Source organism: Drosophila albomicans, chromosome 4 (genome assembly GCF_009650485.2).
Source record: "Drosophila albomicans strain 15112-1751.03 chromosome 4, ASM965048v2, whole genome shotgun sequence".
Taxonomy (NCBI): domain Eukaryota; kingdom Metazoa; phylum Arthropoda; class Insecta; order Diptera; family Drosophilidae; genus Drosophila; species Drosophila albomicans.
In genome coordinates this window covers 1,304,474-1,433,526 of record NC_047630.2, presented here as the reverse complement: position 1 = coordinate 1,433,526, position 129,053 = coordinate 1,304,474, and the positions used below count along the sequence as shown (strand labels likewise).

The 129,053-nt window shown below is 33.0% G+C and overlaps 7 protein-coding genes across 30 annotated transcripts in view; 3 read left to right on the top strand and 4 right to left on the bottom strand.

Annotated features, from left to right (window-relative positions):
- The window catches only part of LOC117573223 (uncharacterized), a 3,549-nt gene extending 3,055 nt beyond the window's left edge, over positions 1 to 494 (top strand). The window contains 1 exon segment of the mRNA XM_034256256.2: positions 1 to 494. This exon segment is cut by the window's left edge and continues 92 nt beyond it. The gene's annotated coding sequence lies outside the window, so the exon portion shown is untranslated.
- Positions 495 to 524: 30 nt separating this feature from the next.
- On the bottom strand, positions 525 to 2,091 carry LOC117573231 (uncharacterized). Its single transcript, XM_034256282.2, has 2 exons — positions 1,840 to 2,091; positions 525 to 1,396 (listed from the first exon to the last, which is right to left on the bottom strand). The coding sequence occupies exon 2, from the start codon at positions 1,384 to 1,386 to the stop codon at positions 595 to 597; it is 792 nt and encodes a 263-aa protein (XP_034112173.1). The 5' UTR covers positions 1,387 to 1,396; positions 1,840 to 2,091; the 3' UTR covers positions 525 to 594.
- A 6,000-nt stretch (positions 2,092 to 8,091) lies between these two features.
- On the bottom strand, positions 8,092 to 9,536 carry LOC117573233 (RING finger protein 11). 3 transcript variants are annotated; one of them, XM_034256286.2, is made up of 3 exons: positions 9,226 to 9,298; positions 8,840 to 8,954; positions 8,093 to 8,738 (listed from the first exon to the last, which is right to left on the bottom strand). In XM_034256286.2, exons 2-3 carry the CDS (start codon positions 8,945 to 8,947, stop codon positions 8,403 to 8,405), a joined length of 444 nt encoding a protein of 147 aa, XP_034112177.1. In that variant the 5' UTR covers positions 8,948 to 8,954; positions 9,226 to 9,298; the 3' UTR covers positions 8,093 to 8,402. The 3 variants fall into 3 exon arrangements, with proteins under 3 accessions (XP_034112176.1, XP_034112177.1, XP_034112175.1); XM_034256284.2 differs by lacking the exon at positions 9,226 to 9,298 and adding an exon at positions 9,343 to 9,536 and having other exon boundaries at positions 8,094 to 8,738; XM_034256285.2 differs by lacking the exon at positions 9,226 to 9,298 and having other exon boundaries at positions 8,092 to 8,738.
- Positions 9,537 to 9,726: 190 nt separating this feature from the next.
- On the top strand, positions 9,727 to 11,263 carry LOC117573229 (zinc transporter ZIP9). Of its 3 annotated transcripts, none has more exons than XM_052006248.1 (3): positions 9,727 to 10,019; positions 10,089 to 10,416; positions 10,471 to 10,561. In XM_052006248.1, the coding sequence occupies exons 1-3, from the start codon at positions 9,921 to 9,923 to the stop codon at positions 10,485 to 10,487; spliced, it is 444 nt and encodes a 147-aa protein (XP_051862208.1). In that variant the 5' UTR covers positions 9,727 to 9,920; the 3' UTR covers positions 10,488 to 10,561. The 3 variants fall into 3 exon arrangements, with proteins under 3 accessions (XP_051862208.1, XP_051862207.1, XP_034112168.1); XM_052006247.1 differs by having other exon boundaries at positions 9,740 to 10,019; positions 10,484 to 11,263; XM_034256277.2 differs by having other exon boundaries at positions 9,743 to 10,019; positions 10,092 to 10,416; positions 10,484 to 11,263.
- Positions 11,264 to 12,503: 1,240 nt separating this feature from the next.
- Positions 12,504 to 43,900, bottom strand: LOC117573220 (plasma membrane calcium-transporting ATPase 1). 7 transcript variants are annotated; one of them, XM_034256242.2, is made up of 18 exons: positions 43,802 to 43,900; positions 38,622 to 38,982; positions 38,276 to 38,562; positions 38,012 to 38,222; positions 36,517 to 36,558; positions 35,606 to 36,000; positions 34,060 to 34,302; positions 33,758 to 33,999; positions 33,186 to 33,630; positions 32,528 to 32,615; positions 32,131 to 32,444; positions 30,780 to 30,978; positions 30,511 to 30,722; positions 30,272 to 30,423; positions 28,730 to 28,868; positions 25,593 to 25,604; positions 16,395 to 16,463; positions 12,504 to 14,637 (listed from the first exon to the last, which is right to left on the bottom strand). In XM_034256242.2, exons 2-18 carry the CDS (start codon positions 38,971 to 38,973, stop codon positions 14,416 to 14,418), a joined length of 3,624 nt encoding a protein of 1,207 aa, XP_034112133.1. In that variant the 5' UTR covers positions 38,974 to 38,982; positions 43,802 to 43,900; the 3' UTR covers positions 12,504 to 14,415. The 7 variants fall into 7 exon arrangements, with proteins under 7 accessions (XP_034112133.1, XP_034112134.1, XP_034112135.1 ...); XM_034256243.2 differs by lacking the exon at positions 25,593 to 25,604; XM_034256244.2 differs by lacking the exons at positions 25,593 to 25,604; positions 36,517 to 36,558.
- Positions 43,901 to 49,687: 5,787 nt separating this feature from the next.
- Positions 49,688 to 60,803, top strand: LOC117573219 (host cell factor). 4 transcript variants are annotated; one of them, XM_034256239.2, is made up of 13 exons: positions 49,688 to 49,813; positions 50,035 to 50,494; positions 51,375 to 51,684; positions 51,742 to 51,953; positions 52,251 to 52,439; positions 52,499 to 52,644; positions 53,003 to 54,025; positions 54,562 to 55,854; positions 55,915 to 56,134; positions 57,584 to 57,756; positions 57,820 to 58,053; positions 60,010 to 60,370; positions 60,425 to 60,803. In XM_034256239.2, exons 2-13 carry the CDS (start codon positions 50,140 to 50,142, stop codon positions 60,565 to 60,567), a joined length of 4,659 nt encoding a protein of 1,552 aa, XP_034112130.1. In that variant the 5' UTR covers positions 49,688 to 49,813; positions 50,035 to 50,139; the 3' UTR covers positions 60,568 to 60,803. The 4 variants fall into 4 exon arrangements, with proteins under 4 accessions (XP_034112130.1, XP_034112127.1, XP_034112128.1 ...); XM_034256236.2 differs by having other exon boundaries at positions 52,499 to 52,650; XM_034256237.2 differs by lacking the exon at positions 49,688 to 49,813 and having other exon boundaries at positions 50,027 to 50,494; positions 52,499 to 52,650.
- A 2,236-nt stretch (positions 60,804 to 63,039) lies between these two features.
- LOC117573148 (homeobox protein 5) lies at positions 63,040 to 86,290 on the bottom strand. Of its 11 annotated transcripts, none has more exons than XM_052006228.1 (10): positions 85,521 to 86,290; positions 82,994 to 84,022; positions 79,690 to 79,791; positions 72,043 to 72,343; positions 66,657 to 66,841; positions 66,220 to 66,355; positions 65,691 to 65,993; positions 65,344 to 65,411; positions 64,574 to 65,188; positions 63,040 to 63,742 (listed from the first exon to the last, which is right to left on the bottom strand). In XM_052006228.1, the coding sequence occupies exons 2-10, from the start codon at positions 83,822 to 83,824 to the stop codon at positions 63,044 to 63,046; spliced, it is 3,240 nt and encodes a 1,079-aa protein (XP_051862188.1). In that variant the 5' UTR covers positions 83,825 to 84,022; positions 85,521 to 86,290; the 3' UTR covers positions 63,040 to 63,043. The 11 variants fall into 11 exon arrangements, with proteins under 11 accessions (XP_051862188.1, XP_034111982.1, XP_051862189.1 ...); XM_034256091.2 differs by having other exon boundaries at positions 66,220 to 66,352; XM_052006229.1 differs by having other exon boundaries at positions 79,714 to 79,791.
- Between the last annotated feature and the right edge of the window lie 42,763 nt (positions 86,291 to 129,053).

The following is a 129,053-nucleotide window of genomic DNA, read 5'->3' as shown; positions in this document are numbered from 1 at the left end:
ACAATATATTGTACATTGTAATCCTCGAAAAATATTTTTATTCGATATAAATAATAATAATAATATTAGCAAACAATATTGGTATATTTATTAAAATTATTTTATTTATGGCTAATCGTCGGCTTGTGGATTCTAACCCAAATCTAAGTTTCTGAAAATTACAAATGTAGTTTTTCTGTAGTATATCGTCATTGTCTTCATATTTACATACATTATATATATAATATATAATATGCAGACAATGACATGGAAGCAACATGATTGTCTAGTATTAATAACACTATTAGGCAATCTATATTTATTACTTCCGATTCTACTTTGCTTTGCTTTGCAAATTATATTTATTTATTTATTTACATGTTAATTACTATGTTAAAAATTATAATAACTAAAAGAAGGGAGTGCTAGCTGCTAAGGCAGCTAGTTGATAGTTAACGTCTAAGAATTATTTGCAAATTATAAATGATTTAATTTCTTAAGACAATATGCAAAAGCTGTCAACATACAAAAGATAATGCCCAATATTATTTTCTTATATTCGTATTAATACTTTTTTTTATTCGACAGAAACATATTATTTAGAAAAAAAAATATTTACCAATTGCTAAGAAAATCAAAGCCCTTAGGAATTTGAACTTTTTCAGGCAATAATTTACATTTTTCGGCATATTCATCTTTGGTACTATCTTCGGAATCATTTTCAGTTGAATAAGTTAAACTACCTTGTCGAGTATTTTTCGACCCCAAATCGGATAATATGGTTTTTTGGTCGTCATCGCTTAAATATGCGAATTCCTCCGTTGTAGTCTTATTTTGAATCAAGCTTTGATTACCTGTGTCTTCCATTTTTTGGTTGCTATTAACAGTCATAATCGGTGCATTGCCAACACCAATACTTGATTCGTTGACAACCTGATCACTGTCGCCACTAACAAAAATACTGCTATTGCTAACGATCACAGATAGGTTTATTTGAGATTGGGTTTTATAACTGAATGGGAATGAATGCTCATCGCGGTAGTCGCCAATGGTCTCGTCGTGGATCATTTTTAACCCGACTTTTTGAATATTGAATGTATTTAGAGATTTTTTATCATAATTATAATAATTATTTTTAAATTTCTGGCATTTCGTAGGCTTTGGCTTTTTCTTCATATCTTCGCTTATTTCAGGAACAGCGTTAAAACTTAATATATTTTGATTGTATCGTGTAGCTATTTCGGGTTTCATCATAGTATCATTCAATATATCATCTTGCTCAGTTGACTTCAATGTAAACCACACATGATCATAAGCCGCCTTTACTTCGCTTATGTCGAACGCAATCTTTTGGGCAACTGGATTGAGATTGGCAAAATAGCTGTTTATTTGCTCGATTGTGACCATTTTGTGGATTCTGAAAGAATTTTGTAATTTTAATGATTTTCTTTTGCAAAATATTTAAGCAAGTTGTGTGTCAATAGTCGTAAGAAAAAAATGGAATATATACATGCATATGTAGAATTATTAGGGAAGTATTCCTAATCTCTATATTATAAATACATATATTCTTGAATAAGTTGAATAATAAAAATCAATAACATGACATACATACATAACGATATCTATGTATATAAATACAAATGTATACATACATACAAATGTATTTAACATATGTATGTATGTTCAGACATGTGTATGTTTGTAACACATTTGTCATGTATGTATGTATGTCCTTTACTATTTCTAAACTTAATCTAAATCTTTTTTAAGTACACTGCCACAATTCTCGAATACATTCATGCATACATACTTATTTAATCATCCGCTATGAAGTAGAATATTTTGGAATTTACTTACTATTTAGTTAATAGGAATTAAAAATGCGCAGCGCCGAAAGAATTTATGTTTGTGAAGCTTGCAATATGAACATAATGTGGCCAAGACTTCGTCAGGAATAGCCTGATTTACAGACATGCAGAAGGGATGCAACATCTCTCCAAGACAATAAATTTTATTCAATCCTTTATTCCAAAATTAAATCAGATTGCGATTAGGGTTTTAATTACATTATTAGATTGTATTAGATATTTACATACAAATTTAATACAATATTATTATATATTATTTTATTTAATATATTTTATATATCGATACATGAATAATAATGACCCGTTTCCACCGCACCAAAAAACTCGGTTCTTTTCCATTCAGTTCGAATGTTTCTTCCGCCTCGTGTAAAAACCCATAATAGCCTATTTCCATTGCACATTGGGATGAAATGCCTTTATTTTGGCCATAACCGTAATTGTAAAGCTAGAAAGTTGAAACTTGGAGAATTTGCTGCCCGTATTATTTGTGAATTTTTTTATTTTATTTTTTTTTTATTTTGTTTTTAATCACCTTCAAGTCGTTTTCCGGAATCATTTGGAATTACGTCGACGCAAACCCAGTCAAAAGTAGCGTTGACATTGCGATTTTTATCCAGCCAAACTTCTGGTAAGTCACCTCAACGTTGTTTGCTATTTGCTAACCCCCCCGCAAATTCCCGCAAATTAAATTATTTAAATACTATCTGAATATACACATAATAACTCATACTACCACATAAGTTGTTATTTGAATTATGTATCTTGCTAGATATGCTCCACGATACACAAATATTTTAAGATTAGATCCAACAAAGCTACTGTTTACGTATTTCATTAAAAACATGACAACACAAAAGCACATATAATTACAAATATTTTCTACAAACCATGCGAATCATTTTCCAATTTAAGATTTTTTAATTGGTCAAACTGTTTGAAAATACGAGATCGCCGAAATTAAGAAACTTGACAAGTCAGCAAGCTTGCACGCACCACGTGGGAAGAACAGCTGACTTTCAACGGCTTGTGGAAAACGATACAAAATACCAATTAAATATTTTCGATGTCTACGACCTTTTCGTAGCTTGAAATAATCGTAACATTATTATTAACACGAACTTTTTAGATTTTGGCCAAAATAAAGGCATTTCATCCCAATGTGCACTGCACCCAAACCTCGGTTTTCTTTGGTTTTTTTCCGTTCAGGCCGAATGTTACGTTCGCCCCATGTAAACCCATAAGAAAAAAAGTCGGTTTTTCTACGTTCGCGAGCTACGTAGAAATAGCGAACGTACTTTTTGCTAGTGTTGGGTTGCTCATGAGTGAGTGAACAAAAAAGAGATGTTCACTCAACTGAGCGAGCGAACATGTTCCTTCCTTTTTGTTCTTTTTTGTTCACTTGCTCATTTGTGTTCACTTGCTCATTTTTGCTCACTTGTTCACTTGCTCCCTTGCTCATTTATGCTTAGTTACTCTTCTTCGCGCATTTTGTTCCCATTCAATAAGTACAGAATAAGTACAGAAGGATTTCATTTAACTATTTTTAAATGCCCAATGAAGGAAGCAAAAGTAATGCGACAAATTAAAATGCAGAGATATCGGTTAGTTTGAAAATTAAATGCAGAGATGCAGTGCTTATTGGCTTGGTAATGCACTGAACAACCAGTGAGCAACTGAACATCTGAGCAATGAGCAACTGAGCAATGAACAGTGAGCAAGTGAGCAATATGAGTGAGTTGACTCTTTTGAAAAAAAAGAACAAGTGAACATGTTCACCTAAAAGAGCAGTATTTACACAACACTAAGTCCAGCACAATCCCCAACAGAATGTAGAGAGCTGAAAGTTTGCTTCAATAAGTGCATTCTTTCAGACCGCTAGAAGATCAATTAAGCATTTCATTATTTTTAAAACAACTAATTTCTGACCCCTCTTCGAATTCGGAAATAAAATTCCGCCGTCGGCAAAAATTTTCGTTTTGGTGAGCGGACAATACATCTGTCACAATGAGTTATCGTCTAAGCTTTCGTAATTTTGGTGGAATGAGCAGGATAAAAATACTTGTATAATGAAATGGAGGGCACTAATTTGGTAGATGTTGGTTAAAATATGTTTTTTAAAAATTAATCTGATTTAATTAATTAATTGCTAAAAGCGCATAAATAAAGTAGTTGAAATCGTTGGGATGAAATCGGTTAAAAAGGAGGTAACCCATTTTTGTGGTGATTGTCGTTCCACTGTTTTTTAAAAACGTATGTTACAAAACTTTGTTTGTGAAAAGGAGAGTAAACATCTTACTTTCATCTAAGCAGGATGAGATCATTCCTATATGAGTTCTACCCATGCAAAAAATACGAAATGCGTTTATTCGCGTTGTTTACTTCTGACCAGCTGTTTCAGTAGTAAGAAATGAAACGTTCCGACAGCAATACGTTGACCAAAAACTTGTGAAAGCTGTAGCATCGAAACACGAAAATGTCGGTTTAGGTACCAAAACTAAAACAAAAAGTGAAAACCACAGCACGGTTCAAAAACTAAATTATTTAGAAATCCAGCGTGGGACGGAACCAGAAAAAAAACGTTTGATGTCATTTGCGCAAGCATAGCTGTAAATTCCACTGCACTCAGTTTTTTTACGTTTCGAACCGACTTTTTTTTCTTACGGGTTTTTACATTGGGCGAACGTAACATTCGACCTGAACGGAAAAAAACTCCACTGAGTGCAGTGGAAAAAGGCTTTTACATGATTTGCACAAATCTAGATCACTCGTTTATAAAAAAGTAGTCATTTAGGGTATCTGTAATATCATATATTTGGTGTTAATCACCACCCGTCTGTTAAGCACCTTTTTCTCAGCACCAAAAACTTAGCTATTCTCAGTTCTTTTCCAATCAGTTAAAATGTTACATTTTTCCCCATGTAATGCCCTGTTCCCACAACCACTCATATCCACAGGCACAACAAATGCAAAAAAAATGGGCAACGGTAAATTTTTTAGTGTGGCCGTTCTGATGCCAAACAGCTGCGCAGAATTTATATTCTGTTTATACAAACAATAACCACCAAAATATCAATAGAGCAATTATCATAAAATTAAAGCAGAATGATTTTTAAAAATAAGTAGTGCCATTCCAAAGCATTTTTATTTTCAATGTTTGCTGTGGTGAGCTCCGTTTCGATTTCACATCGATAAAATATCAAAAAGGCGAACAATTTAAAAAACAGCACGCGCATTTTAAAATGGAAATTTTTCTTAAATTGCAGGATTTTTATGAGGATTTTGACGAAGTGGAGGAAAAAAATTAACGGAGTATAGATTATAGGCCATTGCCAATAGTAAAGAAATCGCCATCAGTTTGGGCCTATTTAAGTAGAATTGCTGGCAGCAATGTAATATTTTCATAAATACATTTACTTTTTAGCAACGGCATGGGTGTTTTTGGGAGCGCGATGTTCCTGGAAACAACGAATCGTTTTTTGAAGATAATTTTCGAATTAATAGGGAGGAGTTTGGCACCCTAGTGGAGCGCCTTTGTGGATTGGCCAAAAAAGCCACTACATTTCTCCTCCCATAACTCGAACAACATAGCCTCGTGGATGCCACTCCACGATATTGACGGCTTTCGCGTTTTTTTGGCTGATCTAAAATATAAAAAATTTGCTTTCAAAAGCAAAATACAATTTTTATTTTTCTATTTTCATACCTTGGCGCACTTAAATGTCAGCTGTTTGTTTAGTGGTGAGCTCTTTTTCGTTGTCATATCGATCAAAATATCGCGTAATTACCCAAAAAGTAGTGTTGTGTAAATACTGCTCTTTTAGGTGAACATGTTCACTTGTTCTTTTTTTTCAAAAGAGTCAACTCACTCATATTGCTCACTTGCTCACTGTTCATTGCTCAGTTGCTCATTGCTCAGATGTTCAGTTGCTCACTGGTTGTTCAGTGCATTACCAAGCCAATAAGCACTGCATCTCTGCATTTAATTTTCAAACTAACCGATATCTCTGCATTTTAATTTGTCGCATTACTTTTGCTTCCTTCATTGGGCATTTAAAAATAGTTAAATGAAATCCTTCTGTACTTATTCTGTACTTATTGAATGGGAACAAAATGCGCGAAGAAGAGTAACTAAGCATAAATGAGCAAGGGAGCAAAAATGAGCAAGTGAACACAAATGAGCAAGTGAGCAAAAATGAGCAAGTGAACAAAAAAGAACAAAAAGGAAGGAACATGTTCGCTCGCTCAGTTGAGTGAACATCTCTTTTTTGTTCACTCACTCATGAGCAACCCAACACTAGCTGGACTTGGTGCAAGTGTCCTTAATATGAGGGTTATCTGTTTTAAAATAAACTTATAATTTGTATTACATTTTGATTTTTACTATTGTCACTATTTTTATTATTGTATTTACCATATTAAAATACTTTGAAAGGAATTTGTACTACACATGTTCAAAACGGACGTAGACTATCTTCTTTCTCGCCAACGAGCTGATTTTTTTTGTTTCGGACGCACGTTCGTCCTTTTTTGTGCCTGTAAATAGACTACTTTTTCGAAAAGATTTGATAAACATAGTTATGGAAATATAAAATTTAATTTGCCTGAATTTATTTAATTGAAGAGAAATATTGTGCTTACATTGGCCGCATTGTTTTAAAAAAAAAGTTAAATCTTTTGCAGTCGAATCATTAATGGCTTGAAAATCAGCGAATATTATTTCCGAATTTTGTAGCTTTTAACAGGGCAAATTAAGTTTTTCAATATTTTGCTATGGAAAAATAAGTACAGTTATTATAATAATGACTTAAATGTACGAACATATACTTTTACATTGTGATATGAGTTTTTGGTGTACGAGCTTGTATCACTGAATAAAACCTTTCAAGTAGACGCGGTTAGTCTAATCACTGTATAAATTCACGAAAAAATAGACTTGTTTCACAACCGATATTTCTATCGATAGTTGAGGCCCCTATATTTTCGCCAAATTCAAATAATTACATGAGTTGTAAATTAGGGTTGTTGAATTTTGGAAAAATATCGTATTGCTGTTTAAAAAATATCACTCGGTGATATTAAGAAATATCAAACAAAAATCGATATATCGAGTATTTTTGACAATTTTTTATGTTGAGCTAATTTTGAATAAAGGTTTCCTGTCTCTGTTCTTTTGGCCTAAGAATATGTATAATAAAAATAAAACGGTATAATATTTGATTTCATCAACCATGAACTGCATATTTGCAGTTGCATATTTGTGTCTTATTAGACACAATAGACTTTTTTTTACTTAAAAAGTGAATAGAAAAAAAAAATATTGTACCATCTCTCAAGCAACTCTTGTTTAATTTCTTTGCAATAGAAAATAAAATTATTATGGATATGATATAGAGCACAGTTCAGCCCATTGTGCTAAATTTTATTTAATATAATGTTACATGCTGGTATGTCATACGACTACGGGAGTCTGAAACAATACTCTTTATGGCAGAAGCCCACGGTTCAGATGAAACCGACCTAGGCATGATTAAGCAACTTAATGCCACCTTCGCTAGCATGGGCATAGTTGACATTTGCGAGATCCAGAATTCCAACGGATTTGTCTTCCAACTACAAAATGGCTTACTTAAGAAAAGATGCTTTCCATTCTTTCGGTACTCTGGAAAACAGAGTCTCGGAGTTCTATTGTCCTTTTGTGCAGATCTAAAAAACTTTCCTGTACGCTTAATGCGACCATGTCCTGTTCTCCGCAATCAGTAGGTATTTCTGTTTGTGTATTTTCAACCATCTGCTTAATGATTTCATCGGTGACATTTTTTACGTGAAGAGGCATATCGAAGTCGAGGATCAAGCATATTAGCTTTCATCAGTATGTTATTCTGCAGCAACCCACTCAATCGCTTTTCTGATATTTTTAGAAGGGTATCTTTTGTTTCGATGCCCTCAGCGGTAACCACATTCGTTTCTTTTAATTTTGTATTAATCATTGGAATCACTAAGCTTACGGTCACATAAGAATCTCCGCTCACATTTTCAGTGGATATATCATATATCAATATCGCCTATTTTTTCCCAAAAAATATCGCGATATTTTATTAAGAGGAAAAATATCGATATTTCGATATATTTCCGACACCCCTATTGTAAATGTAAAAATATTGTTCACACGCTTTTACAATGTCAAAATATTAGACAATATATGCTATGATTGTATCATATTATTTATTTTATTGTTTAATATTACTATTATTATGCTAGATACAAATACAGATTATCATCTATGATTCAATTTTTTACATTTCTGAAGTTTATGTACAGTACAATATATGTATATATTATCTAATATAGTAGATACAAGTTGGTATGAAGTATTTAATTTAAAGTCAAATTAAATTAATTCGAACATGTTAAAATGTGACCAGGTGTTTAGAACATTGGAAAACAATCAGGTGTTTAGATGATTGGAGAACAATACAAAATGATTTTTAGTAATTGCATATTTTGTAAAAGCAGGAAGTCTTTCTGCTGTTACAAAAACACACTTGTTGTTGGCTATGTAGTTTCATAGCTCGTTAACAATGCCGCATCGACAGGCTCCAAGCAGCTGGGACAAGTAAGACTTCGCATCAGCCAATCGTCAATGCAATGAACATGATAAATGTGCATGCATGGTAAATAGCGAACAGCCTCGTCTACGCAAAATTCAACCATACAAATAACACACTCCCGTGCCTTTTTCGCGTTGCCATCATAAGTGCCAATCGGTAGGTGCTGAACAAGGCCAATGCGTTTCGCTATTTTAATGTGATCTTCCATTTGGTTGGTGGTATCGACGGATCGACTATCTGGAGACGACGCTGGATAGAATACTTGCGGCAATGGTTCATTCTGTAAAACTTGTGCACGTTACAAACATATATATATAAATATATATATATCTGTGTCCTTTTTATGTTTATAAAGCGTAATGTGTCTTTGCCACTACTTGCCTGATATATTGAAAGTGTCCCATTGTGTTCCTGTATACTAATAGTATCGTTGTTGCCCCGAAGTAGTGATATATCGTCAGAACCATTTATCTTTAAGCAATTGCCCATTGTTTGTCTTGAATGAGCAAAATAATGGAGAAATGCGTATTTTTTACTTTTCTACGTCTTACGTACGTATGTACATAGAAATAATTCTTCAAACAACTCATACTCATAGTTCACAGCAATTCAAAATCTCATTATAGATTATTGGGATGTTGAATTAATATATGTAAATTCAAGTAATGCACATGTAAGTTTTCCATTTACAAATTACCATACAAAATTGTGTACATGTAAATGAATTACCAATTAATTAAAGTTATACAAAATTTATACACACATACATAGATATGTGTGTGTAGTATTCCTTTGAATATTTTTTGAGATTAAAAGCGTGTCTGACCAGTGTTCACTGCATATACATACATACATACTATGTAAGTACACACTTCTATACGTACATGTATATAAACCTAAGAATTAAGATCTCCGATATTAAAATGTATATGTATAGGCGTGCTTCACAAATGAATGGTTCTCAATTTATTTTTCACATTACAGCTGTTAACGTTTTAACAAAACCGCTAATTAATTTGATTTTGATTAAACTCAACTCTCCAAGCATCTACATATGTATATGAGTAAACAAGAAACTAATTTACTGTTTTTGTTTTTCTTTCTTGTGAAAGTTATATGTAAATTATCGATAGGATTACCGATAACAGCTTTTAATAATAACGATTACTGTAAATTCATAAGTGTAATTTATTTATTTGAAAGATTTCAATAAATTCTATAACAATAAAAATTAATTTAATTTAATTTTACCAATGTAAATGGCTAAACGTGTTAATATTGTCAACAAGAAGAAATTATATTGCTGAAAACAAATGTGACCAAACACGGCTAAAGCTGAAAATGTTTATTTGCTCGTCTAAGACTAAAATCCAAATTCTTGGTAAATAAGTGATGGCATGGCAGTATTAAAAGCAAATTAGTTGAGTTGGCAATTATAAACAAAACAAAAAAGGAGAGCATCATGACTGAAGAGACCATAATCCTTATGCTATTGGTGATTGTAATGTTAGTTGGATCGTATCTTGCAGGAAGCATACCCTTAGTCATGCATTTAAGTGAGGTATATACAAAAACACAGTTATTAAAAATATAATTCTAGATAATACACGAGCTCATCCATTTGCAAAAGCAGGAAAAATTAAAGTGTGTGACGGTATTGGGAGCTGGTTTATTAGTGGGCACGGCCTTAACGGTTATAATACCAGAGGGTATACGCTCATTATATATGGACAGTAAGCGAGCAGTCGCACACAATGATGCTGATACGACGATTGTTACAGAGTCCCATGTTCAACCATTGGATTATTCGCGAACAATTGGTTTGTCCCTTGTGCTGGGATTTGTTTTCATGATGCTTGTTGATCAAGTTTCGCAAGGACAAACAAAAAAGTCAAATAATGGCAATGAGTACGATAAGAATATTACAGCAACTCTTGGTCTAGTCGTGCATGCTGCAGGTGAATACTACTTTCGTTTTTATATTTACAAATGAAGTTGAATGATTTATGAAGTTATTTTATTTAGCTGATGGAGTTGCGCTGGGTGCTGCAGCAACAACTAGCCACCAAGATGTTGAAATCATTGTATTTTTAGCAATAATGCTACATAAGGCGCCTGCTGCGTTTGGCTTAGTTAGCTTTCTATTGCATGCCAAAGTTGAACGCCAACAAATACGAAAGCATCTAGGCATCTTTTCATTATCGGCGCCGCTTCTAACACTGCTTACATACTTTGGGATCGGCCAGGAACAAAAAGAGACTCTAAATTCGGTGAATGCTACTGGAATTGCAATGTTATTTTCAGCTGGCACTTTTTTATACGTTGCCACCGTGCACGTGTTACCCGAATTGACCCATAGAGAGCAAAGTAGCCATTCTCCATCAAACCTTTACGATTACCATCTCCTAGAAGAGTCTCGAGAGGCAGCTGCTTCAAATGAGATGAATGTCAATAACGCAACACAGTCGCAGTCTCATCATCACAATAAAGGTCTTCGCTTTGGTGAACTAATTGTTATGATATGTGGCGCCTTACTCCCGCTAATTATCACATTTAGTCATCAACATTAGCGTACTATTTGCTTCTAATAGCTATCAATTATATATGTCTATTATATAAGAATGTAAATATAGTACTATTTTATAATATTAACTATTCCTTTATCACACTGTATTTTAAATAAAATGTAGCGTCCTTGCGCAATACACACATTGTAAGTAAAACACACAATAATTCAATAAGACCTTATTTTTTTGTAGTGAAAGATAGAATACATAAATGCGTAAAATTAAATTAGTTATAAAACTTGCTGTATGTTTGCTGTCTAGTCCTGCTGCTGCCGTCGCTTCTCTATTGATCTCATCACTACTTGGCTGTTCATCCGGTTTTCGTTTCAAATCACTCATTGCCTTCTGAGCTCTAGACATTGCTGACCAAAATACATATTGCTGACACTACTAGACAGTAGGAACCTTCTCTGACCGCACAGTTTTCTAATTTTAATAGTTTTATTAGTTTGGAACTTCTACCGGCTTTATCACCACATATTACTTCAAAATAACATCAAAAAAATCAGATTTTTTTGTTATTGCAACGGGAGTCGGTAATAAGTTTGTGAAATGACGCTTACGAGGAATTTCCTCGTTCGTCCATCGTTTCCTCGGGAAATATGATGAATCCTCATATTGAGTATGGTAAATGCAGTACTTACTTTCCCAAAAAAAAGAGAAAGCTGATTAAATAACCAAATTTAGCGGTTGGTATTTTTGATATATTTTTAGAATATCGTTTTATTGAAAATGCGTAGCGGGTATCTCATATTCGAGCACACTCAACTGTAGTTTACTTGTTTATTTAGGTTTGCCTGGTTTCTGAGATAGTTTTGTATTTTGATGAATATAAGTACGTTTTTGCCGAACATTAATGTTTCGCTTCATAATGATATTTACGCTCAGTTCTCTTAATCAAATCTACAAATGTCTGTTTGGCTTTGGGATTCAAGAACCATATTGCGACATGGTATCTGGAGTAAGGTCTAAAATATATAACTAAAATATTTGTCGCCTAAAGAAGCTTGGCAATATGCGCGATTAAATTAACATACTAATAACTGCGAGGGGTCCGAGTACCCTGAGAGCTGAAGAAGTTAGGAGCAGCATAAAATGGACAAGACTAAGCGGACAAGACAAAGTACTTTCAAGTGTTTTGGGCGGCTCATTGACATGACAATTTATCGTGGATGATCCAAAGTAAACGAGTCCCAATGTGTGTGTGGCATCTGATATAGTCCTCCTCCTCCTCCTCCTCTGCTTATGCAGAGGGTTATTATTATGACAGTCGACTTCACCAACCTATGTTCATATGTATCTATCATTGTCAACATTTAAACTGCAGTAATTACTGTGGGCTTGCATTTCTTTAATCTTGTTCAAGTACACATATGTATGTATATAAACTAGATTTTTACTTATTATTATTATGTTGTTTAATTTATTTCGAGAAAAATAGAGGCTCTGTCTAGACAAAGACAAAGACAAAGACAAAGTACATTGGAAATTAATCATTTATTCGTTATACATATGTTGTAATTATAATATCTTGTTATTAGACAAGACCTTTCTTATAGGCATATGTAGGCATACATATGTATGTACATATATGTGTCTGTATGATTTTCGATTAAAGGAGTCAATGCAATTACAAATACTAGCGCAGAGACTAATGTATAAGCTTATCCCAAGTTCTTAAGGAGTTGTCAATGTGTGTGATTGATTTTTCTATCTATCGTATTTAATACGAGGGTAAACCCATATTAAAACACAATTAATTAATGTTGCCACTTTGTTTAATTGCTACTGGAAATAGCAATTCTAAAATTATATTAATATTTGAGGATAACTGATGAGTGAATACAGAGTACCTGAAATAAAGGTGATTTTTTTATTATTTCTTGTTATTTATGCCACCGACATACATCTTAATTTTTCTTACGTTTTCTTATAATAAATGTAAAGAATTTCAATTTTCGTTTTTCCAATTGTTATAAATATATTAATGCACGTATTGAATGTGTCCTTGTATTTATGAGTAAATTGTTTGAATATCCATACTTTTATGTAGAATAGCAATTGTGTACCTCAGTAAAATTGATATTTGCGCAAACATTGTTATTGATGTTGATGGTACAGTTTTGTCTGACTCCCACTCCCCCTTATTGTTTTGACTATTTTCAAAATAAACAATGTCACGGGTTTGATAGAAAGTTGATATTTGTGCATTATACATTATTTTGCCTGCAGAATTAATTCTAAGAAGAGCCAGAGTCAGACAATGTTTAAGTGTGGTTGGAAAGTTGATGGAATAGCGATAAAAAACCAACGTCACCGAAATATATTTACTAATTATTAAAAAAAACCATAAAAAATATACCCTAAATAATCTTCCAAAAGTTGATGCGCGCCCTAAGCGTTATATCTGACGGGTTAAACTTTAAGTTGCGATCAGATAAAGGGACAATTGAAATTGCCAATAACTATGCAAAGGGTGTAACAGATTTGCCGAAAGAAGTTGCACTTGAAATGTGACGCCAAAGTTCGCATTCAAAACGTTAACCCAGCATTAGAAGGCCCCTTTATTTTTGAAAAATATTGTTCCAAACTGTATCTTAAGTAATGAAAAAAGCTTAATTTGGATAGTCCAGATGGAAATCAAAAATTTTGGCCAATCCAAGGCATCCCGGCTAACTTTGGTTGTGGCTCTCTCAGGGTATGATCAGCTTTTAGTTGCTTGGGTATGCTTATATACCTAGCCGGGTTGATTCGCAAATATATACGGATCTTCTTGAAAGTATTCTTATCTAATTTGCGGACTGGATATTTGAACAAGATAATGTCTCGATACATGTTTCAACGCATTCTCATTTGTCGAGTGGAAGAGTATCACGTCATTAGATTGGCCAGACATAAGTCCAGAGAGGATCTTTGAGGTACATTTTCCTCAAAAGTTTACGTAGGAGGAAGACAATTTCAAAGGTAAAAGGGATTGAAAAAAAAGAATGGACAGCTATCGACATAAGGGCACTTGCACATTAGTAAATTCGATGCTTCGACGATTGAAATTGAAATTCAATATCATACTTAATTATACGTTGAAAGTAAATCTTAATTTCGTTTCTATTTTTAATAAATCTTTCTTTTGCACAAATATCAATTTTCGTTGATGAAAATTTTCAAATTAAATTAGAATTAATAAATTCAAAATGCTGTTGGTCTTAAATATCATTATCAATTGCCTGTTCAATAAAAATAGTAAAGTAAAAAAAAAAATCAATAAAATATAATGCACATATATTAATTTTACTGAGATATGTATCTAATTATAGGTAGAATTTCTAGGTTAGTAAGTATGTGGGTGTTTGGGTGTTTGGGGAGTTCATGAGAGATTGCTTGATACGACTTTTAGACTGCAGTTTCAGTATGGCTGTGGGACGATAACCGCTCTACATCAATTTCGGGTATGGTCAGCTCATCTGGTATATTATCGGCATACTCAATGGAAGATGTTTCCGAAAGGCGTTTGCTCAACGATGTCTGTTTGCGCAGCACCTCAGCCAAGGAAGTGTTGGTGTGTTCACCATAACGAGAGTCAAGACCTTGTCGGAAGGCGTTCACCACACGTATCTAATGCCGAAAGTTAAATAGAAAGAAAAAAACACGAAAACATTGACAAGATGGACGGAAAACAATAACAGTAGTAGCAGTAGCAGTAGAGTAAACTACATTTTATTTAATCAGTCAACTTAAAACAACAACAAAAAATTAAAAATCTCAAAAGCGCATGTATGATTTATATGTATTAAGTGAATTTGTTCAATGTGCGTTAAAATTCACTTACATGAGAGCTGTAAAATCACAAAAATTATTGAATTGTATCCACGTAGATGTGAATATTTAAAAATCATTGACAAGAATGTTATGAAATGAAGTGAAGTTTATTTCACATAGAAGCCTTTCCGCAAATATAATAATTAATTTTGATTTTGATTTTGGGAAATAGGCTATTATGTTTTGCCTATTATTTTAATACATTGTTCTTTGAAGTTTTTTGGTGAACATGCATTTGGTAATTGTCAACATAATAAATACATAGAGGAATGGATTCAAATTGCTTTCGTTATTTTCACGTAAAAAGGTGGATAGTAACAACAAATCAAGTTCAATGCAAAAATAATATAAAATAAATATGAATACATTACAAGTGCAACTATTAGGGATAGAAGTATAATACTTTTTTTCTTCGTATAGTTCACAATATCAAGTAAATGTATAATGCTCTTTTAAATAATGAAAAACACGATTAGTAGAGGAGTATTTGAATGTATACAGATGTATGTGAAGTAAAGAAAATTTGGATTGAAGACTGGAGTAATTTCTTGCTAAGATATCAATAAAAAAGATTCCTTTAATTATAAAAATTGCAGCGTTTTATTGTAAAGCACATATACATTAAAAATTTAGTAAATCAAAATTCGAATTCTGCTGTTGTATTGTATGTAAAGACTAAACTATAATGCTAACTAGAATGCGCTACGTTGATAAGGCTTGATCAATTATTCCTAATGCCTCAGATGATGCTGCGGATCAACTTATTTATTTTTCTTCTTCTTCTCATTTCATTATAAGAATTCTGTGAATAATGGAAAATGTATGCTGAATCCTTTTTACTTTGCTAAATCCTTATTTACGAAGTGTAAACTTTCGAAATTGTTGCTTTATGTGGTCTACTTTTATTTGTAAATTCTAAAACAACGCTTTCCGAGTTTTATTTTATGAATGAACTCCACTCCAGTTTAATAAAGCAACAATATATTTTTGAAATTTTTGAATTAAAGCCAAAACGCAAAAAGTGCGCAATAGATTAGATAGGTTAGAAGATACTACCCCGTAGGCTGTTAATGATATGGAATACTACCAATCAATCAATATTCAAATAAAAGGTAAGAGTTACTTTTTTTTACATTTTTTCAAATTTGTTGTTAAAGAATTTTGTATGCAAAACATTTTAAAAGCAAATGGTAAGTTTAGGTTTAGTCAGTCTAATTTCTACAACAGTCGAATTCATTTTTAACGACTTTGTTTATAACGATATTGTTATAGATATTTTACTATAATATATTTATAAGATTCTTATAAGGGAATATTATATAGATATTATATAGACATTGTAAAGACCAAACAACGCAAAACCGTTAATTAAATATAATTTTTGGTGGTCACTTGAATGTTATTATAAACGATTTTGACTGTATGCATTTCAAGCAATTCTAGATAACGAAGCATTCAAATTTAAAAATGAATCTGATGATTTGATGTCCAATCAATTTGAGGTCTTAGAATTGTAATTGTAGAATTGTAAGTAAAATTAAGAAAAGGCTTACAGCTTGATCAGTGTTGCTCTTGCTATAGGGAACCGGAATCAACCGTTCTTGCAACTCGCCGCCTATTACCTTTAAAATGGGAGAGAGAAAGTAAAATAGAAAACAATAAACGGGAAGAGAAATACAGGTGAAAAAGTCAGTTAAGTGTAAAATGCATTATTAAAAATTACTACATACATAGAATAGATTAGGTTTAAATATATTTACATAATACTTTAGTAAGCATGTTATAACATCCATGTATATTAACTATTAAATATCTATGGATCTCAGCAGGTGTTTTACGTTTCTTGAATAAATCTTTAGGAAAAATGACTTTCGAAAGAAATTGTTAAACCTAAATTTTCGTTTGTTTGTTTGTTATTATCTCATGTTTAATAAAATATAAAAAATTCATAATTGCGCAAATGTAATTTTAACGGTTTATTAACGGCATTTATTTCATTATGAATTGAATTTTGCTAATGTGCATGAATTACTGTTATCAACACCACTATGACAAAATGAATGTTAAGGAAATAAGCTACAGCCGATTGCGTCCGGCTGTGAGATACCCGAATCCGATATGTACATTGAATCCAAGTTGATATTAAAAATGTGGCCAAGAGAATGTAGGTGACAACGCGTCTAGAATATTTTATTTTATTTATGCCATTCGGCATAACGCCAACGATCGAATATGGCTGTAATGCTCTTTTTTTCTCAGTAGTATCGCGGGCACAAGGTATTAAAATATACTGTGCGTTACTGTACAAAGTAAAAAAAAAAAAACTATGTATATAAAGAAGTTGGAATTGTGAGGATGGGATAGGTATGTGTGTTCTCCAAATTGTTCAGAATCAAAATAAATATTTACATATATATTGTCGTATAGAAAACTGAAATTGTCGTAAGATACTATGTGTCTGTATGAGTGTGCTTTCAATTAGAGTATGCCAACTGTAAAAATATCGAATACATTTTTGTGATATTTTGAGCAATGTTTATGAATGCTCAGCTCATATGTAGTTAAATATGCATGTAAGTTTAGGTTTAAGTGTAAGAATACGAATTACCAATTTGCCAAAAGAACCAAAACCACTCATGTATTTCGAAAAACATGTTTATTTTCCTCAGCATGCACTTATTTGTGTACCATATCTATGTATATGTATATTGTGTAACGCTTTAAGATGAATGTGCGAAAAATCTCTTTAATATGTATGTAAGTTTTAATGCCACCACTCATACACGTTTGTGTACCGTTAGGATGTGTGTGTGTGTGTGTGTACGTGTACGTTGGTGAATGTCAGTTTATCTCTATAAACATTTAGTTTGTTTGACATTATCCATAATAAAATATAAATGCATTTTGATAACTTACGTGTGTGAGTGGCTAAATCGCTAATTACTATTTTTCTATGTACAATATTTTGGCTATAATAAATATTCGGAATCCCGACAAATGACTAATACTGAACCATCAAAATTTAACTATTCACTTAAGTAATAACACGATTTGTGATTTAATTGATGTAAGTACATAAATATGTACATACGTATGTCTTTGACATATTTAAAGATGTAGACAGTTTTGTTCTTGCTTCTTTTCAATTCAAAGGTAATTTTTTTTTGTAATATTATTCATTAGTTTTTAATTTTATTGTTGTATTTTCATTTGTATTATAGAATATATTGAATACTTCCCATAATGTGGAAATCAAGGCTAGACTCTAATAGGTATAGCTTTTATCTTACCCCTTGACCCTTGATTCATTCATTCACAACATACGAGTACGCATTGTCGTATATAGTAGTTAGTAATACGAGTACCACAATTATAAATAGCAAGTTTTAATACAAAAAATATAAGATTAAAGATATAAAAAATCATGCAATTAAATAACATTTGCTACGTATTAAAATGTATCTTATTACAGTACATAATTATCGGAGTACAACAAACGACCGCTTTCTCTGCATATGTGCTTGTGTGTGTGTATAAGGATACAATGGATGCACTTTATATGTATGAACAATTTATATTATAAAATCGATGTACACGATGTTTGCATACATACACGTCCATACATATAATTGCACATGACCATATACCCCTCCCACAAGTACACTATTTTTGTTTTTGTTTTTGTGTCAATGAATGAGATATTAGAGAAGGGAGATTTAAATTCGTGTTTCGTTATGTCCATTTTGATTTTTGTGGTGATCGTTAGACTGGCGCAAGCTGTGAACAACATCTGCTAAGCCAGCATGTTGCAGTTGTGTGGAATGTGGAATATTGATATTGGATGGTGCAATTGTGGAAGCGGATGCAAAGGCAGTGGCACTGTCGGGACCATTTCGCAGACTACGTTGCTGCTGCTGCTGCTGGGGATCTTCGTCTATGTACGATATATCAACTGGCAGAGTTGCATATGAGCCATGCTGCTGATGCTGAGTCTGCGTCTGCGTCTGCGTAGGCTGTTGCTGTTGCTGATGTTTGCTGTTGCTGTTGCTGTAATTGTAATTTGGGCTCAGCAGATTTAAATTGTAGAGCAGATGAGACCCACTACTGCCACCAGTTGGTGGCATACCAGTCCGAGGACTACGCAAGCTATGCAAACTGTGTATTGAGCGGCGTTCATTAATATCTTCCAGGGTCGAGCGGAACGCACGAATCACGCGCAACTGAAACGCAAACGAAATTAGACAACAAACGAACAAAAACAGGAACAAATATAAAAATAAACGATAAGCATAATTGTTTATAAATAGCATAGCATACTAAAACATTTAGTTTTTAAACACTTTCAATAACATACAACATACATGCATGCATATGCCATAAACATCAAATTTGTATACATTCATACATATGTATATAAGCACACACATGCATGTATTTTATGTTTCCGATTAGTATTGTATAAACGATCAACGATAAACGATAAACGAAGAAAAATTAAATTGCTTAAACTCAATTCACTTGCATCGAATTTGTATTATCAGATTAAAAACCTGCTGCTAATCCTAATCCTGATTCTAGCAACAAAATTGATTACCCGCCTTTAGCCTTTAGAATTAATGGAACTCGGAAAAAAGCGCATGCATCTCGAATTTACAGGCTGTACATCCCTACATCCACATCCCTTTGAACTGTGCTAATCGGACACACGGACGTGAAAAGGTCTGAACTCGTTATATCAGCTTTGTTTGAGTCATAGTCTAACAACCAGGAAAATTCTGACGAATAGCAACAAATAAATTAGTATGTAATTTTAAGCAATTCATTTTGGTTTGGATGAAACAAACATCGTAAGCAGACAAACGAATTATTATTAACTTCTGTTAAACAACGTTTTACGAGTATGTGTGTCCTTATGTACACATGTTTCTACGGAAAAATATATACATATACATATATCATAAAACAATGATCAAAGTAATGACCACAACGATAGAGATATTACAAAAAATAAAGAGAATCAGAAATAAACAGTATTCAAGTTGCATTTTGATATTTTCACTGCTTTCCGCTAAAACTCGAGTTTTTTTAATGTTTTTTTTAGAATATTTTCATATACTCAACTAAAATTATTATACATAAGTATACGTATTTTCAAGCCACTAAATAATATTCAAAACTTCATACATACCAGAACACATGCACATGCCAAAAAGAAAAACTGACAAGGCTAGATTGTCCAACTCATTGAAATAAAAAAATTATAAAAACTTAACCTATTTTATCTTCGAAAAAGTCTGAAAAGTATTAGAATTTAGTGTTGACTGAAAAGTTGTAAGACCTATAAAGGTATTTAAGGTCCAACTGAGACCTTCTGAGCAACTAACCAACTGAGTAAGCGATCAGATAAAAAATTAAAAATTATGTGAGACAGACAATGGTGTATTCAACATTCCGCTCTATGAATGTTCCAATAATTTTTAGCTTGACTTGACAAAATGAGTAAATTTGGCCCACGCTCAACACGGATTCTTTTAGCACGGTTACAAATTCGCTCCTATCTACTTTTTAACACGCTAAAAGCCTCGTTCTTACATGATTTTTTGATAAGGAGCCATCCAAAAAAGAAAAAAGTTGAATACAGCAACTTTATTAATTTAATACCAACTTTTACTTTTGAAAATATGAATGAATGTTACGCATTTATTTAAGGCATAATAACTTTTGGTTAATTTTGAACAAATGTATGCAACTCTAATAAAAACAGACCAACTTTGAACAGTAAAAAAGTTTGTTTGCTGTCAATTTTAAACGTAACCCCTTATTTTGTACTGTTTGGCATAAAAACGCAATGCCATTAAAAACATATGCTATGATCTTCGATTCCAATCGCACCGCTCGACTTTTTTAAGATTGTTATAATTTTGTTGAAAGTAAACTTATTTAGCTTCAAGACGTGGAGTATCAAGTATTAAATAGTTAGTGGGTCTACATAACTTGATGGTACACTGAAAAATTCAATTTCTTTATTGAGAACTTTATTGAGCAAATCGTTTTATTTAGACAATAGCTATATATCAATTTATGAGAGCATTGAAAATCGACCCTTTAATACAGGTACATATTTACACATGCGACATTAATTGCACCAATTTTAATTTTAACCCTTCTACCCTCAAATTTGGTTGCGATCAGATAAAAATTATTTTAAAGTTATTTGAGAAATACTTATGTGAAGCAATCGGGGCTTAGTTGAATATTTTGAGTGTAGTACTATAGCAATATGAATATTGGTGTATTAATATTTTTGTTTTTTTTTTTTTGTAGAATTTTGCTATATTATTGGAGGGTGGCGGGTATCTCACAGTTAAGAACACTTATTTACGTTATTTTTTTTTGTTATTTCCTAATGTAATAAACGTCGTGATGTTTTGTTAGGTGCTTGTTTTTTTGAGAATATGTACACACATTCAAAAATTTGTTCTAGAGTTTGAGTTGTTGGTGCAGTGAAATAAAAAAATAAATTATTCTACACCCTATTTGCGGGCAAAACTGAATTGAGCCACTTAGTGAAAACGGGGAGGCGTGAAAGGGGACACGGCATTTATACTACATTCTACATTCTACTCATCACACAACCAAGTCAATAAAGTCGAGTGCAGTACTCTTTGATATAGTTTAATAAATAAAAGGACGGGAGTTATGAAGTCAATTAACGGTGCTAAATATGATTATTTATACGTGTTGTTAAATTATCAACCTATAATGGATAAAGGCTTTCTTTTATATTTTATTGTCGATGTGTTTCAATAATAAAAATTATAAATTGTAATTTACATACGTTTTAATGCTCGTTAGAAGTATTGTAGATAGTAGTAGAAGTAGTAGATATACTATTTGTTGATGTTGCATAAGAGACCTATGTAAGTAAGTAGTCGAGGAATATTTCATAGTCATAGTAGAAAGTAGTAGTAGCATAGTAGAAAGTTTGTAGTAGAGAGAAGAGCGTGTTTTGCGGATCGGATGCCTGTTTGTTGTTGCTGTATTCAGTATTCAATATTTGTATATATTATTACTTTGAAATTTTAAAAAGATGTTTCATTTCGACTTTGCTTTCATATCCCTCAAATGGGTTCTACTAAGTACATGAATTTTTGTTTAATTTTTCGAGTAATAGAGAGATTTATTTTTGTTTGTTTTTCGCAAAATTATTCTCAGTAACTTGTTAATTGTATAGTGACGTGTGTACATTTCAATACGAACCTAATCTAAGCATTTAAAATTGTGTGCAAAACCATTTTAAATATATATATATTTTTTTAAACAACGGAATATGAATTACGAATTGATATATTTACGTAATTAGGTTAATTTTTAAATAGAGTATTGTGTATACTATAGCAATGCAAGCTAATTTTATTAATACATGTTTGAATAACGTATATAATATATACATATGTATATACTTGACCAAATTTAAATATTTTTTTTTTTTAGTTTATGCGTTCTTATTTTCTCATTGCATCTAACCTTGTTAAGGAAAAAACCATGGAACAATGCTAAGATCCTATACTAATAACAATAGTCTGTAGTCTGTAGTCTGCACTAATGTAGATATAGCACATAAGCCAATTCATACAATATGATATTTGGTTTGAATGATGGTTCTTGGCCTATGAAGTTTAATCCTACATATACAATACATAATTTTAACCTTATACTGATAGTATATTTTGTGGTATGGTAAATAACAATTTGACACAAAATAAACATAGTATCGCTTCCTTTTTTAATAAAAATTTGGATAAAGTATTTGTAAATATGAATTGAATGCATTAAATAATATTCTTTATACGAGAACGAACGAATATCATAAACAGTAATAATTGTCTGTTAGACGGCAGATTTGTTTTATATCAACTCATGATACATATGTATGTCGAAATTTATGCATTTTATTAGAAAAGTTTGTTTGACTTGACCCTAACAGAGACAATTACATTACACATACGTCCATCCACTCTATAGAGTTGTTTTTTTTTTTTTAGTATTAATAAGTACAAATATGTACATACATGTACTGCACTTAATATTCAATTGTTTTTATGTATGCCAATCTTTCCATAAAGTCATTTTCACATTCTTGCCATGACTTTCGAGTGTATTGCAACTTATTATTTTACATCTGCATATACATATGTACAGATATTATTTATGTACACGTAAGATTATACATATTACAAAATGCGTCGGATTTTGTTTGTTTTATAAATTTCTTTTAGTATACGATCATAATTACATTTTAAGGTATATTTCTCATAATTTCATGATTGCTGTTTTTCGAGTTCAGAGTTCATAATGTTTTTGTTGTTTGTTGGGGCATGTGTAAAGTGTGCACTGAATATATAGTATATGTGTTTAGCTGCATGTTGCTTCACATAACATTACAAAGATAAGAAGTTCTTGATGCTTAATTATTGAATTTTTGTCAATTACACTTCAGTCTCTCGTATTGGTTCCGCCGGCTTAAAAATTACAAAAATTAATAACAAATATCCAATAATTACTTTTGATTCAATCGATCGAAATTATGTATTTTTTTATATGCCACCAAACGCAAATGAATGAAAACCACATAACTCAATCGAACGGCAAGAATAATGATAGAACGCTAAATTAAACAAATAATAATTAAAAATTGCGGTTCAAAATAATATGCGTAATTTAATTGTGTCATATATATTGCAAATTTCTTGCACAACGTGGAAAGGTTTAGTCGTAGATTAATTTGAAGCGATTTTAAGATCCTAATTACATACAAGAAACTAAAAGCTGAATGTAAAAAGTTTGCATTTCAATTTTGTCTATTAAATAAAACATTTAATATGCAAATTGGACAGTAAAAAGGTGGCCAATCCAATTATTACTGTGTTCCATATAAAAGAGGAAATATGCAATATATTTCCGTTTTACATAGCAAAAATAAACAAAAAAAAGAGTTTGGGGAATGTTTTCTAAATTCACTCATTTTATTATTAAATATTCTAAAACAGTTCAGTTTCTACCAGTCAACGAAGTATTTTATTTGAATAGCAGAATATTGCACGAATAGATATTCAACTAATTATTATGAACATAGCTCTGTGGCTGGAGAACATCGTAAAATTAATAAGATTGTTGGAAAACAATTATAAAAAAAAAAACAAAAAAAAAAAAATTAAGCATAGTTTAAGGTTGTATTTTGGATCGGTCGGTTGGATTAATGACATTATGAGCAGATTCGGATACAGGGATTTATTAGATATTCTAATGCTACGATACACTGCTGAAGATAACAATCGAAGTTTATGATGCAAAACATTCTGGACGAGCTTTTGCTTTTGGTTTCTTAACTTAAGATATTGACGTCTTCTGCTTCATAGCAATTGAAGATTTCTAACGGTAATACACACGTGAACACACACTTTAGAATATGTACATAAATACGAGTATATATAAACTAAAAATACTTGTGAATATAGTTGATATTTTGAATGTTGTACTGCACTTTGAATTAAAGTGTTGAATTAATCAGAACTATAGTACGAGTTTAATTTTAATCAAAATAATACACATATTATTGAATACAACATGCATTCCAATATAAAACAAGTAAGAAAGCTACAGTCGAGAACACTCGACTGTGAGATACCTGCTACCCATTTTGAATAAAAGCAAAATATTTGGGTATTCTTCTCAAAATATTCGAAAAATACTACAAACTACTAAAAACATACCAAATGGTACATTTGGTATATTGATTAGTACCGCATTCAAACTATACCACACAATATACCAGATTGTCAACCAAAGCAATTAAGACCCCTAGTAACTAGGCGTTTTTGCCCATACAAAAGTATTTCTTTAATAACTTCGACAGTTTTTATCTGATCGCAACCAAATTTTCAGGTCGTACAACTACTATAGTTGTTTTTGTATATACTAAAATTCGTTGGCTTCAAAAATAAGCTTGTTATTCGATTTTTGTTGATTTGCGGGGGCATGGAAAAAATTTGAAACAAACTTGATCTGCGTGCAATATATATCTTAGTCTCTGAGATCTAGGTGTTCATACGGACATACAGACAGACGGACATGGCTAGATCGTCTCGGCTGTTGACGCTGATCATCGGAGATGCCTCCTTCTACCTGTTACATACATTTCCTGCCGGCACAAAGTTATAATACCCTTCCACCCTATGGGTAGCGGGTATAAACTCTTAACACAAATAAAACTAGACTTTCTGATATATATATATGAACATAAACGTTGTTGATTGTGCTTAGTCATCATTGATATTCACATTTGTAGCTATCACATACATATACATAAATAAATATGCATCCCATCATTGGAAATCAGTTTCAATTTGGGGTATTTGGAAACGACTTCAAAAATATTTAAGGATATAATCTTTCAATATAATTTATATGTGGATTAATTGTTAGAAAATATTTTTGTATATTTCTGAAGGTATATATATATGTTTATGAAATAATTTAGAAAACGCGTCGCTACTACTCGAATAACAAAAAACAACAAAAAAAACATAGAAAATCATGAAAATAAAAACAATAAATGAAGCATAAGCATTGACTTGTCGTGAATGTGGGTTAGGGGGAGGATTACAAGGAAATTGCAGTGTGTAAAATTGAGGCATAAAACAAATATTGTCTATTTGCCAATAAATTAGGTTGATATACACTTTTCTTACCGGTACAGAAATCTGGAGTTGAGTTGATTCACGCGTATTGTGTTATAAATGTATATATATTCATTCATATATATATAAATAATATAAATATACGAGATTTGTTTTTGGTTGTTTGGTAAATTTAGATAATACGATTTTCATTTGATATTTTTAAAGTTTTTATATTTATATATTTTTGTGGAGTTTTGCATCATTTATTCATTCATTCAATCGTTCGAGATTCGATATTGGTTTTAGGCATTTTTGAAAGGAGGGCGAAAAATATATGAAATGAGTATTATAAATTTAAATAGTATACAGTTATTGGTTTTCTTCGTGTATATTTGCAATTAGTTCTGTTAACTGAAGTGGCGTGAACTTTTATATACTTACTAATACTCTTCTCAATTATATTTTAATTAGATTTCAAAAGTGTTATTTCCATACTCAGAGCTGTTTTCTTTAGCTTCTATTTAACTCAAAATATCGATGATTAATTCTTAACAATCGGTTTACATCTGCTTAGAAATTGATCTACCCAAAAGAAGCTGAAGAAGAAGAAACAACAGCTTTTAGATAAATGCGAAGAGCCCTGCGAGAGTTCGTTTTACTATATCGCTAATACGTTTGACGCTTTTCAAAACATTATCGAGGAAATATTCCTTCAGTCGAAAATGTTTTGTATCGAATTAGTTTGAGTGCTTTTATTCTTAACAAAATTGTATTAAAACTTAACGCTCTGTCACCTTACAATGCATTGAGAAAACCATATTGTTTTTATCTGACCAAAAAATTAAATATATCATTAAGAACATGCCGCTCAATCGGATAACACCAAAACTATATTGTATTGGGTATTTTAGGCCTTGCTTTGTAATTTTACATACGTATGTAATATCGTTTATATCCAAATTATTTTAAAATACATTTCAAAGAGTATGCTCATATTCGGTAAACCGAAATTAAAAAATAATTTTTGTTTAAGTTTTGTTACTTAAAAATAGATTTAAGTACATGCCTATGTACTCTTTAGGTCTACTTTATTCTTTTTAGTATTCTGTTCGTATAATTTAGAGTATCTGCATGCTAAAGCCACAAAAAACAAAAAAAACAGAAAATAAATGTGAAATAATCCGCTTCAAAAATCGAGGAAACTAAGCAAAAAAAAAAAATATTGTTTTATTTAAATTGTATTTGACTGAGACATTTTGGATACGTTTTTAAAATAATTAGTATAAAAAATATACATATATGTGTTGAGTTGAGTTTTAGTTGTGTTTCTATATATTTTGATTCGTCGATTCAACTAAATACAAAATAATGTTTTATTTTTATTTCAATACCAAAAACTTAATCCAGATAATCATAATTCTTTAATAGTATTTCAAGCGAATAAGATGACAATGTCATTTGATTTTGGGATTGTAGTTACACCTGAATTATAACTTTTTGATATAGCAAGTGGCGACATTGTCAACAATTATATTTATATTTATTTTATTATCACCTGATCATGTGTATATTTAGGGTATCCATCGAAAATGTCAGCCATAATAATTAACTATAGCTTTTTAATTTGATCATATAAGCATTCAAGTAGAATTTAAATTTTTGTTACAATATCACAGGAAAACTTTTTGATAAATTCGTGACAAAGATACGAAGAACAACAGCAACATCAACAGTTGGACTGAAGATATCAACATTTACATGAAAGGATATAAGACAAAGATAGAAGGGCTTATAGAGAGAAATTTGAGAGAGTAAGAGTGGAACAGAGCGCAATCAGGAATAGAAGGAAAAATGGGACAGAAAATGTTTGATTTTATTTAACTAAATTAAAGGTAAATCGTATTTACTTTTTTTTTAAACAAGCACTAAAATATTTCAAGCTATTCAAACGTGTTTAATTTAAAATTTAAACTGATACTATTATTAGGTGAAGACTAAAGTGTATTTTATTTTTCTAATTTTGGGACATTAACGACATTAATTATCTTGATACACAATTATTTTTGATTTTACAATTCCAAGATAAAGCAAAATAAATATTTTTTCACTTCAATTTATTATTTTGATATATTAAAAACATTTTATTACGTATAGAAATAATCTCAATTTGACTTAATTAAAAAATAATCGACACAAATATTTAATTTTTATTTAAAAAAAATCGTTGAGTTGAAAAATGTAATCGTATGGAATTTGAATATTAAATTTACATGGGGTCAGGTCAGGAGGTCATATGAAAAAGGTATCGTTAATTTATTAATAATATATAACCCTACACAAAAGCTAGAAATTTCACGCCTACTTTCATAGAAACGACTTATGACTTTTATTGTATACTATCGATTAATTGGCGAAAGAAGGAATGGGGGGACGGGTGGAACCTAACATAATAAATACTGTCACAGTTGTCAATAATCATTGACATTTACATAATGGAAATATCATTGATCATGAAAAACATGAAAACGAAATCAAGTCATATTAACGGGATCACTGAACAATGAAATATTACATAAAGAAGCTACAAAAAGTACAAAATAAGAATATATATTTCATTGTACGTTTTAGTTATGCGAATGTGTGAATATTAAATTTTAAATTAAAAAAATACATTTTAATAAATTAAAATAATAAAGCTAATAAAAGTAACAAATATGTTCTTGAAATGCAGTTTGTGAACGGCACAATGACAACTGACATCATCAACTGCTGCTTGAAATTCTCAAATGAAGTGTCACTTGACAATTTAATGTAATTACAATCACAGTTAAGCAGTTATACTCACGAACCGTTCACATACAGCAAATTGATGCAGTGGTTAACATATTATTGCCTAATGACATATTTTTAATGTTGTGTAAATATTTAAATTAAATATTTAATTCTGTGTTGTGTATATCGAAATTTGAACAAAATATCCTGAGTTATTTATACCAGAATCTATGAACATGAATAATATGGGCACATGTTAGTATGTTAGTTACTATGTGCCCATAAATTAGACATATTAACATAGATGCTTTTATAGAAATGAGAATCCAACTCAAAATATGTAAAAAAAAAACGATACCAACTATTTGTTTTTAATTTGATAAGTAATATATTTAGGGACTCTATAAATATGGAAATCTGGAAAATCAACTTACTTGAGTTTGAAGACGAGTTAGGCCTCGTATCCATAGAATTTGTCCAGCTCGCGGCTTTTTGTCCGAGTCAATAGAATCGAAGCGTTCTTCACCCAAATTCATAGCGTCAGTGTATTCCTCTGGATGACCGCGTCCCCAGCTGAAAATTCATTATTTAGTTATTCGTTTTGGGAAATAAGTAATAAATATTATTTAACTCTTATTAATTGTTTAATAATAATATTACCACAGTTATTTAATAGGAACTATATGGAAATATTAAAGTAAATATTATTATGAAAACTCGAAGATTAAAAACAAGTAAGCAAGTCACAGTCGAGTGTGCTCGACTGTGAGATACCCGCTACCCATATTGAATAAAAGCAAAATATTGCGGTTTTTGTTTCAAAATATACCAAAAATACTAAAATATACCGCATTATATATTTGGTATATCGATATAGTATCACATACAATATACCAGATCACGGCACAATATACCAGATTGTCAGCCGAAGCAACTAAAACCCCTAGTAACTAGGCGTTTTTGCCCATACAAAAGTATGTCTTAAATGACTTCCACAATTTTTATCTGATCGCATCCCAATTTGCAGGAATCACAATTACTATGGTTGTTATTGTATATACCAAAATTCGCTCTAGCTTTATTTATTTATTATTTATTCGATTTTTTTGATTTGCGGGGCGGAAGTGGGCGTGGCAAAAATTTGAAACAAACTTGATCTGCGTGCAAGCATAACTGCTGTCGAAAAAAAATTATAGCTCTATCTCTTATAGTCTCTGAGATCCAGTGTTTCATACGGACGGACGGACAGACGGACATGGCTAGATCGTCTCGGATGTTGACGCTGATCAAGAATATATATACTTTATTGGGTCGGAGATGCCTCCTTCTACCTGTTACATACATTTCCTGCCGGCACAAAGTTATAATACCCTTCTACCCTATGGGAAGCGGGTATAAACAGTCGATTTTATATGCCCATACTATTTAGTTAATTCACAATGATAAATTAAAACCATTCGTTATATGAGTGTTAAAAGTATTATTAAATGATTCTCGAAGTAGCATTGTATTTGATTACTTACTTGAAATTCTTATGGAGAATAGTCTATACCCATTTACTTATAATTTAATAATAAAATACATAAGATCTTATACCTAATTTAATTTTTCTTCTTGGCTTCTTTATTATATTTTTTCTCATTTGTTGTTAACACAATCCTTAAAAACTCAATGTTAGTCAATGTCAATAAGCTATGGTAGTCACAAACTTTTAAAACTTTTACGAACTTTTGATATTTAATTAGGCACCAAGATGTGTTAAATAAATATCAATATACGAGCTTATCATTTAATATAACATGCCGTGCGATACAAGCTTTACATGCAAATATACTTTGATTAACAATCATCTTCGCATTGAAATAAAAACTATAGTGTATTAATAAAGCATTGAAAAATTTATGTAATGAAAATCACCACTATATATATATATACGGTTTGGCTTAATATTATTTTACATAATAATATCTACTCACGATAGAATTTTAGGTAATTTTCGTGTAGGCACTGAAGTGATTAATTGTCCCCAAACTAGTGTACCGATTCCGAAGAATATGCACCATAGCCATTGCTCAAGAGACAGGGCTTTTGTTGAAAAAGCCATTTTACCATATTGAATTATGACAACCTAGGATTTTTAAGCATTAATAATTTTTGTCATTAATATTATTTGCAGTTTGAACATTCCAGATTGTAACACATTTTTATTACATACCTGTGAAATCATTGTAAATATCCATATAGTATAAAATATGGGATTGGTAAAAAGTCCTTCAACAACGTTGCGTTGTCCGTGGATTTTACGGGCGTTAATCTCATTAAACAATGTCATCATAACAAATGTGTTGAAAATAATAGTAAAATGTTGGGTTGGTCCAGCGTTTAGATCTTGATCCCTTCCAGACTCTATATCCAGAATCTTGTCACCTAATCAATTAAATAGAATAATGACAGATACTAGCCCTCATATTTGCCTTAACTTACCGACAAAAAGTAATCCAAATATGATTACAAGTTGATATAAGGCCTGCCCCAAAATATTTTTCATCATTGTGCGTGATATAAGTGGCTTAGTACGACCATAAGGTTTACGTAGTAAAAGATCTGGCGTTGGCACTTCCGTAGCTAAAGCCAGTGATGCTAGAGTGTCCATAATCAGATTTACCCATAACATTTGCACTGCCTATAATACACACAATTCATTCAAAACAAATTAAAAGTTTAAAATTATTACGTACCGTAAATAAAAATTAAAGTTTGCGATTATATGAAAAAACGATCGGCCCTCGTTTCATTTAATTTAAATTTAAATGGTTTTGTAATGCTGGATTTGTATGCATTTTCTGTGAGACGACTTGTAAGATAGTTCCATTGTGCACGTCAGTGAGTCAGTGAAGTATTAATCTCAATATTTAATATACCCAAAAAAAAACAAGTAAGCTAAACAAGTACTATATTGACATACAAATTTGAAATTTGTATGTCAATATAGTACCACATTCAAAATATACCATAGGCGGCACAATATACTAGATTGTCAGCCAAAGCAGTTGCTTTAGGCATCTTTGCCCATACAAAAATATTTCTTTAATAACTTCAACAATTTGTATGGGATCGCAGCCAATTAGCAGCTATTATTGTATATACCAAAATTCGCAATCTACCTTTAAAACGCTTGTTATTCGATTTCTTATAATTTGTGGGGGCGGAAGTGGGCGTGACAAAAATTTAAAACAAACAAGATCTGTAATACCCTTCTACCCTATGGGTAGCGGGTATAAAAATATCAAAGGTTATATTTGGAATATCGATATAATATTAAATTCAAAATACGCCATAGAGAACAAATGTACTAAAATCGATTTGAGAAGGCGGAAAAATGAGTGACAAAAATATAAAGTAAACTTGATATGACGCCAATAGCGTATAAAAATCATAAATAAATCTTCCTTTTTTTCAATCAAAATAAAAATTACTAGCTTTTTTAGTTATTTGGTTTTTTTTTTGTTTTTACGCTTACGCTTTGGTAGACACGATAGTGTTAGTGACATTAATATATATAGTGATAGTTAATACCAAAACAAAAAATTATATTACATAACGATATAATATCTTTTATTTTCCACTTATATATTACTGGGCCATTTTGGTTATTTATAAGTATAAAGAGGACGCGGGCAAAGCTATGAGCGTACTGTTTATTCTATGTGTTTAAATGCGTACGTCATTTAAAACCCACATCATTAAATACTTATATCAAAATGTCCAAATGTAAATGTATTACTTTTTCCAAATTAAGCTTTATGAATTTTGTTTATGTAATTTGAGAACTTACCTTTAAAGGGGAGTCCTGTACGGCACAAGCTCCAATAAATGCAACAATGACGGCTACTACATTGACGGTCAACTGAAATTGCAAAAATTTTGCTATGGAATCATAGACATTGCGACCCCACATAACAGCCTTGACTATGCTACTGAAATTGTCATCAGTGAGAATGATATCTGATGCTTCTTTAGCCACATCGGTGCCCGCAATACCCATTGCAAAACCAACGTCGGCCTTCTTTAATGCGGGACCATCGTTAGTACCATCGCCCGTAACAGCAACAACTTCCCGATTGTCTGTCACCGTACTGTCAATCATACCTTTACCAAAAGAAATGAAAAACATTAATATGAATGCCCTAAAATAATGCATATAGATTATATGAAGCTTAGGAGTTTCAAACCTTTGACTAGCGTATATTTATCAGTTGGTGATGAACGGGCTAGAACTCGCAATTTTGGCCAAACTTTGTCAATCAGATGTTGTTGAATCTATAAAACAAATTAATTAAAAAAGTACTCACACACTTAAAATTTATTTTCTATATGCTTTAAAATTTACTTTTTAATATTTTGTGCATTCCTAGTAGCATATATATACATATGTACATGTATAAAGTTCCTTGGACCCTAATATTAAACAGTAAATTACTAAATTCTTCTTTTACTAACCATAAAATTATGTAGTTTGTTCTTTTTATACCCAATCTAAATATTGGATTAATCGATACTTCGGAGCTCTTAAATGAAATTAGATTTGTTGTTTCGGCACGTTAACCTAGTTCTCAAATTAAAATTTTAATCTTACAATATTTAGAACTTAGCTATCAAAATTGGTGTTTTTTCTATTATTATAAATATGTTATATGTATATATGTACTTAGTAATTGTTGAGATTTGCTCTTTACTTTTGTAAATATAAATGCAAATGCAAATGAATGTCTATCTATCGATTATTCTCACAAATTCAGTAGAATTTATTATTTTTTTTTCAAAGCTAATCCAGTATGAAAACATAGTTTGAATTAATATCATAGGGCACATTATGTACATCTTACTTACATCGCCATTTGTATCGCGAATTCTCCTATTAAACTCTTTACCCTCTAGAATAAGGAAGTCGTCGTTTGGTTTCAAAATACCACATTTACTGGCAATTGATCGAGCTGTATTGATGTTATCACCAGTTACCATTCGGACAGTGATTCCGGCACGTTGGCACTTTCGTATGGCGTCTGGCACTTCTGGCCGTACCGGATCCTCAATACCAACAACACATAGACAAGTTAAATTTGACATGATATTTTCTTCGTCATCCCAATTTGGTTCTCCATCGATGTGCACCTCATTAACAGCCGCCTTTCCCGGCACAAAATCGCGATAAGCAACCGATATTGTGCGCAATCCATCGCATGCCATTGGTTCAATTACTTCGCGTATTAAGCGTTCCTGCATGTCACGTGTAAATTTCTCTAATGTACCCTCATGCCCGTAGATAAATGAACATCTGTAAAATTATGTAAAATAGGCGTAAAATCCAATAATAATTAATCAAAATCGATACAATAACGATTTTGAGGAACAATAACAATATATGTTTTTTTCAGTTTTTAACTGTAATTGGGTCTGCGTACTTTTTCATGATAATCTCTGAAGCACCCTTTGTGTACAATCGATAGCCACCGTTGGGTCTGGGTATTACAGTGCCCATACTCTTACGCACTGAGTTAAAAGTGTAAACTCGAGTAAATCTATCCTCGGGTATTTCATCGCGAATTGATTGATATTTAACTCCTAAGCCCTGAACAAATCCAAGGAGGGCACATTCCGTCTTGTTTCCCACTTGAATTGGCAAGTCGCCGGGATTGTGGCCAGGCTACAAAAACGATAATAAATTTGTATATAGAACTTTATATGGAACGTTATTGTAACTCACCATAATGTTGGAAGTATATGCCGAGTTTACAGATATGCCCATGGTTATTAAATTGCCTACTTGCTGTGGTATATCGTTGAGTGTCGGCAGTACTTTACAAAGCTTTTCACATATATATGATTGAACAACGGTCATCCGATTTGTCGTAAGAGTACCAGTTTTATCTGAGCAAATTGCTGTCGCATTACCCATTGTCTCGCAAGCATCTAAGTGACGTACCAAGTTATTATCTTTCATCATTTTCTATTAAAGAAAAAAGTAAATTATCTTTAAGAACTGTCATAATAAAAATCCTAAAGACAATATTGTCGAATTTAGAGAAACCATCCTGGAAAAATAACTTCACTCTAAGATAAATTTACTATTTTGCTGAGAAAAAAATGTATGTCTATTATCGTTTGCCGCAGATGCAGTTTCATATTCTTGAGTTAGAGTGTTATTATACAATGAAAATATACAAACACATTACAAAGCATTCTAGTATCTCCAGTAAATTTTATATCAAAATTTAATTTAACCAAATTCAAATTAGCTTTCAAAATCCGCTGCCACATCTATGGGTATCTTATCTGTGGAGTACATCGATATACCAAATATAGCAGTCGACATTTTGTATTTTTGCAGAATTTTTTGATATATTAATTTGGCATATTTTAAGAATATGGTGTAAATGAAAACTAACTTTTTTACTAGTTAAATTTAAAATGTGAATCATGGAATCATCTATACTATTATGATTAAATTTGTCATGCAGACTATTATAAGATCAATGACCAATCATCTATTTAAATATGAATAACAAAATTTATTGTTGCAGATATATTATAAAATGTACTATGCTACAATATATCTATAGACCAGAGTGCGAAGGGTAGGTAGACAATAGTTTACACCTCAAATCATAACTTGAAGTTTATATTGAAAGTAATTGTATTTAGGCTCAAACAGGCTCATTATATTTGAACAAAACGAATGTGAATAAGTAAGAAAATTTTGAATAAAAGCAAAATATTATGGTATTATTCTCAAAATATATAAAAATAATATACCAACAAGTAAGAAAGCTACAGTCGAGTGTGGTCGACTGTGAAATACCCGCTACCCATTTTGAATAAAAGCTAAATATTACGGTAATAATCTCAAAATATTAAAAATAAATATGCATGTATTCTCGATCGGGATTTGAGCTCGAGCACCACCGACCGGGTGGTAAAAAAAAAAAAATTTGTACCTCGAGCGGGCTTGAACCCGGGTACCCGGGTAACAAAAAATATATCAAATGGTATATTTGTAATATTGACATGGTGCTACATTCAAGATATACTATAGACTGCAGAATATACCAGATTGTCAGCCAAAGCAACTAAACTTCTAGTAAGTAGGTGTTTTTTCCCATACAAAAGTATTTCTTTAATAATTTCGACAATTTTTATCTGATCGCAACTAAATTTTCAGGAATCACAAAGACTATAGTTATTATTGTATATAACAAAATTCGTAATTGCGTAATTAAAGGGATTGAATAGTTTAATTGAGTTATACCTACCTTGACGGAATAGGCCAGCGATAATGTAACGGCCAGTGGAAGACCTTCTGGTACTGCCACAACTAATACTGTGACACCAATGATTAAATGTTTAACCAAGTTGTTGGCGTAAGTATTTTTCCAAGGTTTATCATCGATAACAAATGTCTTAACGCAGAATTGTATAATTAGAATAATGACGGTGAGCACAGCAATTGTCGAACCAGCATATCCAATTTGTATTGCCAACTTGGTTAGCTTGGCCTGCAGCACAGATTTTTCTTTTTTGTGGCCAGTTTCAGCAGCGGATGATGACGTTTGCTGCTGAACATGATTTCCATCCGATTCTGATTTAATTCCGTCATTGGTGGCATGTGATTGCGGAGCATGAGATGTTGATTTCGTTGGGGCTTCACCTATGTTTGTATAGTCCAACAACCAGTATAAAGTTACTTTACATTGTATCCAATTTTGTTTCGTTTGTTTAACTTTTTATAATATTTAATAATAAAATTATTATTTCTATTCAACTGCATGTTGTAGATCTCTAGTTATCGTTCGGCCTCGTTAAACTCTCAAGTTAATCGCAAAAAAAAAAAACAAATTTAATTAGAATGTATTTCTATTACATCTAAAATTTCTATGAACTGTGATGGAGATAGACATAAACGAATTTAAAAAGAATAAATTCAAATAATGATACATTTGGATAGTTATAATTATTACTACGCCAAACATTTTATGAGAAGTCTTTTATCGAATCTAAATAATATTAATAGAACAAATCTCACGGTTAATCGGACCATATGAAAGTTCGTTTTTCGTTAGTCCTTTGAGACTACTGACCCTTTCAAAGTAATTTTTTAATTTTATAAAAAATATTAATTTAGAAATAAAAGGAAATTGTTATTTAGACTGATTCATTAATTCACCTGTCTGGCTCTTGTTCTTTTGTTTGTTCGCCTTTTTAGCTTCTGAATTATTTAAAATTTAATGATTTAATTTGACATTTCAATCAAAGTTTGTATTTGTATCAATTAATTTCGTCCATTCAAATTAATTTGATATTGTGTTTTTGGTATTTGGTAGTAGATTGGTTGGTTGATTGATTGGTTTATCGGTTTGGTTGTTTTTATTTTGATATATTTTTTTTAGATAGATGAAGGATTTTAAAGGTTGGTGTCAATCAATTCACGTCATGCATATCACGTATGACAATTGGAATATGGAAAAATAAAAACAAAAACATAAATGATATAATTAATGATTATTGGCAGTAGTCAAATCCACTTATTAAGTAGACATATATACATAAATGGATACATATAAGCATTTCCAAAATGAGAAACATGAAGCCTTAAATATAAAAAGTATTGCAAAAATGAAAAAGTTTAAAACAAATTTAGTTAATATTATTTCTTATCCTTCTTTAATTCGGAAATTGTGAGTTACAGCGGTGTGCTCAATTTTATTAGGATGAAAATAAAAACATAAGTAATCTCGATTTATTATTATTATTATTTATTTTTTTTTAAGTATTATATTTGCATTTCACAATTTGACAAGATTTCCGATTATTTTAAAATGTGTTTTTTTTTGGATTTTTGTAAAATAATGTTCTATAAAAATTCTATTTTATACTCATTACTTCGTCTTTTTTCATTCATACACATACAACTGTAAAAATCCCCACATACTATCTAATGAAGTGTTAAAATGATCATCGTTATAATCATAACTAAATATATGTAAATAAATATATAAGAAGACACTATAGAATACAGTATAAAAAATAATTACAACTTATCCAACATAAATCAGCATTTAATGCACTTGACAAGTCACATCCAAGCTTGTACGTATAAAAGGTTAAATCAAAACTCTCAATCCGAGATTTATTTCTGAATACACGATACAGCAAAATATTAAACTGCTACAAGCTAGCAAGCCATGGATCTCAATAGATTGGATTGTATAGGTTCAAACACAATAAAGAAATTTCTTAGAGAAGGCAGCTACAAGCTCGAGTGAAAATTAAATTTTAGGTTGGAAAAGAAGTGGGTACAATAGATCACATGGGTACCAATAATAGATTGCTGTAAATTTAATCCAAAATATAAATACATGTATGTTGAAATTAAATTAATTTTTTTAATTTTGTATATTTTATGAAAATCCACATATTTATATTATTCAATGGACACATAAAGAAATCCAAAAATTAATTTTTCATAATATGAAATGCATTGAAATTTGAATTTCTAAAATTATTCTTATTATTATTTAAGTGTAAGTTACATTACATATGAATTTAAGGACATAATATTACAGTTGAAGTCCATTGAATATAATAAATAAATTATATTCTTATTTCGGAAAACTGTTCATATTTAGACTTTATAAAAAGTAAATAATAAGCAAACTTACCCTTTTTCATTTTTTTAATTTCAGCTTCCTGTTCGTCGACAGCGGCACCAAGTAAAGTGAATATTATACCAGCTTGGGAATTTACTCCAACAGCTGTAACAATCATTTTACCGCTGCCCTCCATAACGTGTGTTCCCGATAGTACCATTGGATCACAATCTATACCTTTTTTCACCTGATCTGATTCACCTGTGAGTGAAGATTCATCCACCTACATCGAAAATAAAGATTATCATCAAATTAGAAAATTTGAGAAATATTCACCTTAAGATCATTGCTTTGTATGAGGCAACCATCAGCGGGTAATAGATCACCATACTTGATCTGAGCAATATCACCAACAAGAATGTCGCCAACTGATATTTGACATACTTCTCCTCCGCGGATTACAGAGAATTTATGCTCGCCTTCAATGCGGCTCTGTAGTCCACGGAATTGACGCTCTTTGGAATAATCATTGAAAGCCGTAACAATAACCACGACTATGACCGATATCAATATGGCCAAACCCTCAATCCAACCATGATGTTCATCTTCCTCTTCTAGTACAGCTGCAGTAAAAATAGCAAACAATTTAGCTTTGATATTTTGGTTTAGAGATGATACTTACGAGCGTCTTCGTCGGCAGGTTTATAAAACGATAAACCAAGTGACACTAAGGCTGCAACCTCTAAGATGATTAATGTTACATCTTGCAGAGCTTCCCAGACGAGAGTTAAAAATGTTTTTGGTGGTTTCGGTGGGATGACATTGGAGCCAAACGTTTCACGTCGATGTTCTTCATCAGCTTTCGATCCGCTCAATCCTTCATTTGGAGAAGTATATAGTTTTTTGCACAACTCATGAACTCCCCCAAATTCACTGATTTTTGCTACCCCTTCCCTGCCACGATGCTCCATGAGCTCGCGTAATTGTTTAAGTGATATCCCATATTGTGCCGGTCTTCCATCGATTGTGGCCATTGATTATATCTGAAATAAACAAAATAAATATATTTTATTGTCACTGTCTATTCTCTACGGCAAACCTTTTTTATTTAAATGTATAGTAAGCATTATTAATTTATAAATAATTTAATTGTGATAAAATATTTATCCAGCAAACTTATACTGTTATGTTTTTATTCAAAATGGTTGGCGGGAAATAACAGCCAAAAAGAATTGATTCAAACTGATCTGTTAAAAAAAAGGAACAAGTGGACTTTAGAAATTGGTTAAACTATTGACACTTTATGATACCCAACAGTACACTTTAAGGTGGAGGAAATGGATATTATTATGGAAAGTTAAAAGGTAAGAAAGATAAAATCGAGTGCACTCGACTGTGAGATACTACCGCTATCCATTTGCAATAAAGCCATATTATAAGAATGTACCGAAAATAGCAAGTATACCAAAAGCTATATTTGGTAAACCACTATAGTACTTCATTCAAAATAAATCACAGAGTACAAAATATACTAGATTCTCACTCATAGAACGTAAGACCCAATTGGAGTAGGCGTTTTTTGCCGTAACGAAAGAAAGTATTTCTTTAATAACTTCTACAATTTTTATCCAATCGCAACCAAGAATTATAAATACTGTTGTTATTATAATAATATGTACTAGCTTCACGCTTGCTTGAGCGTGGCAAAAAATTTAAACAAATTTTACGTGCCTTAAAAAATAATAAGTGCTGTCAAAATAAATTTTATCCCTAGCACTCAGTCTCTGAGATCTCTGTGTGATTAGACGCACGTTTACTTGCATTAAAATATTTGTAGTTTTAATGATGATTGAAAATAAGTTGATATGCAAAAACTTTTATACAAAATTTAACATGTGTGTTTCATATATAAATATCTTCATTCCAATATCTATATTTTTACTCCATTCGATTTACAGAAGCTAAATAAAAATTTTGTTTTTAATTTTTCTGTGTAAAATATTGCATGTCCATTTAGAAATCAAATTCTTTTAACAAACTAGTTATCCTTCCCTTTTTCAAAAAAAAAGGACTACTGCAATACCCGTTTTACATCAGAATCGTCCAAATATCGCCCTTTAAATATCATTAACACCAAATGTTCTTGCGTATAAACTTAATTTCAATCATCATTAAAACAATAAATATTAAACACATTTTAAAATGCTTATCCTATAACCAGCAGTGTATAAATATAGCGGGGGATTATAAACTTTCTTCTTCAAGTATTTCGTTCTAACGGAGAACGCCATCAAGTGGCCCAACACCAATCAAGATTCACTACGAATCCGAAAGGAAATTGGTAAGAAATTTGTAGTGTTTCTAATAGGCATCCTAAAGCTAATATGGATATCCAATTCAAAGGAATCAATTTCACCATTTCGTGCTAGTTCAGAGCACGAAGGGCGCAGATCAAAAATTGTTTTTGAATGGATTCTCATCTATCTTGACGAACCTAATATAAGGGACTCTAAATACAAGACCCATTATCAATTAATATTGAAGTGATTTCTAATATTTTAAAATAATTATACAAAAGGTAATCGAGCATTGAACAAAGGACAGTTAAAAACGATTACACGAAAATAATTTATTTGTGAACTCTGTAAAAAAATCGCATTTCCCACAATTGTATATGAAATGTGTCCATTATATATGTACATATGTATATAATTAGATACTCTTTCAATTACAACTGATTTGTTGTCCCTGTAGTTATACCATACATGCGCACTAAACTATTGAGATATTCTTTATCGTGTTCCCACATTGCTATATTAATACATATGAATATATATGAACATATGAACACAAATATAAGCAGATATTTTAAAAATAAAACAGCAATGCGCCTAGGACTGAAGCACTGGGCATTTTTGAGAAGTGAAAATACTATAATAAAATTAACAAATAAGAAAGTTACAGTCGAGTGTGCTCGACTGTGAGATACCCGCTACCCATATTGAATAAAAGCAAAATATTGTGGTACATTTTTTTCTTTCAAAATATACCAAAATACCAGAAATACTAAAAATATACCAAATTGTATATTTTGTATATCGATATAGTACCACATTAAAAATAGACCATAGACGGCACAATGTACCAGATTGTCGGCCAAAGCAACTCAGACCCCTAGTAAGTAGGCGCTTTTGCCCATACAAAAGTATCGTTAAAACTGATCAATAACATATATACTCTATAGGGTCGGATATGCCTCCTTCTACCTGTTACATACATTTCCTGCCGGCACAAAGTTATAATACCCTTCTACCCTATGGGTAGCGGGTATAGAAATGTTAAAATTTTGTTGTAATTTTATATTTACACATGCCTGATTTTTAAAATTCTCGGTTTTAAGGTTGAATTCACAAACACACATATTTAAAACAAACAAGAACTCTACAGACAAGTGTGCCCAACTGTAAAATACCCGCTACTCGGCTGCTGATGCTGATCAAGAATACATATACTTTAAAAGGTCATACTACCATTTTACCCTACAAGTATCAGGTATAATTATAAATCTATATCTATACTTTGGTAATTTATTCTTTGAGCAGGAGATTAGCTTTCTATGTTAACTTCAAATGGAATATTAGATAGGTTTTCCATTGATAACTTAAGTTTAAAACTACACTTGCTATTGGTTATGCGGAAGTGATGCAACAAAAAAAATAGTAGCTCTATCTCGTGTAGTTTATAATCTTCACGAATACTCAAAAAAAAAAGTTCTCTTCAAACAAAGTTTTAAAAAAAATATTTCCACATGTATCTTTGTTTTCAGTGTGATATTCAGGCAGAAGCCTGGAAAAATAATTACTTTTATAAAAAATCGATCAAAGTTTCCGTCCAAACAAATTTTTACTAAATGAAATATATTCGCCGACTGACAGTGAATGGTTACATTTTTGCAGAATTCTAATAAAATAGATTTAATGGTTACGTAATGAACAGTTGGCGAAGGGTAAGGTCAAGTGTCTTAGACATATGGGATTCACTGGCTACTGACGATAGCATGTACAGGTAGGGATGCACAAGTACATTGTAGAAACATAGGTGTTTTTAAATTATTTATTCGTTTTTATTTTATTTTATGTTATTATTTCCATTTCTTGAAAACAAAAATTGTATTATGCCTTTTTTACACAACCAATAACCAGAAATGCAACAAATTGAAAACTCAAAATATTTGAAATTAGCTTAAAAACTATGTATGGACACCTTCATTTTCGCACGGTAAGATTGAATAGTACAAATAAAAGTTCTAAAATTATAATTTAGAACTTAAATTAGCCATCTCGGCTCTGTGGGACCTGTAATCTCTCAAATATACGGTTGGAATTTAATAAGTTTTGATTTCTGTGGTACCCTTGTTTATTATTTAATGTTCTTTTCAATTTGTGGTCGATACCGCACTTGTAGTATTGCACCACTCAAGATAATTATTAATCTTAGATGACGGGGAAATCAATGACGTCTTTCGATAAGTTGATGACGCTTACCACAAATAATAATCGTAGAGTAGATTACACTGGTTATTCCAGTTAAGAATGAGGTTTATGACATTTATTTATGTATACAAACATTGATAAATCATTATTTTTATATATAAAGATAACTTTTCAATAGATTTATTATACTTTATTCTAGCATACTATTTTTTCAATTGTTTTCAAAAGCCCAGCGGTAGATGTTCTCTTTAACATGTCAGGATCTTAAAGTTTCTTTAAGCAATTGGCAGTAATCGGACATACATACATACATTGAAATCTGTGTCACAGTTTTTGTGCAAACAATAGGGATGTCTTCCCAAATTTGCTTTTGTTGTAGTGAAAATTAATTTTAACTTTTAGGCATCGTTAAAACGTATCTAATATTAAAATTTTAAAAAGGTTTAATTTGTATTTCATCCTTTATATATTTCCCTTTCGTTGTATTGTTTTTATTTTTTACATACTAATTTGAAATTTGCTAAATAATAGATCTGTATTAAAAAATATTGAAACTTCTAAAGGCGTTATTTTTGCATGCAAAGTCAAAAAAAATGTATTTTTCAGTGAGTAAAGAGTTTCTTGACATACTGTACATCAATGAAAGAAATACCAAATTTAATTTGCAACTGCAAATAGACTGGACACACAGATCATTGCCATCTTGACACATAGTTTTTCTCCTCGGGTAAAAATTACGTCATATCAAGAACACATTTCTGAACCCATAAGTACACATATGGATATACAAATGAATATACATATAACGTACTGATTTTACTATATATGTATGTATACATATATATATATATATATATATATATATATGTATTCTAACGTTTTTTTTTTATATATAAAGGCTTTAGAAATTAATTTTATGATATTCATTGGTATGAATTAGCTGTGTAGATCATACATTTTTATCTTCCCAGTTGGATGATATCACTTCTGCTAAGTCCATTGTAACATGCCTATGAACAAATGTACGTAACATATGTATTGTAAAAATGCGTATGTATGTACATATATTTATAAGAATGTAAAGATATATACACAAGCACATATTTATGCAGTGCCGTCTATCACATTACTCATTTTTACAAGCATAAATTTGATTTATGTATTATGTATTACACTTAGATGTATTGGATATATTTTATCGTTCGATGAATATGCACATGCATACACAAATGTTTAAGTTCGAAAAAGAGCAAAACACAACACACTTTTTTTGTAATAATAGTTAATCAATATAAGCTTATATAACTATTTATGTATGTTCATATTTCATAATTTTATAACAAAATTTAACAAAACATTTAACATTTACCAGAAAAAAAATTCTTTCCTTATTTTTGCCAGCACAACCGAAAACTGATTGGTATACACAAATATACGGAGTGTGCCCAAACTGCTTTCGCGATAAAAAAAACTGCAGTATATTTGTGTTATTCGTAGAATTGATTATAGCTTCAAATAAACTTAAAATTATTATTATGTTGGCAAAAATATATTAATTAATAAAATTCAATATATCCACTATATTTTGATATATTTTTTTGTTTTGTTCGCCATTTCAATATTGCAGTGTGACCGCACAATACTGTTCGAAACTTCTACTTCACTATAAAATACCAACTATTTCACCTTATTAACCACTGCTGCACGCACTAAATTTACTTTGAACACTGCGGCTTAATTTCCAAACCACCATCTTATTTATAGCTTTTTTTTAAGCAAAGTATTAGTAAAAGTGTACAGTTGTTCTTATATCTGTAAGAATAGATAGTCGAGCTGCATATTTGTCCTACTTATCGCACCGTTCAAAAGTTATCAGTCTTTTGTTTAACTTTGTTACGTTAACACTGCGGCGTTGCTTCCTCCTGAATGATAAGCTATTGAGACAGCGAACAACAAAATATAATACCTTCAAACATATTTAGATGGTTTTTTATTAAAGATTCTTTAACTATAAGTAAAAATACCAGGAAATGTAGTTGAGAGAGAGAGAGCTTACTTACATACCTTACTGCTACTCCTCTACTCAGGACCGAACTACGAGGTCAAACGTACTTCTACAAAATTCAAATGGATACATGTATGAAATTTATTTAACGTACATACATATGTATATACATATATATCGGTTCATTTAGGCATCCATTAATAAAGCGGAAAATTCACTTCATTCACCAAACTGAAATTACAAATTTTAATATCTTTTTTCCAAAATTTAAATATGAATTTCGAAAAATTAAGTCTGATATTTACCCAAAGCAATTCAATACAAAAAATATTACATTAGTTTATAAATTAAATAAGTTTATTGATTGAATAGTATAAATTTCGATTAATATGATTTAACAAATCTTTTGCCATTGGAAATGAAGAAATAAAGCGATTTTTAACATTTGTTACATTTTCATTCATTGTACAAGATAGAATCCAAATACTGTTTCACAAGTCATATTATATATCACACGAACAACTGTTTAGGGGTGAACAAGTAAACAAACTCGGCAGAATGAAAATATCAAAGGCAATAGAAGCAAATCAACCGAAACTTACAAATTTAATAAATTATGCGAGAGTAAGGGCATTACAAAATTATATGTTTATATAAATTTTGTTTCCTATTTATGAATTGACTTTACTTCTTTATTATAAACATCACAATACGACTCGTTCTGCAACGATCAACAAATTTCTATACAAATTTTTACAACATAATAAGCAACTTGATCTGTAACAATTAGATGATATATACATAATGGTTGAATTGAATTTATTTACTTATGCCTCTGTCTATTTCCAAGTGGAATAATTAGCTGATATTCATCGATATCCAACTTTGTTCAATAAGTATAGCAAAATAAAAGCCTCATGATCAATTATGTCTAAACAAAGTAGTAATTCCCCGTTTCCACCGCACTAAAAAACTCGCCAATTTTTTCGGTTCGTGGCGGTGGAAACGCTAAAACGGGACTTGGACGAACGTAAAAGAACTGAGTGGCAGTGGAAAAGGGGCATAAATCACAAATATTCGATTATTATGCCAGGAGTACTGACACAAAAATATCGATTAATGCATTCACCGAGTAAATCGATGTTTATTTTTTTTTATTATAGCCTATTTCCACCGCACCCAAACCTCGGTTTTCTTCGGTTTTTTTTCCATTCAGGCCGAATGTTTCGTTCGCCCCATGTAAAAACCTATAAGAAAAATGTCGGTTTTTCTACGTTCGCGGACGACGTAGAAATAGCTAACGCATTTTTTGGGTAATTATGCGATATTTTATCGATATGACAACGAAAAAGAGCTCACCACTAAACAAACAGCTGACATTTAAGTGCGCCAAGGTATGAAAATAGAAAAATAAAAATTTTATTTTGCTTATTAAAGCAAATTTTTCATATTTTACATGAGCCAAAACACTCGAAGGCCGTCAATATCGTGGAGTGGCATACACGACGCTATGTTGTTCGAGTTATGGGAGGAGAAATGTAGTGTCTTTTATGGCCAATCCACGGAGGCGCTCCACAAGGATGCTAAACTCCTCCCTATTAATTTGAAAAGTATCTTCAAAAAAAAAATTTACTGTTTCCAAGAATATCGCGCTCCCAAAAACACCCATGCCGTTGCTAAAAAGTAAATATATTCATGTAAATATTACATTGCTGCCAGCAATTTACTTACATAGGCCCAAACTGATGGAGATTTCTTTACTATTGGCAATGCTTCCTCCACATCGTTAAAATCCTCATAAAAATCTTGCAATTTAAGAAAATTTTCCATTTTAGAAATGCGCGTGCTGTTTTTTGAATTGTTCGCCAACTCGTGTTTACATTTGAACAGCTGACATTTCAGAGCGGCCATATTGAGAAATTTACTGTCGCCCATATTTTTCGGTTCGTGCCAATTTAAACCCCGAAACGGGACTTTGACAAAAGTAAAAAAAAACTGAGTGAAGTGGAAATAGGCTATAAATTACGAAATAAATTAGAATTTAAGGCACAAAATAACATAATGTATTGCAAGGAATTAATTGATTGTAAAGACCTTCACTGTGTTTGGTCTCCAAAAGACATTCTTAAAAATGAACTAAAATAGTTTAAAATTTTATTTATTATTGTTTAAGTGAAAGTTATGTTTTTGTTTTCTTTATATTTGAAAAGTATAATTGATTAAATGAAAGTAATGTTTTTGTTTTCTTTTATATATTATATACTATATACTATACCATAATTTGAAGAAAAAAATGAAATATGAAATAATAAAAGAACATTTAAAAAAAAAACGGTAGCAAAATATAGTATTAAGAAATACCGAAAAAAATTTGTGGTAAATTTTTGCTAAAGTTGGTACATTTTTTCAAAATTTTTGTAAAAAAATATTTTTTTTGGAATGCAACCGTGCTTGCGAACCATCAGCAGAGCCAACGCAGTCCTTGTGTAGGCGCCACTTAACTGCAAACAAGCAATTGTTGTTGTCTTCAACTTCGAGACTTTCGTCGCGGCAAAACAAAATTGACGTGCGCTAGCTGCTTGTCAGCGAGGCAACTGGACGTTGCAAAACTTCATACGCATACACATACTAATATAGGCGGGCATGTAAATACATACACACATCCATAGAATAGAAAGCACAGCGCAACGAAATACGCTCGTGCTCATCGTTTCGCATTCGGTCTGCGACTGAAATGAGCAGTGGTGTCATTTTTTTCGGAGCAAAAAAAGCTGGATCAACTAAAAACAAGTAAAAAGCTACAGTCGAGTGTACTCGACTGTGAGATACCCGCTACCCATCTTGAATAAAAGCAATATATTTTGCGGTATTATTCTCAAAATATACCAAATATACTGCAATAATACTAAAAATATACCAAATGGTATATGTGGTATATCGATATAGTACCGCGTTCAAAATATACCATAGACGGCTCAATATACCTACCTACACCCTAGTAAGTAGGCATTTTGTCCATACAAAAGAATTCCTTTAATAACTTCGACAATTTTCATCTGATCGCAACTAAATTTTTAGGAATCATAACTACTATAGTTATTATTATATATATCGCAACTCTAGCCTTAAAATTACGCTTGTTATTCGATTTTTGATTTGCGGGGGGGCGGAAGTGGGCGTGGCAAAAATTTGAAACAAACTTGATCTGCGTGCAAACATAACAAATGCTGTCGAAAAAAAATTGTAGCTCTATCTCTTATAGTCTCTGAGATCTAGGTGTTCATACGGACAGACGGACATGGCTAGATCGTCTCGGCTGTTGACGCTGATCAAGAATATATATACTTTATAGGGCCGGAGATGCCTCCTTCTACCTGTTATATACATTTCCTGCCGGCACAAAGTTATAATACCCTTCTACCCTATAAAAAGTTAAAAAAAAAAGCGGAATAACAGAGAAAAAAGTTAGGAAAAAATCTAATTTTATAAAGATATGTGCTGTATGTTTTTCATTAATAAATCCCCAGTTCAATACTTAACATAAAATATATGGGTAATTCTGATTCAACTGAAACAATATTAAAAATAAATGAAGATTATTCTGAAAGCTTTGGATTAGCACTAATGTTTTTAGAGCTAAGATTGATTTTGGGAACTTGTTCTGTTTTACGATAAAATATAAAAATTCGTTCATTTTTTGATTTGCGTACGAATTTGTTAATTTTTGGCAATTATCAGAAAAGAAAACTAAACAGAAAAAAATTGCAAAACCATTCGTAGCTTGTAGACTTCCTGTGGCATCGTCAATTTGTTTTAGTGCAAGCGGATTTCACAATGTTAGTTATGTAAGACGCTCCAATTTAGGTGCAAACTTTTGAGGGAACTTATTCGAAACAAGTAAATATCGATACTTTGTCGATGGAAATACATTTATAACATTTCAGTCGTTAAATTCAATTTAAGTATCACTAAAATTTGTGTAAAAGTAAACTAAAAAAAATCTGCTTGAATTTGCTCAAAGAACCAGAATTGGTTCGCCAGGAAACTCTTGGCGGAAGCATAAAATAAAACAGGTCGAGCTGCTTTGATATTTATTCGCGACTATATATATTAAATGTTAGATCATATAATTGTAGTGCAGATGTTAATGTTAATGCACTTCTAAGGTATCGATGCTTATCTATATTCATATGCATATATTGATATTTTTAACACATACTTTTACAACTTGGATGCTTTTATTTTTATTTTAAATTTCATATATAGTTTTGCGAAATCAGAATATAAATTAAAGCTATTTCTCTTTACCAAAAAAATCCCGTCGTACTTCGATCCATATCTATTTATTTTTCTTAATTGCTGACGATTCTACTCATAACAGCGTGCGACGCCACCTATCGATAGCGCAGTCGATAGTATTTGGGCCACTCTCGAAAATGGCTCCTGCTATCGATTGTGGGTCGATAGTGCCCAACCAACGATAGTGCCTCTAATATAGAACAGCTGATTTTAAATCCACATACATTCTGATTGTGTTATTTGAAAATGTCGGTAAATTTTTAATTTTTGTTTCGAAAATGTTGAACGAATTTTAGTTTTTCTCTTATATTTAAAATTCTGACGATTGTTAATTTTTTTGTTTTTTTTTTTTCATTTTCAATATTTGTCCGATTTTTAATATAAATTTTTGCCGATTCTAAAGATTTTTTTTTTTTGCGAAGTTGTTTTTATTTTAAAAATGTTGATCGATTTTTAATTCTTTCAATATTCATAATTTTACTGATTATTATAATTTTTAGTTTAAAATATTTGTTCGATTTTGAATTCCTTCAATATTGAAATTTTACGATTTTTATAATTCTTTCGGTTTGAAAATGTTGACCGAATTTTATTGTCTTAATATTTAAATAAATTTTTAAAATTTTGTAATTCCAAAATTTGGCTTAATTTTTAAATTGTTCTATATTATTTTGCCGATTCATACATTTTATTTATTTTAAAAACGGTTTTCAATTAAAAAACCTTTTTATATTTTAAGTTATTTGCTCGGTTATCTATTTTTAAAATACTTAAATTGTTGCCGATATATTTCATTCTTAAAATAAATGTTTATTTGAAAACCGGCCTAAAATATGAAAAGAAACAATGTTCGTACATCCGATATTTTTGTTAGATTTTTGATACTAAAGTGCGGAGCTATCTTGCCAGAGATCAATAAATTGCAAACGAACCAGGTTGGTTCGTTCCGTTAAACCAGTTTTATATGTGTGAGTCGTAGTCGTTTTCTTCGGCTTTTTTGGCACATTGTATTTAATCTAGGAAATACATTTATTGACTTAAATTGTTATTGTGAAACAAAATAAAGTTAATAAATTGGTAAGAGCGAAGTAGTTCCCAAGGTACTTTGTGTTGTTCGCATACTACTTTACTACAAAAGTAAATATGTAGATTTTGTACAGCGTCCATTTCGTAGCATTGCCAGGTCAACATGAATTTGTTAGCATCCATGTATAAATACAGTGCGTGACGAAAGTTATGGTTCATAAATACATATCTTGCATTTAAAAAAAAAAACTAACCTATTTAGAGAATTACAGGGAAAATATGCATTCATGCGTCGCTTCGTGGGCACTAAATATTATATGATTGATTTGAAAAAATAAGAAAACTAATAACACAAACGAAAAACAATCGAAATAACAATGGAATCCCCGCAATTTGCCGGATCAAGCAGTTCGTCAATTGGAGCAGTCGGACTAGTGACTGAAGAACTTAACGCGGAACAAATTGTTCCGGCACCTAACTGCCTGACTCGAAGTGACAAGTTGGATGTGGGCGGAGGATATCATCCTACTACCGAGTGTCTAGGAAGTTGTACTGGTACTCAGTCCTCAATAAACAGTCAGTCGGGTTTTAAATGGAAGCGCGTCCTTAATCCAACCGGACCACAACCACGCCCACGTCATGGACACCGTGCAATTAATATCAAGGAATTGATGGTGGTTTTCGGCGGTGGTAATGAGGGAATTGTTGATGAACTTCACGTTTACAATACAGGTAACCATTACTTACGTTAAATATATACAATAGGTTTCAGATAAAAGCCTAATTGTATTGGTTAGACAGATTTTGAAAAGCCTAGTCATTTTAAATTTATAGTGACGCTTAAATAGGAAATATAATTTTTTGTTTATGAAAAAAAAGTATTACACACTTAATGGAAAATCTTTGGAAATCGGATTGCTTGCCAACCAGAATGTAGTACAAACAGTGTAAATACAAGTAAGAAAGCGACAGTCGAGTATGCTCGACTGTAAAATATCCGTTACCCATTGAGAATAAAAGCAAAACAGTGCGGTTAAAATACTATAAATATGCCCTATGCAACAGTCAAAATAGAGTGCAAAGTACATAGACCCGATTGTCAGCCAAGGCAAGTAAGGACCCCATTGCAGTAGTTTTTGCCCACAATTCTGCAAAAATTCTAAAATTTTTATGTGATCGCGATCAAATTTTCAGGAATCCTTCGCTCTAGCTTGGAAATTAAGCTTGTTATTCTATTTTGTCCATTTGCGAGGGCCTCTGTGCAAACATATATCTGTTTACTGCAGGCACAAAGTTATAATACCCTTCTATCCTATGGGTAGTGGATATAATAAATATATATGATTTTACGAGAATTTAGCGAAATAAATAAAGATCAATTTATAAGAACAAAGTCGTAGAGACTAAAATACGAGCTGTGCTAATATTAAAAGTATAGCGATAGCCAAAGGCTTTAATATACCAAATAATAATAATTAAAAGAAGGGAGTGCTAGCTGCTAAGGCCATCGACTCGATAGTTAACTTATATGTTGCTTAATATGTTTTTGATATTCTATGTAGAAGAAATACATATTAATAATGGAAATCTATGCTTCGATTTATCTTTTCAGTCAGCAATCAATGGTATGTTCCGGTGTTAAAAGGCGATGTACCAAATGGCTGTGCAGCTTATGGATTTGTTGTTGAAGGAACGCGCATGTTTGTTTTTGGTGGTATGATTGAATATGGCAAGTACTCGAATGAGCTCTATGAGCTGCAGGCAACAAAGTGGGAATGGCGTAAAATGTATCCAGAATCGCCAGATAATGGTTTGCCTCCATGTCCACGCTTGGGTCACAGTTTTACGATGGTAGGTGAGAAGATTTTTCTCTTTGGCGGCTTGGCAAACGAATCAGACGATCCCAAAAATAATATTCCCAAGTAAGCAGATATTCTCGTTGTATGTGGACATATAATTTCCATAATTTGTGTATGCAGATATCTGAATGATTTATATATATTGGATACGCGAGGAGTGCACAGTCACAATGGCAAGTGGATTATTCCAAAAACTTTTGGAGACAGTCCTCCACCACGCGAGTCACACACTGGCATCTCTTTTATCAGCAAAGATTCAAAAAAATTACGCTTGCTTGTGTACGGCGGAATGAGTGGCTGTCGTTTAGGCGACTTGTGGCTATTAGACACAGGTAACTAATTTAAATTGCTACTGAATTTAAAGAATTTTTACAATAGTAATGTGCAATCTGAAGATTGACTTAGCAAGTGAAAAATCGAGACATCGATAAGAATACTATATGTACTTCAATTTTCAATTAAAATATTAAATTGTAGTAATACTAAGAGTTATTGTTTTTTTAATGTGATGCTTCTTGGTGCTATGATACAATTTTCAACTGATTCGATTTCCATATATCGAATCTAAAAAAAAACAATAATTGACATCTGACAATACAATTTTATGTTCAAATTTCATTGCAATTTAGATTCAATGACTTGGGAAAAGCCAAGAACCAGAGGACAGGCTCCATTGCCACGCTCATTGCATAGTTCAACAATGATCGCCAACAAAATGTATGTATTCGGTGGTTGGGTGCCGTTGGTCATAAATGATACAAAAGCAACTACTGAAAGAGAATGGAAATGCACAAACACATTGGCTGTGCTTGATTTGGGTACGAATTTTAAATAATATTAAAAAATGTTGATATTACGTATATATCTAAATATGCAGACACAATGACTTGGGAGAACGTCACTTTGGACACTGTTGAAGAAAATGTACCAAGGGCACGCGCTGGCCATTGCGCTGTCGGCATTCAAAGTCGTTTGTATGTGTGGTCAGGTCGCGATGGTTATCGGAAAGCATGGAACAACCAGGTTAGGGTGAGATAATTTTGACCTTAAATATTTATTTATTATTTGTACTCTTTTATATGCTTATAAGAGAAAACAAATAAAATTTAAAGCCTAATCATATAATCTGCAATATTAAGATTACCTGTGTTTCGTTATAACATACATCATTTTTTGCATTATATTTTCTACTGTATTGGACGAACACTTTCCGTGGCCTTATTCTGGCAAATGACTTGGCGGGACAAATTCCCGAAGAACAATATTATTATAGACAACATTCATTCAGAATAAGACATCTAAAATAGGTCGTCAACGCGTACAATTTAATTTTTATTACGTGTTACTAAAAACAACTATGAACTACTACTTTTCGATTTAGGTATGTTGTAAAGATCTTTGGTACCTGGAGGTGACAAAGCCACTGTATGCTGTTAAAGTGGCATTGGTACGTGCGTCGACGCATGCTTTGGAACTATCTTGGACAGCCACTACCTTTGCGGCGGCATATATGCTACAAATCCAAAAGATTGAGCAATCGCAGGGTGCTGGCACAAAGCAATCCGGTCAGAGTCAAAATCAAAGTCTAATATCAGCAAGCAGTGCAGCGACTGCCATTTCTACAGCCGTCGCATCCGTATCTGATGATCAAGAAAGTGAGCCATCCGCATCAGTTGGCAAATCCACAATAGGCCAATCGAATGGTTCTAACCCTGATCTTATCGATCCAACTGTGAAGACATCAATTGCATCAGTGTCGTCGGTTTTAATAACAAATGTTCAGCCACAAATATCGATAATAAGCAGCAGTGGCGCTGCATCAGGTACGGCAGCCACTGCGAATTCACTGCAAAAATTTATGACCGGCTCAACAAAGATCCCAACAAGCATAGCGTCTTTGCCAACGACAACTACTGACACGTCGCACTTGAGTGGGGCACGAGCTGTGACAAGTACCAATGCTAGCAGTAGCATTGTACTTACTACACAACAGCCGTCAACTGGCACTGGCACACTGCGAATTGTACCTGGCGGTGTAACTTCAACTACCGGTCAAGGATTACGGATGGCTACTACGAGCAGCAACAGCGGTCCAACGACAACCGCAACTTTGAAAACTTCACAGCCCAGTGCCACAGTGCAACTATCATCATCGTCATTATCAACGACCACGGCAGCTCCAACGATATCAACCTCGTCTGCCACACTGGGCGGGAAACAATATTTTATACAGAAGCCTCTGACATTGGCGCCAAATGTTCAATTACAATTTGTAAAGACAAGTAGCGGTGGTATGGCCGTACAGACGCTGCCTAAGGTTAATTTTAATATAACCAAAGGTCACGCTAGCCATGCTCAAGCTATATCTCTTTGCAATCAGCCTACGGCCTCTACACAAATCCAGGTAAATACAGCAGATTAACAATTTATACATATATAGCAAACCGTAAATGATGGTAAAACTAGACCACATTTCAAAATTTTATTTTGAAACAAAGCTGGTTTTTTGTACACATCAGCTTAAAATTAACTAAATTCTATTATGCGATAAAATGGTGCCAACGGGAAATGTTTTATGGGTAACGAGCAGAAACAAGCATCTCCTACCCCAATAAGTTATAAATATTCTTCATCAACTTTCTAATAAGTATGTAAGAAAATAGTTCCCGGCAGCAGTAGGTTTATTATTCCATATTCAATTTCATATTGTTTTTTTTTTTTTTTTTTTATTTGAAAAATGTGATGTAGAAAGCAATTAAAGCTCATATTTTTAAACCACTTCAAACAGTGTATCTTATGCGAATATTGCAGCCTCATAAAGTTCCCCGTTTGATCTGTAACAGTGTATACGTACGACAGTAAGACTAAATTTTTTTAGAATTATATATATAGATATCCGAAAACATTGGTAAATACTAAAGAGATTGATTTTCATTTCAGATCGCATCTACTAACAGCAGTATGCAACCGAAAACGATTATGGCAACTGGAGCTGCAGTATCATCAGTAGCAAGTGCAACACCCTCAACATCAGCACTGGGTCATCAAGCTCTATTACATCAGCAACAGAATCAGCAAAAGTCCATTGTTGCTGGCAATGTACTTAAATTGGTTTCGCCTCATACTGTTGCCGGTGGCAAGCTAATTATGAAAAATTCGAATATTCTGCAAATGGGAAAAGTGACATCCAATATGATGAGCGGGAAACCAGCTTTTGTAATCACAAATAAACAAGGAGCTCCTATCGGCAATCAGCAAATTATAATTGTTACCACTGGGTCAAGTATACGCACAGTGCCTGGTACCGCTGTGATGACCAGTGCTGGCAGCAGCTCCAGCTCTATCTCCAGTCATGGCACAAGCATTGTCAGCTTTGTTGGTTCCACAGGTAGCACATCGACTGCAACTACTATTCCACGTACCGTCTTATCAAGCCCTAGTAATGTGAAAATGGTGCGGAGTATAGCTGGTGGTGGAACTACTGCAACTACAGGTGGACGACCCATAACATTGACATTGCCAACATCAACAGCAGCAGTTGCCAATAAGCCTCAATTGACCACACATAAATTGCAACAAAAAACGGCTGTTTACATTGGAGGCAAGCCTGTGACTGTAATGAGTACAAATAACGCTGGCATAGGGATTACATCCTCACCAGTTGGTGTCGGCACCGGCTCCAATAAATTGGTAATGTTACCTGGTGCAGCGGCTGCTGCTGCTGCACGAAAAGGATTTGTCAATATTTACAATGCTAGTGCATCGAGCAGCGTTGGTCAACGTGCCTTAACGTTGGCTACCACAACGAAAAGTGCTGCCACATCGGCTCCAGTTGTGAAATCAACTTTTAACATTCAATTAGCAGAGAAAAATAATGGAGGAGCTGCTGATACTTTGGCTGAATCTGCTTATATTGATGCCGATCCAATGGATGATATTATTGAGCAACTCGATGGCGCCGGGGATTTAAATATAAAATCAAAAAAAGATACTGACAATTTTGATAATGGAAACGACAGGGATGATGACATGGATAATGATTCCGCGATAGCATCGTCAACATCGGCAGCGGCTGGCTTAATTAATAGTGGTATTGCCACGACAAATGAAGATACTGGAATCGACGCCACTGCTGATAAAAACATCAAACCGGAAATTGTTGATGATGTATCTGATGTAAGTAGCACAACAGATGCCCGCAAATTGAATAGCATCGATGATATCATTGGAAATGTAAGTGGAGCATTTTAATTTGATTGAAAACTGATATTACCATTCATATACATATTTTAGTCGAAGGCAATAGGAACTACAACAAATGTCTTAGAGTTCAACAAGCCGACTGCTTCTGAGACTGAGGCGGCCAATATTTTAACTACAATCAAGTCTGGAGATGTTATAAGCGCTGGTGTTAGTGGTCTATTCAAAGACCCGACAATATCCACTACATGCGAGACCGATGCTAATCAAATTCCTCCTGTTGAAATTTCTGTTCAAAGACAGCCATCAAATGGTAAGTTATACATACAATAAATATTATTAGCATATACATACATTAGAAAATGTGAGTCCTGTTTCAAGTTCATATTAGCCCATTGTAGTACACGTAAATTTCGATAAAGGTGCTATTCTTTCCACAACAAAAATGTCACAATTAAATTCTATTTATTTCCAACACATTTCTAAGCGATAAACAATTGGCAATCAGACTTACGCTGAGAAAAATAGTCTGTGGAGCTCATTTGAAAAATTACATATTTTCAAAACCATCGTATCACAGTGGATACGATAGAGGCCAAAAATAAAACAAGTAAGAAAGCTACAGTCGAGTGTACTCGACTGTGAGATACCCGCTACCCATTTTAAATTAAATAAATCTATTTTGCGGTATTATTTTCAAAATATATCGAAAAGACTACAAAAATATTCAAAATATACCGAATGGTATATTTGGTATATCGATATAGTACAACATTCAAAATATACCATAGACGGCACAATATACCAGATTGTCAGCCAAAGCAACTAAGACCCCTAGTAACTAGGCGTTTTTGCTCATACAAAAGTATTTCTTTAATAACTTCTACAATTTTTATATAATCGCAATCAAATTTTCAGAAATCATAAACACTATAGTTTTTATTGTATACACCAAAAAATTCGCAGCTCTAGCTTTAAAACAAGTAAGAAAGCTACAGTCGAGTGTACTCGACTGTGAGATACCCGCTACCCATTTTGAATAAATGAAATATATTTTGCGGTGTTTTTTCAAAACATGCCGAATAAGTATACTGCAAAAATACTAAAAATATACCAAATGGTATATGTGGTATATCGATGTAGTACCGCATTCAAAATATACTATAGATGGCACAATATACCAGATTGCCAGCTAAAGCAACTAAGTAGGCGATTTTGCACATAACAAAAGTATTTCTTTAATAACTTCGACAGTTTTTATCTGATCGCAACCAAATTTGTAGGAATCATAACTACTACAGTAATTACTGTAACCCAACTCTAGCTTGAAAATTACGCTTGTTATTCGATTTTTGTTGATTTGCGGGGGCGGAAGTGGGCGTGGTAAAATTTGAAACAAACTTGATCTGCGTACAAACATAGATGCTGTCGACAAAAAATTATAGCTGTATCTCTTATAATCTCTGAGATCCAGTGTTTCATACGGACATGGCTAGATCGTCTCGGCTGTTGATGCTGATCAATAATATATATACTTTATGGGGGTCGGAGATGCCTCCTTCTACCTGTTACATACATTTCCTGCCGGCACAAAGTTATAATACCCTTCTACCCTATGGGTAGCGGCTATAAAACGATATCCTGTATTGGGTTTTCTTTTCAATGTACTTTTATTTTGTAGGCATCCATCTGGTTTATTACATTTTAATAAATTTACAAATAATAATAATAATAATAATAATTTTATTTCTATTGATTGCAGTGGATGATTCACATTTGGAAGCCTTAGCGTCTGCAGCAGTTCTGCAAGCGGCCACAGCTTCGGTTAACTTAATTCAGACACCAAAAAGTTTGCTCTATGGCGGAACTATTAATCAGCTCAGCAGTATCAACCATAAATCGAATGACAACCAAAAAACATCTAATGATAATAATGTAAGCGATTATGAAAGTACATTTATGATCCCTAATTTTTAACATTTACTCGTTATTCTTAAGATGTCAATTGACGAAAGTGATAAATGGAACACCGTCGGCATATTTAAAGATCTATCGCACACTGTTACAAGCTATATCGATTACAAGTACTTCTCCAGCTCTTTGCTTGATAACTTTGATGCGGAAAATATACCGGATTTAACAGAATATCCGCGCATCAGTTTGGATCCAGGTACAGCGTATCGGTTTCGCCTTGCGGCACTTAATTCATGTGGTCGCGGTGAATGGGGAGAGGTTTGTATTCAATCCAATTAATGAAATTATTAACACCTGCAATCTATAAGGATATCATAATTTTGAACTTTAGTACACAAAATAATATATATCTATATTAGAGGTCGGCACATCTCTGCCTCGGCCAGAGAGTCAAAAATTTATATCTAGATTTGCTCTGCACAACTAAACAAAAACACAATTCCGCTGAGAACAAGTAAGCAAGTTACAGTCGAGTGTGCTCCACTGTGAGATACCCTCTACCCATTTTGAATAAAAGCAAAATATTGCGGTATTTTTCTCAAAATATACCAAAAATACTACAATTATACCAAATTGTATAATATACCATAGATGGCACATTATACCAGATTGTCAGCCAAGGGAACTAAGACCCCTAATAAGTAGGCGTTTTTTGCCATACATTTCTTTAATACCTTCCACAATTTTTATCTGATCGCCACCATAAATCACAATTACTATAGTTGTTATTGTATTTACTAAAATTCGCAGCTCTAGCTTTAAAATTACTCTTGTAATTCGATTTTTGTTGATTTGCAGGGGCGGAAGTGGGCGTGGCAAAATTTGAAACAGACTTGATCTGCGTACAAACATAAATGCTGTCGAAAAAAGTTATAGCTGTATAGGATAATCTCTGAGATCCAGTGTTTCATACGGACAGACGAACATGGCTAGATCGTCTCGGCTGTTGATGCTGATCAATATATATACTTTATGGGTTAGGAGATGCCTCCTTCTACCTGTTACATACATTTCGTGCCGACACAAAGTTATAATACCCTTCTGCCCTTTGGGTAGCGGGTATAAAAATGTTGGAAAAATGGAGTATAAAATGTAAATTTTCAGGAAAAGATAAGTCTCTTTGGTCTATGATGCCATATCTTTTCGAACTTGAGGTGCGCTGATTGTAAACACGATAGATATTATAATTTCTGTCGGCATTCAAAATATAAATATATTATTTAACATACATATATATATATAATATACAATTTAAGAATCGCGTATAACCATTATTTGCATATCTATTAATCGGGAGCTATAAATGATTTAGTTTAAGGGTAACTATTGTAGGGTTTTTAAAAAAAATTCAATAGTTTAAATACTCGAAACACAGTTTTTATACCTCCTACCCATAGGGTAAAAAGTTTGTGCCTCCATGAAATGTATGTAACAGGCAGAAATAGTCGTTTCCGTTGCTATAAGGTATACATATTCTTGATCAGCGTCAACTGCAGAGTCTTATTGTAAAAAAGTTAATAAAAGTTGTAAAAGTTTTGGTTGATAATCTTTAATAATTTGTACTCTATAGTAGTATACTTTGATGACATAGTAGTATGTCTATAGACCAATTATACAATTCGGTATATTTTAATATTTGTTGGGTTCATGAATTTGGTATAATGGTATTTGGAATTTGGTATTTTTAAGAATTAAAAATGGGTAGCCGGTATCTCACCGTCGAATGATGTGCCTTCTGCTTTCTTACATTTTGTTGTACATTTTGTCTGTTACGTTTCAGTGACTAAGACGTTTTTACGTGTTTTGCTTTTATTCAAAATGGGTATAGGTTAGGACAGTCAAGAACACAGACCAACAAGTGAGGGTTTAAAAATTTTCATCGGAACTTTTAATACAGAATTGATAATTGTTCGTGTGTTTTCGTCTGATTGTTGTTTTTATTTAAAATATGAATATACGCACAGAGAATAATTGTCGTATGCTTGCAGCTCTTTTCTAAAATATATTGAATTAATTACTTTGTAGATATATTTTTAAAGGCATTTGCTATCGATTTAATAAGAAACAAAAATCTTTATCTATTCGGTAGTTCTATATTTTCCATTAAAAATAGAAATACTATTACAATAGTACATTTTAAATCGTTATTTAAAATATGTATAATATTTAAAATTTGTAGTTGAAAACTAAGACAATATTTTAAACATTTTTTAGATATCCAGCTTCAAGACGTGCTTACCCGGTTTCCCTGGTGCCCCGTCGGCCATAAAGATATCGAAAGATGTTAAGGAGGGAGCACACTTGACCTGGGAGCCGCCACCAGCACAAAAGACCAAGGAAATTATTGAGTATTCAGTCTATCTGGCTGTTAAGCCTACTACTAAAGAGAAAGTCGTTTCACCTCAGCTGGCATTTGTTCGTGTGTACGTTGGCGCTGCTAATCAATGCACCGTGCCGAATGCGTCACTGTCGAATGCCCATGTCGATTGCTCGAACAAGCCGGCGATTATTTTTCGTATTGCTGCACGTAATCAGAAGGGGTACGGGCCAGCGACCCAAGTGAGGTGGCTGCAAGGTAAATATTAATATACATGTACATATAACAAATAAATATTGATATATACAACAGACCCAACATCAACAAAACTCCAAGGCGCTGCCAATACGAACAACTTAAAGCGAACACAAGAGAAATTAGCAGCATCCTCAGCAAGTCCTTTTAGCTCGCCACAAAAGCGTGCTCGTGGACCTGGTATGCAAACCACCGATTAATAGTCTATGTTACTGGCATACATTGTACAGAGCGATCGTTGGTAACATTCTATTTAGCTCCACTAGCAACTTATAATTTTACAATATGCTTTCAGTAGTAAGAGGTATAGGTTGCATTCACTTTAATTAAGCACATCTACAAAATAGCTCATAAGTCGGAAATACAGCCGAAAGTAAAAAGTCGCAAAGTAATATGATGCAAATAAAACACTTTTATGAATAAATGAAACTCTTAACTGGTCTGCCTTTTTTGTGTTTTACAGCTATCAAATATAACAATAATGATTCTATAAAATATATATTAGGTGAGGTGAAAAATTATGTATAATTTTTAATAGTCCAACTTGCAACAAGAAGAAAAAATTTGAAAACGTAGTGAAAGTTTTAAAAAATTTCAACAGCTTATCATAACTCCTCAAACTGGTTTAAACCAAGCCGTAATTGTAAAAAAAATCTTGTATTTATTTGTTTATGACATTTATGTATGTCAAAAGTCAAAATAGTAATAGAACTTTGGGAAGCTCGTCAAAATGACTTATTGAAAAATTAAATTATCTTAGGGATTAAATTTAAATAAATAAGAGTAGATAGGTCTCTACAGCAATGTATTTATTTTGTATGTGTTTTTGACGATTAAAAAAAAAATGGTATGAAATCTGTACTTGAGTTAGGTATGGCAACACCGTGAGCACTATGGCTTCCTCATCGCTTGTTATTAAAGAACTATGATAATTTAGAAATAGTGAAATTTCAGCTGCTTAATATCGATTAACCTGGACAAACCCATAGCCCAGCAATTTTTCATATATACTCAATAAATATTATGTACACCAATCGCAAAAAGCAAAAAACATTGACTCATTGATTCAGAATATATATTTATACTTATATGTATATATATATAACATATATACATATGTATTCAGAATATATATGTATACCTAATTAATATGGTCAAAATTATCTCATTGCCTGCGCATTTCGATTTTAATATACGCAATAGACTTTATTTTAAATTGAAATGTTTAAAAAATGTCTAAAAATAATTACCGTTAGTTATATCAAATCAACCGTAAAGATGTCCAAAAATTCAAAATTAAATGGCCAACAACAACCATAATTGATAAAAATCTGTTATTCGGGTGTGTCGATACTCAAAATAAAAGTATTTATGGTGAACCCTCTGAATTATCTAAACGCTTATTCACGCCATTAATTTAATACAATTGCTGAAGTTGTCAAATAGCTTTTATTTGACCAGAAATTAAATAAAAGGAAATACACTTATAAATGGGCGACCGCTGAAAGTGACATATTGCTCGATAAAGATATTAAATTGAAATTTGAAATAATTTGATATTAAACACTACTTAGAGACGTTAATTACATTTCGTCCTTTTTGAAGATGACCCAAATGAGCTGCCTAAGTTTTGCAATAAAACAACAAAATATATATATATATATATCATTTTAATTAATTAATTACATGATATACGTACAAGTTTATATACATGTGTGTATTTGTGAAATCTATCTTTTCCAACTAAATTTACTTTTTACACAGGATTTCAAAATATTAAGCAACATATTGTGCATAAGACTAGATTTTTTATGTTACTTCACAAGTCATTTAATATACTTACGTATAGTATTTATTGTTTTAGCATCAATTTTATAAAAAGAAGTTTCCTGAAGTCCTTATAAATGTTTGTAAATGTACTATAAACTTCTGTAACTTCAAAATAATGATCCACAATCAAAATTGTCAATATGCGTGTATATAAATATCAATATAAATACTGATGTAATACTTGTATACAGAAAGATATTTAGTAATTAACCTTTAAGTACAATTGTACACGAATTAGTGGAGCTTAATCAAACCAGATCTTAAAATGATTTGACATAACATCGTCAGCTTTATGATTTTGATTTTAAAGTTCTCATAAAATATTCATGATGATATCAATAAATTATAACTTTCCAACTTATATGGCAATTACTTTTAATGCTATACAAGTTCACAATTTGAAATGTTAATATGTGTACTATATAACTGAGTCTACTGGGACATTTAGGATAGCAGATCAGTCAGATAGTTGATGCCATTACATATATGCATTATTTTAAATAAATACTCAAAACAATGGTATGCGCTTGCTTATTTTAGAAACCAAATCATCTGTGGCTAAGAGTTATGAATTTAAATAATATAGTCTGAAGACATTTAAAAGCCATTTATGTATATGTAGAAGTAGTGTGCGGTGTTTTGATATCTCCGTCAATGTCAATCTTTATGCTTTCATTTTAAATCGGTAACTCAATATAGGTAGGAATTTATAGATCGATGAAGTTCGTTGTACTGGGTGCTGCCTATATGAGTGAACTCGGTATTGTAGTAATGGTACTTAGTATCCCGTCACCATACCAACGAATATATTTTTGGTTTATGATGCCTTTTTTAAATGCAATGACTTCATGAGTTTGATTGATTCTGTTGCGGTTGGACTTCTTGTAATGCGTTCGCGCTCGCTGTCTGTATATCTCCATTGACTTGACGTTGTTGGTGGTGGTGTGACAATGTTTCATTTTTAACAACGATTGGAACTGAGGAACTGGTGATATTTGGCGCTGTAGAGTTTACATTGGTTGCTGCCACTGAAGCGGCTGCTAGGCGAAAAGCCGCTTCTGTGTGGGATCGCAAAATCGCCTCGGCTTGCTGATGCATTCTTAGTGTGGTTTCCGGGTTATGGCTGTGGCTGTGGCTATGCTGGTGATGGTGCTGGGGATGATGATGTGGTGGTCCCTGAAGCGAAGAAGCCTGTGCAAAATTCGTGGATTGAAGTTGATGATGATGTAATGGCTCCAATTGATGCATTCCACCAAGACCAGAATCCAGAGAGTTGCGCATCATACTTATCATTACTGATGAGGTGTTGTCAGCTTGAATTTGCAAACTAGGTACATTAATCGTGGGTGAACGCTGATTGTTATTACTAGCTCCGGTACCGGATGTGCTACCAGGCTGCGTCTGTTGTTGGCCACCATGTGGCGACAACAGCTGAGGCAAATGAGGTATTTGGTGTTGGTTTTGATGTTGATGTTGATGATGATGTTGGTGTGGAGCCTGCTGTTGCTGATTTGGCTGTTGCCGCTGTATTTGTTGATCTGCGTGCTATAAAATAAATAAAATGTTTTGAAATTTACAAATAAAAATTCCATAAGTTATTAAATTTAAACTTAATTTATTCGTTTCTTATGCCACATGGTCTATCCTTTTTATACCCGCTACCCATAGGGTAGAAGGGTATTATCACTTTGTGCCGACAGGAAATGTATGTTACAGGTAGAAGAAGGCATCTCCGACCCTATGAAGTATATAACGCAAAAAACGCTTTGGCTGACAATCTGGTATATTGTGCAGTCTATGGTATATTTTAAATGCGGTACTATACCGATATACCATTTGCCATATCTTTAGTATTTTGTAATATTTTTGTATATTTTGAGAATAATATCGCAATATTTTGCTTTTATTCAAAATAGGTAGCGAGTATCTCAAAGTCGAGGGCGCTCGACTGTAGCTGTCTTACTTGTTGTTCCTAATCTGTTGGGCTGGTGATACACGATGTAGTCGAGTTCACCTTTCTGTACGTACGCATATTTATAAAAGAGAGATTTACATTTTTATTGCTAAATAAAGTTGTTTTACTAATTTATTGGACAATTTGGTATATATTGTACTACTTTGTATATTTTTAATGTAATGGTATATTGTTATATCAAATATACGTTTTGGTATATTCATTTTGATTATTTTAAATACAATGTCTCACGGTTGAGTTTCAGCTTGTAGTCTAAAGCCGGGTCTAAAGCTGCAGATACAGTGCCTGATTGTTGTTGAAATTTTTTTTGAAAAGCTAGCTCATACTATATTACAGATGTCTGGTTAATGCTCCAAATAGTAATAACTCAGAGACTTGCCTACTTGAATAAGTTATTTTACCTGTTGCGTATGTGGATTTACAGTATTGTTCATTCGCATGGCGGCGGCTAGATTAACAACTGCCGCCTGGACAACCGCACTGCCCGAGTTAGCAGTGACAACGGCATCAATGGAGTCCTCTTGAGAGCGTGAACCATGAGACGAGGCAGCGACAGCTGCTGCGGCGGCTGAAGCAGCTGCCATTAGAGACATTCGATTTGCATGCAGCTGCTCGGCATGCTCCATGCTAAACTGATTTGAATTGGGCAAATGAAGCTCGCTTAAGTTCAAATTGATTTTACTTGAGTTGCAGTTGTTGTTGGTATTATTGTTGTTCACGCTATTATTGTTATTGTTTAGATTAGTCATGTTGTTGTTGTGATTGTTGTTTTCATTCTCACTCAAACCCTGATCCCCGTCTTGTTCCTGATCGGATGCAGACGATGAGGACAATCGCCCATTCGACGAACACTCTGAATTCGCCGAAGGCGATGGGCATAATGAGTTCGAGCCACCAGCTCCAGATAAACCAATTCCAATCGATGGCAACATGCTCGCCGTTTCCCGAATCCCGGCTGAAGTCAACGAAGCTGCCAATAGAGAATCGCGTTCTCGTTGTTCTGCTGCCGCTCGCGACTAAAATGGTAAATAATAAAAAAGATAGTAGTCAGCTTGTAAATATATTTGTTTATACAAACTGCAAGTTTCGATAACAACAGAGAGAGACTCATATGTACAAAGACTCGCATAGGTAAAATATTTTTAGATGTATTTTTGTTCTTAGTACTTACCAAAACATATTGAGCAGCAAACTGATGTTTGGGATCCATGCGCATATGGTCCATATGGGTAAGAAGTCCTGGAAAGCGGAACCATTTTTGTAATGATTTTTTGTTTGTAACTTAGTGTCATAAGATTTATGTTTAATAAACGAATACAAAATAAATAATTCAACCATTCAATTTGACGAATTGGTAAAAAATCTTTTTTAACATTCAACTTCACTGTAAACTGGAAAGCCCCTATTTAATTTAATTAATTATTATTTTTATTAGTGCAACTGTAGTTTATAGACTTTTCTTAATCGAGTTGTTCGGAAAAATTTGGTTTCACTGTTACTTGGATACTCGATGCTCACCGTTCTCGTTTGTGAAGACGGCCTGACAGACAGAACATGGCCACATTCGAAGACTATTAGTAAGTTGTGCGGTCTCGGCATGACAGGCCAAATGTTTCCGTAAGGATCCTTCGTTTACATAGTGCTTGCCACATACGGGGCACGGATGATTCGCGGTTCTCCGTTTGCCCAGATAACTTTCATGCAGACTTGGTGTCGATGGTAGGCCACAATTCAATTCAGAGGTGCATTGAGAGGCGAGCGCATTTGGACCAGCGCAAACATTGCCATTCGCACCTTGGGATCCATTGTTACATTGACCAGCTACAAATGATGATAAACGAAATTTATTAATTTAACCTCTCCGAAATGAATGCACTTGCAGCCCCAGTTGGCTTCTGGGTTGTTTGCAGCGCAGTTACGAAATGCACTTAGTCTTTTCAGCTGTTCGTGAACGGGTTCCAATCGGAATGGCTGTGGAAAGTATACCACATTCGCTCCGACAACAGAAAATCAGACCTTAAAGAATTAGCTATTTCTGAAAACTTACATGACTCATTTGGCGGTGGTGTTTTTTCTTTGTGAACAAGTTTCATGTGATCCATTAAAGCCTCGGTGCCAAGGAAGAGTTTATGACAAATGGGACAAGATGTGGCATTCGGACCACCGATCAATGCTGCATGCTGCTGCAAGACACCAAGATGCAGCTGTAGCTCCTGATAAATTTCACAGCATTGATCATGATGTAATGCACGATTCCATTGCATTGCAGTGAGTGCGCAATAAAAACGATAGCGAATGATGAACGATGAGTATTTGACCAGCAACCAGAAACACAAAAAGGAATACAATGCTACATTTGAGATGAATGTGATTGGTTGGTGTCGATATTGTAATTGCTATTTCGAGTTTATTGTTGCATTTTTGAGTGTTTGATAATAAGTGTTTTTTTGATACCCGGTAACAATAAAATAAATTTTCACCCACCTTGGAAGTGTGCGTTCGCAGGCTTGATTCTGTTGCGAATCCTTTGCCACATATATTGCAGTGAAATGGACGATTCTTAGCGCGTTCTACCTGGGCATCGTGATTTCGCAGATGTTGTTGTAGATTTGAGAGCTGTATGAAAGCTCGACCACAATCAGGCAAGTGGCACTTGTATGGGCGCTCCCCTGCAAGCAATATAATATATATGATTACGTCGATATCACTGGATAATGGAAAAAAGGTTTATTTAAGACAATCCGTTTTCCTTTTCATGTAATTAAATTACCAAGTCACTCACTGGTTAACAGAAATTTAAGTCTCAGCTTAGGCACACTATTTAATATAATTATATCATACAGGAGTTTGCGATTATAATGTTTAACAAATATGTACATAATCTACGCAATATTTATATTAGGTTGTTTGGTAATGACATACCGGTTTTTACATTCAAATTTCGCGCTTCGCTTGTGAAGTCAAATATAATGCTATATATCGTTTGAACTTCACGTTAAACAATTACAATTGAAATGGAGTTCCCAAACGCAGAAACTCGGGCAATTTTGAAATTTTATTTCGCACAGGAAAAAACTGCTGCGGTATCTCGCAGACAGATTATTGCTGTCTTAGGAGATAACAAACTTTCGATTCAAACCGATGAACAGTGGTTTAGGCGATTCCGAAGTGACAATTTTGATACCGAAACACCCACGCTTTCCGGACGACCAGTTGATACGGATAAAATCATGGAAATAGTGGATCGAGATCGTCATGTGACTATTAGAACCCTCGCAGAGGAGCTGCAACTAAGCACGGAAACCGTCCAAAGGCATTTAAAGTTGAAAAATTTAACAAAAAAGCTCGGTGTATGGGTGCCTCATGAGTTATCCCAAAAAAATCTTTTCGACCGTGTATCAATCTGCGAATCTTTGTTGCACCGTAATAAACTCGACTCATTTCTGGATCGGTTAATGACTGCTGATGAAAAATGGATCACATATGACAACATAAAGCGTAAAAGATCCTGGTCGAAGCACGGTGAGTCGTCTCAAACGGTGGCAAAGCTAGGACTGACGGCTCAGCAGGTGTTGCTGAGTGTATGGTGGGATATCAGAAGAATTATCCATTATGAAGTGTTGCCCTATGGCCAAACCATCAATTCTGACCTCTACTGTGAACAACTGGAGCGATTGAAGATTGCACTTGAACAGAAGCGGCCAGCCATGGTGAATCGTAAGGGCGTTGTGTTCCATCATGACATCGCCAGGCCCCATTCATCTTTGGTGACGCGTCACAAGCTACGGGAGCTTGGTTGGGAAGTGTTAATGCATCCACCTTATAGACCGGACATTGCCCCAAGCTATTACCATCTGTTTTTGACCATGTAAAATTTTTTCGATGGACAAAAATTGAGTTCAAGGGAGGATTGTGAAAATCGAATCGCCGAGTTTTTGCCAGTAGGGACAAGGACTTCTTTAGGAGAGGCATATACAAGTTACCATCAAAATGGCAGAAAATCGTCGAAGAGAACGGTACATATAGCACTTAAATAGGACAATGCTAACTATGTTAAAATCGTCGTCAAAAATCAATAAAAAACCGGTATGTCATTACCAAACAACCTAATATATGTTTGTACCAGCTACATAAAGTAATAACTAAAATATTGACAATTCCTGAAAATGTGGTTGCAATCAGATTTTAGAATTTATTTTTATGGCAAAAAACGCAAAGCGCAACGGGTCTTATTTTATTTGACTGACATTCTGGTATATTTTTTATTGTTATACCATATTAATTTTAGTAATTTTCGGTACATTAATTCGGTATATTTTTAGAATTGTAGCTAACTTACTTGTTTATTTATTTATGTAACAATACTGTAGTAAATGTTATAAATTAAGAGATGGACGCATCTGTGTCATAGAAAAACTAGATACCTAAGTAGCACAATTACGCGTTTTAGATTTAGCTTATACAATTAATTTTATTTGAATGCGCAATTAAATGAAAAAGTGAAAGGTCAGTGACGTATATATACTCACTTTGTCGGACGCGCGGTTGTTCTTTATTTGGGATGAGAGATGCAGAAGTAGTCAAAGGACTAAACCGTTTAACCGTTTAAGCTACTTACAGTCACTTTGCATCAGAAAATGCAAATAAATAGTTACAAACTGTTGTCTCTGAGAGGATGGGAAAGGGGTACGGCTCCGAATACCCCATTTACACTGTGGCGGCATAAGCAATGGCAAAGCACTTCGCACCTTACAACATTTATTTTGGTTGACACTTTAAAGCGTCTTAAATGCGAAGAGTACGTGCTATGCTAAGAAATTTCGTGATGGCACCCGTTAGTGCTCTTGTTACAGCAAGCACTGTAGCACTGACGTGTACCAGCCTGTGGCCGGGTTTGCTTAATGACCTCTCCATTATCTGAGTTGTTCGTTGCCCCATTTAGAATCTTAGAAATCGTTTGCGCCAGCCTTTATCCTTTACACAGTCTAATTACTCAATCCAAAACAAGGTAAACGAAATCGAAACCCATTTTTATTCCCGTACCTAAAGAGATAGAAATGACAGCCAGTTTCGCGCTACCACAATCCGTGAAGTTGGAAGTGAAGCTCGCTTAAGTTTGGCAGGATACCATTCAGCATTACTGCCTGCTGGTAAAAGAAACTGGTTTTTAATTAAATCCCATTTCATTTCGTTTTGAGGAAATTATGCAAAGAAAATAAATAAATGAGTGAGAAGTCCAAGTAACAAAAATATTTAGGATGACTGAAAAATTGCAATCAGGTGTGAATATAATTTGCTTGAAATAAGCGGAAAGACGCAAAAAAAAAAATCCGAACAAAATATAATACAAATTATATTCAATGCAGCTAATGACACTGAATAATTTTCGACAGAAAGACGGCCATCCCTTTACATTTGATTTCTTCCCAAATATATGACACTGGTCAAAATAAATGTGCATAAACACATAAATGACTATGATCCGGAATAAGTCAATTTCAGCCGTAGACAGATTTAACAGATACTTATAGATTTAATATTTAATTTATATTTAACATTTAATTTATATACATATATACACAATATTCTTCTCTTCATATAAGTATAGCGGATAACTCACAGTATACCACACTACTGTATACTTTTTATAGTTAGTATTTTATTAATAAATACACATATAACTGCATTTTACGTGTATACATAAATTACAATGTAAGCTTCCGATTTTTTTGGCAGTGTATTTCCCCTTGTATTTGTATTGTCCTATGGGTATTTAATACTACTACTCTCAAAACAAAAAAAAAAAAAACAAGAAAGTTACAGTCGAGTGTGCTCGACTGTGAGATACCCGCTACCCATTTTGAATAAAAGCTAAATATTGCAGTAGTTTTTTCAAAATATGCCAAAAATACTAAAAATATACCAAATTGTATATTTGGTATATCGATAGATTACCACTTTCAAAATATACCATAGACGGCACAATGTACCAGATTGTCGGCCAAAGCAACTAAGAACCCTAGTAAGTAGGCGTTTTTGCCCATACAAAAGTATTTCTTTAATACCCACAGACAGACGGACATAGCTAGATCTTCTTGGTGATTGATGCTGATCAAGAATACATATACTTTATAGGGTCGGAGATGCCTCCATCTACCTGTTACATACATTTCCTGCCGGCACAAAGTTATAATACCCTTCTACCCTATGGGTAGCGGGTATAAAAACTTAAAATGTCACAGCTGGTGGGGACTCTGAATGTCGCGACGAAAAGCACTCAAAGTTTATTTAATTACCATTGCAATTTTGCCGTTTTACCATTAAGCATTGGCCACTCAGTCTTACGAAAGAAATAAACGGTCTTTAGATTTCACCAAGTACATACATAGTTGTTACAGACGATATTGGAAAAAAAAAATTGATATGCAAAAGAGATCAGACTAACTTTGTACCTACAGGAAACATTTGTAACATACACAAGGAGCCTCCAACCCTATGAAGTATATATTCTTGATCACCATCAAAAGTCGAGTCGATATAGACATATCTGTCTGTCTTCCTATCCGTAAACATTGTAACTCAGAGACTATTAAAGATAGATCATTAATTTTGTTATTGTTGCTCACAAATCACGCAATTCTCAAAAATCGAGGAGCAATCGCAATTTGAAGACTAAAGTTGTGATTTTTGTTATATACAAGGCTTCTAAACTTCTACAATTTTTATCTAATCGCAAAAAATTTTCAGGAATTATAATTATTGTAGTTATTTTTGTATGTACCGAAAATCGACTCTAGGTTCAATATTTTTCTCTTAATTTGCGGGGCGGAAGTGGGAATTGAAATTTGAAAGTGGATAGTGATTTAAAATGCAAAATCTATATTGTCCAAAGAAAATAACTTTTTGAGTTATTCGTTTAATTTCCAACTTGTTAGCTCAAATATCATAATGTGTTGGAATTTTTCTGACATTTAATGAGACTCACTTAAAATGAAGAAGCTTATGCAATATTCTTGTGTGAAACTAAATGACAATCACAAAAAATAATGACATTTGCAGCAAAAATTATATGAATATGAAGAAACTTTTAATACCCGCTACCCATACGGTAGAAGGGTATTATAACATTGTGCCGGCAGGAAATGCATGTAACATGGAGAAGGAGGCACCTCCGACCCTATAAAGTATATATATGTATTCTTGATCAGAGTCAACAGCCGAGACGATCTAGCCATGTTCGTCTGTCCGTATGAACACCTAGATCTCAGAGACTATAAGAAATAGATCTATAATTTTTATGTTTGCACGCAGATCAAGTTTTGTTTAAAATTTTTGCCCCGCCCACTTCCGCCCCCGCAAATCAACAAAAATCGAATAACAAGAGTAATTTTAAAGCTAGAGTCGCGAATTTTGGTTGGGATTGTCGAAGTTATTAAAGACGTCTGTTGAAGCTGATCAAGAATACATATATATACTTTATAGGTTTGGAGATGCCTCCTTCTACCTGTTACCGGCACAAAGTGTAAAAATCATATTTGGTGAAACGATAATGATATATCAATATACTAGATTAAAATAATTTCTTGTCAGTTATTGGTTGTCTCTTAAGCGTGTAAATTTTAAAAAAATCGGTAGCAATTAATTTAATTTTTGTTGTTAGTGACTATATAACCGATTTCGATCAAAGCTAAATTTCATACAAAAAAAAAAAACGAATACCAATTTGACCAATTTCTGTAAAAGAAAATGCTTGTTTACAAATGGTAATGGTGGTGTCGGTAATATTAACATATGGTAGTGGTTGTGACACTTGTGAGGTGTGCAACATTTTTTAAGTTGTATAATAATACTTGGGAACATAGGAACATACCGGTATGAAGCCGCGTGTGCTGCTGGACATGGGATAGCTGCTTAAATCTACGATCACAGTAGGAGCATTTGTAGGGCTTTTCACCGGTGTGGACGCGTATATGTTGTACCAATTGATGGTTACTGGAGAAGCTTTTCATGCACTGCTGACATTGATGTGGCTTTGTTTCAGTTCCCAATCCGGATGCACTGGTGCTGCTGCCCATGTTGGCCGCCGAATTGGTAGCAACCCCTTGTGCCCCAAGGCCGACACGAGGAATTTGCTGTTGGATCTGCTGCATGGCGCTCTTGTGCATGAAAAGCTGAAAAAAATTTATGGAACGAAAGAAGAAGAAATCGGTAATCGGTTATGAAAACAATCTAGTCCCTGTCCTTCAACGGTCGAAAACTTTTACCCGAATCGGAATTTACGAAGTATGCTAAAAAATTGCACCATGAAGCTGTTTACATATGTGTCTAAAATAAATTCTTAGCTCCAGGTGAGAAGTAGTTGGGGTAATTTAAGAAAATTGTTTTATTAAACCTTTACACCATTACTTAAGAATTGATTTTAGACACATGCATTAATGGTGAAATTTTCCTTTCAACCATATATAATTATAATTCCGAAATTGGACGTCGCTTTGTGCGACCAAAAATGTATCCGACCTAATGTACATACATATGTGGTTCACCCTACTTCTACTTTGTCCTATATAATTCAATGTATGTGTAAATCTGGATCAAATTGAAGTATATATAAGCAAGCACGTTCAGCAGTCATACTAGCAAAATTAAATTGAACCATTCGACTTAAAATAGATTGAAAAGAAACCGTTTTACATAAATACAAAGGTATTAATGTTTGTATTTATGATTGAATAGTATTTAAATCATAATTATCTACACAGAAAATATAAACTTGATGCAGAGTAATTACGAAAAGGTTTTTCTTCGATTCTGTCTTAGCTTATTTTGATAACTGAAATGCTAAAGCCATTTGCCACAATTATATGTTTTATTTTACATATTCGTTCTTAACGATGACTTTTACTCACATTTTTTTTAAATTTTTATAAAAATGTGTACCGTTGCATGTTGTACAAGACGAAAACAAGTCAGCAAAACAATTACGATTCAACATTTTTGTCTTGTTTTTTAATATACATGTGTACATGCTAATTTTTTTTATAAAATTTTTACTATAACATTGTTGTTGTGCGGAAATTGGGATTATCGGTAAGACTAAATAAAAAAAACGAATAAAGATGTGGCCTTAAGCTTTTGCTGATTTTAATGAATTTCAAAAAGTATCAAGCAAAACAAAAATATAACAAAAACAAGTAAGAAAGTTACAGTCGAGTGTACTCGACTGTGAGATATCCGCTACCCATTTTGAATAAAAGAAATGTATTTTGCGGTATTTTTCTCAAAAAAAAAACCGAATATACTGCAAAAATACTAAAACAAGTAAGAAAGCTACAGTGTACTCGACTGTGAGATACCCGCTACCCATTTTGAATAAAAGCAAAATATTGCGGAATTTTTTCAAAATATACCAAAAACCAAAAAATGCTAAAAAAAAAAACAAGTAAGAAAGCTACAGTCGAGTGTACTCGACTGTGAGATACCCGCTACCCATTTTGAATAAAAGAAATGTATTTTGCGGAATTTTTCTCAAAAAAAAAAATACCGAATATACTGCAAAAATACTAAAACAAGTAAGAAAGCTATAGTCGAGTGTACTCGACTGTGAGATGCCCGCTACCCATTTTGAATAAAAGAAATGTATTTTGCGGAATTTTTTTTTCAAAAAATACCGAATATACTGCAAAAATACTAAAAATATATCAAATGGTGTATTTGATATATCGATATAGTACCGCATTCAAAATATACCATAGACGGTACAATTGTCAGCCAAAGCAACTAAGAACCCTAGTAAGTAGGTGTTTTGCCCATACAAAAGTATTTCTTTAATAACTTCGACAATTTCTATCTGATCGCAACCAAATTTTCAGGAATCATAATAACTATAGTAGTTATTGTATATACTAAAATTCTACTCTAGCTTTAAAATTACGCTTGTTATTCGATTTTTTAGATTTGTGGGGGCGGAAGTGGGCGTTATAGCTCAATCTCTTATAGTCTCTGAGATCCAGTGTTTCATACGGACGGACAGACGGACATGGCAAGATCGTCTCGGCTGTTGACGCTGATCAAGAATATATATACTTTATAGGGTCGGAGATGCCTTCTTCTACCTGTTACATACATTTCCTGTCGGCACAAAGTTATAATACCCTTCTACCCTATGGGTAGCGGGTATAACAATTAGCTTAAGTAAAATGTTTTTATCTGCATACATGTATGAACCAAAATTAAATGTTGGAAAAAACCTTCATTCTCCAATTGAAGGTCATAGTAGACTCTATAAACTATATATAATAATTATAATTAATATTTACTCTGCATAAGCTAAATTGGTAAGTCCTATTCTCAAATAATGATTGATTATAGATATGCGGCTTGTTCAATATGCGACAGCAAATCATATCGGAAGCATCGGACGATTATTAAATAATTCCAATATTTCCATATAGGAAATATTTGAAAATGTTTTTTTGACAACTACTGCAAAAAAAAGTTAATTCTAAAACCGCCCAACATGAATTTGTTAGAAAAAACTCAATGAAACTAATTTCTTGTTTGCCCAATTTTAATGATTTATCTCATTGATAAATGAATTAATTCTATTGAAATGTTTATAAGCAATACCCTCTACCCAATAAAAAAAAATTAAAACAATGCTATATTTGAAAAAAAACCATGTATATTAAAAAAGCTAAAAATATAGTAAAACCATATATTTTATGTCGATAACTGCTACATTTAAAACATACAATTCAATACATATTATAAGATATTGTCAACCAAAGCAATTAATATCCGACAGCGGCAGTCCTTTTTAACCATCTAATATTAATTCCTAAACAACTTTTAAGTTTTTTTCTGACCGGCCACTGTTTGGCGATATTATTATTATAGTAGAAATCGATCAAAATAAAGGGGATAAGATAGGCACTTTCCTAATTTTAATCGGAGCTTTGGAGATTAGACACTGTCATTTGCTTGCGGAAAGATTGAATAATTTTCAATATTTTTATACCCGCTACCCATAGGGTAGAAAGGTATTATAACTTTGTATCGGCAGGAAATGTATGTAACAGGTAGAAGGAGGCATCTGAGACCCTATAAAGTATATATATTCTTGATCAGTATCAACAGCCGAGACGATCTAGCCATGTCCGTATTATCTGGATCTCAAAGACTACAAGAGATACAGATATATTTTTTTCGATAGCATTTTTTATGTTTGCACGCAAATCAAGTTTGTTTCAAATTTTCACCACGCCCACTTCCGCCCCCGCAAATCAACAAAATTTGAATAACAACCGTAATTTTAAAGCTAGAGTCGCTAATTTTGGTATATACAATAATAACTATAGTAATTGTGATTCCTGACTTGGTAGCGATTAGATACAAATTGTCGAAGTTATTAAAGAAATTCTTTTGTATGGACAAAAAAGCCTACTTACTAGGGGTCTGAGTTGCTTTGGCTGACAATCTGGTATATTGTGCCGCCTATTATTGGAATAGTTTCGGTATATTTTGAGAATAATACCGCAATATTTTGCTTTTACTCAAAATGGGTAGCAGATATTTCAAAGTCGAGTACACTCGACTGTAAATTTCTTACTTGTTCATATTTGAGGGTTTCTCCAAATGTTGTTATATTTAGTACACATAAACATATAAATTAAAGCCTGCTAAAACATTTAAAAATTTAAAAACGGCTTTCACACCCTTTTCTAAAGTCATAATGTACTTTTTAATATTAATCAGCTTAAACTGATTTTTTGATACATTTTTTAATTATTTTTTAAAAAAGAATCAATTCAAAAGGTGAGGGCTTTAAATTAAATACTAGATTGTCATCCAAAGTAACTCTGATCCGATTGCAGAAGGAGTTTTTGCCATACAAAAGTATTTCTTAAATAACTTATATCCGATTACATCCAAAGTTTCAGAAATCATAAATATTTTAGTTATTATTGTATAATCTAACAAGTACTGTACATATAAATAAATAGCAATAAGCGATAGAGAGAAATGGGAATAAAAGTGTAAGTACGACTAAAGTTGAATATCGTGGATGACAATGACCATGCGAAGCAGGTAGAAAGTGGAAACTAGTATATCGAGACGAAAGGGGCCAGTCACAGGCGGAACTCAGTCAGGCCGCGAGCGGTTTCGGTGTTCTCTGGTTGGCTAGTACCTTGGTCCACAAAACAGTTTTGTTTGCACTATCGCCGATTCGCTATGGCTTTTCGTTATTTTACCGAGGCTCGACTGACTCTGTATTGTGTGTTCTATGCTGCAGACTGCAGTGCACTTTTTATTCATTTGGCTGGCACAGGGTGTTACCCGCCTTTTGAATTTCCCTACTACTATTTTTTTGACGCATCACCATAACTACAGGCTGCATTCGCTGTCCACCGTTCACAGGCCACCTACACAGCTGACCAACGACGGTGCTGCGAATTGCCCAGCAAATGAGATTGCTATAATGCCACCGTTATGGGTGGAAGAGCTCTGCATTTGTTTGAATTTGTGTCGTTGTGTATGGGTTTGCAAGTATGTGTTAGTGAGTGTGCGAGAGTATGTGTGTAGGGGTAAAAGAAAATGTAAATGAGTGTGAATGAGTGGAGAGCTGGACAATACATAGTTGTTGCTTGAGGGGAAATAAAGTATGTTGACGACTTCAGGGGTAAATTATAGAGCCTCACAATGTTAAGCAAGCATTGCAAGTATAGATTGTGGTGTTTGTGCTTCACTTTCTTGCACTTCAAACTAATATAAGTTAGTATATATATAGTAAGTTATATATGTATGTATATACCTGCATTATTGAAAACATCACCAATATTTCTACATTTTTTGTTGATCATATTGTATAATAATAATAAATAATATTCTAAGAACTAATATATATATATATGTATATTTTTTTATTTCGCTATTTAATAAAAGTTAAATTGGGATGGTTTTACTACAATATATAAGCGCTTTTTAGTGTCACAATGTGAAAGCATGTTTGAAAGTGGTGTTATTTTTAAATTGTGCAGCTTATATATATCAATAAATAAATAAACCTAGTAATACTCTAAAGTAACAAAAACGAATGTTGATGAAACAATTTTAAAAGTAAAATTTGTTTCCTATATCTTTAATGTATTATTGAGTTTCTATTTATTGACAATAGTAACATCAGTTACTATCAATACTTAATATTATGGATCTATAATTTATACCTATCATCAACAAGTAAAGTACAAAGAATTTATCCTATCGTTGTAATCGAATGTGAAAAGTCTTTAAGTGTAAAAAAAAAACATTTGCGTCCAACGCTTGCACAATAGTATTTAAAAAAAAACTTTTATATATCGATTAGCGGACAAAGAATGATATTGGAGATGCCTCATTCTGCGTGTCTCATTCATGGGATGTTGGAACTTAGGATGAATAAACATCTCCCCCAAAGGTGGGGTGTTTTTTCATTATGGGTGTTAGAGTATAAGAAAACACCAAGCAGGATGAACTCATGTTATTTGTATGTATTATAAGTATTATAAATTAGTGCCGGCAAGAAATGTATATTACAGACAGAAGGAGGCATCTCCGGTATAAAGTATATACCATATATTCTTGATCAAGGTTAACAGCCGAGAAGCTGTAGCCGTGTACGTCTGTCCGTATGAACACGTAGATCTCAAAGATTATAAGGGACAACATTTGTTATATTTGCATGCAAATGAAATTTGTTTAAAAAATTTACCACGCCCACTTCCGCCCCCGCAAACCGAAAAAAATTGAATAACAAGTGTAATTTTATGGCTAAAGTCGGGAATACAAACAATATTATCTATAGTTTTTCTAAATCCTGCAAATTATGTTGCAATCATACAAAAAATGTATTAAAGAAAAAGGTATGTAAGGGGAAAACGCCTACTTTCTAGGTTTTCTTTGGCTGACAATCTGATATATTTTATGTAGCACTGTTTCAATTAACCTAAAAAAGCCTTGGTATATTTTCAGTATTTTTCTGTATATTCGTTTTTTTATTCTAAATGGATATTTTATTTGATTTGGCTATCTTTAAATGATACACTTCAGTTTTCTGATTTTTCTGCGTAGATAATACCAAAAGAAATTCAAATATAATAATAAAAATGACTAAACAGATACAAAAATCAAATTAAAACATATTAATTATTGTTAAAAAATATGAAATTAACATTTATTAAAACCAAATTACTTTGTTTTACAAAGATTAGAATGTATATTATTGTTAAACTTATATTATAATTTATATGGTCGGCGTAAAAATATATCTACTAAAAGTTTCTATAAATTGGTATTATTTAATTGCACATATATGTTCCTTTGAGAAGTAAAAATAATAATAATATAAGTGGTATATGTGACTCTTTCAAAATTTAAATGGCGGGAGGAGCGGTGTCAAAATAGAAAGACAAGCTAAATATTCGTAGATGTAAAGTAATAGTTGTAATTCTTCTAGAGTGACATTTAGAATATGGTATATGCATTATCTGCATATTCCACTTAATTTCTATTGGTATTATATTACTATTGTATTGTACTTCTTTTAAAGAAATAATATACAGTAGAATCCGGTTAAAACGACTTTCAAGGAACCGACGATTTTACGTCGTTATACCCGGAGGACAAACTTATATTCAAAATGGGTAGCGGGTATCTCACAGTCGAGCACACTCGACTGTAGCTTTCTTACTTGTTTTTTATGGTTGCCATGTTCGTAATAGGTTTTAAGATAAAACAAATTAATTTTTTAATCAAAACAAAAAAATGTATAAATTTAATTCAATAGCATGGTTTTTCCATAATAAATCGTATAGCTTCATGTTCCTTAACATAAGCTAAGGCGTCAGCTAAAACTAATAGAGAGTAGTGAGAATGTAGTGCTAGGCACACAAGCAAGTTTGCCGATCACTGATAAATCCGCTGTATTTTTTTTTCGTCGCAATATCCGGTTGAATTGTGAAAAATTTCTTCGTTATAAGCGGTTTGTCGCTAAAAGCGGAGACGTACTAAGCGGAGGCCCTTTCATATATGTAAGTTTGTATGGGGACCAACCAAGCCATCGAGTTTTCGTCGCAATAACCGGACGGACACTATAAGCAGTGGCGTTATAACCGGATTCTACTGTATTATATTATGGTATTATTATGGGATACCTATTCCATTCGAATTTGTAATTAACGTAACAAATTTGCAATTTCAATAACTCGTCAGACATTCCAATGCTACAAGAGTATAATTCTAGAGGATATTTATATGGTTAAGTGTAGTCAATGCGACATTTTGAGGTGAACGCTTTAATGTGCCCAACTACGTTTATACATAAGTATTTATATGGTATATGTGTATGTACATTAGCGTGTGCCGATGTCGAGTATCCAAATTTTTATTTGTGCACAAAAGCAAGTACAATATGGCGTGTATTTGTGTGGCTGTGTATGTGGATATGAATATGGTTTTTCTTCAACGTGGAAGATTACTATACACAACGGAAGAGATGCCAACTCACTCGTTGCAGGGTTGACCAACATTCTTCAAGGGTTCGTTCACTGATTGCGGCTGCGCTGCTGGATCTGGAGAGCTGAAGCTGTAAAAATACGTAAATGAAGAATATCATAAGTTATTAGATACGTATACATATACATGTCGCATAGTAAAGACAGCTATACTCAAGAGAGCTTTATTATAAGAGATCTGTTACTCTTTTGAGAGAATACAAGAAATTCGATCGTGTATTCACAATTTTAAAAAATTCTTTAAACAGAGACACTATTGTTGTTTGTACTCGCGAGCAATTTCCTAAGATATTATTATTATAATCAGTAGTGGATTATTAATTATTTAATTAAATTAAAAAAAAAGTTTAAATATTAATATAATATTTATAAAATCCTGTGTGTCTGATTGCTTTCAACCCACATCCTATGAAAATAAAATAAAATAAATATTTCGCAAGTCGCTAAGCTAAGGGCGAATAATTTGGGAATGGGTCAAGTGTCCGATTCGATAGTTTTTTATTTATTAATGCATATGTCTATTGCTAACTATAGAAAATTATTTCAAACCTTTATATTTTTAGACAAAAAGTTCTTTGAGATTTTAGATAGTTAGTTAGGGAATAAGTCCCTCTGTGGTGAAAGGAAAATTGTCTATGTTAACTTTGGGATTTTATTAATAATATTCAATTGTCCCTTGAATAATATTCATTAATTCCAAGTTGGCTTTGCATCCCAAATAAATCCAATTGCGCATCTGTTTGAATTGTGTAAAGTCAAAGAAATATATTGAGAATGACAATGCATGAAAAGTTCTTCTAATATCTCGGTTTGTGGTATATAAGACACTTTCTTACCCTTTGCCTTTTCATTATAATTCCATTTAAATAATTAATACTAATCAACAATATGTACTCGTATCTAAGCCTTATAAAATGTGCATCCAATTCATAAAACTACTCATATTGAAGTACTACCATATGTTAGTATGATATTTAAAAATTAATATGAACAAAAATTTGACAAGGCAAAATAATGTACGACATAATTGCTACGAGAAGGAATATGCAGGAATTTTGAAGAATTTTGAATTGAAAAATCAAATTACATCGTGCTCCTTTTCACAGTCAAGTATCATTCTAATAATTTGTATTATTTCAATTTTTAGATATTTTACGATGCCGTAGATTGTCTATCGCGAAGTTTACAATAGTTATTGAACATAACAGGGGAGCCGAATTTGAATGTATGTATTATTTTTATTACGCGTCTAGAGATCGAGTTTGTTCCCCGTTTGGTATTGAATGGTATTAATATTAAATCCATTCATTCACTGGAGATAAAATTGGAAACAAAAGTAAGTTATTTATCGCATTATTAGAATGAAACTGTTTGTTTTTTTTTTTGCAAGTCACAGCATCTTGTATGTGTATATGGCTATACTACATACTTTTGCATATTTGTGTATTTGCATACAAACAACATGTGTGTGGACGAGTATGTATGTGTGTGTGAATGAAGGTTGGCGCTCGTGCTTCGAGGGCACCTGAACCGGTCACGAATATTTCCTATATTTTTACAGTTAAGCGCTTTTCGATTTCAACTTCGAACACGATTAATGTTTTTTCCCGATTATGTATAGAGCAGATAATGAAAATCACTTTTTCCGCGACAAAAAAAACACAACTATAGCGTTTTTTGTGAAATTTAGATTTTACTTGTAGTGGGACGACGCGGCAAAGTCACAACTCGACAACCTGACAGCCCGATGTCCTTTGGACTTCTGCCGGCAGACGCCTTCGCCTTATCCACAAACGGGATAGCAGTCTAAACGTCTTCTTATTTTATTCTATCGTAATTGTTAACGGCATCGTCGCCGACGCCAGCTTCTCTGCTGACTTTGTAACTAGCGCCAAATATTGCTTCTCTTTCTATTTCATCGGGAGCATCGTGTCCGTTCTATTATTGTTTTCTTTAAGAAATTATGCGCGAGTAGCATTCACGACAAAAAAATCAACTATAAAAAAGGAGAAGAAAATGAAGCTTGTGCTCTCTGTTCCTCATCAAGTGCTGCGTTCAGTCAGACCAGGGGTCTAGCAGTGGTGGTTGTGGAGGGGAGGCAGTGTAGCGTCCGACGCAAGAATAGAAATAATGATTGTCGTTGTGTGCGTATATGTATAAAACTAAACTTCGCCTCACACCCGAAACTCACAACCCACAAATTCCACCCCAGCCGTAAGTACACAGTCACGCTCACACTTATTCGTACGCGGAGACAAACATACATATGTATACACAATCACCGTATAGCCAAAGGAGGAGAAATAACGAGTGTCAACAGCACGCGAATCGTTTTGAATAGGGGTTACTTGAAAAATTAAGTAAGCTGAAAACGTTTATGCTGCTCTCTCCCTTCCATCTCTCTTTCTGTTTTTAGCTCGCTCGCTTGCACTTGCTGACTGACCATTTCTCTCTCTCTCTCTTTCTCTTTCTCTCTCTCTCTCTTTCTCTCTGTCTTTCTATCTCTTTCTTTTTTTTTCTTTGTTACATGAACACAAGCATAACATAGAAAGGAAATATAAACGAGATTGCAAAAGACTTTCTTATGACCATGCTAAAACTAAACCTAAAGAACAAGAAGCACTCATTTATTTACATACATATATGTATGTATACATGTGTAACACGCAGCTTGCTCTTGTATATGTATGTATATAAAAACAACTGGAAAGTTGTCAGCAACCTGAGAGTAACAGAAACGGGGATATTAGAAGCTTGCAATGAACCCGAATAACTTGCCTGCTGAGAACACGCTCTATTAAGGGGAAATGTGAGCTATCAGAGAACCGGATGGGAAATTTACGAGTGCTGCTTTTACTTTTACTCCTCACTTTTTCTTTCTCTCTCGCTCACTCGCTCACTCGCTTAAAAATTATACACCCCATTCAGCAAAATGTGTGCGACTCTCTTTAAGTTATTCGATTGTTTGAAACTCTAAGAGACAAGTATTTTTCTCTTGGTGACTTCAAATGAATTTTCTAATGTGTTCAAGGTCACTCAGCATACGAGTCGAACACACATATGGGAAATTTAGTGACAATCAAAATATTGTGGAACCCTGCCGATCACTAGCAGTACTTTAACAATATATTGATAATGAAAATTATTCACAAAAAGAGGCAATTTGTTAGCGCACCCTGCATCTGATGCAGATTGATGCAGAATCTACATTCTCCAATCCAGATCGTGTACTTAAAGTACTAGCTTTCTATTCATATATAAATGGAAGGTTACCTGAATCTCGTTGGCCAACTTTTCATTGCTGAACTTAATATCAGGCGTGGAACAGCCGCCAGATGGTGTAATAGAATGCTGTGGGGATTGCTGACCTTGCGACATAGCCTTATTTGCATTCGTTATTGGTGTAGTGCTGCGATCCTGTTCCTGCTTATTATGCGATTGCTGATCCACCATGTGAACAGATCCAAAGAATCCGCTGCCACTGTAAGTCTCAGATTCGGACTGTTGCTGGCGAGGATCCGACTGCTGCAGTTGTCCATGCTCATGTTTCAGCTTCACTGGCAAACTTGATACGAGATGACTGTCAATTGAATTTGTGTTGTTGCTATTGTTTTGATTATGATTATTGAGGGCCGTCGATTTAAGATGGACCGCTGCTGCGGCGGCAGCAGCTGCATTGAATAGTAAATGATGATTCGATGTTGACGTCGTTGTGACAACATCTTGTTCCGCTTCAAAATTATTTGCTTCGCTAACATAACACTGTTGCTCTACTTGATGTTGCAATTGCATTTGCTGTTGATGATGTTGCTGCTGCTGCTGCTGCTGCGGTTGATGTTGCTGCTGCAGATGGCCTGTCTGCAATTTGCTGTTCAATGGCAGGTGGTTATTATTGGTAGTCGTTGCAGTAGTCGCGGGGTCGGATTGTTGCTTTTGCTGCTGATTGCCTGACGGCTGCGTATTAGATTGTGGGTGCGTAAGTGGAAGCTGAAGCTGAAGCTGATGATGCTGTTGCTGCTGTTGATGCTGCATTGTTGATGCAGCTTGTAAGGCAAACGGCACTCGGGCCTGCTGCCAAAAATCAGCTGAATCCATTTGAAACATCCACAAAATGTGAGCTTTATTTATTTTTCAGATACTGCACATATGTACATTTTGGGGTAAGGGTTATTTTCTTTCTGCTGCTTCCTAACCAACTGATTTTCAACTTTCGCTTCCAACTGTAAATGTAACTATAGATTTTTCTTTTAATCCAAAATGATCGATTTGCTGGAGATGCGATGACAATAAATCTGAAATATCCTTTTTTTTATAGAATTGAACAATCGATATTGTTAGTTTTCAGCTTTCTCATTGGAAGGGTATTTGAGAAGAATATAGGGAACTCAAAAATGATCTAAATAACGAATGTCGACTACAAATGATATATATTCGAATTTATATTTCATTCAATTTAGATGCTACCTTATGACCATGTAAGTATTCGAGAATATTATGAACTTGTTCATTAATTTATTATTTAACATTTTTTTATGATTTGTTTTTTTTTTTTTTTATTATTTTGTATTAGACTTCTCAATTTATTTATATATTGTAATTACGAAGGTGAAATGCTCTATTATCATTATTACCTCACTCACTGTAAGAGATAAATGGAATAAATCAACAAAGTTGGTTACGTAAATTTAAAAATTTCGTTGTTATAATTAATTTTTTTTAATTATCTAATTAATTCTTCGTTTTTATGTTTATGGAAAACACACTCGATTTCAACATCTCTCATGATAGGCACGAGAATACTTCTTTTATGTTTCGCATCAACTAAGCACTATATTATCAAAGAATAATCATTTTTAAAAGTTGATCATTACATGTGAGATCTTATTAAATCGATGTATTTTTGTGCGAAAATAGAAAAACTTCAGAAAATTGCACGCGATTTCCTTCGAGAGGAGTTGTTTAGTATAATTGAGTAGCACCTTATTGTATCAGCTAAAAGGACCTGGTTGCACGCGAGCCATTGAAAAACTAATTTTGTCGCTGCCACGAAACAAGTATAAATATGACTATCGCTAAGGGTTCAGACCACATCTTCTCGCGTGCTTAGAAATAGAACTTGGCCCAAAAAGGCAAAAAGCGCCGCATCGCGTAGCATCGCGAGCTGAGCAAAGTAAGTCAAACGTCTTCGTATTGCAGCGCTCGCTCGCTCGCGCGCTCGCTTTATGCGAACCATCTTCGGGGTCAAAGCAAAACATCTTCGGGTCTCACATTTAGACGCGACTGTTCCATCTTCAGAGTCAGCGTCAGCGTCAGCGTCAACGTCACACGGACTTGGGGCTGGTTGTTGGGGCCTTCAGTACGGCATCCACGGCATCCTCTCTTAACATCAACTTGGACTGTTGCTCTTGCACAGGAACAGGAGAGTACTCCGGGCTGTTAAATGTGCACCTCTTAACTCTATCTACTCAGGAGTATTGGTGTTAGTTGAATCGCACACACAATGCTTTTGCGAAAATGAAATATACCGATACAATAAATTCCGTAATATCTCCGCAATCTATCGGATTTTGGTTGAATTTGTCATCAGTTAACAATTTACTATCTTACTGGATTTAAGATAAGACTTTTTCTTTTAATCAAAAACTACTATAAAAAGCCCTATATAGTGAAAATTATTTTACATTTTTGGTAAAAAGTAATGTAGTTTAATTTCTATACAAAATTAATATATAAGAAAAAATTAATGTAATTCCGTTTCATATATAAACCAATTCATTGATTTTATTTGTGATTTACCTACCACTGATTCGCAAACATTCCACGAGTTTCTCATTTGAAATGCTTAATCAACCGATAAGTTGTTCCATTAATGATAGTTGTTTGTAGTGGTCCACTTTGTAGTGAGTCCTCTCAGAATAATTTTAATTTCGTTACAAATTATGAATTATTGTTTATATGTAATATTATTGAAACTAATTTGAACTTAAGGCCAGCATAAGGCACACGTTGTGTTTTTTTCAATGTAATTATTTTTTTTAGTTGATAATTTTAGTTTTGATTTGCTTGTAGTTTATATATTTTTTATTTCGTTATATATGTTATGCAATTTTATATTTTGTAATATTCGAAATTTTATGTTTGTAATTTTCAGTTATTCGCTTAATGTATGACATCACAATTTGCAAATTTTATTTATGTTTAGATGTAATCCTAAAAATATCACTCAAACCTTATATATTAATTGATTTTCGTCTTTACTCTCGGATTAATTAATAATACCTAATAATATGTTGATGTTTTCCCAAGTCAAATTATATTTTTTTTTTTGCTAAATTTGCATAAGATTTTCAAGAATGTACATCAAGTTTTGTTTTCCAAATAACGTAACTTTCAGAAACGACAGCCTTCGACTTGTATCTGTTACTTATTAGGGCCAAATCACATCCACGGATTTACGACTAATAATATTTTGTATACATTTTTCATTACAGCAGTTAATGATGGATAACTATAACTACTATAATGATTCTCTTAAAATAAAATCTATATTTTTTTTTCTTAACGTTTCTTTACTGTGTGTGTGTGTGTGTGTGTATAGGGGCTAGCTAAAAGGGATATGGTATTTAAAACTGTCTGTTCCGGTGTCAGTGTGTTTGTGATAAACATAAAATAGGAGTATTTTGATGCTGGTCGCTATATGTTTTATTAAAATTCTGAAGGCTTATTAAAATAGAGGAGCTCTTTGCCAATTGTTATGTCTTATGTCTTTCATAGGAAATAAGTATAACGGTTTCGATTTTAATTATGAAGGGTCTTACATTATCAATATTATTATTACTAATATTATTGTTAGTATGATTATTTAATTTTTTATTTATAGTTAATTAAAATCAAATTATTTCTAGATTGTTATATCAAGATTTTGTTTTTCGTTTCCTTCATATATTTTGTACTTTTCATTTCCATTTTTTAATAATCTAATAGTTTCCAAATTTTGATTTCTTTTCTTTGTGATTTTTATTGATGTTTATATGGTTTTTATTGTTATAGTTGTCACTCCTTCTTGTGATAATATATTAACTAATTGCTGTTTGGTTGTTGGTTCAGAATTCGTTAAAAATCGGTCAGGTCAAGGGTTGAATTTGTTTTAAGTATAATTATATGTGAAGTATTAATCTTATAAATGGTTATTTATGTATATATGTTAAACTGTATCCGTTCTATTGGTTTATTAAACTGAATTATGGTTAAGATGACGTTGAAGATCTATTGTTTTTTAGTTTGCTTCGTGGCATGAAAACTTTTTCGGTCTATTGTTTTTTATTAAATTATGATGATCTGTAATAAGAGAAATTGGAAAAGAATACGAAAATTAAATTATTAAATTAAATAAGTGGAAGTTATAGCAAGCAATAAATTTAGGGAACTGAAAATCTGTGCTTATTAATGCTTTTTATCGATTTGGTTCTCCATTTTGTTTTGTTATGTATTTGTTTTATAGTATATTATTTCTTTGGTGTACACAAAAACACAAAGTTATTCACATTTAAGAAATAAAAGTGGTCCGCGAGGTCTGGACGATCTGCAATCGACTGCACTACTGCATAGACTAACGCGTTTGATTCAGAATGCGACGGCAAAATAATTGCGGAATAAAAATTGGAGTCGATGATGTGGATGTAGATATAGATTCTACATCCAGGTCGAGATGGGGAATATGTCGGGTTGGTAGGCTTATAATGAGAAAAAAACTCCTGTTGTCGATAAAGGACAACGTTAGCATCTGTGAAAGCGGCAATGTCGACGACGGCAGCGTCAGCAAGAGCACAGCTACGCTACCAGCTGCGTCATATTTTCGGCGATGTGAACAGGCAGTGACCAATAATAATAATAATAATAGTATTAGTAATAAATAATAATAATAATAATAATAATAATAATAATAATAATAATAATAATAATAATAATAATAATAATAATAATAATAATAATAATAATAATAATAATAATAATAATAATAATAATAATAATAATAATAATAATAATAATAATAATAATAATAATAATAATAATAATAATAATAATAATAATAATAATAATAATAATAATAATAATAATAATAATTATTATTATATTTATTATTATTTGAAGAATTGCTTACTGTAGATAATTGCACAGTCGATGTTATAATTAAAATCGTTCGGACCCATCGTCCACTAGGGCGCCAAATGAACGCCTACGCTGATGCCGCAGTCAGCAGCTGTGGTTGCAGTAGTCGTTGCAGTCGCAGTTGCACATTTTTGTTGTGTATATGTATATGTATATGTATATGTATATGTATATGTATATGTATATGTATATGTATATGTATATGTATATGTATATGTATATGTATATGTATATGTATATGTATATGTATATGTATATGTATATGTATATGTATATGTATATGTATATGTATATGTATATGTATATGTATATGTATATGTATATGTATATGTATATGTATATGTATATGTATATGTATATGTATATGTATATGTATATGTATATGTATATGTATATATGTATATGTATATGTATATGTATATGTATATGTATATGTATATGTATATGTATATGTATATGTATATATGTATATGTATATGTATATGTATATGTATATGTATATGTATATGTATATGTATATGTATATGTATATGTATATGTATATGTATATGTATATGTATATGTATATGTATATGTATATGTATATGTATATGTATATGTATATGTATATGTATATGTATATGTATATGTATATGTATATGTATATGTATATGTATATGTATATGTATATGTATATGTATATGTATATGTATATGTATATGTATATGTATATGTATATGTATATGTATATGTATATGTATATGTATATGTATATGTATATGTATATGTATATGTATATGTATATGTATATGTATATGTATATGTATATGTATATGTATATGTATATGTATATGTATATGTATATGTATATGTATATGTATATGTATATGTATATGTATATGTATATGTATATGTATATGTATATGTATATGTATATGTATATGTATATGTATATGTATATGTATTATTATTATTATTATTATTTTTTTACATTGTGTTTTATTTCATATTTATAATATATGTAAATAAGCAGTGTCAACTGCCTCTACCGATGCAATTTTGGCGAGATGCATGCTTTACAGTTTGTAACATCCCTTATTTCGCTGGCGCCTTTCCTTCCTCACCAGTCAACCACAATATTAAACTCGTCGCCACTTGCAATGCCCACCACCTACGCTAACCCTGGTGGATTGCAGTTTCGCTGCAGTTCTTGTCTGGTTATGGGCTAAACGCAGTGTGTGTTTGTATACATTCGTTGTTTCATTCCCTCCCGCATGCAGTCTCATACTTGGTGTTGTCTTGTTTCATTCCGTTGGCTCCCTCCCTCTTTTTACTGTCTACTACATATGTATGTGTGTTAGTGCAATGTATGTGGCGCGTATGCCGAGTGGCTGTGTGTGTGTCCTTCATGCATTTCCGCTGGTCGAAACGCTGTTGCATTTCATGTGCATTAAAATACGCTCATATACTTACGCCATGTGCAATACATAAGCACGTGTGTGTGGTAGACTGCATGTGTTTGAATAGAATTAAATATGTACATATGTACGTGTTTATATATGTATGTACCTATATACACAGATTGATATATTTGTCTATGTTTGGGCGATTGTCTACACAACGATACTCAACTATATGCTTATTTCCATGAATATACATAGCTATATACATACTATATACATATGTACGTATACGAACAATTTAAGATGTCTTTGAAACTGAGAGAACATTGATTTTTGCATTTCCGGACTTTCAGACTGGACAGAACCACAATTTTATTGATTAAATTCAAAATAGCAATTGGATTTTTTCACGCTTCTGGGGGGTACAATCAAAATTCAAAAATAATTATCTACACATTCATTCATAGTTTTGTGTACTCTCTTTAAAATGGATGAGTCGATATCTTACTTGTTGACGACATCAAGTTAATATTTATTTATAAAATTTGGCGAATCTTTTGAGAGTTTTGAGGATGGCCAAAGTCAAGGACAAATGCCCCTGTCAAGGTTGTGCATCTTTAGATAGAGTTCACCACTGCAAACTACAGCACAAGCATGGTTTTTATACATACATATATGTATGTATGTACATATGTGTTGTGTATGTTTTACGTTTCGTCTTTTTGTGCCTTTTAGTAGCCCCATCCGGATGATGCAACGGTAGTTATCAACTTAAATTACTATGACATATGTATGATAAAAGAAATACACATATGTACGTATATATGCATACGTACTAAACAGTGCACGCATTCATTATACCCGATACCCATAGAGTATAATAACTTTGTGCCTGCAGGAAATGTAACAGGTAGAGGGTGGCATCTCCGACTTGATGATCTTGATCAGCGCCAACAGCCGAAACGATCTAGCCATGTCCGTCTGTCCGTCCGTCTGTATGAAACACTGGATCTCAGAGACTATAAGAGAGAGAGCTATAATTTTTTTCGACAGCATTTGTTAAGTTTGTTTCCAATTTTTGACAAGCCCACTCTCGCCCCCGCAAATCAAAAAAAAATCGACTAACAAGCGTAGCTAGAGCTGCGAATTTTGTTATATTTACTAAAAACTACAGTGATTGTCATACCTGAAAATTTGGGAAAATCTCCGATCAGATAAGAATTGTGGAAATTATTAAAGAAATACTTTTGTATGGGCAAAAACGCCTGCTGTGCTTTCGTTTGTATGGTACTCGTATTGTATGCATGTGGTGTGTGTATGCATGTGTAGTTTTGCAACGAAGATGAACATGACAACAATTGCTCGAGTCTTAGATGTTTAGAGTTAAATAGCGTCTTCAAAAATGGCTCTGCTGGTAGTGTGCAAGCCCAACATGTTGTGGTGTGCCGGTTCGAGTCCCGGTCGCGACTCATAAATTATTTTTTTTTTATGTTTTTTTTTTTTTTTAAATGGTATATTCAATAATTACTATAGTAATTGTGGTGTGCCAGTTCGAGTCCCTGTCGGGAATACATTGCGCATTGATTTTTCAAATTGGGTAGCGGGTATCTCACATTCGAGCACACTCGACTGTACCTTTCTGACTTGTTTTGTAAGCTTATAGTGTTATTATTAACATTTTAATGAAATCTAAAATGTTGAAGCCATGTTTATTGCTAAGAATAAAATCGTGCTTAATAAGAGTTTTTAGTCATGTAAAAATAATAAGCATATTACCGTTACTCTGATTTGAAATATCAACTCAAACAGTTCGCTGCAGACTGCAATATGGAGACTTACCATGGCGTATAAGGTGTCAGTTTGCTCTTAGAATGGGTCTTTCAACAGGACTACGTTAAATGTTATGAATTGGCCAAGTCAGTCAGACTTAAACATATTTAAAAACTTATGGATACTTGATACATTAAGTAGGAGCAGAGGAGTTGTACAAACTCCCTAAGAAACGTGGATTGGATAATTGTAGATTCTTGCCAACTCATTCCTAGTACGCCAACAACTATTTCTAAAAAGTCAAATTTTAGAAATGAAGTTGGCTTCTGGAAAATATCGCTCCAAATACTATAGAATAGTTTATGGTAATATAGTTAGATTATCTAGACCGTATGACTTGAGGGCTCTTGTAATTTTATAGTACTTTTTCGACTATTAGATATTTTATATTTTTGCTGCGCCCTGTTCACTTCTAAGAAAGTATATTAGGTTTGTCGTCGGCGAATACCATTTGGAAGCATTTTTAATTCATACATATGTAACATACATATGCAATAAATCAGAAATAACAGTCACGTCGACGAACATGGCTTTATCGTCTAGGCTGTTGATGCTGATCATGAATATATATACTTTATAGGGTCGACATTTCCTGTCGGCACACAGTTATAATACTCTATGGGTAGCCTGTATAACAAGTTAAAAAAAAGTAAAAATCGACAAAATCTTGGAAATTGAAAGAGTGTAAAAATCGGAAAAAGTTTGGAAATTGAAAGAAATGTGAAAATCGACGAAATTTTGAAAATGGAAAAAATTGTAGTCGGCAAATTTTTGGAAATTGGAAAAATTGTAAAAACCGGCCACTTTTTGGAAATTGAAAAAATATAAAAATCGACAATAATAATGAATGAAATAATAATAAAAAAAAACAACTTCATAAGGGCGGAACAAAGTTCGCCGGGTCGACTAGTTTTGAATAAAATCAAAACAACGCGGCCTTACACTAAAAATAATAATATATATCAAAATACTAAGATATTAAATATATTCGGGGACGGAAATGGGCGTGGTAAAAATTTGAAACTGACATTACAAATGCTGTCGATGAAATAATATAGCTGTATAGCTATAGACTCTGAGAACCAGTGTTTAAAACCAAATTAATCTCCTCGACGATTTTCTCCCTATTGTTGAAGTTGCACTTTAAAACATTGCATGAAAATACCTGAAATGGTTGCCAGAATCATCATCAAAACCCGTCATAATAATGTTTCGATATATACATATATGGTTAACTAATTTAAAATATTTAAGTATTTTTGCGACATATTTATATGGTGTTTTTGTTCTTCTTTTAATAAAATTGGACTTTAGCTTTCTAACTTTATATTGATATATATATATTTTATTGATTTGATTTTATTTATTAATCAACACATAATCTATTTAAGAATTACAAACAAATAGTAATTTATAGTTTTATTTTTGGTTTTTATTAATTTATTGAATTTTTTAAAAGGTTTAGGACATACAAATATGAATATGTGTGTACTATATTCAACTACCCTAGAACATGCATTCTGTACATACATAGTATGCCGTATGTATAAGATAATCAGACTTTTCGTTCGCCACTCGCATATTATAAATAATTTATGCACATAAGTATATACAAGTGCATAAAAGTGTGTGTACCTTATACGATAATAGGTTTAATATAGGAACAATTGTAAGTACATATTTACTTTAGTTAATGTACATATATTCGTGCACAATTACAGTGCATTGAAAACACCCTCTGTTTATATGTATGTATGTATACTCGTATGCACATACAAATAAAGTATATAGATGACGGACGATAGCTTGTATCGGCGTCTGTCGCATCTTTTTGGCAAAGGAGCGGCGTTGAGCTCCCTATCTAACTAGCGCAGTGTTGAGGATGATGTAATTCGAGTTTTTTCATGTTTACCCTATTTTATTGTAATAAAAAAGTGGAAAAAGAAAAAGACTAGCAAAAAAGTATTGCTCAAACATTATATTCATGTTTTTTTCATTTAAAGTTTTAGTTCATTTCAAGATTATCGTATGAGAAGAATGCATTCTTTTTCTCATTATTTATTTTCGTGCAAGTCACAATTTTGTTTATGGTTTTAATATTGTATAATAAAGTGGAGTAAATGTCAAAATAACGTTGTATATACCCTCTACCCGCTACCCCATGAAGTATGTATATAATTGATCAACGTCAACCGCCGAGACGATATAGTTAAGTCCGTCTGTCTGTCCATATGAACATATAGATTTGAGAGGCTATCAAAGATAGAACTATTTTTTTTGTTTCGATGTCTCGCAGATCAAGTTATTTTTAGATTTTTGCCCTCGCAAAACAAAACAAGTAAGAAAGTGAGATACCCGCTACCTATTTTGAATAAAAGCAAAATATTGCGGTATTATATTCAAAATATACCAAAAATACAAATATACTAAAAATATACCAAACTATGTATTTGTTATATCGATATAGTAACACCTTCAAAATATACCATAGACCGCACAATATACCAGATTGTCAGCCAAAGCAACTAAGACCCCCAGTAAGTAGGCGTTTTTGCCCATACAAAAGTATTTCTTTAATAACTTCTACAATTTTTATCTGATCGCAATCATAACTACTATGGTTATTATTATATACATCAATACGCAGCTGTAGCTTTAAAATTACGCTTGTTATTCGATTTTTTTGATTTGCGGGGGCGGAAGTGGGCGTGGTTAAAATTTGAAACAAACTTGATCTGCGTGCAAACATAACAAATGCTGTCGAAAATTATAGCTCTATCTCTTTTAGTGTCTGAGATCTAGGTGTTCATAGGGACAGACACACAGACGGACAGACGGACATGGCTAGATCGTCTCGGCTGTTGACGCTGATCAAGAATATATATACTTTATAGGGTCGGAAATGCTTCCCCTATGGGCAGTGGGTAGAATTAAAGAAATACGCTTGTTTTAGTTGCTTTGGCTGACAATCTGGTATATTTTGCACTCTTATGAATGCAATACTATATGAATATATCAAATTCACCATTTGGTATACTTTTAGTCGTTTTGCGAGCACACTCGACTGTGGCTTTCTCACTTGTTTAGTTTCCGTTAAAAAATAATTTATATCAGTATATCTGTACATGTTCACAAATATCATCAGCAGATGTTGCGTGTGGATGGATGAGGATTTGCATTTGCTTTGTAGCATAGCTACCACATGCCCAAAACTTATACAAATGTGAGTGATAATGCGACGTACCTGACCGATCCTTCACCAGTCAAGGGACCGCTCTTCCAGTAGGTTAATTTATGCATGAAAAGAACAACGAACTTGGACAGAGGACGCAAGCATACACAAGATTATATGGACAGGTATATGCTGAATTATTGCGAGATTCGAAGGGTTGTTCCGATGCTGTGCTTTTGGACTGGCCCAGCAACAGACTAGATTGGAATTTGATCGCTGGCAGCTGGTGTGGTCTATCTCTAACCTCTAACCCTTTCCCATCCCCATCCCCTCTATGAACTTTGTCATGTGCTGTTGTGACCTATACTGAATGAAGCCGATCCTTATCTGCATATCGATTTGACTCGCTAAAACTGCGGAGGGTGAAACGCTGACCAAACCAAGATTCTTTTATATGAAAAGGTTTACGGTTAGAAATTATCATAAATAATTTTAGCTTGTAAGCGAATGGTGTAGCTTGGACACTAAGAGACACTGATAGACAGACAGTTGTACCCTGTCGAAAAAAATGTTCAGATTCCTCTTCAGCGAATAAATTACTTTATTTTATTTTAATTTCTATGTCATATATTTTTCAGAGCATATAAGCGATTTAGTTTAAATTTTTAAACATCATTTGCCATTATTGAATACAGATGAAGTTTGTGTTCCATCTATACGCACTAACAAATTAAAAACCGTATAATACAAAATAAGGAGTTACGTTCGCAAAATTCAAAATTGGCAGCAACAAAATTTTTGTATTGTTTAAATTTGGTATGTTTTTATTAAAGTTAAAAATTAACCAAAAGTTATTATGCATATGCCTTTAAAAACGTTCATATTTTCAAAACTAAAAGCTGGTATTTAGTTAAACAAGTAAGAAAGTTACAGTTGAGTGTGCTCGACTGTGAGATACCCGCTACCCATTTTGAATAAAAGCAAAATATTGCGGTATTTTTTTCAAAATATACCAAAAATGCAAAAATACTAAAAATATACCAAATGGTATTTTTGTTATATCGATATAGTACCACATTCAAAATATACCATAGACGGCATAATATACCAGATTGTCCGCCAAAGCAACTAAGACCCCTAGTAAGTAGGCGTTTTTGCTCATACAAAAGTATTTTTTTAATAACTTCCACAATTTTTATCTGATCGCAACCAAATTTTCAGGAATCATAACTACTATAGTAGTTATTATATATACCAAAATTCGCAACTCTAGCTTTAAAATTACGCTTGTTATTCGATTTTTTTGATTTGCGGGGGCGGAAGTGGGCGTGGCAAAAATTTGAAACAAACTTGATCTGCGTGCAAACATAACAAATGCTGTCGAAAAAAAATTATAGCTCTATCTCTTATAGTCTCTGAGATCTAGGTGTTCATACGGACGGACGGACAGACACACAGACACACAGACACACAGACGGACAGACGGACATGGCTATATCGTCTCGGCTGTTGACGCTGATCAAGAATATATATACTTTATAGGGTCGGAGATGCCTCCTTCTACCTGTTACATACATTTCCTGCCGGCACAAAGTTATAATACCCTTCTACCCTATGGGTAGCGGGTATAAAAAGTTGCTTCATATAATAATTTAACAGGTTAATCTTTATAGAAATTTAAAAATGTTAAAAAGTAAGGAGATCTCATATGGGTCTATTCATATCAAGTTTGAAATGCATTTGGTGGCATTTATAGCTTAAGCCAGTATGCTTCAACATTTTTTCTCATTTTGGTGGCTCCTTATCAAAAAATCGTGTAAGAACGAGGTTTTTATCGTGTTAAAAGGGGGATGGGAGCAAATTTGTAACCGTGTAAGACCGAGTTCGTGCTAAAAGAGTCCGAGTTAAGCGAGGGCCAGGTGTACATATATATATATGTAGGTATGTAGGTATCCCCATCTAATATTTTTTAACAAGTGTACAAAGTAAATAAAATATATTTAGGGGTAGGCAAAATAATAGCAGGTGGTGTCGAACAAAATGATGGCTCTATCTATTCTAGTCTCTGAGATTTAGATGTACATATATTCAGAGCGGCATGGCCATATCATCTCGGCTGTTGACGCTGATCAAGAATATATAAGAGGAGGATAATAAAATGGGTAATTATACAATATTATTATAATAATAAAATACTCTCGCTACATGCATGGAAAATATGAAAGGCTTCGTCGCCACATATCGCTTCAATTTCTATATTCTACATAGCCTTCGTACTTTATATATAATGGTTTTTGAACCCTTTATTTTCTTCATTGCTCATTTTATTTTGTAGAAATAATCAATCATTTAAAAAAGATGAATGCGAGTCGACTTTTTTTGTTGTTCTTATGATTTGCTGGATGGGGCATTTCCAAAAGGTTTGTGCATTCTAAGGAATACAAATAAAAAAAATTACTTTTGAAACAAAATATTTGAAACGAGTAAAAGAAAAGTAAAAGTGGTGCCATTTTATATAATTGTGAGTGGGTGGAAACCTGACAGTTGAATTTCATCGTCCCTTTGTAACTTATCTTGTTAGCTACCAAGTTGTAGACCCATCCCATCCAAGCACCACCAACTCAACCCTAATTGTTCATGGCATAGTCCACGTTGTCCATACTGCTATCATCTGCAGTAGTAGTCCATTTTTCCATTTTTTTTGGTTCTTCTTTTGCTTTTTTCCATGTCTCAATTTTGGGCAAGACGCATTTCCTTCTGCGGGAATAACAGGGGAGACGGGTAGTAGCAGTGGCGCTTAGCGATGGCCACGCTTCATTTAGTGAATTTTTTGGGGAAATGAGAGACAGAGGCAAGCAGGAAGAAACAAGAAAACACACAGAAATCCTGCGCAAATATAATTTAATTGAGGAGGGAGAATCGATTGTATGGCACGGCCAGGACGCAGCCACAGCCGCGACCATAGAGAGGAAAAGGGTGGGGTAGGGTGGGATAAGGAGGTGCCGGATGTACAAAAGCCTTGCTTGTATAATGGGTGACGTGGTTCCGTTCATTGCTAATATGCGCAATGGACTGTCTCTCTCTCTCTCTTTCTCTATGCCTCTCTCTGTTTTCCCATTTTCTAAAGGTGTTTGCTTGTTTATTTGGCAATGCGTACAGCAATTTCAAATTTAAGTTTACAAAAACAATGAAAATCAACAGAAAGTGGGAAAGGATATTAAAAAGATAAAATCTGTCTTTTCGAGTGCCATAGTTTTGAGATTAGGGTTTGAGCTTGCAGAATGTAATATTAAATCTATTATTATTTTTAACTAAACGCTTATATATTATTGTAATTATAAAAGGCAAACAAAATATTTATTTAAAAAATTCTTATTTCTTTAGTTTTTACAAATTTTTTTTACTTAGTGCTGTTGTTATCCAGTATCCCAGCCGACCTTATAAAGTATATAGGTACATATTCTTGTTCTGCATTAACCGGGGCATACACATGTCATCTGTCTGTCTATTAATATTGACAGCCAGATCTCGGAACTGTTAGACGTTGATCAACTTTTCATCCTCCGGAGTTCAAAAGAATGGGATATCTTTTCCGGTATTTTAAACAAATGTAGAGTTTAAGTTTATTTTAGATAACAATCCGCTTTCCAATTGCTCGTAACATAAGTCTTACATTCTTATTAAAAGTTGATGGCCGTATGTTTCATTCGAGAATAACTGCTGGTAGTTTTTTCAATAGTTTTATTTTTTGGTATCTGAAAAAGAAATATAAATATTCATACAAATTTATGCCTAAAGAAAATACATTTATGTAACAGACAGAAGTAGAAATATATAAAGTTTTTAGTTGATCTGTCTGTCTGTATGAGCTCAGAGACTATAAGAGATTTTATCGACAGCACTTATAATGCTTGTGTGCGCATCAATTTTTTGGCACACCCACTTCCATCAACGCCAATAAAACAAGTAAGACTGTGAGATACCCGCTACCCATTTTGAATAAAAGCAAAATATTCCGGTATTATTTTCAAAAGATACCAAAAATACTACAAAGTTACTAAAAATATACCAAACTGTATATTTGTTATATCGATATAGTACCACCTTCAAAATATACCATAGACGGCACAATATACCAGATTGTCGGCCAAAGCAACTCAGACCCCCAGTAAGTAGGCGTTTTTGCCCATACAAAAGTATTTCTTTAATAACTTCCACAATTTGTATCTGATCGCAATCAAATTTCCAGGAATCATAAATACTATAGTTATTATTGTATACACCGAAATTCGCAGCTCTAGCTTTACGCTTCTTATTAGATTTTTTTGATTTGCGGAGGTTTGATTTGCAAACATAACAAATGCTGTCAAAAAAAATTATAGATCTATCTCTTATAGTCTCTGAGATCTAGGTGTTCATGCGGACGGACAGACAGACGGACATGGCCAAATCGTCTCGACTATTGATGCTGATCAAGAATATATATACTTTATAGGGTCGGAGATGCCTTCTTCTACCTGTTATATACATTTCCTGCCGGCACAAAGTTATTATACGCCAGAATCGCGATTTTCTAGATACGATCATAACTACAGTACGAGTATATTTATATAGAATACGTAATAAACATTTATATAAGAACTGCAATACAGTTTGTTTTACCATTCGAGATCTCAAACTTGAATTAGATAAAAACTGATTGTTACTTATTCTTGCTACTTATTTAGGCCTCGGCCTCTTGCTGCTGTTCTCAATATTATTTTACAGTTATTTTTTTGTGGTAGGGTACTTGAAATAATAATATAAATTACAAAGTGAAACCCTTCATTCTATTAAATGGATTGCAGCGCCACTTATATACCCTGCACTTTGTATAACCCTTTCACGCACTTTTTCCATTTTTTCATTACACACACGCATACACTGGGCACTGGAACTGGGATACATAATGTTAATTACATAGCTTGAAAACGTTTACGCGGTCGCGTTGAGCATTGTACCATAAAAACGCTGACAACGGCTGCGTCCGCTGTGCGTCGGTCGTTTCGTATCGCCCGATTAACTCTTTCCTTATATCTGTCTCTGTCTCCTCACTCTCTTTACCTATGCGCTTCCCCCATCCCATTTATCCCTTGTGTCTGACAACCGTCACCGGTGTGTGCGAATGTTTGCTTGTTGCTGCACGAGCACTTGCGATGGCAACAAAAGTTGCAGCAGGCTCCCTCATGACCGCAGCCTTACTTTAACTGCTTCGATACCCCTCATACCCCTAACCTATCAAAATGACTCAAACGCATATTGAACTGGAAGTCATAGTGCAACTAATACTACGAGTATATTATACAAGAAAAACTATATCGTGTATTGATATATATGGTTGTAGATTCTTCTTTCGTATGTGCACCTACTTAGCGGCACAAAAGCCATAAAACCCACTTTCTTTACAGGTACAGACAATAAAAAGTATCAACAAATTTAGTGCGTCATTATTGTCTTTTAAGTAGACGGTCTAACACAATCAATAAAAAAACTTTAAGAAATATTTGCTACAATAATAAACGAAATTCTTTATCACAATCAATTAATAAATAAAATAAAAACTTTAAAAATTACAATAATAAAAACAAGTAAGAAAGCTACAGTCGAGTGTACTCGACTGTGAGATTCCCGCTACCCATTTTTAATAAAGGCAAAATATTGCTGTATAAATTTCAAAATATACCGAATATACTGCAAAAATACTAAAAATATACCAAATGGTATATTTGGTATATCGGTATAGTACACCATTCAAAATATACCATAGACGGCACAATGTGCCAGATTGTCGGTCAAAGCAACTCAGACCCCTAGTAAGTAGGCGCTTTTGCCCATACAAAAGTATTTCTTTAATAACTTCGACAATTTTTATCTGATCGCAACTAAATCATAACTGGAATCAGGAATCATAACTACTACAGTAATTATTGTATATACCAAAACGCTTGTTATTCGATTTTTTTGATTTGCGGGGGCGGAAGTGGGCGTGGCAAAAATTTGAAACAAACTTGATCTGCGTGCAAACATAACAAATGCTGTCGAAAAAAAATTATAGCTCTATCTCTTATAGTCTCTGAGATCCAGTGTTTCATACGGACAGACACACAGACGGACAGACGGACATGGCTATATCGTCTCGGCTGTTGACGCTCATCAAGAATATATATACTTTATAGGGTCGGAGATGCCTCCTTCTACCTGTTACATACATTTCCTGCCGGCACAAAGTTACAAAACCCTTCTACCCTATGGGTAGCGGGTATAAAAACACAACTTCAAATTGAACAATCCTTCACATTTTATATAATGCTTGTACAAGTCTAAGATGAAAGAATATGTTAATAAAATGGTCATGTGATTGTGTATAATCAAAATAACATGTAATAATATATGTATCTCATATTGGCCTTCAAAGCGACATGCGATTTCATTGAGCAATAAATGTTTTGATTGAAAACCAATATCTAAATACTTTAATTTTTAAATGTTTTTTCCTCTTGTTTTGTCAATGGTGGCTGTAGGCTGCGATGACTTTAATTGCACTCCCGCTCGAAATTTGTATATGAAGTGATTTATACATACATTTAACATATACATATATAGGAGGAAGAAACTTTTAATTATTTTATATCAGTAAATATAAAATTTCCTTTATGATTTATTAAAAATATTGTTAGGGTTGTTTTTTGTTATTACCTTGAAAGCATTCGCAGTCTTTACTAATATTTATATCAACACCTCTGATATTCAAACTTGAGTTCAAAACAAAAAAACAGACAAAAATATTCCCACGGTTATACGTTATGCAGAAAGAAATTAAAAGTTTTGGATAGCTTACTATTAAATTTAAGAGAGCTTAAACTTGTCTTATTGAAGAGATGTATAAAAGAGCAGCCAAGAGAGTGTGATGGTACTTTTCAATAGCGACATCTACCGGCGATGAATGGTAGTGTGCACTCTGCTGGACATTTGAATTTCCATGGCGTTTAATTGTTCATTCTGGTTGCGTAATTAGTTGTAAAATTCAATTTTGGATTGCAAGAAGATTTTGAGGTATAATAATAAAAGTAATAGTAATTAAAGTAACCGTAAAAAGTGGATGTTATTTATTTCAATAAATAGACACACCTTACCACATTACAAAAAACATGTAGGAAAGATTTTTTTTGAAATCAGAGCCCATAATTGTTGCGATTTGCCGCCTTTTAATTGTTTTTATTCACACATTCCTGTGGCACTGGTTGGCAATGGAAATGGGATTGGCCATTTTGGCATTTAAACAAACACATTATGTTTTTTTTTCCATGAAACGGAGCACTGAATAAGGTTATGCCCACGTTGACGGCACTTGACCACAAAGTCAAGTTAATTAACATGCGGCCAGAAGCGATTTTTAGCTTTGAGCCCGGACACACTGAGTACAATTCCTGTTCCCATTCCAATTGATGTAACCATTCCCAATAGCAGTAAGCACTGCAGAAACATAAAAAACGCCGAAAAAATATATGTCGAGAGTGTGAGTTATATGTATGCGCCTGTTGCTTCTGCCTAAGGCTCAAATGGCAAAAAAATTGTACATAAAAAGCGATACCAATTTTTTACTGCCTTCATTTTTTCAACATTGCCCTAATTTATATTTTTTTATTTTTTAAAGCATTAATGGGGAGCTTGTGCTGGATGTATTTTTTTATTTTTAAAAATGAAAGCAACCCATAAGCGATTAGCTCTCGATTTTTTATAAGTAAATTAATCGTGTTTTTACCCTGTGCATCTAAGCAATTGTCAGTGTGAAACAATTTGAGTTTAAATATTTACCTACGCAGCCTAAAAGTATACCTTTAAAATTGTTCAACATGTCCGATCCACTTCAGTATATTGTTGTAATATTTGTTAGTTTTTCAACAATGTCGTAAATTTGTTTTTTTTTTTTTTTTGCATTTGCTCACATATTTGAAGACATGTTTGCCTAATATACATAAGTATCGAAATTAATCCCCTTATATTGCGCGGACAGGAAAGCAATCACATACATATCCAAAGAGCACATGCTCTCTCTCTCCATCTCTTTATTAGATTATCGTATGAGGGTTATTATGTACATATGTACATGCGCTGAGAGAAAAGAAATTTTATGTGAGGTACTGATATTGATGCTACTCTACTTAAAGTTATGAATCTTAATTTCAAATGATGTTTGCTAGCTTTACTTATATCTTCCAAAGCAATTAAGACCAGACATCTTCAACCGTTTTTGCAATATAAAATTAGTATTGAAATCTTTTTAATGAAATATTTGTTTCTTAATATGAGTAGTTTAAAATTCTCAAAAGAAAGTCCTACGTATCCATTATGGAAAGGACACAGCGTCAAGAAACTTAAGATTTCGAAGTGTTTGTTGGCATCCACTCTCTACACCATAGCCAAAAAAGCTGCTCAACGGATTGTGCCACAGGCAACTGTAGTTGTACGAATCTAGTAGATCCCAAGACATCGAAAGCAATGAGAGATTCCCTGACAGCTAAATCGATGTGATGATGTGCAATTCAAAAAACATTAACTTTACTAAGAAAGACTGCAATCTAATTTTGCATTACATTGCTTGGCATTTTAGCTGGTCATTGTTTGTCCGCTGGTGTCTGCTGTCTTTTGCCAAAACTGTATCCACAATATGCGACTTCTGTGTCCAACCATTTAACACCGGTATAGCTACAAACCTCTATAAGGTTCCCACAAGTAAATTTTTTTTTAATTTTTACACTGAAGATTGGTCATTTTAATTAATTCAATTTTTGATGTTTGAAACTAATTTAATTACATTTAATTTAGCTCGACTTCCGCAGGTTCGCTTAACTGCATACTTATAGTTCTGGAATAAAAAATCGTCTTTAATTCCATCTTTCAAAATCATCTAAAATTCTAAGCTCGTCATTTAATTGATTTAGTGGGTGGAGCCTAACAATCACTCTACTCGTCTTCTCTCAGCGGCTTCTGTGTCAAGCATCATTGGCACTTTTTGCAGAAACATTTAATTGTTTCAGCCTCGAATGCATTGTTTTGTTATTGAATGGCTACCTTTTTATACCCGCTACTCATAGGGTAGAAGGGTATTATAACTTTGTGCCGGCAGGAAATGTATGTAACAGGTAGAAGGAGGCATCTCCGACCCTATAAAGTATATATATTCTTGATCAGCGTCAACAGCCGAGACGCTCTAGCCATGTCCGTCTGTCCGTCCGTCCGTATGAAACACTGGATCTCAGAGACTATAAGAGATAGAGCTATAATTTATAATTTTTCGACAGCATTTGTTATGTTTGCACGCAGATCAAGTTTGTTTCAAATTTTTTGCCACGCCCACTTCCGCCCCCCGCAAATCAAAAAAATCGAATAACAAGCGTAAAATTGTGGAAGTTATTAAAGAAATACTTTTGTATGGGCAAAAACGCCTACTTGCTAGGGGTCTGAGTTGCATTGGCCGACAATCTGGCACATTGTGCCGTCTATGGTATATTTTGAATGGTGTACTATATCATTTGGTATATTTTTAGCATTTTTTAGTATTTTCGGTATATTTTGAAAATGATACTGCAATATTTTGCCTTTATTAAAAGTGGGTAGCGGGTATCTCACAGTCGAGCACACTCGACTGTAACTTTCTTACTTGTTTATTCTCAGTGTTGAACGACTAGCAACTGTCGTTCTAGCTTATGGGCTTGCTATTTATTTATTTATCTTGCTTAAAAAGAAACTTTTTTAATTTTTTGACGTTTACGTACATTACCATCAAGTGGCTTAGCGATACCAAGCACGGGCTTGTGGACGCGCGGACAAAACAAAATAAATTTGTGAACAGCATGCATTAATCGAAAACCGCGAATAAATATTAAAAGACGCTTGACAGCTAATTAAATACACTAGTAATTCTATATTAATAGGGAAGCAAAATATGTTAGGAGTATTAGAAGATAAAAAACAATTAAATACTCGATAAATATGGGCATCGATTTTTAATTTTCATAATATTGTCAAAAAACATGCGGTCGCGAACGTACGCAAAATGGAAGTCGACTTTGGCTTAATCTAGAAGAATGCAAAAATCTGCGAAGCAATAACTTTACTTTTAAAATAGCTTCATGTAGCTTTTTATCAAGCTAAGAAAATATCTCCATTTATTTATTTTTAATTTAATTAAGTTCCGGTCGCGAACGTACTTTTTAGATTAATAACTTCATATTTCTTAAAAACAAACGGATTTAACTCAATTTAATGTGTCTAATAACATTTAAAGCAAAAAAATAAATTTTTATTAAATATGAAATATGTACTGAAATTTATTAATAACGAGAAAAATATGGAGTAAGTAATACGTAATAACTAACAAGTAATAAGTAACTGCAAACGACATATTTTTTTTTTTAAATCCATGCGAAGCAAGTAAAAATCGACATTTACTTATAGGTAAGGTCGTGAACGTACGCTACTTTGACAATCAATATAAAAATATTGATTAGAGTAACCCCAACGATTTTTTATATTTAAAATATGTATACCAAAATAACTTAACACGCGAAGTTTCATTCACCTGCTTGCACTTGATGCGAAGCAATTACAATAAAATAATATTTTCGGTCGCGAACGTACGATTTGAACATAGATAAAAAGCAAAATAAAAATTAAGAGTTAATTGAACATTTTTTCGCTCACTTTGCATTTTTTATCTTATTATTGGATTGCTATTAAGAGATTTGGTAGAAAAAATGCAAACATATCTTATGTTTTTCTTGTTAAATAATTAAACAAAATAAAGCATATAAAAGTGAAAAAATTACATTTTTTTAGTTTCCAGGAAAATTTTTTTATAAAAACAACTAAGATATGCTATGGATCCATTACATTATGAAAATTTGGATATTTCTTTATGACATTATTCAAAAAAATATGATGAATGTGAAGATTTTTTTTCGGTCGTGGTTTACCATTTGCCGGAAATGCCCATATGCTATTAATGAGGTTTTAAGCAGAGGAATAGATTTACTGGAGTAAACTATGATACGTTATTGAGATTATTATAATTCACACACAGAATACGGATGGGATTATGGCAAGCAAAGTTAGTAGTTCTAGTAGTTCTTCCTAGTGATCCTGACCGGAACCACAAAACTAATTTGTCTTAACAGCTCCAAAGAGTCTGTTTCACCATTAATTAGTTTCTGTATGAAAACAGCACCTTGCATAGTTCTACCGTCAGAAAGAGAAGGAAAGTTTAGTAATTAAAGTCTACTGTGATAAGCTGGTAATCTAATATTAGCATTCCAATTTAAACTACGAAGAGGAAATATCAAAAATTGTTTTTGCACCGACTCAATCCTCAGAGATCCGCAATCAAGGATATGACGAACCAGTGAGACGTACAAAGTTTTAGTGATGTAGGGATCGTTGAATCCTTTCGACATAACATATTTACTCTGCACCAAGATTCTAAACGATTAAGGTCACATTGCTCGCAAGACTATCACTGAATGTCAGGCAATTCTCTATAACAGAAGGAATATCATTTATGAACAAATTATTATATCAAATTATCATAGTCATTTATCCCAAATGACTACCCTGGAGCACACCAGAAGTAACTTCGACACATTTAGATGCAAAGCCATTATAATAAACATTCTTTATTCTGTTGGAAAGGTATGAGGAGATCCACTCAATTAGGAAACCCTAAGAGATTAAGTTTATACAGTAAGAGGTGATCATTTACTGAGTCAAAAGCCTTACTAAAATCGGTGTAAATGACATCCGTTTTGCATTTTATTTTCGTATCCTTTAATTACAATAGAGGAGAACTCCAATAAGTTAGTAGATGTGGACCTAGATTTCACAATCCCCTGTTGGTAAGGTGAAATTATAGACTTACACAAATGGTGCAGTTAAGAAGTTAAAATTTTTTTAAATTCTTTCGGAATCGCAAACAATTTAGATATACAGCGATAATTTTGATTTTTAGATCCCATTTTTTAGGATAGGTATAATATATATGATTTTTTCCAGATATTTGGAAAAGAGCATGAGTTAACGGATAATTCAAACAATTTAAGAAGCGATATACGGATAATACCAGCGCAATACCCTAGCACACAACTAGGCACTCCATCCGGGCCTGCCGAAAAAACGGGTTTTATAATCAATAGTTCCGTTAAAATAGAGTTTTAAGTAATTAAATGACCAACAATACAATTAGATGAATTTACCTCATAAGGATAAGAGAAGGAATTTTGAAAACTTGAAACAGAACATGTCGTTTGGAAAAAGTACGCAAATAAATCGGCAATACCAGGATCGTTAGATACTGTCATATTCTCCAAAGACATAAATGCTGTCGATGACGCGGATCTACGCTTCGAGTTAACGAAGTCATAAAATCGTTTGGAAAAGAGCTTTTGGAGAAATTAGATCTACTAAGCCTTCTTTGAGTTTTCTAAAACCTCATATCAATATATATGTTTCGTCTGATGAATTTGTATACCCGCTACCCATAGGGTAAAAGGGTATTATATGTGCCGGCAGCAAATGTATGTAACAGGCATAAGGAGGCATCTTCGGCCCTTTAAAGTATATATATTCTTGATCAGCGCCAACAGCCGAGACGATCTAGCCATGTCCATCCGTCCGTCTCTCTGCCTAGATCTCAGAGAATATAAGAGATAGAGCTATAATTTTTTCGACAGCATTTGTTACGTTTGCACGTAGATCAAGTATGTTTCAAAATTTGCCAAGCCCACTTACGCCCCACAAATTAACAAAACTCGAATAACAAGCATAATTTTAAAGATAGAGTCGCGAATTTTTATATGTACATTAATAACTATAGTCTTTGGGATTTCTGAAAATTGTATTTTATAAGCTATTTAAGAAATTCTTTTGTCGAGTCATTCAAATTGCGTTGATTACATGTATTTTCTGTTTCCACAAAATATTCTCTACGTGATTAAATATATTATATTTCTTAATTTTTCCAAATTAATTCTATGGAGTCTATATAGTCTTGATCGTAAACGAAATTTTTGGATGTCACTTTTATGGTTGAGTTCTGTTGGTGTAGAACTTGTTTTCAGTACATCAGAGAATCAAATTTACGAACATTTTATAGAAAATATCCCTTAAATTAGAACTTTTGAATGGAACTAGTTTACAAGGGTAGGTAATGTTTTTCGCTTCTAATTTTGCATTTTCTGCATAATTTTGAAGGCAGCGATCGAATTAACGTAGCCTTCCTCCAAACGCCCGCATTCCACCCCTGAAAGTAAAACACAGCCGTAGCCGCCATTTTTAAAATTAGGCAACCCACCACTTCATAAAGTTTCTTATCAATAAAATAAATTTTCCACCCATAAGGTAAAAGGGTATTATAACTTTGTTCCTGCAAAAATTGTATGTAACGGGCAGAAGGAGTCATTATCGTCCCCATAAAGTATATATATATTCTTCATCAGCGTCAACAGACGGGTCGATATAAGCATGTCTGTCTGTCTGTCCGTCTTTCCCTATGAACACCTAGATCTCGGAGACTATAAAAGATAGAGGTATATTTGTTTTCGACAGCACATGTTATTTTTGCACGCAGATCAAGCTTGTTTCAAATTCCGCCCTGGAAATCAAAATAAGAGAGCTGCAGTGGAGTGTGTTCGACTGTGAGATACCCGTTACCTATTTTGAATAAAAGCAAAAAAAGGCGGTCTTATTCTTAAACGATACCTCAAAAATACTAAAATATATCAAAGGTTATAATTGGTAATTGATACAGTCCTACATTCAAAGTATATCATTAAGTACACAATATACCAGATTGTCAGCCAAAGCTACTAAGACCCGTACTAAGTAGACTTTTATTCCCATACAAAAGAATTTCTTAAATACAATATAATAACTTATACAATATAATTTTCAGGGATCATAAAGATTATAGATATTATTGTATGCACTAAATTTTGCGACTCTAGCTTAAAAACTAGGGTTGTTATATGATTTTTGTCAAAAAATTAAACAAACTTGATCTACGTGCAAATATAACAATCGCTGACAATAACAAGTAAGAAAGCTACAGTCGAGTGTACTCGACTGTGAGATACCCGCTACCCATTTTGAATAAAAGAAATATATTTTGGTATTTTTCTCAAAATATACCGAATATACTGAAAAATACTAAAAAAAAATACCAAATAGTATATTTGGTATATCGATATAGTACCGCATTTAAAATATACCATATACGGCACAATAAACCAGATTGTCTGCCAAAGCAAGTAAAACCCCTAGTAAAAAGGCGTTTTTGCCCATACAAAAGTATTTCTTTAATAACTTTAATAACAATTTTTATCTGATCGAACCAAATTTTCAAGAATTATAACTACTATAGTAATTATTGTATATACCAAAATTCGCAACTCTAACTTTAAAATTACGCTTGTTATCTTTAGATTTGCGGGGGCTGAAGTGGGCGTGTCAAGTTTGAAACAAACTTGATCTGCGTGCAAACATAACAAATGCTGTCGAAAAGAAATTATAGCTCTATCTCTTATAGTCTCTGAGATCCAGTGTTTCATACGGACAGACGGACAGACACACAGACACACAAACGGACAGACGGACATGGCTAGATCGTCTCGGCTGTTGACGCTGACCAAGAATATATATACTTTATAGGGTCGGAGATGCCTCCTTCTACATGTTACATACATTTCCTGCCGGCACAAAGTTATAATACCCTTCTACCCTATGGGTAGCGGGTATAAAAAGTAAGAAAGCTACAGTCGAGTGGGATTGACTGTAAGATACTCGCTACCCATTTTGAGTAAAAGAAAAATAATGGTAAAATATACCAACATAATACGCTAGGAAAATCAAAATTATACCAAATTATATATTTGGTGTGTTGATATAGTACTACATTCAAAATATACCATAGAGAGCAAAATATACCAGTTTGTCAGCCAAAGCAACTAAGACCCCTAGTAAGTAGGCGTTTTTGCTCATACAAAAGTATTTCTTTAAAAATTTCTACAATTTTTATCTGATCGCAACCAAATTTTCAGGAATCACAAAGACTATAGTTATTATTGCATATACCACAACATTACGGTGCCTTCTAACATAACAAGTGCTGTCGAAAAAAATTATTTTTCTGTCTCTTATAGTCTGTGAAATCTAGGTGTTTATTCGGACAGACGGACATGACTATATCGTCGGCTTAACGTTGATCAAGAATGTGTTACCACCACAGAAATTCATATTTTTATGTTAACATCTTACAATTGCTGCAACATATGACTAAGGTCATATGAGAAAGGTTGCTTTAGGGACAGTGAAACCGATTAAATACTCTATGGTATAGTAATTTAATTTCTTTGAACGTAATTTTACATATATTTCTATATATTTTTCTGATCCTTATACTAATCATAAATATTTTGTAGGTCAAAAAGGCTATCGGATATCAGAATCGAGTCTTTCAAGTATTGTTAAGCATGTCATTTTCTGTTAAGAGACAACGACTGTTTCTCAACGACTGTAATGTAATATTTCTTAAATAATGGCATTTTTTCCAAAAACTCAACAATGATTATAAACTTAATTGCTTGTGAATAATAAGCATGGAAGTTATAAGTTATGCATGTCTTCTGACTATGTACTATGTACTATGTACTATGTACTATGTACTATGTACTATGTACTATGTACTATGTACTATGTACTATGTACTATGTACTATGTACTATGTACTATGTACTATGTACTATGTACTATGTACTATGTACTATGTACTATGTACTATGTACTATGTACTATGTACTATGTACTATGTACTATGTACTATGTACTATGTACTATGTACTATGTACTATGTACTATGTACTATGTACTATGTACTATGTACTATGTACTATGTACTATGTACTATGTACTATGTACTATGTACTATGTACTATGTACTATGTACTATGTACTATGTACTATGTACTATGTACTATGTACTATGTACTATGTACTATGTACTATGTACTATGTACTATGTACTACTATGTACTATGTACTATGTACTATGTACTATGTACTATGTACTATGTACTATGTACTATGTACTATGTACTATGTACTATGTACTATGTACTATGTACTATGTACTATGTACTATGTACTATGTACTATGTACTATGTACTATGTACTATGTACTATGTACTATGTACTATGTACTATGTACTATGTACTATGTACTCAATGTTCTTGGAATGATATTTTTTCTTTGATATTTTTCTTCATATTGATCTGTTTTGATGGGGTTGAGAATCATTCCACTTCTCTTACATTTTAAAGCACATAAGGAAGCTATGAATGTGGGCGTTGCAAAAATCGACAGTAAACTTGATCTGAGTGCAACAATAACAAGTGTCGTCAATCTATTATAGTCTATCTCTTATAATCGCTGAGACTATATCAACTCCGCTGTTGACGCTGATTAAGAGTACTCTTCTATATTGTGTATGAGTGTCTATGATTTGGATTCACATACAAAACAAGTAAGAAAACTAAGGTCGATTGTGAAATACCCGTTAGACTTACGCTTGTTATTCGATTTTGGCGATTTTCGGGGGCGGAAGTGGGCGTGGCACAAATTTAAAACCAACTTGATCTGCCTGCAAACATAACAAGTGCTATCGAGAAAAATTTAACTTTATCTCTTATAGTTTCGACAGCATTAGGTATGTTTGCACACAGATCAATTAAAGAAATACTTTTGTATGGGCAAAAACGCCTACTTACTCGTACAAGGGGTCTTCGTTGTCTTGGCTGATAGTCTGGTATATTGTGGCGTCTGTGGTATATTTTAAATGTGGTACTAAATCGGTATACTAAATATAGCATTTGCAATGTTTTAGTATTTTTATAGAATTTTCGGTATATTTTGAGAATAATACCACAATACTTTGCTTTTATTCACAATGGGTAGTGGGAATCTCACAGTCGAGCACACTCGAATGTAGCTTCTTACTTGTTATATTTAAAGCCACGATTTTAGGTACATATAATAATAGCAATAGTCTTTGTGATTCCTGAATTGTCGAAGTTATTAAAGAAATACTTTTATATGGACAAGAACGCCTACTTACTTAGTTGCTTTAGCTGATAATCTGGTATATATTGCACTCTATAGTACAATATCAATATACCAAAAATACCATTTGACACAGTTTTAAAGTATTTATTTAAGAATAATACCGCAATATTTGTATTTTATTCAAAGTGGATAGCGGGTATCTCACAGTCCAGAATCCTCGACTGCAGTTTTCTTACTTGTTTTGATTGTCGATAGCAAACTTATTCTGCGTGCAATAGCAAGTGCTGCCGAAAAAATAAAGCTCTACCTCTTATAGTCTCTGAGATCTAACTGTTTATATGGATACGTCTATTTCATACATTTACTGAATACATAAAGCTATAATTCCCTTTTACGCATCTAAGGCTAGCGGGTATAGAAATTAAATTTATGCAAACTGGCACTAAAAAAACTTTTATCAAATTTAAATAAGCCCATGGACATTTGAAAAGGGGTTGGTAAGTATATTTTGACTCAAAACCAGCTAAATATAAAGCAAAAATTAGAGAAAAATTATGTTTCTGCAGCCGGCTGTAAATTTATTTTTCAATCCATATAAGGAATTTCAATGAAAAACTTGACTGTCGAAAAACTTGTTTATTTTCCCAGTGGTCAAACTGTAAACTTGTTTTTTTTTATAAAACCAGTTGGTCACTCCAAGTTGTTAAAATATTTGTCGCATAAACCTTTTGGAAACGTCGTGCTAACCTCAGCAGGCATAAGAAAGTGATGACCGTTGGTCAACTGCTAGCATTTTCAGATCATCCCTTTTCATAGTGACCTCGGAGATTATTTCCTCAAGATTTTTTTCTTAACGTACCCAAGAAATAAGGCAAAACCGGAACTCAAATTAACCCCACTTCAGAATCCGTTATTATTTATTTTGTTTCACCACGCAACTTCTTTTTATAAAATAAAAGACAGGAACCTCTATTAGGCCTTTTCGCCATACAAAATTAATTCGTAAATATCTTCTACAATTTTTATAGTATCGCCAAAAATCGTATTATCACGCCCACGCGTGATATAAATTTTAAAGAAACTTGAGCTGCGTGCAAACATAAGTGATGTCGAAAATATATAAATAGTCTCTGAGATCTAAGTATTTGTACGGCTAGCGGGTATAGAAAGACAGGAACCTCTTAGTTGTAAATGAAATTGAAATCAATTTAAACAAGTATGAAAGCAACCAGATACCAGCTACCCATTTTGAATAAAATCAAAACAGTGCGGTATTCATTTTATAATATATCAAATTAATGCACCACAAAAATATTTAAAATATACCAAAGCCAATATGTGGTATGTAAAAATATACCACTGAGTACTAAACGTACCAAATTGTCAGACAAAGCAGCTAAGACCCTATAAAGCATTTTTCGCCATACAAAATTAATTCGTAAATAATTTCTATAATAACGTCTCGGTTCTTAACACTGATCAAGAATATATATATTTTTTGTGGCCGGAGATGACTCCTTTTGCCTGTTACATACACACGTTCTCGATTTTCCAGCGCGCAACAATATCTAGTGTTGCAAAATAAGTAAATAAGTATTAAACGAAATACATATATAGAATATTTTTTGAATTCCCAATAATTTTCAAACTAATTTATTTTTAAAATCTTATATTTGATGAAAATCTTATAATTAATATTTGATGAGATCTGAGCTTTTTCTTTTTATCAAACTTTTCCTGATGTCTCTTCGCCCTGCCCTATGCGAAGCTTGAAATAATTGGCGCTCGTTGTATTAAATTACATATATTGATAAGATAGTAAACATTTAAATTATTGAAGATACAGTTGAATAGGGCTTCAAAGAATTGTAATTAGATCTATTGCTGTTAACAGTTTCATAAAATCTTAAAATGGCGGTTTATTCTACAAAATATTACATAATTAAAAACTTGAAGTTGACAAAAGAAAATTATTGAATTCTAATTAAAGGAAAATCGGAAATCCCACCAACAAGTATTTCTTTCTTATGAATTCCAATGATTTAGTGCAAATGATTTAGTGACGTGGTAGCTTCCTCGTTTCCATGGTGCATTTCTTTTGAAGAAGTATCCGTCCAACAGGAGGTTGTCTTACAATCACATTTTCGCGCAAAAACAGAAATGTTTTCGGTTTTTATTTATACAAAAGATGCACACCCTGCGCACACGCTTAGAAGCAACTTTCCCCATACGTACACACCCACTCACAACATAGCATATAGCAACCATCTGCAGAGTGCCGAGAACATCCCTTACTACGCCATAACACCATAACATCTCACATGCCATACCTCCTCCATCCTTTTTTTGGTAAATATTTTTGAGCAACTTTTCTTCAAGAGCGGAAAACGGCTAAAGTTTTTTCTCTCGATGTTTTTGGTTTTACTTTTCATCCCATTTATATACTTATAAGCATCTTAAATTGCTATGCATTTGGCTATGTGTATATGTTGATGTATATAAGCTGAAATGCTTATGTGTTATTTTTTAATAGGACCCAACCCACTCAAAACGGACCAAGTGTGGGTCGAGACGTTAGCATCCTTGAAAAAGGAAAATAGAATGAGTGGCATTGGGTACGAAATTGGAAATGGAATGTGAGTGGCGAGTCGGTAACTTATTAGCGGATGTGTACCCCGTGTCCGGATGATGGCTATGACTACTCCACTATACTAGTAGCTGTCATTTTTGGTATTAAATGTGGAAAAGAAAGGGAAAATGGAATAGATGGGAACTTGAAAGGAGAGGAATAAATAAAAAGAGTTAAGTAAAGAAAATGCTAAGATGTGACAATCTTATTTTCTCAATTTTAAAAATGAAAGCGTCATTTTGAATTTCACAAGAAGTTATCAATATTACATTACATATATGTATGTACATACATACATATGTATTCAAACATATAATCATTAGTTATCCCTTTTGCCCTTTGGAATTAATATCACGAATAACCTTACTTCTATATTAACCCCTAGTTACACTCCTTTAAACTGATTGAACTTATCATACATGCATTTTTTATGTTTTATATTCCAAATTTATGTCATTATATATTCATTATCGTATATTTTGCTATTTTAAAGCCAAGCAAACAATTTAATTTAAGATTGCCTCAAAATATTCTCTCTGTCTGAAGTCAAAATGAGACACCAACAACCGCAAATGATTTTTATCGTTGTTATTTAAAAATGTTAGTAAAGGAAAAAAAGAATATCGAAAGTAATTTTAAAACTAGAGTTTTTACTTTGTATGCACTCTGTTGTAATTAGAGTCTAAAAGAGTGTAATTTGTTAATCTAACAATAAGATTTTAGCAGTCCTGGAAGACTTTCAGGAGAAATAAAATGTTTTTAGCATTAATAACCGATTGCCTTTACGATCGGGTAAAGAACAGTGCACCATAAAATCGAATTCTAAAATAAGGTCTAACATTATACAAATTGTTTCTGAGCCCTTTAAAATAAATAAATTAAAATGAAATAAGTCAAAATAATTTCTCCTGATTAAAATTACATTATTATACATTTTCGGAACTATTTGACAATCTTCCGCAACCTTTGCGACAAATTTAATTATATTGTAAAAAAAAATACCGCGACAACTCCGCGACTATACGATATTAGAACTTTGTGTTGGCAGTAAATAGGCAAAATATATACAGATATTTAAAATATACCATAAATAAAAAAATATACCAGATTGTCAGCCAAAGCTACTGAGTCCCTTAGTAAGTATGTGTTTTCCCCATAGAAAAGTTGTTCTTATCTGATCCAAATCAGAAATCATATTTATTATAGTTTTCATTTTATCCATTTTTTAAAAAAAGCTTGTTATTCGATTTTTTTTTTATTTTCAGGTCGGAAGTGGGCGTGGAAAAAATTCAAAACAAACTTCATCTTCATACAAAAATAACAAGAGCTGTCGAAAAAAATTATAGCTCTATCTCTTATAATCTCTGCGTTGTTCATGGACGAAGAGACAGACAGAACAAGTAAGAAAACTACAGTCGTGTGCTCGACCCGCTATACATTTTGAGTTAAATTAAAATATTGCGGTAATATTCTCAAAATTTACCAAAACAATATACCACAAAATATTAAAAAATAGTATAGTAAAAATATAAATCGCATAATTTATAAATCGCATTCAAAAAAGAGAAACAAAACGACCGGGACTCGAACTCGCACACCACAATTACTATAGTAATACTATACAATATACTATATACTATACTGCACAATACCAGCAGAGCCATCGCAGTCTTTTTAAAGCCGCTATTTAATTCTAAACATCTAGCAATTGTTGTCGTGTTCATCTTCGTTGCAAAACTACACTGCATACACATACCAATATAGGTGAACATGTAGATACATAGACGCATTACATACAAACGAAAGCATAGCAGGCGTTACAAAGTTATAATACCCTTCTACCCTATGGGTAGCGGGTATAAAAATAGACGGACCGACGGTCAGGGCTATATCGGCACAAAGTTATGATAGCGGGTTGCGGTTCGAAAAAGTTCTGATATAAAGATTTTGGTCTAAGTACTAAGATTTTTGGAAAACACATATTAATTTCAATAATTTGATATAAGACCAAGCTCCAATTAATAAGGAAAGGAAGGAAAAATCTTATAGTTTTAAGACGAAAATCTTATTATTGATCAAGAAAATATTACACCAAATTTTTTTATCGTTTTTTTTTTAAATATTTATTATTATTATTTTACTATATGTAAATGTTGTCATATGAGAATTTGTCATTTTTCAGACTAATGGTCTTAGTTTTAACCATTAGTGCTTAAAGTAAGAACACACTTTTTAAGGCGAATATTTTTGAGTTTAGAAACTTTTTTAATCTAAATGTTTTTAAGTGGTTCTTGCTTTGAGTGGGCCTAAGCCACATAAAATATTTCCAATCAACACAAAATTGGTCGTTCGTATTTTATGGATTGCAATTCTTATATCCATACAATTATTGTTCGGCAACAAAATTAGTTAAATATGCAAAATAACCCATCACCAGCGTCATACAAAAAGTGTTCGCTTTTCATTTATTGTGTGTATATCACATTATATGATAACTTCATGTTTAGTATATTGGGTATTTGGGTAATACATATTTTTAAATAAAAAATATTATGAAAATCGAGATTAAAACTATGTAATATTATAACTTAGGTCTAAAAATACGTAATGAATCGTTGGTCTCTCTCTCTCTCTCTCTTATTATTTATTGCCATAAGGTTAAAGATACAGACTTGTATGAAATAAAAAAATAAGAAATAGTTAAAAATATATCAAATTCATTTATGTGCACAATAAATATAATTAGTCTTAATCGTAAAATTCTCCCATACTACTCGTATTAAATGTTCTTAAATTAATACAATCCTTGAAGCCAACTGTACTTTTTCACAAAAAGGCGCTGCTTCGACACCTCCACCTCCACCTCCACGACAATTGAATACGGGTTGTGCCTTTACAGCTAGTCGAGTGAGTGCATGTAAACGCCTTATTCTCTCGTTCAGTTACTCACGGAATGGCTCTAGAGTGCCGCCACTCCAACTCATACATTGGGAGTGTTTCTCCAACGACAAAAATACGTACCAGCAGTATGGTTGCCATCCCGCCATCTCGACATTACCCAACAACAAGAACAACAACAGCAAACAACTTCAAGGATTTTCTTTTTATATACAATTCACAGATATACATATATATAAATATATATATGTATATATATTTGAAGAAAAATATATGTACGCATGTAAAAGCGGAGAAAAACTGGAAAAATAGTTACGCAGTTGAAAGGAATTGCAAATTCGAGTGTGTAAAGGAAGCTAAAAAGAAAATATGTGCAAAGGGAACTTGCCGCAGCAAAAAATGTTTTGTGTGGCAAGCACGAAAAAGGTTTGAGCCCTGAATATAGGAAGGCTAAAGACTGCTTTTGGGGCGGAGCCACGTCAAGCCAATCCCAGACTGAATCTGGGCGAAACAGGTCAGAGGCCAAGGTAGAATGCTATTGCCGCAGAATCAGCTATAGCGGACAGACACACTGCATATTAGCGTAGTGAGCGTTACATTTTAGTTTTCAAATCATAAATGTAATAAGTCAGCGAGGCTCATTAATTTTCGTACTAACTTAAGTTAATTCTGTAACCTCTTCTGCAACCGAAGGCTTGATTTTATTATTTAATACAATTTTACCTAAATACGTCACCTTCAATGTTAGGCCGTTATAGTGGCAAGTCGTATTTATTTCACGCAGTGAAATTTGCAGCCGAAAAGTATGCTTTAATATTTTGCTGCCTATAAAAAGGTTTTTGCTACAGCACGTAACAGTACTTTTTGTTTTCAAGTGGGGTAATTTTAAACAAAATCCTTTTTATAGCAAGGAGCTTTCAAGGTACAACAAACAAGTTGAGTGTATATTTACAGATCCAGATCCAAATAGTTCAATTGAATTTTTTTGAATATTCCGCAAAAGAAAATATTGGGCTCTTTTAAAATACCTATGGACTTGCGCGCGCATTTAAAACGAAAACGGAGGCATTGTTCATAATTTGGAATGTTGTGTTTCAAGTTGCATTTATTTTTATTCATGTTTTTTTCCCAATATGTTGGCCGGCGAAAAAAAAAGAATTAAATTTGATTACATGTAATAAAATAAATATAATTACTTATCATTTTTTCTTATTTTTTAATATAGATTTAGCTCAAAACTATATAGCGACATAACTGTACTATATTAATAGTCAGTACAAATAGGTCAAAATGAAATGTAATTGGTGTTTTATTAAAATCCTTACCAAAAATACGATTTACTTTGTTTTTTTTTTGTGGAAAGTGATTAAGAAGAATTAAATAATTTATGTTTGTCAAGATATTTTATATTACTATTAGAATAAATCCATAGGTAATACACGAAACCATGAAGGCTTAAGACAGTTTGAATACTTTAAAATAATACCAACACGAGCGTGTATGTATGTTGTATGTATATACATATGTACATACACTTCATCCAAGTGGAAACTTATTTATGTATTCTATATGTAGTCTCCTTTAATGCGACGGTGCCTTATCACATTGTCATGCGAAAACCACCACCAATAGCCAGATAATCAGGTGTCTTTGCTTCGACTTGGAACCATAGTTTTTTCGATTATCTTTACAACAGCCCACACGAACCCCACCATTCATTGGTGTAGGAATACTCCATCATTGCTTATGCTCTATACTTATTTACAGTTTTCTCGCGCTACGTCATTTTCTTTAGAATCACCCCAAGTTCTTGCGTTGTTATGTTGCTGCGATACACTGCTTAACATAATGAGCCACCATCCAAGCACTATGGGGGGTGTTTCACTTATACACATACATACATATACACAGTATATTTCTAAGGGTATATTATTCAACATTTTCATCACTCGAATGTCTTATACTAGTCGAATGCACGGTAAGAAGTGTTTCCGAGCTCTAAAACAAACATACATTTCTTGCAACAATAAAAAGTTTGTTAAAAGCCTTTGACTTAATTCCTGATATAGAGTCTTTTTTCATTACTGTTATGAGAATGTTTGGGAAAAAAAATAAATCATTTTAATTTCAATTTTCTTAAAATTTTTGTGCAGTGTAATCCCTGCTACCCCCGTTTTTGAACCAACGTGCACCGCCCCGACCGAAGCAAAGCGAACCAAACATGCTTGCCTTCATTTATTGAAATGTGTGTGTGTGCGTACGTGTGTAAGGCAACCCATATGTATGTGCATGTGTGTTAGTGTCAGCTTAAATGGCGGTGTGAGGTTATTATAACGAAGACTACACGCGAGAACCACGCCCTTTTTAGTCAGCGAGAAGGTTGTTAGCGTATTTTCGTGATGAAAAAATTTTGGAAAACGGCTCCGCCTTTTCTTAGAAACTTTAAATGTTTGTAGTTATATACATATTCATTTGTACATACTATATTGTCTTGTGATTGTGAGACGTCTGGAAATTTCTATGTACCATATATAAAAGTATATGAAGTCAGTAAATGGGATAGGTGCTCAGAGTTCTACTGCTAAGTGGAAGTGGCGTTACTTTTATACCATGTAGTTGCACTCGAATGGCAAAAATTTTGTTTATGGAATTTAATCTATTTGGTTATTAAGTAAATAATACATAGTAGTGAAATGAAATAAAAAAATTAATTTGTCCAAATAAATTCACACCAAAAAAACATTTGAAATTAAAGGTAACTCTGATAATGTTGAAAAATATGTTGTACTATAATTGAGATATAAGGGCTTTCGAAGATAACAGAGTAAAATAAGCAAGAAAGCTGCAGTCGAATGCTCTGGACTGCAAGACACCAGTTACATAATTTTAATAAAAGAAAAACTACGCGGATATGGAAATATCGGCATTACCGAAAAATACTTAAACCAGTAAGAAATTTGCAGAAGAGTGTACACAAATTTGAGATATGGGCAAATCCCAGAAACAGTCCACCAGCGACCAATTTTTAAATTTCACATTTTGTAATGTTTCTTTATATGGAACATTAAAGTAGATATCGAATTTTAATTTAAAGCAAAAAAAGAAATTTCGATCATTATAAATGCAAAAATTTTTATCAAACCCAATTTTCATTATAATTTTCATAATTTTACTTACATTCGTGATCTGCGCACACCTTCAAATCCCTTTTGAATTCTTCACAATTTTTTGCCTCTGCTTGGGCTCACATACAAATCAAAAGTAAATCACGTTGAAATAATTGCTAAGCACATTTATGAATATAATAAATAATGTTTAGTTTAAATAAAAAGATTTTTATCTTATGTTAATGTCAGCGGAAAAAGTGTAGCGTGCGACACAATGGGTTTTACGGCTTTGCTAAAAATCTATAAACATTATTAAGACCAAATGATCGGTTTTTGTCTTCTAATATCCTTAACTTTCTTTAGGATATTAACTTTCATAGGGTTTATTTTGCAGAATTCGCTAAAAATTGGGTTTGAAATGAAAATTTTGAAACTAACTTCCACTATGTGTAGCGTGCGACACGTCACAATTTTATTAATTATTTTCAAAACAGTGACTCCAGTGAAATTGAATCTTGTACCCTCCGAAAGTACTCTCAATTCACTCTAAACACATAACAAAAGTTTACGGTAAATCTTTAAAAAAACCCCCAAAAATTTGATTTTCATTAGCTAAAATCGTGCGAATGTAGCGTGCGACACGTGGGATTTGCCCATATCCCCTAGCCATTTTCAATAAAAGCGCAGCAGTGCGGTACTAAAAATACTAAAAAAATTACCGGTATCTATAATTGGTATATCGATATACTACAACACTAAAATATGCCATAAAGTATAAATCTTACCATATTGTCAACAAAATCAACTAAGACCTGACTGCGGCGCCGATTTTTATACACGCTACCCATAGGGTAGAAGGGTATTATAACTTTGTGCCGACAGGAAATGTATGTAACAGGTAGAAGGAGGCATCTCCGACCCTATAAAGTATATATATTCTTGATCAGCGTCAACAGCCGAGACGATCTAGTCATGACCGTCTGTGTGTCTGTCCGTCCGTCCGTATGAACACCTAGATCTCAGAGACTATAAGAGATAGAGCTATAATTTTTTTTCGACAGCATTTGTTATGTTTGCACGCAGATCAAGTTTGTTTCAAATTTTTGCCACGCCCACTTCCGCCCCCGCAAATCAAAATCGAATAACAAGCGTAATTTTAAAGCTAAAGCTTCGAATTTTGGTATATACAATAATTACTATAGTAGTTATGATTCCTGAAAATTTGGTTCAGATAAAAATTGTGGAAGTTATTAATGGGCAAAACGCCTACTTACGAGGGGTCTGAGTTGCTTTGGGTGACAATCTGGTATATTGTGCCGTCTATGGTATATTTTGAATGGTGTACTATATCGATATACCAAACATACCATTTGGTATATTCTTAGTATTTTTAGTATATTTGCAGTATATTCGGTATATTTTGATAATAATACCGCAAAATATATTGCTTTTAATCAAATTGGGTAGCGGGTATCTCACAGTCGAGTACACTCGACTGTAGCTTTCTTACTTGTTTCATATAAAATTGTTTTTAAATACACTAGCCGGCATAATTATTTTGACGAAACTGTTCTTAACTATTAAACTTAGCGTTGCTTGAAATCGTCAAATAACGGTGCGATAATGAGGCGCAAAACAAAGAATCTAATTTTACCTATGTGCATGCCAAATTTTATTTCCTTTATCTTTTGCATTCTCAATCAAAGAATTTCTCTGTTTAACTTTCAGCAATATTAAATGTTGTTATTAAAATATAAAGTTATTAAAAGTTATTGAATAGCATGGGTAAAACGGCTGAATTAAGTTTGGTTAGATCTTCAACGTCGACGAGTAAAGGAATGTAATTTTAAGACTTGTAAAGTCAAGGACGTACCATATATAAAAAAAGCAAACAAGCTCAAAATACTTAAAGGAGTTCTGGAGGAGCGTTCTATGGAGGCACCTCTCCAAATCTCCTTTGAGTATAATTCATAAAAAAATAAATTTTTTGTAAGATTACTAATGGCACAAAGGCAATGGTGGACGCTCTGTGATGTTCTGGTGTGGTGTATAAAGGACTGGGTGACTTCGTTCCTGTTACTGTCTCGATGAACAAAGGCAAATATTTACGGGTTTTTTTAAATTTAAACCTTGTTATTCATATTAAAAGGTAATTGTCAAAATAAAATACTTATACAATACTGCCACCACATGAAAATAACTTTAGCTTATATTTTTTCAAGTTCATATGACAAAATGTTGAATTCATTATTTTTAAGCTTGTATTAGCACTAAGTAAAACAGGAAAAACAAATAATTGAGTTATATTAAGCCATTGCAAAGTTACACAAAAACTTGAACCATATGTTTTTCGTCAAAATAATTATGCCGACTACAATTTTTGTCTGATCGTAATGTACTGTAGTTATTATTTTGTGTACCAAAAATAGATATTTATGATTTTGTACATACATCTGAATGTATGTTGATCACTTTACTTACAAAATATTTATCACCAACTCGCGCATAGGGTAGAAGGGTATTATAACTTTGTGCCGACAGGAAATGTATGTAACAGGTTGAAGGAGGCATCTCCGACCCTATAAAGTATATATATTCTTGATTAGCGTCAACAGCCGAGACTATATAGCCATGTCCGTCTGTCCGTCTGTGTGTCTGTCCGTCTGTCCGTATGAACATCTAGATCTCAGAGACTATAAGAGATAGAGCTATTATTTTTTTTCGACAGCATTTGTTATGTTTGCACGCAGATCAAGTTTGTTTCAAATTTTTGCCACGCCCACTCCCGCCCCCGCAAATCAAAAAAATCGAATAACCAGCGTAATTTTAAAGCTAGAGTTGCAAATTTTGGTATATATAATAATAACTATAGTAGTTATGATTCCTGAAAATTTGGTTGTGATCAGATAAAAATTGTGGAAGTTATTAAAGAAATACTTTTGTCAACAGCCGAGACGATCTAGCCATGTCCGTCTGTCCGTCTGTGTGTCTGTCCGTCTATCCGTATGAAACACTGAATCTCTGAGACTATAAGAGATAGAGCAATAATAATAATAATAATTTTCGACAGCATTTGTTATGTTTGCACGCAATATTTTACTTTTATTCAAAATGGGTAGCGGGTATCTCACAGTCGAGCACACTCGACTAACTCTAACTAACTTTAACTCTAACTTTCTTACTTGTTTTATTCCTTTTTGTCACATATTAGTATATAACGTACAGGACTTAAGACCGGTTTCGTAAGATTGAAAAAACAGAGTGACCAAGAAAGGGTTGGTCAAGGCAACCCCCAAAAACAGAACAGGACAAAGATTAAAAGTTTCTTCACAATGTTGTCAATTTTCACCCAAGAAAATGATTCAGTTTTGTGAGAAAATTTAGTAGACAGACTGGTTTGACCATCTTTATTACTATGAATATCTTGGCCTACAAATGGGACAAACAGGATAATTTTCTCACAGTTTCAGATGCAAATAATAATAATAAATTTAATTTTCGAGTGTCAAAACTAGACTATGGAAAAAACTGGAAAAAATTAGTTTTATCGTCTGACATTACAAGACATGTGCATAGCACAAATAAGAAAGCAACTTGCGTTATGGAAGAAAAAACTTTTGGCATCTTTGAAAAGTGAGGAAATTTCTTAAGGTACGACAATATGTGGAAGGAAAAGGCAAAGGCAAAGCTTCTTGCGTCTTCGCTACGTAGTCGAAGTCATAGGCGAAGGAAAGGCAATTCGCGGTCGGTAAAGGGGGATGCAGAATACGTATTCTTAGCGCGAGCTGCCAATAGGCGCGTGGCGTTGTGCTTAGCGGGTTCTCGCCATTGGTGCGAATTATTTACAGTGTTTTTCAACGTTTTCTACATTTTGGCGATGACAGCAAATACTATATATGTACATAAGGTACATCGCCCTTTCTCTTTCGAAGTTATAGCACCGTCTTGTGCCACAGTATTCTCTCTCTCTGAATCTCTCTTTGCTTGTGTATGTACTTTTATCAGCAAGCATTAATAATATCTTATTAATACCTTAATAGATGAAAGTTGTGAGTCTATAAATTAAAATTAAACTAGATTTTCCATGTTGCCGCATGATGATTTAGACCATAACTTTAAATATTATGCATTTACTGGGCCTATACATTAACCAATATTTTCAACTGAGATTTAAAGTGTAATCGTTTTAACTATTTTACTTGTTCATTTTACTTTTTCAAGAATTATATTATACAAAGGTCTGATTCCTGTTACCTTTAGGAAAGAACGGGTGTAATAAAAACAATAAAATTAGTAATTTGAAGTTACGAAGCGCGAGTGCAGTTATTAATTAAATATACATATGTGTAATGGCTCCAGTACTTATTTACGGTCTTGTTATTCTAGTTTTTAACCTAGAAAAATGAATCTAGATTGAAAAAATCTTGATTTACGATTTATTATAACTTTGTGCCTGCAGGAAATGTATGTAACAGGTAGAAGGAGGCATCTCCGACCCTATAAAGTATATATATTCTTGATCAGCGTCAACAGCCGAGACGATATAGCCATGTCCGTCTGTGTGTCTGTCCGTCTGTCCGCATGAACACCTAGATCTCAGAGACTATAAGAGATAGAGCTATAATTTTCGACAGCATTTGTTATGTTTGCACGCAGATCAAGTTTGTTTCAAAATTTTGCCACGCCCACTTCTGCCCCCGCAAATCAAAAATATCGAATAACAAGCGTAATTTTAAAGCTAGAGCTGCGAATTTTGGCATATGGGCAATTCTCGAAAAATGGTAAACCACGACCGAAAAAAAAAATCTTCACATTCATCGTATTTTTTTGTATAATGTCATTAAGAAATATCCAAATTTTCATAATACAATGGATCCGTAGCATATCTCCGTTGTTTTTATAAAAAAATTTGCCTGCAAACTGAAAAAATTTAATTTTTTCACTTTTAGCTCCTTTTGTATGCATTTTTATGTTTTATTATTTCACAAAGAAAACATATGATATGTTTGCTCTTTTTCTACCAAATCTCTTTATTGCAATCCAATAATAAGATAAAAAATGCAAAGTGAGCGAAAAAATGTTCAATTAACTCTTAATTTTTATTTTGCTTTTTATCTATGTTCAAATCGTACGTTCGCGACCGAAAATATCATTTTATTGTAATTGCTTCGCATCAAGTGCAAGCAGGTGAATGAAACTTCGCGTGTTAAGTTATTTTGGTATATATATTTTAAATATAAAAAATCGTTGGGGTTACTCTAACCAATCTTTTTTTATTGATTGTCAAAGTAGCGTACGTTCGCGATTTAAAAAAAAAAAAAATTTTTTTGTTTTTGTTTTTGAAAACTATGTTGTTTGCAGTTACTTATTACTTGTTAGTTATTACTTATTATTTATTACATATTTTTCTTGCTATTAATAAATTTCAGTACATATTTCATATTTAATAAAAATTTATTTTTTTGCTTTAAATGTTATTAGACACATTAAATTGAGTTAAATCCGTTTGTTTTTAAGAAATATGAAGTTATTAATCTAAAAAGTACGTTCGCGACAGGAACTTAATTAAATTAAAAATAAATAAATGGAGATATTTTCTTGGGAGTAGACTTAATAGAAAGCTACATGATTCTATTTTAAAAGTAGAGTTTTTTCTTTAAAATATTCCGTCTCAATTCGCAGAGTTTTGCATTTTATTGTATTAAGCCAAAGTCGACTTCCATTTTGCGTACGTTCGCGAGACCGCAAGTTTTTTGACAATATTATGAAAATTAAAAATCGATAAGCCCTATAATTTACACTAACCAAAGAGCTAAACAAATGCTATCGAAGAGTAAAAAAAAAGTTTCAGGAAACGTTTGTTTTCGATTTTATTTTTTTAATTTATCTCGTACGAACGTACGTTCGCGACTTTGAGAAATCCCAATATACAATAATAACAACAGTAGTTGTTATTCCTGAAAATTTGCGATAAGGTAAAAATTGTGGAAGTTATTAAAGAAATCCTTTTGTATGGGCAAAAACGCGTACTTACTAGGGCTCTTAGTTGCTTTGGCCGACAATCTGGTACATTGTTCCGTCTATAGTATATTTTGAATGGTGTACTATATCGATATACCAAACATACCATTCGGTATATTTTGAAAATAATACCGCAATATTTTGCTTTTATTAAAAATGGGTAGCGAGCACACTCGATTGTAACTTTCTTACTTGTTTCATATATTAAATTACTACTCTACTATTACTATAAGTTTTACGAAAACATTAACTACAAAACTATCTACATCAGTATAATAGTTAAGCCCGTGCGGTTGATTTTATTCCATCGCAACAAAATGTTTATTCCCTCTACCCATAGTGTAGGGTATTATAACTTTGTTCCGGCAGGAAATATATGTAACAGGTAGAAGAAGGCACCTCCGACCCTATAAAGTATATATATTCTTGATCAGCGTCAACAGCCGAGACGATCTAGCCATGTCCGTCAATTCGTATGAAACACTGGATCTCAAAGACTATAAGAGATAGAGCTATCATTTTTCAACAGCATTTGTAATGTTTCTACGCAGATCAAGTTTGCTTCAAATTTTTTGACATGCCCACTTCCGCCCCCGCAAATCAACAAAAATCGAAACACAATCATAATTTTAAAGCTAGAGTCGAATTTTAGTATATAAAGGGTGATCCATTAGGACCTTTTTTTCAATTGGCTTTTTCGAGAATTTCACGCTTGACTCGTGTCAAGCTGTCATGACATTTCTATTCAGTAATGTTTGGCAAATCATCATGGAAAGACTCACACCGCAACAACGTCTCCAAATTATTCAGCTGTATTACGAAAATCAGCGTTCGGCGAAAAAAGTTATTCGCGCAATTTGTGCAACATATGGTGCGCATAATCGGCCTTCCGAGCCCACCATTGCCAATACCATCCGTAAATTCGAGTCGCAATATACGCTATTGGGTGATAGGCGACCGAATAGAGCACATCCAGCCCGAAATGCACCGTTTGGTGTGGTTTATGGGCGGGTGCAATCATCGGTCCGTACTTCTTCAAAAATGAGGCCGGACAGAACGTTACCGTCAATAGTGCGCGCTACCGAGCCATGATAACCGACTTTTTGCTGCCTGAAATTGAATCCCATGTCTCGACGACATTTGGTTTCAACAAGATGGAGCCACTCCCCACACAGCGCGCGAAACAATGGCTTTATTGCGGACTCATTCGGACTCGGAGAGCAGTTAATTTCACGTTTTCGACCTGTCGGTTGGCCGCATAGATCGTGTGATATCACACCTTTAGACTTTTTTCTTTGGGGCTACGTGAAGTCAAAAGTCTTTGCCAATAAACCAGCTACGATTCAGGACTTGGAAGACTACATCACTCGCGTAATTAGGGAGATTCCGACCGAAATGCTGGAAAGAGTAATCCAAAAATTGACCTTCCGGATGGTCGCGGCCAACATTTGAATGAAATTATTTTCAAAAAGTAAATGCCAAAGGATGTTCTTTCTGCACATAATAAATATTCGGCCGTCCAGAAATACGGTCAAAAATTTGGTCAAAAACGCCTACTTAAAAAGTGTCTCAGTTGCTTTGGCTGACAATCTGGTATATTGTGACGACTATGGCATATTTTGAATGTGATACTATATCGATGTACCAAATATACCATTCAATATATTTTTATACCCGCTACCCATAGGGTAGAAGGGTATTATAACTTTGTGCCGACAGGAAATGTATGTAACAGGTAAAAGGAGGCATCTCCGACCCTATAAAGTATATATATTCTTCGATCTTGCCATGTCCGTCTGTCCGTCTGTGTGTCTGTGTGTCCGTCCGTCTGTCCGTATGAACACCTAGATCTCAGAGACTACGAGAGATAGAGCTATAATTTTTTTTCGACAGCATTTGTTATGTTTGCACGCAGATCAAGTTTGTTTCAAATTTTTGCCACGCCCACTTCCGCCCCCGCAAATCAAAAAAATCGAATAACAAGCGTAATTTTTAAGCAAGAGTTGCAAATTTTGGTATATATAATAACTATAGTATATAACTATAGTAGTTATGATTCCTGAAAATTTGGTTGCGATCAGATAAAAATTGTCGAAGTTATAAAAGAAATACTTTTGTATGGGCAAAAACGCCTACTTATAAGGGTCTTAGTTACTTTGGCTGACAATCTGGTATATTGAGCCGTCTATGGTATATTTTGAATGCGGTACTATATTGATATACCAAACATATCATTTGGTATATTTTTAGTATTTTTTTAAGTATTTTCGGTATGTTTTCAAAATGATACCGCAATATTTTGCCTTTATTAAAAATGGGTAGCGGGTATCTCACAGTCGAGCACACTCGACTGTAACTTTCTTACTTGTTAGTACTATTGCAGTATTTTTGGTAAATGTTGAAAATAATACCAGCAGACTCGACTGTAGCTTTCTTAATTGTTTTAATTTATAAATTTGTTTGTTACATTCTGTTATCTACATTTGATCTCATTCGCATCTTTATTCCATTAAATTTCTCTAGTATGGAAATTAGAAACATTTTGGATACCCATGCTATCCCGTCCCATCCCATTACTCGTATCTGGTCACTTTGATCGCAAATATTTTCAAACTGATTATTCCCTTCTAGTGAAAGTGAACAATCTTAAGTCTAGCAAGCTCATACCTCCTAATCGCGTCAATACCCGAGAATATTCTTGGGTAAATAATAGACTGGCTTAAAGACCACGGCGTCGTTTATTCCATCGGAGTGCCCTAGAAAATAAGATGGACTGCTCGTTAAGATCCATTAAGCGTTCGAAAGTTACGGCACCCAGAAGAGCTGTGAAATAAAGACTGTACTCCCAGTGATGTATTATCTTTAAAAAAATTGTAAGAGTTAATCATATTCTCCTTGTTACATTTGTTGCGCGATTCCAATGATTCGACATCGATCGACATATATACATACCACGTAACATTTATGTACGAGGT

Excerpts from the sequence above, each read along its gene's own strand:
- LOC117573231 (XM_034256282.2), bottom strand. The coding sequence starts at position 1,386 with ATGGTCACAATCGAGCAAATAAACAGCTATTTTGCCAATCTCAATCCA.
- LOC117573233 (XM_034256284.2), bottom strand. The coding sequence starts at position 8,947 with ATGGGCAATTGCTTAAAGATAAATGGTTCTGACGATATATCACTACTT. Across the intron at positions 8,739-8,839 it reads GGACACTTTCAATATATCAG|AATGAACCATTGCCGCAAGT; the intron begins GCAAGTAGTGGC and ends CAAGTTTTACAG.
- LOC117573219 (XM_034256236.2), top strand. The coding sequence starts at position 50,140 with ATGGAATCCCCGCAATTTGCCGGATCAAGCAGTTCGTCAATTGGAGCA. Across the intron at positions 51,954-52,250 it reads CTTGTGGCTATTAGACACAG|ATTCAATGACTTGGGAAAAG; the intron begins GTAACTAATTTA and ends ATTGCAATTTAG. Across the intron at positions 54,026-54,561 it reads CGGCCTCTACACAAATCCAG|ATCGCATCTACTAACAGCAG; the intron begins GTAAATACAGCA and ends TTTTCATTTCAG.
- LOC117573148 (XM_034256088.2), bottom strand. The coding sequence starts at position 83,824 with ATGTTTCAAATGGATTCAGCTGATTTTTGGCAGCAGGCCCGAGTGCCG. Across the intron at positions 65,412-65,690 it reads CGTCTTCACAAACGAGAACG|GACTTCTTACCCATATGGAC; the intron begins GTGAGCATCGAG and ends TCCGCTTTCCAG. Across the intron at positions 65,189-65,343 it reads TTGCTGCTCAATATGTTTTG|TCGCGAGCGGCAGCAGAACA; the intron begins GTAAGTACTAAG and ends TTACCATTTTAG.
- LOC117573229 (XM_052006247.1), top strand. The coding sequence starts at position 9,921 with ATGACTGAAGAGACCATAATCCTTATGCTATTGGTGATTGTAATGTTA. Across the intron at positions 10,020-10,088 it reads TAGTCATGCATTTAAGTGAG|CAGGAAAAATTAAAGTGTGT; the intron begins GTATATACAAAA and ends CATTTGCAAAAG. Across the intron at positions 10,417-10,483 it reads TCTAGTCGTGCATGCTGCAG|CTGATGGAGTTGCGCTGGGT; the intron begins GTGAATACTACT and ends TATTTTATTTAG.
- LOC117573220 (XM_034256240.2), bottom strand. The coding sequence starts at position 38,973 with ATGGCCACAATCGATGGAAGACCGGCACAATATGGGATATCACTTAAA. Across the intron at positions 34,303-35,605 it reads CGCTGGCCTATTCCGTCAAG|AAAATGATGAAAGATAATAA; the intron begins GTAGGTATAACT and ends TTTCTTTAATAG. Across the intron at positions 34,000-34,059 it reads CATATACTTCCAACATTATG|CCTGGCCACAATCCCGGCGA; the intron begins GTGAGTTACAAT and ends TCGTTTTTGTAG.